Source organism: Trichosurus vulpecula, chromosome 5 (genome assembly GCF_011100635.1).
Source record: "Trichosurus vulpecula isolate mTriVul1 chromosome 5, mTriVul1.pri, whole genome shotgun sequence".
In the NCBI taxonomy this organism is placed as follows: domain Eukaryota; kingdom Metazoa; phylum Chordata; class Mammalia; order Diprotodontia; family Phalangeridae; genus Trichosurus; species Trichosurus vulpecula.
The window spans coordinates 94,486,045-94,616,241 of record NC_050577.1 but is presented as its reverse complement, the minus strand read 5'-3'; the positions used below and the strand labels follow the sequence as shown (position 1 = coordinate 94,616,241).

At 39.9% G+C, this 130,197-nt stretch overlaps 3 protein-coding genes and 1 pseudogene across 3 annotated transcripts; 3 read left to right on the top strand and 1 right to left on the bottom strand.

The window, feature by feature from the left end:
* The first annotated feature begins 20,518 nt into the window (after positions 1-20,518).
* On the top strand, positions 20,519-20,905 carry LOC118849949 (annotated as a pseudogene).
* Positions 20,906-26,649: 5,744 nt separating this feature from the next.
* On the top strand, positions 26,650-27,090 carry LOC118849948 (40S ribosomal protein S25). The gene has a single exon (XM_036759059.1). The coding sequence runs from the start codon at positions 26,691-26,693 to the stop codon at positions 27,063-27,065; it is 375 nt and encodes a 124-aa protein (XP_036614954.1). The 5' UTR covers positions 26,650-26,690; the 3' UTR covers positions 27,066-27,090.
* Positions 27,091-44,400: 17,310 nt separating this feature from the next.
* On the bottom strand, positions 44,401-98,073 carry LOC118850930 (GTPase IMAP family member 8-like). Its single transcript, XM_036760548.1, has 10 exons — positions 97,971-98,073; positions 89,017-89,074; positions 80,947-81,674; positions 80,010-80,058; positions 77,628-78,227; positions 72,156-73,020; positions 62,251-62,324; positions 48,674-48,744; positions 47,458-47,506; positions 44,401-46,320 (listed from the first exon to the last, which is right to left on the bottom strand). Exons 1-10 carry the CDS (start codon positions 97,971-97,973, stop codon positions 45,443-45,445), a joined length of 3,375 nt encoding a protein of 1,124 aa, XP_036616443.1. The 5' UTR covers positions 97,974-98,073; the 3' UTR covers positions 44,401-45,442.
* Positions 98,074-115,297: 17,224 nt separating this feature from the next.
* Positions 115,298-125,954, top strand: LOC118850390. Its single transcript, XM_036759749.1, has 2 exons — positions 115,298-116,743; positions 125,445-125,954. Exon 1 carries the CDS (start codon positions 115,325-115,327, stop codon positions 116,402-116,404), a length of 1,080 nt encoding a protein of 359 aa, XP_036615644.1. The 5' UTR covers positions 115,298-115,324; the 3' UTR covers positions 116,405-116,743; positions 125,445-125,954.
* The last annotated feature ends 4,243 nt before the right edge of the window (positions 125,955-130,197 follow it).

Sequence of the window (130,197 nt, the reverse complement as noted above, 5' to 3'; positions counted from 1 at the left end):
GGGTAAGATACCCAATTGAGTGTGTATGTAATTCCCTCCTCAAATTGAATCTGATGAGAATAAGATTCACTCATTCCCCCTCACCTGCCCCCTCTTCCCTTCCAACAGAACTGCTTTTTCTTGCCACTTTTATGTAAGATAATTTACCACATTCTATCTCTCCCTTCTTCCCTCTCTCAATATATTCCTCTCTCACCCCTTAAATTTATTTCATTTTATGAGATATCATGCCTTCATATTCAACTCATCCTGTGCCTTCTGTCTATATATACATGTGTATTCCCTTCAACTACACTAATACTGAGAAGTCTCATGAAATACACACATCGTCTTTCCATGTAGGAATGTAAACAAAACAATTCAACTTTCATAAGTCCCTTATGAATTCCTTCTTGTTTACCTTTTCATGCTTCTCTTGATTCTTATGTTTGAAAGTCAGATTTTCTATTCAGCTCTGCTCTTCTCACTGAGAAAGCTTGAAAGTCCTCTATTTTATTGAAAATCCATATTTTGCCTTGGAGCATGATACTCAGTTTTGTTGGGTAGGTGATTCTAGGTTTTAATCCTAGCTCTATTGACCTCCGGAATATCATATTCCAAGCCCTTCGATCTCTTAATGTAGAAGCTGCCAGATCTTGGATTATTCTGATTGTGTTTCCACAATACTCAAATTGTTTCTTTCTGGCTGCTTGCAGTATTTTCTCCCTGATCTGGGAGCTCTGGAATTTGGGGACAATATTCCTAGGAGATTTCTTTTTGGGATCTATTTGAGGAGGCGATCGATGGATTCTTTCAATTTCTATTTTGCCCTGTGGCTCTAGAATATCAGGGCAGTTCTCCTTGATAATTTCTTGAAAGATGATATCTAGGCTCTTTTTTTGATCATGGCTTTCAGGTAGTCCAATAATTTTTAAATTATCTCTCCTGGATCTATTTTCCAGGTCAGTGGTTTTTCCAATGAGATATTTCACATTGTCTTCCATTTTTTCATTCCTTTGGTTCTGTTTTATAATATCTTGATTTCTCATCAAGTCACTAGCTTCCACTTGCTCCAATCTAATTTTTAAGGTAGTATTTTCTTCAGTGGTCTTTTGGACCTCCTTTTCCATTTGGCTAATTCTGCCTTTCAAGGCATTCTTCTCCTCATTGGCTTTTTGGAGCTCTTTTGCCATTTGAGTTAGTCTATTTTTTAAGGTGTTGTTTCCTTCAGTGTATTTTTCAGTATTTTTGGGTTTCCTTTAGCAAGCCATTGACTTGTTTTTCATGGTTTTCTCGCATCCTTCTCATTTCTCTTCCCAGTTTTTCCTCTACTTCTCTAACTTGCTTTTCCAAATCCTTTTTGAGCTCTTCCATGGCCTAGGACCAGTTCATGTTTTTCTTGGAGGCTTTTGTTGTAGGCTCTTGCACTTTGTTGACTTCTTCTGTCTGTATGTTTTGGTCTTCTTTGTCACCAAAGAAAGAATCCAAAGTCTGAGACTGAATCTGGGTGCGTTTTCGCTGCCTGGCCATATTCCCAACCAACTAACTTGACCCTTGAGTTTTTCAGCGGGGTATGACTGCTTGTAGACTAAGGAGTTCTATGTTCCACGTTTGGGGGGGATGCGCCAGCTCTGCCACACCAGCACTCCTCCTTCCCCAAGAACTCCCAACCCGGACTGAGCTTAGATCTTCAGCAGGCTGTGCACTCCTGCTCTGATCTGCCACTTAATTCCTCCCACCAGGTGGGCCTGGGGCCGGAAGCAACTGCAGCTGTAACTGCCCCACCTCCGATGCCCCCAGGGTGGTGGCCAAACCGCAAACTCCTTCCACTCCCTCGGCTTTTCCCACTAACTTTCTCCACTGTCTTTGGTGTTTGTGGGTTGAGAAGTCTGGTAACTGCTGCAGCTCACTGATTCAGGGCACTAGGGCCCGCTCCGCCCGGATCCTGGTCTGGTTGGTCCACGCTGCTCATGCTGGGCTCTGCTCTGCTTCACTCCCAGCTCCCAGCTCCCAGCTCCCAGCTCCATGTGGGATAGACCTCACCCAGAGACCATCCAGGCTATCTTGGGCTGGAGCCCTGCTTCCCTCTGCTGTTTTGTGGGTGCTGCAGTTCTAGAATTGGTTCAAAGCCATTTTTTATAGGTTTCTGGAGGGACTCGGCGTGGAGCTCATGCTAGTCCCTGCTTTCCAGCTGCCATCTTGGCTCCGCCTCCCCACCCCACCCCCGAGTTTGAGTCTTAATTCGTTTTCACTGCCTGTTCGTGTTCCCAGATAACTACTTGACCCTTGAGTTTTTGTCAGAGTATGCCTGCTTGTAGAGTAGAGAATGCTTTGTCCCAAGCTTTAGGGTCCAAGCACTGCTGTTTTTGGAGCTACTTCTACTCCACCATCACCCCTGGCTCTGTCACAGCAGCAGTCCTCCTCCCCCAAAAACCAAGCAGGGTGCAGTAAGAGAACTTGCCTTTGTGCCCACAAAGCACTCTTTGCACTCCCGCTCTGATCCGCTGCTAGATTCCTCCCACCTTGTGAGCTAGGGACTTGGGAAGCAGCTAATTCTGGAGCTCTGGAAGCAGCCTCAGGAACTTCCTTCTGCTGCCACCGCCACTGCTGCACCACCTCTGCCACCTCCAGGGCTGGTGGCCGGACCGATCTGAACTCGATCCTGCAGTTTCCCACTAACCTGCTCTTTGGTGTTTGTGGGTTGAGAAGTCTAGTAACTGCCATAGTTCAATGATTCATGGCCCTAAGGCCTGTTCTGGCTGGCTGACTCCTGGTCTGGTCTGTCCTGGCGCAGCCTGCCATGCAATAGACCCTTCCCAGTGACCATCCAGGCTCTCCTGGGCTGGAGACCTGTTTCCCTGTTATTTCATGGGTTCTGCAGCCCTAGAATTTGTTCAGAGCCATTTTTACAGGTGTTTGGAGGGATTTGGGGGAGAGCTTAAGCAAGTCCCTGCTTTCCAGCCACCATCTTGACTCTGCCCCCACAAGAAAACATTTTTTAAGGAAATGGATTGAGCTTTATAACTTAGCTCTCACCTCTTTTCAAGTCAACAAGCACTTATTAAGCACATACTATATGTGAGTCCCTGTATTAAGGTCTCAAAATACACAGAGGCCAAAAAATAAAAACAATATTCTCTACTCTTAAGAACCAGGGAACTATGCAGATAACTATGTGCAAACAAGATATATACATGATTAATTCAAAATATTATTAGAGGGAAGGCACTACAATTATGAAGGGCTGGGAAAGGCTTCTTACAAAAGGTGGGATTTTACCTTAGGCTTGGGAAAAGCCAAGGAAACTATGAGTCTGAGATGAGGAGAGAAGTGGTTCCAGACATGGAGGATAGCCAGTGAGAATGTTTAGTCAGGAAGAAGAAACTCATGTGATAGGTACAGCAAGAAGACCAGTTCCAATGGATAACAAAGTATAAGGAAGGGTATGAAGCATAAGAAGATTGAAAAGGTAGGAAGGTGCCAGGTTACATAGAGCTTTGAACACCAAGCAGAAGATTTTAGATTAAATCTGGGAAGTAAGAGGGAGCCACTGGAATTTATTGTATAGGAGGCAACATGGTCAGATCTGGACTTTAGGATGATCACTTTGACAGTTAAATGTAGGATGAACTAGAGTAAGGCAGACATTTGAGGCAGGGAGACCAAGCAGCAGGTTATTACAATAGTCCGGGCTTGAGGCAATGAGGGCCAGAACCAGGATGGCAGCAGTGTCAAAGGTGAGAAGGGATGTATATTTGAGACGTTTTGAAGATAAATTAATAGGATTTGGCAACAAACAGTATACGGAGAGTAAGAGAAAATGAAGAGTCAAAAGTCACACCCAGGTTGTATGCCTGGGAAAGGAGGAGGATATCTTTGACAATAACAGGGAAGTTAGGAAGAAGGGAGGGATTAGAAGGAAAGATGGTTCAGTTCTGATGACGTTGAATTTGAAATATCAGTGGGACATACAGTTCAAGATGTCCAACAAGCAATTGGAAATATGAGACTAAAAGTCAGGATAGAAGTTAGGGCTACACAAATAGCTCTGAGAATCATCTACATTGAGATGATTATTGAAGTTGTGGGAACTGAAGAGATCACCAACAGAACAGTATAGAGGGAGAAGAGAGGAGGTCCAGGACGAAGCCATAATGACCCTCCATAATCAATGGGTAAGACTAGGTAAAGATCCTGCAAAGGAGACTGAGAAGGAGCAGTCAGAGAAGTGGGTGGGTGGGTGGGAGACCAGGGGAAGGCAGTGTCACAAAAACCTAGAAGGAGTGCATCAAGGAGAAGAGGGTGGTCAATGGTGTCAAAAGCTGCAGAGAAGTTAGGAAGAATGAGAAAATGCCCTTAGATCTTACAATTAAGAGATCAGAGATAGCTTTGGAGGCAGCAATTTCAATTGAATGATCAAATTAGAAGCCAGAATGCAGAGAGTTAAGAAGAGAATGAAAGAAAAGTGGAAGCCCCAATTGTAGAAAGCTTTCTCAAGGAGTTTAGACAGAAAATGGAGGACAGATACTTGATGATAGCTGGTGGGGATGGTGGATCAAGAGAAGAATTTGTTAGGATGAGGCAGACAGAATCTTATAAGAATTAAGGAAGCAGTCAGTAGACAGAGAGAAATGAAGATTAGTAAGAAAGTAGAGATGGTAGAGGAAGATCTCTTGGGGGAGACGGGATAAAATGGGATCACTTGAATACGTAGAAGTGTTTGCCTTGACAAGAAGAAGGGCTACCTCTTCATGTAAAATAGGGGTGAAGGAGTGGAAGAAAGCATCTGAGGGATATGGTATGAGAAGTAGTGGGTACTCTCAGTTAATGGCTTCATATGAGGCAAAGATTCTCAGCTAAGAGTGTGTGAAGGGAGAGTCATAGGAGGTTTGGAAAAGATGCTGTTATGAGTGAGATAGTGAGTCAAATAGAGATATTAAAGGATTGCTTTGCTTCCATGAAGGTGTAACACCAATGTTACTAGCAGCTGCTGTGGAGATGTAAGACCAACAACACCAGCACACAAGAGGGCTGCTAGCACAGGATCTTTGATCTGCTTTTCTAAGGAAAGCAACTTTAAAGGGTTTATAATCTCACTTTAATTAAACATATATATCATTCACTTAGTTCAGGGGTAAAAGTCAGCACCCTGAACTTCAAAGAAAACATAAATTACAAGCAGAAATTATATAAACAGAGCAAATAACACAAATCAGCATATGGGGATTCTGTCTGTGATAGCAATACATACATAGTTACCAGAGAGAAAATCACCCACATCTGAGTTTTCAAAGCTGGGGCGGCTCTTTAATGGCTACCCAGAGTCTTATCTGGCAAAATCACAGGAACTTTCTTCCAATGAATGAGCCCCAAAGCAAAACACTAACCTCCAAATATATATAAATATATATATATATGGGAATATATATATAAACTATAGCAATGAATCACTGGTGTGAGAAGGGAATTAAAAAGTTGGAGTAGGTGTGAGGAATGAGTCCTGTTAGGTTATTATTTACCATGGGGATGCAGCCTTAGCGTGTGTTCCCAGGGCCTCAGGCAGATAAGGGTAGCTGGAAGGATATGGGGAAATAGGTGCCCCAGTAGGAGCAAATCAAGTGCTGTGGAGTTTGTAAGCTTGCTTGGAGTTATAAAAAGCCATAGAAGATTCCTAGAGCAAGAGACAATGGTTGTTCAGAAGGTTAGGGAGACAAGATAACTGCTATGTAGTGGTAAGAGTGCTCAGACTATGCATAAAGTAGGATGGATGTTTCTTCAGGGTGTCTGCCTTCTCTCCCACTGAAGTGATCTGGTTATCTACCCATCCAAGAGCTGTCTCTTCTTTACCTGGCCACCTGTAGTGATTGGTACACTAGAACTCATCCTTCTCAGTGGAAAAAGGATTAAGATACCAATGGCACTGAGGAAGTTTCTTTGTTTTAGCTCTTAGAGTGTGGGGAGTGGTCCTAGAGGGAATAGGATGGCAACTAGGTTACTCAACAATTCTGGAATATTAACCAGACTGTATTTTAAGATGTCTTTTCCTTGTTCAAGATTCCTATAAATGTTACCTAAAATTATCTTAAGGTAGAGTCATGTTAGATGTCATGGGAGACTATCAGTTCTCTCTCTCTCTCTCTCTCTCTCTCTCTCTCTCTCTCTCTCTCATAATTCTCTCTCCCCACCCCATGCCCCCTCCCACTTAATGAAACAGTTTCTGCCAGACTTGATCTAAAATTGCAGAATCCACTACTAGTATTAATATTTTTTCAACAGATATCATAATTATATTCAAGTATTTTAAGGCTGCTGTAAGAAGAATGTGTTTGGTTCTGTTTGGCCCTAGAGTGAAGATCTAAAAGAAGTTGCAAAGAGACAAACTAAGGCTTTGTGAGAACTCTCCTAAAGTGGAATGCACTCCCTTGAGAGGCAGAGGCTGCCTATCCTTCAAGATCTTCTATCAGAGGAAGAAGGACCATTCAACCAATGAAATATGTGGAGCAGGCTGATAGGAAATGAATAAGTGGCAATTAGATCATTTCACAACGTTCTTTCTGTCCCTTATCTATTCTAATAGGACTGTTCCCATTCTGTTATTGACCCTTGTTTTTATGGTCAACTGTCAGTTATCCATGGGAATGGGGATAGCATGGATAACTGAACTTCACAGATAAAATAAAAATCCTCCTCCTTGATTCTTTTAGTCAGATCCCTCACAAAACTCTTTGAGCAGAACTTCTGACAAGTAGCAAAATGTACTGAGTGGAGCTTCATCCTCCTCTTTGTTCTTGGTCTCACCCTTCATTAATGGAGGTGGTAATGACTAGTGATCCAACCCAAGGGCAGGCAGGTGGGTGGGCAAGGGAGAGAAGAATGAGGGATGATGGGAGGGGAGGGTGGGCAATAGGTGGATTGAGAGTGGGCTCTCTTCATTCAGGGCACCAATCTCCTTTTTAAAAATGGGTTGTAAAGACTATTTTTTCAAACTTTAAGCTTACCTGTTAAGGCACTTCCTTTCCCTCCCCACCTCAACATAGTGTGTCTATAAAGCCTATATAAAGTCTATAAAGTGTCATTTTAGCATTTTGCAAGGCTATCCAATAATTTGGGAATTCAAAAGAAAAATAACATGGACTTTTTTTTTTTACAAAACTGTTGCATCAAGAGAAATATTGTGTTGCATTTTCTGAAATATGGACAAAGTGCACCTTTCACAATCACATCGAAAAAAGGCCCAAAGACTGACAGTGATGTTGGGGTGAGCATAGTTTTGTAAAAAGAAAAATATCCAATAAGTCAGTGCCCTTTCTGATACTTGTCAAACTTTGTTTTTGCATAAAAGTTGATCCAAACTTACAAAGAAAACTCACAAATCTTCATAGTTCAGAAGAACTGCAATAAGGTCATAAAATGTTTGTCCCCAAGTTTAGATACCCTAATAACTGTGAAAATACAAAATAAAATTGCTCACTAGTATCTGAAGACGTTCAGTCAGGAGATCTAGTTTTCAGAAAAGCATGAATTTAAGCCAAGGTGGGTTTTTTGTGGGTGGGGTTGTTTTTTCTTTAAACTATTCTATACATGACCCTTTCCCACATAAAAAAATAAAGCTGTTGTTGAATTAACATTATTTAAATCTATTGGACTGCTGCCTAAAACTGCAGCTAAGAAAAGTTTTTCCAAATAAAAATGATGTGCCTGAGGCAGTAGGGTCACCCTCTGCCTCACCCTCTGTCAGTAGATGTGTTGATGTGTCCCCTGGTTCAGGAAGGCCAAGTCTGTTGTTGTAGAAGGCCAGGTCCTACTGTGCTTTTCTACAAATTGCCCCCAGAGTTGGAGCTGTGCATCTTAGCTGGCAAAGAGTGAGTGCTGTCAGGCCCCATGGCTGGTTCACTGTTATTGGCCATAACTGCAATTGGGATGTGACTATACTCAAATCTATGGTTCTTACCTCCACTAAGCAACATAGGAGTATTGAAGTAAACATCTCCATACCAAGCTACTGAGCTGGAGAAGGGTTCAAAAAATCAGGCAGCTGAAACAGCCCCCAGGATGAGATGAAGCCATGCTGTAGATATCCAAAGACTGTATATCCGAGTTTGCAATGAAGCTTCATCTTTCTAGGGCTGGAACAGATCCACTTCCTAAACCATCATTAACATAAGTGAAAGAGGAGGATACAAAATTATCCTTGTAGTCTGAACTTGGAAAATAGGTATCACCTGCTTTATTATCCATATTTGTTTTCATTTTGGGGTCATCCTGGGTCTGATGTTGAGCAAAGAGCTGCAACAGAGCAGCCTTCACTCCAGCATGAGGGTCAGTCAATGAAGACCTAGGTGTGGGCACATGCTGCTTTTCTGTCTGACAATTCAGATCTTTTTCAGAAGGGAGCAGTGGCTGCTCTGGAGGTAGGATTCTTGGACATTCTTGTTCTGGCATTAACTCCAACATCCTCATCTCTGAGTGTTTGACATGTTCATCTTGCCCTAAAAAAAAGGAGGGCTGGGTTCCAGAGGTAGATGCATTCCTCCTCCAGTCTTTTTTGAAGATTCCTGCTAAGCTGTTGATTGATCTGTTTGTCTTTCACCAAGTGCTACATTGGTGTTGCCCTGAGATATGAGTTGCATGGTTATCATTTTCTCTGCAACTCAGTCTTAGTGAGTTGTCTATAGCATTGGGAACTTATTTAAACCGGACAAAATGTGACAAAAGTAGGTCTTGAACCTAGTCTTCCTGCTTCCAAGGCCAGCTCCATATCCACTACACCACACTGCTGCCTCTTTTTTTTAACTAACTTTTCAAGGGAATTCCATAATTGACCTACCACCATTGGAAAGTGGACAATATACCTAAGGGCTGAAGTACAAAGGGAATTCTCAAGTTCTCTGACAAAGGTAGATATGGTATGTCAATGTATCACCAGAAGAGGAAAGGAAGACTTTGGAAGGAAGATGGGAAGTAGGGGCAGAGAAGGAGCAAGGCAGCTTTTCTGGGCATCAGTTCTTGCTGCAGTGTTCCAGGTAACCCCATAGTTCCTGGGGCAGTGGGGGAAGGGGAGGGGACATTCAACTTGGTGCCAGCTGTGGCTATGGTTTATAATGTAATATAACAAGAGTTGTCAAACTTTTTGGCATCAGGACTCCTTTACGTTCAAGAGATTATTGAAGATTTCAATAAGCTTTTGTTTCGTGGATTATATCTAGCAATATTTAACATATTGGAAACGATAATGTTTTAGCATTGTTATGAAAATAGTTTTGAATTCAAGGATCCTTTGAAAGGGTCTTGGGATGTGGCTTTGAGCTCCTAGGGATGCAGAGAGGGGCACAACTTATCCATATCTGCCTTTTTATATCATCCCCTGAAAATACTTATCCAGAGGTCATTTGAAGGCCTCAAGTGAGGAGAAGCCCATAAGCTCCAGAGGCAGCCCATTCTGCTCTTAGATAGAATGAGTTTTTAACATTTCCTTACATTGAGCCCAAATCTGTCTCTGGAACATCCACTCATTATTTCTAGTTCTTCCATCTGGGGCCAAGAAAAACTACAAATCTAATGTGTCTTCCACATGATAGCCCTTCAAAACTCTGAAGATACTTATTAGGTCCAACCCAATCCAACCCCAATTTTTTGTTCCCCAGACTAAATAACCTCAGGTCCTCCAACTGATGATCATCTTACAGAATGATCTTGAAGCCATTCCCCATCATGCCACACAGTTGGCTTGAAAAACAAACAGGCAAGGCTTTGAGATCAGCTAGTAGATCCCAGATGGTTATGTATGTGGCTGTTAGGCTATGGAAGCACCAAAACAAGGAGAAGGGGAAGGAGAAAATGAAGTTCAGGCCCACTGCAAATCAGAATTTCACTGCCTGGAAGACATATATATATACACTTGCCAGAATGAGAAGAGTTGTAAATGAAGGAGTGAGTATAATCTCCCATCATCAGACAGGCACCATGTTTTTCTAAATGAATATTATAATGACCAAGGTTTTAGTCTGAGGTATTTTTAGGATCTGTAAGAGACATGCTATTAGATCCCTAAATATTGATATCAAGTAGAAGTTGGGAGAGTGACCTTGGGAGGACAAAAGGAAGCTTGAAGAACCATCAAGATTCTGAGGAAATTTTCTCTAGGATGTTGTTCTGGATTAAGAGGTTCTGTCATTTAACTATGAGGATGTGACTTCAGGAGAACATACTATTGCAGATAACTGGAGCTCTGATCCAAGGCAAGGAACTGACCAGTATGAATGAAAATTAATAAATACTTTTAAAAAATCAACCTCCTGAAACTGGAGAGAAGAGTCCTTGGAAATGGGTGTGATCAGTAGAGAATGGGTCCAGGGAAGGTCCATGGGCAGCGACCATGAAGAACTGCCAAGCAATGGTCATTACCATGGGGAATAAACCAACTCTTGCCCTCAAGACAATCTGAAATTTTATCTGGAAGAGATCTTCCTACATTTGTCTAGAGAATATGACAATGTTCTTTCCCCCAATTCTCCTAATGCCAACACCCCACAGAAATAACTCCCGGAACATGAGAAATGTGAAATTTTATTATTTTAATGCATGTAATCTAGTAGCATGAGAATTAATACATTGAACTACGTTGTCTCATCTTCTGAGTCAATGTCTTTCATTACAGTTTGGTCATTCTGTTTTTACAAATGTCATTATGCACTGATTATGATCTGTACTTGTGTATTGGCAATCAAAATGGACTCTTAGCACTTAATTCAACCAAGTGCCCTTGAAGAGTTTGGCCTTTATTTCTCTGATTAAATTAGGAGTCTTTGATGACCTCCTTGCCTCAAGGGAAAACCTAGTTTACATGGGTTTCAGTGACATGTTTGTGACACCAGAGGCTTTTAGACCACGTGGGTTTAAGTCACATTTTTGTGATGGTTTTAGGTCACGTGGGTGAGTAGCATGTGTGACTCACCCTTGACCATGAAAAAGATATAAAACCAGGGGTTGGCTTTCTTTTTTCAGAGCTCTGACCCACAGCAGTAGTGGCGCGCGTGATTCTGGGCCAGTAATTGTTATTAGCTCCCCGGCTGAACTCAGATGTTGGTAACTATGAATTGTATTTGATTTGTCTGTCAATGTTTGTAATTTGTTTGTATTTGCTCTGAAGTTCAGGGTTCTGGCTTTTTCCCCTGAACTAAGTGAATGGTATTTGTATACTGGATTAAAGTAAAATTGTTAACCCCTTAACATTGCTTTCCTTAGTAAAGCAGATCAAAGAATCTGGGCTTGCAGCATTCTGCGAGCTGGCTGTTGTTGGTTTTACATGCCCACAGCAGCTGCTAGCCAGATTGTTGAAACAACAAGGAAGATTGAATTCTGAGACATTTAGCCAACAGTAATTTCGCGGGAAAGATGACACCATAATAAAAAAAAGTGTTGAACTTGTAGTGAGGAGACTTGCATATTTGAATACTAGCTAGTACATTTGGAAAGTGTATGACAATGAGTAACTCATTTAGTCTTTCTGAACCTCAGTTTCTTCATCTGTAAAATGGGAATGACACCTGCCATATTTTCTTCTTTTTTTAATTTATTTATTTAACATATTTAGTTTTCAGCATTGATTTTCACAAGAGTTTCAATTACAAATTTTCTCCCCATTTCTACCCTCCCCACACTCCAAGATGGTGTATATTCTGGTTGCCCTGTTCCCCAGTCAGCCCTCCCTTCTGTCATCCCACTCCCCTCCCATCCCCTTTTCCCTTCCTTTCTTGTAGGGCATGATAAATTTCTATGCCCCATTGCCTGTGTATCTTATTTTCTAGTTGCATGCAAAAACTTTTTTTTTGGTTTTTGAACATCTGTTTTTAAACCTTTGAGTTCCAAGTTCTCCCCCCTCCTCCCTTCCCACCCACCCTCCCTAAGAAGTCAAGCAATTCAACACAGGCCACACTTGTATCATTATGTATAACCCTTCCACAATACTCATGTTGTGAAAGACTAACTATATTTTGCTCCTTCCTAACCTATCCCCCTTTACTGAATTTTCTTCCTAGACCCTGGCCCCTTTCGAAAGTGTTTGTTTTTGATTACCTCCACACCCATCTTCCCTCCCCTCCATCATCCCCTTCCTTTTTTTATCTTCTTCCCTCTTCTTTCCTGTGGGGTAAGATACCGAATTGAGTATATATGGTATTCCCTCCTCAGGCCAAATTTGATGAGAGCAAGATTCACTCATTTCCCCCTCACCTGCCCTCTTCCCTCCTCCCACTGAACTGCTTCCTCTTGCCACTTTTATTGGAGATAATTTACCCCATTGTATCTGTCCCTATCTCCCTATCTCCCTCTCTCAATATATTCCTCTCTCATCCCTTAATTTGGTTTTATTTCTTTGAGATATCTTCCCTTCATCTTCAACTCACCCTGTGTCCTCTCTCTCTCTCTCTCTCTCTCCATATATATATATATATATATATATATATATATACACACACACACACATATATACATACATACACATTCACTTATAGATATACATAAACATATATATGCATATATGAATATTCCCTTCAGCTACCCTAATACTGAGGTCTCATGAATCATACACGTCATCTGTCCATGTAGGAATGTAAACAAAACAGTTCAACTTCAGTAAGTCCCTTGTAATTTCTTTTTCTTGTTCTTTTTCTTGATTACCTTTTCATGCATCTCTTGATTCTTGTGTTTGAAAGTCAAATTTTCTATTCAGCTCTGGCCTTTTCACCGAGAAAGCTTGAAAGTCCTCTATTTTATTGAAAATCCATATTTTGCCTTGGAGCATGATACTCAGTTTTGCTGGGTAGGTGATTCTAGGTTTTAATCCTAGCTCCATTGACCTCTGGAATATCATATTCCAAGCCCTTCGATCTCTTAATGTAGAAGCTGCCATATCTTGGATTATTCCAATTATGTTTCCACAAAACTCAAATTGTTCCTTTCTGGATGCTTGCAATATTTTCTCCTTGATCAGGGAGCTCTGGAATTTGGCGACAATATTCCTAGGAGATTTCTTTTGGGGATCTATTTTAGGAGATGATCTGTGGATTCTTCAATTTCTATTTTGCCCTGTGGCTCTAGAATATCAGGGCAGTTCTCCTTGATTATTTCTTGAAAGATGATGTCTAGGCTCTTTTTTTGATCATGGCTTTTGGGAAGTCTAATAATTTTTAAATTATCTCTCCTGGATCTATTTTCCAGGTCAGTGGTTTTTCCAATGAGATATTTCACATTGTCTTCCATTTTTTCATTCCTTTGGTTCTGTTTTATAGTATCTTGATTTCTCATCAAGTCACTAGCTTCCACTTGCTCCAATCTAATTTTTAAGGTAGTATTTTCTTCAAGGGTCCATTGGACCTCCTTTTCCATTTGGGTAATTCTGCCTTTCAAGGCATTCTTCTCCTCATTGGCTTTTTGGAGCTCTTTTGCCATTTGAGTTAGTCTATTTTTTTAAGGTGTTGTTTCCTTCAGTGTATTTTTCAGTATTTTTTGGGTCTCCCTTAGCAAGTCATTGACTTGTTTTTCATGGTTTTCTTGCATCCTTCTCATTTCTCTTCCCAATTTTTCCTCTACTTCTCTAACTTGCTTTTCCAAATCCTTTTTGAGCTCTTCCATGGCCTGAGACCAGGTCATGTTTTTCTTGAAGGCTTCTGTTGTAGGCTCTTTGACTTTGTTAACTTCTTCTTTCTGTATGTTTTGGTCTTCTTCGTCTCCAAAGAAAGAATCCAAAGTCTGAGGCTGAATCTGGGTGCGTTTTCGCTGCCTGGCCATATTCCCAACCAACTAACTTGACCCTTGAGTTTTTCAGCGGGGTATGACTGCTTGTAGACTAAAGAGTTCTATGTTCCACGTTTGGGGGGGATGCGCCAGCTCTGCCACACCAGCACTCCTCCTTCCCCAAGAACTCCCAACCCGGACTGAGCTTAGATCTTCAGCAGGCTGTGCACTCCTGCTCTGATCCGCCACTTAATTCCTCCCACCAGGTGGGCCTGGGCCTGGAAGCAACTGCAGCTGTAACTGCCCCACCTCCGATGCCCCCAGGGTGGTGGCCAAACCGCAAACTCTTTCCACTACCTCGGCTTTCCCCACTAACCTTCTCCGCTGTCTTTGGTATTTGTGGGTTGAGAAGTCTGGTAACTGCCGCAGTTCACTGATTCAGGGCGCTAGGGCCAGCTCTGCCCAGCTCCTGGTCTGGTTGGTCTGTGCCACTCACGCTGGGCTCTGCTCCGCTCCAAGCTCCCAGCTCCCAGCTCCGTATGGGATAGACCTCACCCAGAAACCATCCAGGCTGTCTTGGGCTGGAGCCCTGCTTCCCTCTGCTGTTTTGTGGGTTCTGAAGTTCTAGAATTGGTTCAGAGCCATTTTTATAGGTTTTTGGAGGGACTCAGTGGGGAGCTCACGCTAGTCCCTGCTTTCAAGTTGCCATCTTGGCTCCGCCCCCCTAGAATCCACACCTGCCATATTTTCACAAGATTTCTGGGAGCAAAGACTTTGTAAATTTTAAAAAGCTATATAAATGAGTTATCAACATCATCATCACCACCAATACCACCAACACCACCACCATCATCATCATTACTCTTAGTATCATTAACAACCAATGAGAGAATTCTGTAAATTTAAGTAAAGGAATAATGAGACGAGTCATATCATTATAAAGTAGGAACTCTCTGGGCAACTGCAGCCTTAGGCTGATTGAACATTAATATAATTGAATACGATTTCATCTCCTCACCCTTCAACTATCCCTTTGTTAATACAAGGAGATATATGCCAAAAGTGAATGAGAATAGCTAATATGGAATGTTTCTTGATGTCATAAGTAATCAAAATGTGAATGTGATCCAGCATCCAATTGGTGTCTTATTCTCTTCTTTCATCTATTTATTTATTTATTTATTTATTTGTTTGTTTGTTTATTTATTTATTTATTTATATTTTGTTTACTGCACACGGGAGAAAATCTGGAAGTCTTATTCTCTTTTACCAAAAAAATTTATTCTTTTCAATGGATGAAAATCTACTTTCTCTCCTTCCCACCTCTCTTCCCTTTCACCTCTACTGAAAAATAAAGAAAAACAAATACTATTATAAACATATATAGTGAAACTTATTTGCACATTGCCCAAATTTTAAAAAGTGAGATATATCTCAATCTGTACTCTGAATTCATCACCTCTGTAATTCAGAGATAGGCAACCTGTCTCATCATGTGCCTTTTCAAACTGTGATTAATCATCGTGTTGCTTAGAGTTCCTAAATCTTTCAAAAAATTTTTTACAATAGTGTTGACACTGTATAAATTGTTCTCCTAGTACTAATCACTTCATTTTGAATCAATTCTTGTGAGTCTTCCCAGCTTTTCATGAAACTATCCTTTTCATAATTTCTTATAGTACAATATACAATAGTATTTGTTTATATTCATATACAATGATTTCCTTAGCCATTTCCCAACTGATGTGCACTTTCTCAGTTTCCAATTTTTGACACCACCAAAAGAAATGCTATAAATTTTTGTACATCTGGGTCATTCTCCTTTTCTGTTTTTATCTCTTTGGGAGTGTAGACCTAGCAATGATATTGCTGAGTCAAAGAATATGGACAGTGTAATAGCTTTGGTGGCATAATTCCAATTTGCTTTCTAGAATGACTGGCCCAGTTCTCAGTTTCACCAACAGTGCATTAATGTGCATGTTTTCCCACAGCCTTTTTAGCATTTATCACTTTGCTTTTTTGTCAATTTTACAATCTGATAGGTATGAGATGGAATTTCAGAGTTGTTTTTATTTGCATCTCTAAAATTATTAGTAATTTAGGGCATATTTATATAGTTATTTTATAACGTGTTTTTTTTTCCTTTGGAAAATGGCCATTTCCTTTGAACACATCAGCTGGAAAATGGTTCTTATTCTTATGTATTTGAATTAGTTCACTATATATCTTACAAATGAGACCTCTAGTAGAGAAACTAAGAAAGCAGAGACTTGTGTGAGCTCTGCCCCACCCCCACCCCCAGTCCCTCCAAAAACCTATAAAAATGGCTCTGAAAAATTATAGAGCTGCAAAACCCACTAAATAACAAAGGGAAGCAGAGCTCCAATACCCAGGAAAGCCTGGATGGTGGCAGGGAAGGGTCTATCACATGGAGCTGGGAGCAGAGCAGAGCACAGCCTTGCGTGGGCTGCATCAGGACCAACCAGACTGGGAGCAGAGCAGAACAGGCCATAGTGCCCTGAATCAGTGAGCTGTAGCAGTTACCAGACTTCTCAACCCACAAACACCAAAGACAACAGAGAAGGTTAGCGGGAAAAGCTTCAGGGACAGAGTGAAAAGAGTTTGTAGTTCAGCCACCACCCAGGGGGCAGCAGAGGTGGTGCAGCTCTGAGGATAGAACTACAGCTTCAGTTGCTTCTGGCCCCAGGCCCACCTGGTGGGAAGAATTAAGTGGAGGATCAGAGCAGGAGTGCAGAGCCTGCTTAAGATATGAGTCCATTCCGGGTTGGCAGTTCTTGGGGAAGGAGGAGTGCTGGTGTGGCAGAGCTGGCTGTATAGAAATAGCTCTGAAATCAATGATGCATCCCCTCAAACTTGGAACAAAGTACTCTTTACTCTACAAGCAGTCACACCCTGCTGAAAAACTCAAGGGTCAAGTAAGTTGGCTGGGAACATGGCCAGGCAGCGAAAACAGACTCAGATTCAGACTCAGACTTTGGAATCTTTCTTTGGTGACAAAGAAGACCAAAACATACAGCCAGAAGAAGTCAACAAAGTCAAAGAGCCTACATCAAAAGCCTCAAAGAAAAACATGAACTGGTCTCAGGCCATGGAAGAGCTCAAAAAGGAGTTGGTAAAGCAAGTTAGAGAAGTAGAGGAAAAATTGGGAAGAGAAATGTGAGTGATGCGAGAAAACCATGAAAAACAAATCAATGACTTGCTAAAGGAGACCCCAAAAAATACTGAAGAAAATAATACTTTAAAAATAGACTTACTCAAATGGCAAAAGAGCTCCAAAAAGCCAATGAGGAGAAGAATGCCTTGAAAGGCAGAATTAGCGAAATGGAAAAGGAGGTCCAAAAGACCACTGAAGAAAATACTACCTTAAAAATTAGATTGGAGCAAGTGGAAGCTATTGACTTGGTGAGAAATCAAGATATTATAAAAACAGAACCAAAGGAATGAAAAAATGGAAGACAATGTGAAATGTCTCATTGGAAAAAACACTGACCTGGAAAATAGATCCAGGAGAGATAACTTAAAAATTATTGGACTACCTGAAAGCCATGATCAAAAAAAGAGCCTAGATATCATCTTTCAAGGAATTATCAAGGAAAACTTCCCTGATATTCTAGAGCCAGAGGGTAAAATAGAAATTGAAAGAATCCACCTATCACTTCTTGAAAAAGATCCCAAAAAGAAAACTCCCAGGAATATTGTTGCCAAATTCCAGAGCTCCCAGATCAAGGAGAAAATACTGCAAGCAGCCAGAAAGAAACAATTTGAGTATTGTGGAAGCACAATCAGGATAACGCAAGATCTAGCAGCTTCTACATTAAGGGATCAAAGGGCTTGAAATATGATATTCCAGAGGTCAATGGAGCTAGGATTAAAACCAAGAATCACCTACTCAGCAAAACTGAGTATCATGCTCCAAGGCAAAATATGCATTTTCAATAAAATAGAGGGCTTTCAAGCTTTCTCAGTGAAAAGAGCAGAGCTGAATAAAAAATTTGACTTTCAAACACAAGAATCAACAGAAGCATGAAAAGGTAAACAAGAAAGAGAAATCATAAGGGACTTACTAAAGTTGAACTGTTTTGTTTACATTCCTACACGGAAAGATGATGTGTATGATTCATGAGACCTCACTATTAGGGTAACTGAATATATATACACATATACATATATACATGTATATATATATATACATATACATATATACGTGTATATATATATACACATATACATATATACGTGTATATATATAATATATACACATATACATATATACGTGTATATATATAATATATACACATATACATATATACGTGTATATATATATAATATATATACACACACACACACGCGCACACACACACACACACATAGACAGAGGGCACAGGGTGAGTTGAATATGAAGGAATGATATCTAAAAAAATAAAATCAAATTAAGGGATGAGAGAGGAATATATTGAGAGAGGGAGAAAGGGAGAGATAGAATGGAGTAAATTATCTCACATAAAAGTGGCAAGAAAAAGCAGTTCTGCTGGGAGGGAAGAGGGGGTAGGTGAGGGGGAATAAGTGAATCTTGCTCTCATCAGATTTCTCTTGAGGAGGGAATAACGTACACACTCAGTTGGGTATCTTACCCCACAGGAAAGAAGGAGGAAGGAGATAAAAAGGGGGGATGATAGAAGGGAGGGCAGATAGGGGGAGGATGTAATCAAAAGCAAACACTTTTGAAAAAGGACAGGGTCAAGGGAGAAAATTGGATAAAGGAGGATAGGATAGGAAGGAGCAAAATATAGTTAGTCTTTTACAACATGAGTATTGTGGAAGGGTTACGCAGAATGATACACATGTGGCCTATGTTGAATTGCTTGACTTCTTAGGGAGGGTGGGTGGGGAGGGAAGAGGGGAGAGAATTTGGAACTCAAAGTTTTAAAAGCATATGTTCAAAAAAAAAGTTTTTGCAAAAAACTAGGAAATAAGATATACAGGTAATGGGCATGGAAATTTATCTTGCTCTACAAGAAAGTAAAGGAAGAGGGGATGGGGGAGCAGAGTGAAAGAAGGGAGGGTTGACTGGGGAATGGGGCAATCAGAATATATGCCATCTTGGAATGGGGGAGGGTAGAAATGGGGAGAAGATTTGTAATTCAAACTCATGAAAATTAATGCTAAAAACTAATATTATTAAATAAATAATGATTTTAAAAAAAACAGTTGTGAGGAGAGACAGGGTGAAAGGCAAAAGAGAAAGAAAAATAAACAAAAGGAAAATAGGATGGAGGAAAATACATAGTTAGTTGCCATAATTGTAGATTTGAATGGGATGAACTCACCAATAAAATGGAAGTGGATAGCAGAATAGATTAAAAATCTGAATCCTTCAATATGCTGTTTACAGAAACACATTTGAAGTACAGACACATACATAGATTCAAGGTAAGAGGCTAGAGCAGAATCTATTATGCTTCAGCTGAAGTAAAAAAAAAAATAGCAGGGATAGCAATCATGACCCCAGAAAAAGCAAAAAGTAAAAAGATCTAATTAAAAGATATAAGGAAGAAAACTATATCTTGCTTAAAGGTAACATAGAAAATTAAATAATGTCAATACTAAACATATATGCACTCTATGGTATAGCATGTAAATTTTTTTAAAAAAACTTAAATTAGTTACAGGAAGAAATTAAACAGTAGAAATAAAACAATCCTAGTGGGAGACCTCAACTTTCCCCTCTCAGAACTAGATAAATCTTGCCAAAAAAAATAAACAACAAAGAAGTTAAGGAGGGGAATCAAATTCTAGAAAATTTAGGTATGGTAGGTCTTTTAAGAAAATTGAATGGGAATAGAAAGGAACATTCTTTTTTCTCAGCAGTACATGGAATCTACACAAAAACTGACCATGTATTAGGGCACAAAAACTTCACTACCAAATACAGAAAAGCAGAAATGTTAAATGAATCCTTTTCAGATGAGAATGTAATAAAAAATTACATTCGGTAAAGACAGTGAAAGGGGAAATAAAAAATTAATTGAAGCGAATCTATTCTTAAAGAACAAATTATAGAAACAACAAGTAATTTCATTATAGAGAATCACAATAATACAATATATCACAATTTATGGGATGCAGCCAAAGCAGTACTATGAGGGAAATTTACTTATCTCAATGCTTATATTATTAAAATGGAGGAAGAGTAGGTAAATAAATTTGGTATACAATTTAAAAACTTGAAAAAGAACAAATTAAAAATCCCCAATTAAACACCAAACTGGAAATCCTGAAAATCAAAAGAGATTAATAAAATTGAGCATAAGAAAACCATTGAACTAATAAATAAAAGCAGAAGCTGGTTTTATGAAAAAAATAAACCACTGGTTAATTTGATTTTAAAAAGGAAAGAAGAAAGCCAAGTTACCAGCATCAAAAATGAAAGGGCTGAATTCACCAACAATGAAAAAAAAAATCAAAAGAACTATTGGGAGCTATTTTGCCCAATTACATGCCAATAAATCTGACAATGTAAATGAAATGGATGCATATTGACAAAACTATAAATTGCCCATATTAAAAGAAGAGGAAATAGAATACTTAGATAACCCAATCTTAGAAAAAGAAATTGAACAAGCCATCAATGAACTCCCCAAGGGAGAAAAAATCTCCAGGGTCAGACAGATTCACAACTGAATTTTACCAAACATTTAAAGAACAATTAATCCCAATACTATATAAATTATTTGGAAAAATAGGTAAAGAAGGAGTCCTACTGGTCGCAGTTGTCTCAGACACAATGGCTTCAAGGTTACTGTGGGGAGCCGGGGCACTGGTGGTCCAAGCCTTGAGGGCCTCTGGCCCCGTTTGGGTGGCCGTTCGCTCCATGGCGACCAGAGGAGGTATCCCTTCTGATGAGGAGTAGGCTACTGGCTTGGAGAGAGAGATTACGATTGCTTCAAGGAATGATTTGGATCCATACAATATGCTAGCCCCAAAGGCAGCTGCAGGGACTAAGGAGGAACCCAACCTGGTCCCTTCCATTGATGACAAGTGAATAGTGGGCTGTATCTGTGAAGAAGACAACAGTGCAGTCATCCGGTTCTGGCTTCACAAAGGCAAGACACAACGTTGCCCTAACTGTGGAACCCATTACAAGCTGGTACCCCACCAGTTTAGCCACTGAGTCCCTGAACTGGTTTACTTGATTTGTATTTTCTTCCCTCCAATAAAAGACTAGCCATTTCCCTGGCTCTCCCATAAAAAAAAGGAGTCCTACTAAATTCCTTTTATGCCACAAATAGGGTGTTGATACCTAAAAATATTAGCAAGGAGTTTATAGCAATATTTGAGGAATATAGACAATGATTTATATGAGGATTTATATGAGGAATGTAAGGCTGATTCAATATTAGGAAAACTATCAACATAATTGATCATAACAATAAAAAACCAATGGAAATCATATGATTATCTCAAAAGATGTAGGAAAAGTCTTTGACAAAATACAACTATTCCTATATTAAAAAAAAATACTAGATAGCATAGGAATATATGGAGCTTATATTAAAATGATAAGCAACATTTATCTAATCTAAGCAAGCATCATCTGTAAAGGGGATGAGCTAAAAGCCTTCCCAGTAAGACCAAGAGTGAAGCAAGGATGCACGTTATCACCACTATTACTCTATATTATTCTAGAAATTCCAGCTATAGCAATACGAGAAGAAAGAGAAGTTGAAGGAATTAGAATAGGCAAGGAGGACAAAACGATCACTCTTTGTAAGTGATAGGATGGTATACTTAAAGAATCCTAGAGAATAAGTTTAAAAACTAATTGAAATAATTAACAACTTTAGCAAAGTTGCAGGATACAAAATAAACCCACATAAATCATCAGCATTTATATATATTACCAACAAAGTACAGCAGCAAGAAATAGAAAGAGAAATTCCAGTTAAAGTAACTTTGGACAAGTAGAGAATACTTGGGAGTTTACCTGCTAAGACAAATTCAGGAATTATATGAACACAATTACAAAACATTTTTCACACACAAAAAATTCATCTTGAAAAATTGAAAAAATGTCACTTGTTCATGGGTAGGCTGAACAATATAATAAAAATGACAATCCTATTTAAATTAATCTATTTACTTCATGTCATACCAATCAAACTACCAAAAATTATTTGATAGAGTTAGAAAATATAATTTAAAAATTCATCTGGAAGAATATAAAGTCAAGAATATCAAGGGAATCATGGGAAAAAATATGAATGAAGGTGGTCTAGATAAAGAAATGGAAGTGCCATTCAAAGAAGCTTTTGTCTCATACAAAATCTCAAAGTAATTATCAAAACAATCCAGTACTGGCTAAAAACAAGGCTAGTGGATCAGTGTAATAGATTAGGTACACAATACATTGTAGTAAATGACCATAGCAATCAAATGCTTGATGAACACAAAGATCCAAGCTGTTGGGACAAAAACTCATATTGACAAACACTACTGGGAAAACTATAAAACAGTACATACCTATGTATACTATATATATAGTACATATACTACATATACAGTATATATACTATATATACAGTATATATAACTATATATACTATGTATACAGTATAAAACTATAAAACAGAAACTAGGTATAAAAGAACATCGCACACTGCATACCAAGATAAGATCAAAATGGGTCCAAATTACACTTAAAGAGTGATATCATAAGCAAATTAGGAGAGAATGCAATAGTTTACCTATCAGATCTATGGAAAGGAAAAAACTTTGGGAAACTAAAAATATAAGGAACATTATAAAATGTAAAATACATAATTCTGATTATATAAAATTAAAAAGTTCTTGCACAAATTCAATGCAACAAAAATTAGAAGGAAAGCAGAAAACTGGGAGAAAAAATTGACAGCAAAGATCTCTGATGAAGATCTCATTTCTCAAATATATAGAGAAATGATTCAAATTTATAAAAATACAAGTTATTCCCCAATTGATAAATGGTTAAAAGATATAAACAGGAAGTTTTCAGACAAAGAAATCAAAGCAATCTATTATCATATGAAAAAAATTAAATCACTGTTAATTAGAGAAATGCACATTAAAACAACTATGAGATACTACCTCACACCTATCAAATTGGCTAATATGACAGAAAAAGGAAAATGATAAATGTTGGCACAGATGTGGGAAAACTGGGACACTAATGCACTATGGGTGGGGTTGTGAACTGATCCAACCATTCTGGAGAGCAATTTGTAACTATGCCCAAAGGGCTATAAAATTGTGCATACTCTTTGATACAGCAATATCATTGTTAGGTCTATATCCCAAAAAGATTAAAAGATGGGGGAAGGGGGACAGAGCCAAGATGACACTGTAAAAGGAAGGAACTACTGGAGTTCTCTCACAAATTCTGTAAGATACATCTAAAAAAGTGAATCTGAGAAGATTTGAGACAGAAGCCACTAGTAGACTGAGAGGAGCAGGAGCGCCAGGCACAAGGAATGGCACCAGACCACACCAAATGGGAAAAGCAGAGGAACCCAGCAAGTGCGCTCGTCTGGGAAAGCAGTGGAGTGAAACACGGGAGCAGAAGCAGGCCCAGGGCGGAAGTACAGGCTAAGGTGGCAATAAGGCCCCAGGCCTCTCAGCCCAGGATGGGAGTCTGTCGAATCTATGAGAGACACCAGCACAGAGCCTGTGGCCACAGGAGCAGCTACCCTGGAGGCCCCCAACCCCCAGCTTAAAGGTTTGAAACCCCACCTTCTTGAACTTCTGGGAGCCATGATGGCCAGGTAAATCGTCTCTCCCTCCCTCCCTTCTTCACCCAAAGAATACTCCTTCAGGAGAAACAGAGGAGCCAGAAGTGGGGCTTCAGTAGCCTTTTAGTGAGAGAAGTTGGGGAGAGGGCCATTCTTGTGGTGGTAGAAGGAGAACAGTGCAGGAAGAGAGGTGTCCCAGGAGGCCACACCTCAGCAGAACAATGAGAATTACTGAACCCCAGGGGGTCCAAGAAGGGAATAAGATACTCTGATATGTAGAGAAATCAAACTTGTCCTACAGGCAGTAGGAGGGGAAAGGGGAAAGAAAAGGGAGGGTGTGGTCAGAAGGGAGGGAAGAAGTAGCAAGGGGGAAAAGGTAAGATAAGGGAGAGGAATCAAGAAGGAGGGTAAACTGAGGAAGGCAGTGGTCAAAAGCAAAACTCTTTTGAGGAGTGGAAGGGAGAAATAAAAGAACAAACAGGAGAAATAAGATGGACAAAAATACACAGATAGTAATCATAACTGTGAATATGAATGGGATGAACTCTCCCATAAAATGGAAATGGATAGCAGAATGGATTAAAAACTATAATCCTAAAATATGTTGTTTACAAGAAATACATTTGAAAAGGGGGGATACACACAGGGTAAAGGTAAAAGGCTGGAGTAGAATATATTGTGCTTCAGCTAAAGTAAAAAAAAAAAAAAAGCCCGGGTAGCAATCCTAATCTCAGACAATACAAAAGCAAAGATAGATCTAATTAAAAGAGATAAGGAAGGACACTATATCCTGCTAAAAGGTACCATAGACAAGGAGGCAGTATCATTATTTGACATATTTAACATAGCCAAGTGGAATAGCATGCAAATTCTTAGAGGAGAAGTTAAGGGAGTTACAGGAAGAAATAGACAGCAAAACCATACTAGTGGGGGACCTCAACCTCCCCCTCTCTGAACTCAATATATCTAACCTCAAAATAAACACGAAAGAACTTAAGGAGGTGAACAGAATTTTAGAAAAGGTGATATGATAGACCTCTTGGGAAAACTGAATAAGGATAAAAAGGAATATACGTTTTACTCAGTGGTATATGGCACATACTCAAAAATTGACCATGTACTAGGGCATAAAAACCTCATAATTCAGTGCAGAAAGACAGAAGTACTCAATGCATCCTTTTCACACCATGAAGCAATAAAAATTATATGTTATAAAGGGCCATGGAAAGATAGACTAAAAACTATTTGGAAACTAAATATTCCAATCCTAAAGAATGAATAGGTCAAACAACAAATCATAGAACCAACAAATAACTTCATTCAAGAGAATAACAACAATGAGACAACATACCAAAAAGAAAGCAGTTCCTGGGGGAAGTTTTATATATCTGAATGCTTACATGAATAAAATAGAGAAAAAGTAGATCAATGAATTAAGCATGCAACTGAAAAAGCTTGAAAAAGAACAAATTGAAAATCACCAATTAAATAACAAATTAGAAATACTGAAAACCAAAGGAGAGATTAATAAAAATTAAATTAAGAAAACTACTGAACTAATAAATAAAACTAAAACTTAGTTTTATAAAAAAAAAACCAATAAAATTGACAAACCTTTGGTCGATTTGATTAAAAATAAGAAAAAATAAAAGCAAATTACCACTACCAAAAATAAAAAGGGTGAATTCACCTCCAACGAAGAGGAAATTAAAGCAATAATTAGGAATTATTTGTCCAATTGTAAGACCCCCAAAAATTGACAATCTTAGGGAAATGGATGACTATTTACAAAAATATAAATGGCCCAGGCTAACAGAGGATGAAATAAAATCCTTAAATAACCACATATCAGAAAAAGAAATTGAGCAAGCCATCAATGAACTCTCCAGGAAAAAATCTCTGGAGCCAGATGGATTTACAAGCGAATTCTATCAAACATTTAAAGAACAATTAATTCCCATGCTTTATAGACTATTTGGGAAAATAGGTGAAGGAGTCCTACCAAATTCTTTTTATTACACAAATATGGTACTCATACCTAAACCAGGAAGAGTCAAAACAAAAAACAAAATTATAGGCCAATTTCCCTAATGAATATAGATCCAAAAATTTTAAATAAAATATTAACAAAAAGATTACAGCAGCTTTTCAGGAAAATCATATGCTATGACCAGGTAGAATTTATTCCATGAATGCAAGGCCGGTTCAATATTAGGCAAACTATCAGCATAATTGATCATATCAACAACAAAACTAGTAGAAACCATATGATTATCTCAATAGATGCAGAAAAAGCTTTTGACAAAATACAACACCCATTTCTACCAAAAAACACTAGAAAGCATAGGAATAAATGGAGCCTTCCTTAAAATCATAAGTAGCATCTACCTAAAACCATCAGCAAGCATTATATGTAATGGGGATAAGCTAGATGCATTCCCAGTAAGATTGGGCATAAAACAAGGATGTCCATTATCACACCTATTATTCAATTTGGTACTTTAGCAATAAGAGAAAAAAAGAAATTGAAGGAATTAGAATAGGCAAAGAAGAGGCTAAGTTATCACTCTTTGAGGATGATATGATGATATACTTAGAGAATCCCAGAGAATCAAGTAAAAAATATTTAAAATAATAAATAACTTTAGCAAAATTTCATGACATAAATCCTTGACACTCCTACATATTTCTAAAGAAGCCCAACAGCAAGAGATAGAAAGAGAAATTCCATTTAAAGTCATCGTAGACAATGTAAAATATGTGGGAGTCTACCTGTCAAAACAAACCCAGGAACTATATGAACACAACTACAAAACACTTTCCACACAAATAAAGTTAGATTTAAATAATTGGAAAAACATCAGTTGCTCATGGGTAGACTGAGCTAATATAATAAAAATGACAATTTTACCTAAATTAATTTGTTTATTTTGTGCCATACCAATCAAACTACCAAAACATTATTTTAGAGAGCTAGAAAAAATAATAACAAAATTCATCTGGAAGAACAAAAGGTCCAGAATATCAAGGAAATTAATGAAAAGAAATGCTGGGGAAAGTGGCCTAGGCATACCAGATATTAAACTGTATTATAAAGCAGCAATCATCTAAACTACTTGGTACTGGCTAAGAAATAGAGTAGTGGATCTTAGCTTGGAGGCGGCAGCACCAGGAGTTCCTTGAAGCCTCACCATGCCGCCCAAGGACGATAAGAAGAAGAAAGATGCCGGAAAATCGGCCAAGAAGGACAAAGATCCCGTGAACAAGTCTGGGGGCAAAGCTAAGAAGAAGAAGTGGTCCAAGGGAAAAGTTCGAGACAAGCTCAACAATCTGGTTCTGTTTGACAAAGCAACATACGACAAACTCTGCAAGGAGGTCCCCAACTATAAACTCATCACCCCTGCAGTAGTCTCAGAGAGACTGAAGATCCGGGGTTCTCTAGCCCGAGCAGCCCTCCAGGAACTGCTTAGTAAAGGTCTGATTAAGCTGGTTTCCAAACACAGAGCACAAGTGATATATACCAGGAACACCAAGGGTGGAGATGCTCCAGCTGCTGAAGATGCATAAAATGATACAAGGCGCCGAACAGCCCTCTTCTGGGTCCGGCACTGCCTGAGGCTGAGTTTGATTCAGGAAAAATAAATGTGTCTAGAATTCCATGCCTGCCTGTCCCTTCCCATCCCGCAGACCCCCACACCCGACAGAGTGGCAGCTGAGCTGTGCTGCCCAATATGCGGAATCCCTCCCTTACCCCCCGGTAACTTCCAACCAGACTTAGGAAGCTGGTGATGCCCCTCCCTGCTCAGGGCTCAATGCTATCTATGTTGAGCCCCCTCTGCCAGTCACCACTATCCTGGCCAGTCTGATGCCCTGGAAAGCCAAGGCGCCTTCAGTTGCAGGGTTCCAAGCAGAACAGAAGTCCATGTGTTCTTAAGGAGGTGAGATGCTGGGGAGCTCAAAGCAACTCAGAGACCAGCCATGGTGGATACTGCTCTGGAGCCTCCGTTGGAAACCAACCTCTAAGACAGACTGTACCACCTCCTGCCGGCTGCGTTCCACCTCTCGAATCTGGGCTGCCATCTGTGGGGGTGTTGGTGCAGGGAAGATTAAGATGCTGTCTAGGGCACAGGGAGCTCCAATTCCTATAACCTCAGCCTAACTTACCTTTTGAATCATTTCATCTTCTTTTTCCTCATAGGAGTCCAGGGCCTTTACCATAGATTTCTTGAATCTAGAAAGGCAAATTACAGGAACGGGAGAACCAGTCATTCTGCTCTGGGGGGCACAGCCAAGTGACCTGTTCTCCAAGGTTCTGGCCATACAGAATCCCCAGTCAAAAGTAAAAATCCTGTTTCCTTAACCAACCTACACATCTTCTCAAACACCTACTTGGCTCCATCCCCAAATCTGTGCTGCTAAGCAGTCCTCTCCCTCAGTTACTTGTCTAATCTCTCCCCCAATTGCACACTTTCCCAAACCAAATCCAGAGTTTGCACCCACTATCCTGGCATCCTTGATTATCATGCCCTTTTCCTTCCAAAAAAAAACCCCCCAAACTCAGGCTACTTAATGAAAATATGGGGGATGGGAAGAGACAGAAGTGTTCAGTTTTGCGTTTCCCACCAATCTGATGTTTAGTCAACAGGGAAGTAAAATCATTTGAGGAAACATAATCTAGCATTTCCTTCTACCTTTTTGTGGACTGCACAGACCAGCTCCAGCTGGTAGTATTTCCTTCACTGTGCAATTAGCAAGACCAACTAGAAACCTGGTTTCCTATAGTTTCAGGGTCCTGAGTCTGACACAAAACCCCCTTGTTTACCTTCCCTTTCCTGCGCCCATGGCTGGTTTGACTACACCAGATGGTCTGTTTTATGAGTAGCTTTGATAAAAGCTGCTTTTCACCTCAGCTGCCTGAGATGGCCATCACCCATCACTTCCTCTTAAGCCAGCCCAGTTTGGCTTCATTTTTCTAGGTGTTCTCAAATTCCATTTACTGAGAATCTGGTAATAGGTCTGCCCCCTCTCTAGCGTGAACAGCCTCTAAGGATAGATCTTGATTTTATTCCATTTAGCCATGATAGAGAAGTGACAGATTTGAAGCACAGACTGACACATTTTTTTTTGATATGGCCAATGCAAGCATTTGTTTTGTTTGATTTTTCATGTTTCAACACCATGTTTATAATGGATTTTGTTTTTCCTACTTTCTCAATGAGGGATGGGAGGGAAAGAAGGCAGATCTTTGTGAAAATAAATTTTTAAAAATTGGCAAAAAAAAAAAAAAGAAATAGAGTAGTGGATCAGTGGAATAGGTTAGGTACACAAGAGTCAGTAGTCAATGACTATAATAATCTACTGTTTGATAAACCCAAAGACTCCAGTTTTTGGGATAAGAACTCAGTATATGAAAAAAAACTGCCAGGAAAACTGGAAAAGAATATCGCAGAAAAACTGGGCATAGACCAATATCTTACACCATATTCCAAAATAAAGTCAAAATGGGTTCACTATTTAGATATAAAGGCTGATGCTATAAGCAATCTGGGAGAGCAAGGAATAGTTTACCTGTCAGATTTAAGGAGAAGGAAAAAATTTATGACCAAACAAGAAATAGAGAGCATTACAAAATGCAAAATGGATAATTTTGATTATGTTAAATTGAAAAGTTTTATATAAACAAAGCCAATGCAACCAAGACTAGGAGGGAAGCAGGAAACTGGGAAAGAATTTTTACAACCTACATCTGATAAAGACCTCATTTCTAAAATATACATAGAACTGAGTCAAATTTATAAGAATACATGTCATTCCCCAATTGATAAATGGTCAAAGGATATGAACTGGCAGTTTTCAGAAAAAGAAATTAAATATATCTATAGTCATATTAAAAATACTCTAAATAACTATTGATTAGAGAAATGCAAATCAAAACAACTGTTAGGTACCACATGTCACCTGTCAGATTGGCTAACATGACAAAACAGGAAAATTATAAATGCTAGAGAAGATATGGAAAATTGGAACACTAATGCATTCATGGTGGAGTTGTGAACTGATTCAGCCATTCTGAAGAGCAATTTAATAACTATGCCCAAAGGGCTATACAAATTGTATACCCTTTGACCCACATCTAGGGCTGTATCCCACAGAGATCATAGAAATGGGAAAATGACCCATATATACAAAAATATTTATAGCAGATCTTCTTGCAGTGGCCAAGAATTGGAAATCAAGGCAATGCCCATCAATTGGAGAATGGCTGAACAAGTTGTTGTATATGAATGTAATGGAATACTATTGTGCTATAAGCAATAATGAGCAGATAGGCTTCAGGATAACCTGGAAAGACTTAAATGAATGGATGCTGAGTGAGGGGAGAAGAACCAGAACATTGTACACAATTAAAGACACATTGTATCTGTGATGACTAACTTTGATAGACTTGACTCCTCTCAGCAATGCAAGGTTCTAAGACAACTGCAAAAGACTCATGTTGGGAAAAGCTATTCACATTCAGAGAAAGAATTACAGAGTCTGAATGCAGATAGAAGCAAACTATTTGCTCTCTCTCTCTTTTTTTGTATTGTTTTGTTCATTCTTTGTCCTGGTTCATTCTATTGGTTATAATTCTTCTTTACAACATGACTAATGTGAAAATATGTCTAATGTGAAGGTATATTACAGCTTATATCAGTTTGTATGCCATCTTGGGATGGGGGGAATATGGAAATCTAAAGCTTGTGGAACTGAATGCTATAAACTAAAAATAAATTAATCCATTAAAATTAAATTAAAAAAATAATAAATGGGGGGAAAAGGCATGGGAGCAAGCACACAGCCTTGTTTCACTCCACTGGTGACTGAGAAAGCTCAAGAACATCATCCATCATCCAGAACCCAGGCAAGCATGCCATAATGAAATTGACATACATTTCTAATGAACTTCTCTGGGCAACCAAATTTTGACATAATTTTCCATAAGCTCTCATGTATCAAAGGCCTTAGTCAGATCCACAAATGTTGTGTACAGATCTCTGTTCTTGCATTTTTCTTGGTGTTGTTAGGCAGCAAACACCATGTGGACCATTTCTTGGCCCTTTCTGAAGCCACACTGAATCTCAGGTAAATAACTATGTTCCAAGTGAAGGATCTGTCTGTTAAGGAGAACTCAAAAGAATATTGCCAGCAATGACTAAGAGAGAGGAACCCTCTCCCTCTGTGATTGTCACAGAATAATCTGTTTCCTTTACCTTTATAGAGATGGGCGATGGAGACATCCTTGAACTCCTAAGAGATATAACCCAGAAAATTTCAATCAGCTTTTGTATGAGCAATGAACCTCCCACCTTGTAAATCTCAGCTGAAATAGAATCAGCACCAGAGGCTTTGCCACACAAAAGGAGCCTAATTGCATTCAAAACATCTCCTTCAGTTGAATTTTAGTTAGACAGAGACTGACTTCAATCTGAGGTATGGAGTCAATGGCTTCAGCATTGATTGATGACAGTCTGTTGAGAACATAATGGAAGTGTTCAGTCCATCTCTCTATGATTGTGTCCTTATCACTAATCCATGCGGCTCCATTAGCACTCAGCAGTCGAGATGCATCACAGATCTTTGACCCATAAATAGTCTTCAGGTCATCATACTATCAGCATAAAAATGCATTTCATCTGCCTTCTAACTGAGCCTAAAATCGAACATCTCTCTAAGTTTTGCTTGTACTTTACTTTTGATGGAATTAAATGCTGCCTTCTTAGAGATGGATAAACTATCCTGATGGTAAACTCTGTGAAGTTTTTGTTTTTCATTTAGCAGCTTCTGAATTTTCCCATCATTTTCATCAAATCGGTCTTGATGTTTGTGAGTGTTCTGACTCAGATGAGCAAATGCAGTGCTGTATACCAAATCTCTGAAAGTTGCCCATTCCTTTTCTGCTCCACTGTTGCCAACTGTGTGTTGGCTCAACTTTCCTTCCATGTTACCAACTGTTCCCACTCAGAGAAGCACTCTAATCTATTGACATTAATTCTTCTGCTAGTCATTTTGCCTTTGGGCTGCTGCTTTTGTTGAATGCAAATATTTAGCTTGTAGATCATAAGTCTATGGTCAGTCCAGCATTGTGCACCATACATTGCCTTCATCACTCTGTCTCTTCTCACAATCACATAGCCTATTAAATGCCAATGTTTGTTGGAAGGGTGCATCCACAAAGTTTTATTGCATTTAGGTAAATGGAAGACAGTGTTGGTGATGAGAAGGTCATGAGATACACAAGCCTTCAGAAGTAAGTGACCATCACTGTTGCTGTTTCCAACTCCATTCTTCCCAAGGATTCCCTGCTGTGTCTGGTAGTCTGAGCCTACGTTTGTATTAAAGTCACCCAGAATTATAAGCTTGTCCTCTTTTGGCAAATTGATGATAAAGTTCTCCAGGTCTTCATAAAATTTTTCTTTGACTTCATCAGGGTTCATCATGGTGGGAGCATAGGCAGTGATGATGGTGGTGTGGCATTTTCCTGCAAATTGCATTGCCATGAGCTTGTAGTTCACTCCTCTTCCATAGGCATACAAGCTTGTTAACTAGATTAGTTTGATTGTGAAATCCACACCAGCTTCATAGCACTCCCTTTCACTGAATTCACTACAGAAAAAATGTGTATCCAGCTTTGACTTCAGTAATCTGGCTTTCATTTATCAGCCTTGTTTCACTCAGAGCTGCTATTTGGATGTGATACCTGCTGAGTAAGCATAAGAGCTGTAACTCTTTCAGGTCTACAGGATTTTGTATTATCTATAAGTATGTGTAGGACCCACATTAGGGACCCAGAAGCTGAGGCTGCAGTGGAGGCTACATGGGACTGTGAGCATAGGAGTTCCTCCTGTTAGTTATTATGGCTCAGGAAGCGGGGAGGGAGAGCCCTACTACTACTGAAATCATTACTGTCTTCCTAATCATACAGGCCTATAACCAATGTCATCTTTAGCTCTTCACTCTCACTACTGATATCCAACCTCATTTTTACCTTCACAACATCTTTTCTATATATCCCCTTATCTCCATTCATTAAGTCACTATCCTAGTTCAGAACCTCACCAATTCTCACCTAGACTACTACAGTAGCCTTCTTATTTGGCCTTCCTGACTTAAGTCTCTTTTCACTTGAATTCATCCTCCTCCAAATTACTAAAGTGAGTTTTATAAAATTTAAGTCTATGTCACTCCCCTACTCAATAAACTCTAGTTTAAATGGCTCCCTATTGCCTCTGAGGTGAAATATAAAATTCTCTATTTGGTATTAAAAACTTTTCACACTTTCACCCCTTCCTATCTTTCCTGTGTACTTTATTCCCTTCCATGTACTCTTTGATACAACAACAATGATTTATGTGTTTTTCCTCAGACATGATACTCTTATTTCCCATCTCCATGTCTTTGTGCTGGCTATCCTCCATGCCTGAAATGCTTTCCCTCTTCACCTCTTAGCTTCTTAACCAAGCTTTGCCTCTTAGTTTCTCTGACTTCTTTCAATATTAATCTCAAATCCCAGCTTCTGCAGGAGGCCTTTCCTCATCTCCCAGTTGCTAGTGCCATACCCTCTACATTATCTTCTGTCTAGTTTGTGTGTGTCTTGTAAGTGTTTAGTTACTCACAAGTTATTTCCACCATTACGGTATGAGCTCTTTAAGAATGGAGACTGGGAACGGAGCCAAGATGGCGGCAGAAAAGCAGGGACTAACATGAGCTCCCCGATGAGTCCCTCCAAAAACCTATAAAAAATGGCTCTAAACCAATTCTGGAACTGCAGAACCCACAAAAGAGCAGAGGGAAGCAGGACTCCAGCCCAGGACAGCCTGGATGGTCTCTGGGAGAGGTCTATCCTGCATGGAGCTGGGAACAGAGCAGAGTGGAGTGGAGCAGAGCCCAGCATCAGCGGCATGGACCAACCAGACCAGGAGCCAGCCGGAGTGTGCCCTGGCGCCCTGAATCAGTGAGCTGCAGCAGTTGCCAGACTTCTCAACCCACAAACACCAAAGACAACAGAGAAGGTTAGTGGCAAAAGCTGCAGGAGTGGAAGGAGTTCGAGGTTCGGCTACCACCCTGGGGGCAACGGAGGTGGGGCAGCTACAGCTGCAGTTGCTTCTGGCCCCAGCCCACCTGGTGGGAGGAATTAAGTGGAGGATCAGAGCAGGAGTGTGCAGCCTGCTGAAGATCTAAGCCCAGTCCAGGTTGGGGGTTCTTAGGGAAGGAGAAGTGCTGGTGTGGCAGAGCTGGCACGACCCCCCAAACATGGAACATAGAACTCTTTAGTCTACAAGCAGTCATACCCCGCTGAAAAACTCAAGGGTCACGTTAGTTGGTTGGGAATAGGCCAGGCAGCGAAAACACACCCAGATTCAGTCTCAGACTCTGGAATCCTTCTTTGGCAACAAAGAAGACCAAAACATACAGACAGAAGAAGTCAACAAAGTCGTAGAGCCTACAACAAAAGCCTCCAAGAAAAACATGAACTGGTCTCAGGCCATGGAAGAGCTCAAAAAAGATTTGGAAAAGCAAGTTAGAGAAGTAGAGGAAAAATTGGGAAGAGAAATGAGAAGGGTGCAAGAAAACCATGAAAAACAAGTCAATGACTTGCTAAAGGAAACCCAAAAAAATGCTGAAAAATACACTGAAGAAAACAACACCTTAAAAAATAGACTAACTCAAATGGCAAAAGAGCTCCAAAAAGCCAATGAGGAGAAGAATGCCTTGAAAGGCAGAATTAACCAAATGGAAAAGGAGGTCCAAAACACCACTGAAGAAAATACTACCTTAAAAATTAGATTGGAGCAAGTGGAAGCTAGTGACTTGATGAGAAATCAAGATTTTATAAAACAGAACCAAAGGAATGAAAAAATGGAAGACAATGTAAAATATCTCATTGGAAAAACCACTGACCTGGAAAATAGATCCAGGAGAGATAATTTAAAAATTATTGGACTTCCTGAAAGCCATGATCAAAAAAAGAGCCTAGATATCATCTTTCAAGAAATTATCAAGGAGAACTGTCCTGATATTCTAGAGCCACAGGGCAAAATAGAAATTGAAAGAATCCACAGATCGCCTCCTCAAATAGACCCCAAAAAGAAATCTCCTAGGAATATTGTCGCCAGATTCCAGAGCTCCCAGATCAGGGAGAAAATACTGCAAGCAGTCAGAAAGAAATAATTTGAGTATTGTGGAAACACAATCAGAATAACCCCAGATCTAGCAGCTTCTATATTAAGAGATCAAAGGGCTTAGAATACAATATTCCAGAGGTCAATGGAGCTAGGATTAAAACCAAGAATCACCTACCCAGCAAAACTGAGTATCATCCTCCAAGGCAAAATATGGATATTCAATAAAATAGAGGGCTTTCAAGCTTTCTCAGTGAAAAGAGCAGAGCTGAATAGAAAATTTGACTTTCAAACACAAGAATCAAGAGAAGCACGAAAAGGTAATCAAGAAAAAGAAATTGCAAGGGACTTACTAAAGTTGAACTGTTTTGTTTACATTCCTACATGGAAAGATGATGTGTATGATTCATGAGAGCTCAGTATTCGGATAGCTGAAGGGGATATTCATATATGCATATATATGTTTATGTATATATGAGTGTGTATGTATGTACATATGTTTGTGTGTATATATATATATATATATATATATATATATATATATATAGAGAGAGAGAGAGAGAGAGAGAGAGAGAGAGAGAGAGAGGGCACAGGGTGAGGTGAAGATGAAGGGAAGATATCTAAAAGAAATAAAACCAAATTAAGGGATGAGAGAGGAATATATTGAGAGAGGGAGATAGGGAGAGATAGAATGGGGTAAATTATCTCACATAAAAGTGGCAAGAAAAAGTGGTTCTGTAGGAAGGGAAGAGAAGTCAGGTGAGGGGGAATGAGTGAATCTTGCTCTCATCAGATTTGACCTGAGGAGGGAATACCATACATACTCAATTGGGTAACTTACCCCACAGGAAAAAAAGGAGAAAGAAGAAGATAAAAAAAGGGGGGATGATAGAAGGGAGGGAAGATGGGGTGGAGGTAATCAAAAACAAACACTTTCAAAAGAGGACAAGGTCAAGGGAGAAGATTCAATAAAGGGGGATAGGTTAGGAAGGAGCAAAATATAGTGAGTCTTTCACAACATGAGTATTGTGGAAAGGTTATACATAATGATACGCATGTGGCCTATGTTTAATTGCTTGACTTCTTAGGGAGGGTGGGTGGGAAGGGAAGAGGGGAGAGAATTTGGAACTCAAAGTTTTAAAAAGAGATGTTCAAAAACAAAAAAAAGTTTTTGCATGCAACTAGAAAATAAGATACACAGGCAATGGGGTGTAGAAATTTATCTTGCCCTACAAGAAAGAAAGGGAAAAGGCGATGGGAGGGGAGTGGGGTGACAGAAGTGAGGGCTGACTGGGGAACAGGGCAACCAGAATATATGCCATCTTGGAGTGGGGGGGAGGGTAGAAATGGGGAGAAAATTTGTAATTGAAACTCTTGTGAAAATCAATGCTGAAACTAAATATGTTAAATAAATAAATCAATCATAAATAACATGAGGAAGACAAAAAAAGAAGAAATCTTAGGGAGGATCTTAGATGTCAGCTGGTCCAAAGCACCCCATTAAACAGAGGAGAAAACTGAGATTTAAAGTGACTAGCCCAAGGTCACAAAGCTGAGATTTGCAGAGTTGGGGCTGGACAATAGGTCTTCCAGCGTTTTCCACATATCACAGATTTTCTCCCACTTAGGTTTCATTTAAAGGTGGTAAATGGCAGTATCTCATGACCAGGATAGCATTTAGAATCCCACTTTCTTATCCCCATATGTTGCCCATATTTTCCCAACTCTATGCTTCTGCTATTGCCTATGACTAAAGTGTTCTCCTCTCCCCATTCCCCTTATATCAACCTTTTAAAAGAGAAGAGGCATATTGTTTATTGTTCTTAGAATATATGTTTTTTTAAATGTATTCTGATTAACCACCAAGAAAGAGGATTTTGCCTACACACCAAAAGAGGATTCTCTGTGAAACTATGAATCTCCATCCCATACCTTTTGCTTTTTAAAAGCGTATATAATAAACTTGACAATACTTTCAAAAAAAAAGAATGGAGACTGGTTTGGGTTTCTTTTTGCCTTTCTTAGTATCCACAGTGTTTAGCATAGTGCTAGTGAATAGTAAACACTTGATAAATGATTGTTGACTGACTGATTGGCTAATGATCCACAGATCCACTTCACCCTCATATAGTATAATCTGATGATTTTTTAAACAATTTTGTTGCTAGCCCATTCTAATTTTTAAGCTATCTGTTTTGGGTAGTCTTAGGCCTCTTGTGCTAAGCTGCTAATTCTCTTTCCAAGTCTTCCCTACAAATCTTTCATTTCTTTTCCAATCTTTTTCTCTGGGGCTTTTATTTCATTTACAATATGATTTGCTTGACACACTACAGTTCATGAATGTTTTCATAAAATATAACATCTAGAATTGAAAAAATATCCCAGATGTGATTTGACAAGGGTAGAATGCAATAGGAACATCACCTTCTTTGTGCAGCACATTATCTCTCTTTTCAGTCTAAGATCATATTACCATTTCATTTGGGTGGCCACCAGAGTTATAACTAAGGTAGGGAGATAAAATCTTTGTTCCAGTGTTCTAAAATTTCGAGAGTATTCTCAATATTTTCTTTCTTTCAGTAGATAGAAACAAGTGAGCTTAACATTTAATGAACAATTATAATTAATTAAAATGAAAAATTATCTGATGTAGTGCCTCCTTTCCCAATAAATGTAGCCTAGTTGGACTCCTTCTGTATTGATGATATCCTATTTCTATCCTGCACGAGCTTCCTTTCTATCTACATTGTCACAATTCACCATTTTTCTTATCATCAAAACTGTTTTTCTTTGTGTCTTTGAAATTTCATTCTTCACAACTTCTCATTCCTTTTGGATAATTTCTCCCACAAAACCACATGCCATGAGATCTTACCTATCATTTCTCAGAATCCTTAGGAATCTGCTGCCCTAAAATATAGGGTGGATGTCAGACCATACAGGTGTTTGTCTTCTCTATTACAAAATCTAACCTAGAAGAGTCTCTTTTTCCAAAGTACCCATTCTTTTACCCAAGCAACACATTTTTTCCTTGTTGATAAAAATCGGATCCAGCCTAGAATTTTTCCTTCTTATTTCCTCAATGATAGATATGAAGTCAAATTTGCCTCCATACATAAGGATGTCTAGTTCCACTTGCTTTGTATATTTGTAGACATCTGAGGCCATGGCTTTTCTGCTGATTGTTTCCTTGGACTTTGTCTTCTGTGAATTTCTGGGCATCTGTATTGCTATATTGCTTTCTATATTGTAGCTATTCTTTATAGTACATAGCTTGGTAATTATATGTAGGTTCCACCCCGCCCCCACCAACTCCTCTTCATTTCATCTTGAAACCTTTTTGATTAGTAAAACTATAAGCAAATACATTCTTCCTAGCTGTTGTTAGCTGTACTCTGCCAATAGCCAAGAGCCTTTATTTCTTATGCTTTATGGTCAGAAATTCAATCCCATTTTCAGACACCATCTTCTTAACTAGCTATTAACTTTCAGGATCTACCTTTCTCTGATGAGCAACAATGAGAAAAACACTATGTCCCTCAAATCTTTCAGCCTTTTCTTCAAAACATTGGAATATTTGCCATTATTTTCTATCAGTATCACTTGTGCCCAGATGAATCACAGGCATAGCTAGTACTCGATGACTTTGACAAATATTGGGATGTTCTTTATCTTATCCTGACAAGACAGCAGACCTCTCTTATCATTGTTATCAGTTCAATAAGCACTTGCCCAAAATGGCATCACCAACCTTTACCACTTGTTTCTTCTTGATTGACCCATTATTAGATGACCTCTCACCTTACAACACCCATGGTGGCACATAATCATCCACAGGAGGACTAATGGCTACCTTTACCTCAGTGGTCCACCTCCCTCCTCATTCTTAAGAGCTGCATCTCTGTTTCTTAGCTCTAATAGTTCAGTCATTTTTCTCCTTGTCCTCAATGACCCTCACTGTCTTCATCCTTAAAATAGCGGCAATAATACCTGAAATATTTTCTTCACCAGTTGGTGTGAAAATCAAATGACATGGTGAATGTAAAGCTCACCATAAACCATTATGTGTTAAGTAAATATTAGGTATTTTTTCACTTTTTATTTATTTCACTTTTAATTTATGGGATAAAACAAGCATTGCCATAACATGGTAGAATAGAAAAAAATGATTGCACATGAAACTGCAAATTTATTATGTGTAACTTGTTATTCCTTTTAAATATATAATAGAGTTATCATGTAAATTTCTTTTTCTTTCTTTTTTTTCTTCCCTCCCCTCCCCTCTGCCCTAGACATGGCTGCCATTAGACACAAATTACATACACACATATACATAAATAAACATACACAGATATAGATATACATGTCTAAATGCCTGAACATACATATGTGTGTATGTATAAGTATACATGTCACCTCTTCCACATCTTTTCTAGCCTTCTCATTCAGAAAAGATCAATTTTTACCAATTTAAACCAAATAGTGAATTCTTTTTTTGAAAATGGTATAATTATAATATTATTATTTATTTAAGATTTTTAGTTTTCAGCACTGATTTTCACAAGAGTTTGAATTACAAATTTTCTCCCCATTTCTACCCTCTCCCCCACTCCAAAATGGCATATATTCTGGTTGGCCCATTCTCCAGTCAGCCCTCCCTTCTGTCACCCCACTCCCCCCGCATCTCCTTTTCCCTTACTTTCTTGTAGGGCAAGATAGATTTCTGTGCCCCGTTGCCTGTATATCTTATTTCCCAGTTGCATGCAAAAACAACATTTTTTGAACATCTGCTTTTAAAACTTTGAGTTCCAAATTCTCTCCCCTCTTCCCTCCCCACCCACCCTCCTTAAGAAGGCAAGCAATTCAACATAGGCCACACGTGTATCATTCTGCAAAACTCTTCCACAATATTCATGTTGTGATAGACTAACTATATTTTGCTCCCTCCTATCCTGTCCCCTTTTATTCAATTTTCTCCCTTGACCTTGTCCTCTTTTGAAAGTGTTTGTTTTGATTACCTCCTCCCCTTATCTGCCCTCCCTTCTATCATCCCCCCTTTTTTATCCCCTTCCTCCTTCTTTCCTGTGGGGTAAGATGCCCAATTGAGTGTGTATGGTACTCCCTCCTCAAGTGAAATCTGATGAGAGCAAGATCCACTCCTTCCCCCTCACCTGCCCTCTCTTCCCTTCCAACAAACAGCTTTATCTTGCCACTTTTATATGAGATAATTTACCCCATTATATCTCTCCCTTTCTCCCTCTCTCAATATATGTTCCTCTCTCATCCCTTAATTTGATTTTAGATTTTATTTTTTTAGATATCATCCCTTCATACTCAACTCACCCTGTGCCCTCTGTATATATACATATATGTCTATATATAGAGAGAGCGACATATATATATATATATATGTATGCATGTATGTATGTATGTATGTATATTCCCTTCAGCTACCCTAATACTGAGAAAGGTCCCATCAATTACACACATCATCTTTCCATGTAGGAATGTAAACAAAACAGTTCCACTTTAGGAAGTCCCTTATGATTTCTCTTTCTTCTTTACCTTTTTATGCTTCTCTTGATTCTTGTGTTTGAAAGTCAAATTTTCTATTCAGCTCTGCTCTTTTCACTGAGAAAGCTTGAAAGTCCTCTATTTTATTGAAAATGCATATTTGGCCTTGAAACATGATACTCAGTTTTGCTGAGTAGGTGATTCTTGGTTTTAATCCTAGCTCCATTGACCTCCAGAATATCATATTTCAAGCCCTTTGATCCCTTAATGTAGAAGCTGCTGGATCTTGTATTATCCTGATTGTGTTTCCACAATACTCAAATTGTTTCTTTCTGGCTGCTTGCAGTATTTTCTCCTGGATCTGGGAGGTCTGGAATTTGGTGACAATATTCCTGGGAGTTTTCTTTTTGGGATCTTTTTCAAGAGGCAATCTGTGAATTGTTTCAATTTCTATTTTCCGCTCTGGCTCTAGAATATCAGAGAAGTTTTCCTTGATAATTTCCTGAAAGATGATATCTAGGCTCTTTTTTTGATCATGACTTTCAGGTAGTCCAATAATTTTTAAATTATCTCTCCTGAATCTATTTGCCAGGTCAGTGGTTTTTCCAATGAGCTATTTCACATTGTCTTCCATTTTTTTCATTCCTTTGGTTCTGTTTTTTATAATATCTTGATTTCTCACCAAGTCACTAGCTTCCACTTGTTCCAATCTAATTTTTAAGGTAGTATTTTCTTCAGTGGTCTTTTGGACCTCCTTTTCCATTTGGCTGATTCTGCCTTTTTTCAAGCTACTCAGTCGCTTTTTGGAGATCTTTTGCCATTTGAGTTAGTCTATTTTTAAGGTATTATTTTCTTCAGTGTTTTTGGGTCTCCTTTAGCAAGTCATTGACTTGTTTTTCATGGTTTTCTGGCATCACTCACATTTCTTTTCCCAATTTTTCCTTTACTTCTCTTACTTGATTTCCCAAATCCTTTTTGAGCTCTTCCATAGTCTGAGACCACTTCATGTTTTTCTTGGAGGCTTTTGATGTCAGCTCTGTGAGTTTGTTGACTGCCTCTGGCTGTATGTTTTGGTCTTCTTTGTCAGCAAAGAAAGATTCCAAAGTCTGAGTCTGAATCTGAGTCCATTTTCCCTGCCTGGCCACATTCCCAGCCAACTACTTGACCCTTGAGCTTTTCATCAGGGTATGACTGCTTATAGAGTAGAGAGTTCTTTGTCCCAAGCTTGAGGGGCTGCACTGTTGCTTTCAGAGCTATTTCTACATGGCAAGCTCTGCCATACCAGTGCTCCTCCTCCCCCAAGAACCACCAACCTGGACTGTGACTCAGATCTAAGCTGGCTCTCCACTCCTGCTCTGATCTGCCACTTAATTCCTCCCACTAGGTGGGCCTGGGGCTAGAAGCAACTGCAGTTGTAGCTCTGGAAGCAGCCTCAGAGCTGCACCACCTCCACTGCCCCCGGGGTGGTGACCGACCGTGAACTCCTTTCACTCAGTCCCAGCAGCTTTTGCCACTAACCTTCTCTGTTGTCTTTGGTGTTTGTGGGTCAAGAAGTCTGGTAACTGCCACAGCTCACTGATTCCAGGTGCTATGGACTGTTCTGCCTGGCTCCTGGTCTGGTTGGTCTGGGCGCGGCCCACACTGGGCTCTGCTCTGCTCCCAGCGACCATCCAGGCTGTCCTGGGCTGGAGACCTGCTTCCCTCTGCTATTTTGTGGGTTCTGCAGCTCTAGAATTTGTTCAGAACTATTTTTATAGGTGTTTGGAGGCTCCTGGGGGAGAGCTTTAGGCAGTTCCCTGCTTTCCAGTCACCATCTTGGCTCCATCCAGCCCTTCACTTTTTACACCTATGTTTATATCTTCAGTCCTAGAGCATGCAAATTCCTGTCCAGAAAGGTGACCCTAAGACTTTACCAGATTCTCTATCAACAAAGCAACGATTTTTATTTCTTTTCAATTGAATCTAATAACAAAGTCAGGAGAGGAAATTGAGCCATTTGAGCAGATTTTCTTTGAAAGTTGGAACAGTTTTCTGATTAATCTTCAGTTAATGAGCTAAGTTCTTTATTTGGTGCCCTCAAATCACTCAAAGCATGTAAATTAATCCTCCAAACAAAATCTTTCTCCTTCTAATATTTGAAAGCAAAATTATTTTTCTTGGAGAACACTGTTCTAATTCATACTGAAAAAATTCATGCAATTACTTCTTTTATCAGGTGAAGCAGTGAATTAATTTTATAACATAGATGCCAACAAGATTTGTAATATTTAATTAATGAAGTAATACAAGCATTTACTGTGTATAGGTCTTGGGCTAGGTACTAGGTAAGATGTAAATATTAATCCCTGCTCTCATGGAGTTTATAATTACAGAGAGTGACAAGATAAATATAGAGAGAGATAGATATAGACGTATCTACGTATATGTATAGATATAGGTAACTATACCATGCAATGCAGCATATTAAATACATGAGAGAAATACAAATCAAGAGAAATGTGAGGTATAAGGTGTAAAGTATCTTTTCTGAATGGAAAGCCTAGAGAAGATGTGGAGGAGATGACATTTGAGGTCAATCTTGAAGGATGGTTAGGATTTCAACCATTGGATAAGATGGAGGAGGATATCATAGGACTGGGGAATAATTAAGTGAAGGCACAGAGGTGAGAGGGTACAGGACATGAACAGGGGAAGGCAAGACGTTTAGTGCATCTAGAAGTGAGAGTATGTGAAAGAAGAGTAGTATTAAATGATATTGGAAAGGGAAAGGTATACCAGACTTCAGAGTGACTGAAATGTCAAAAGAACTAGGTTAGTATGTATTCATTCAACAATACATTTGTTGTAGTGAGGATTTCATTGGTCTATAGATTGTATTAGATGGTTTTTACAATCCCTTCCAACTCTCACATTTTATAACATTGTGAGTTACTGAAGGGTTTTGAGAAGAGGCACATGATCAAATTCATACACTTTCTATCTGTGTGACCTTCAGGAAGCCAGTCAGTTAATGAACATTTATTAAGTGCCTACTCTATACTGTACTAAAATCTGGGGATACAAAGAAAGGCAAAAGGCAGTCCCCATTCTCAAGGAGCTCACAGTCTTATGGGGGAGACAACATGCAGCCAACTGTGCACAAACAAGATACATACAAGATAAATTGTAAATACCCAAGAGAGGGAAGGCACTAGGATTAAATGAGACCAGGAAAGGTTTCCAGTAGAAAGTAAGAGTTTAGCTTGGACTTGAAGGAAGCCAGGGAAACTAGAAAGCAGAGATGAGGAAGGAGAGCATTCCAGGCATGACAGGGTGACAGGGTGACAGCTGGTGAAAGTAACCTGAGTTGGTCATTCAAGAAACAGCAAGGAGAACAGTGGTTCTGAATCACAGAGTATGTGAGAGGCAGGGGTGGGGTATAACATGTAAGAAGACTGGAAAGGGAGGGGCAGGTTATGATGAGTTTTAAATGCCAACAGATTTTACATTTGATCTTGGAGGTAATTGGGAGCAGCAAACTCCAGCAAAGTTGATTGAGTGGAGGCTGAGGGAGTGACCTGTGCTTTAAGGAGTGTTCTTTGTCAATACTGAGTGGTGGATGAATTGCAGTAGGAGAGATTTACGAAAGTAAGATCTTTTAGGGCCTCAATTTACATAACCATAAAATGAGAAGGATTGGCCTAGATGACTTAGAAAGTCCCTTCTATCTCTAAATCTGTTATTCCATGATCTATGACCATCATATGTGGGTGATATCAGGATAGTGACTTTGGGAAGAAAGGAAGGGACAGATGGGGGAGACATTTTGAGGTCAAATTGATAGTTCAGGGCTTGAACAGTTCAGGTAAATTAAAAGGGGAAAGTCAGGGAAAATCCTGAAGTTTCAAATATCAGGAACTGGATAAATTTAGGTAGGAAAAAGTAAGGGCACATTTCGGGGAAAAGCTTGTGTGCAGTTTTGTTTTCATGTTGAATTTTCATTACTGGCAAGACATGCAGGTAGAAATGTGCTATGGACAATAAGAAATGAAGGTCTAGAGTTTTGGAGAGATTAAGCTAGAGATCCAGACATGGGAGTTTTCTACAAAGAGGTGATTGTCAAAACCATAAAAGTAGGTGGCATTGTCAAGGCAGAGGATATAGAGAAAGAATAGTAGAAAGGTTGATGAGGGTCAGGCAGAGTTGTGGTGGGATGTCTCTAAAGAATTTCAAAGACTCAGGTCAACTCCAAGCCATTTAGAAAAATTTATTATAGTTTTGTGGTTTCACACACTGGTGACTATCTAAGTTCCTTAGAAGAATTAGCAATTTCAGTAAGGCAAGACATACAATTTTATAGAGAATGTGATGCTGATTACACAATCAAAATTTATGTAGAATATAAGAATATGATTAATATTAAAAAGGCAGGAGGAGTTTGTTAAAGGATTAGGTAGTGGAGGAGGGCTCCCAGTCTCAGTAGAACTGATCATGTAGTTACCCACAATGCATACAGAAAAACCCATTTAGGGGGGTATGCATGTATGGTAATGATATTATAATAAGCCTCTCTAGGTCATAAGTTCACTCTAGCTCAGTTCTTTACTATTACTGTGCAGGTACTGTCTTAGGGTGGGACCCTTCTATGATTTAGTGGTTAAACATCCTGCTCTACATCCTGGTGGTGCTGTCTTCTGATTGGCTAGCAATTGTGGTCTTGTCTGGTCGAGATACATAATGTGGTTGAGGTTGAGTGCATGGACACACCACTTTCTTTGGGAATGGGTCTGGGGGGAGAGGCTAGCTAGAGGCAGTGGCTGGGTTCCCATCACTGTGAGAACTATGAGTTCATGGACACACCTGTTGTTCTAGTGAGCAGTGAGGCATTTATGAAGAAGTTAAGATGTTGAGGGGAGAGTGGTAGGTAGGTACAGTAGGCCTGCTATTCAGTAGGGCCCATAATGAAGTTAGAATATTGGAGCTGGGGGCAGCTCTATTAGGATTCCATCAAGGTCACCATAGATGCCCGAAGCATCTCACAGCTTCCCTTCGAATACATCACTTACACTACCAGATATCAGAACTATCAGCTTAATTTCCTAATTCTTATGAAAAGAAGTGAGAAAACTATTGAATTCTTTTAGATGTCTCTTTGCCAAGCATTATCCATAAGGATAGGAGTTGAGATTCATATATGTTTTCAAAAATTAGGGAAGCCGATTCCATCATAGTGACACTAAGAAGGACCTCTTCCAATAATTACTATCAGGACCCACCTTAGAAAACTACTCAGGCTTTTTGAGAAGTCAATATGACAACTATAATGATAAGAAAAGCCAAGACAAAAAGCAAAAGACATAAACAGATTCTGTGGTTAGAAGAAACCCATTTTTGGGCCCTCAAAAATGCCTGGACAATAAAGTTAGCCTCAGCCTCTCTTAGGTCCAATGTCTGCTTTTGAAGGTGGAATTTCACTTTTTGTAGGTAGTTTTGGTAGCTTTCTTCAGACCCTCTATTGTTAAATCTCTGGAACATCTCAGCATCAAGGTAAAGAGCATTGCTGTAATAACTGCCTCCATTCTCTTCCTCCATCCTCTGAATCACAAACATCAGCTCCGCCACCTGAGCCTTCTGTTCCTCCCCAGTGGCCCGGTTGTTGAAGGCACAGAATCGCCTGCCACACTCTTGGATCCCCCTTCGTAGGTCTATGTTATCAGTATTTGTTACATAATCCTCTAAAGATTCCCCTAAATCTTCTTTGCGGGTGAAAAGCATAACTAGGTGCCTCATGGCTTCTACTCCAAAGATTTTCTTTACCTTCCTCATTGTCTCCTTATCTTTTGCTGTATAGCGCCCAATCTGAGTCACTAAGACAAATGCATGGGGACCTGGGGAGGAGAGAAGGTAACACTCTCCAATTTCCTTGTACATCTCTTCAGTCCAGGCACTTGGCTCACAGAAGTCAGGAGTATCAATCACCAATATTCTTCTCCCATTCCACATCCCAGTTTCCATCTGACACTTCTTGGTCACTGCGTGGGATCCTAGCTTGGACTCAAATACTTTCTGTCCAAGGATAGTATTTCCTGTAGCACTTCTCCCAGCTCCTGTTGTCCCCACCAGGATGATCCTCAGTGGCTCACTGTTTTGATGAATGTCACGGCCTTCTGCAAGAGAAAGTATTTCTCAATAATGACACATCCCAACAAGTCCCATCAGATCCCATCAAATATACTTGGTTGGTGCTATTCCCTATGTTGCTTATCTTAAACTATAAGCATTTGAAGAGTAAGATCCAGGACTATCTTCAGATTTCTCTCTGTATGGTGGATAGCCTAGTAATTTGCACAGTTAGATACATTACTAAATACTTTTGGAGAAGGTGAGGTATGACAATCAATCAACACTGTACTTTTCCGCTTAGTCCTTATATTTGGGACCTTCTCTCATTTTCTAAGAGTCAAGGCACATGATATATAATGACTGAGTAAATGAAAATAATAGATAAAAGGATTATTAAAGTGTTTCTAGAGATGTCAATGGACCAACATTCTGGTCACTGCCTCTCCACCCAAGGGTGCCCACCCGGGATTTTCCTCCTAAGCATTATCCCATGACATGACCCCTTTTCATCATTTTTTTCCTGTCCTTCAGGGCCTTGCTCTCTCTTTTTGTGGTGATAATTAGATACCTAAGAGATTGGCATTTGCCAAGGTTATTTATTTATTGAGTCATTCATTCCCATCTAACATTTTCCGCTCAGCAGACATTTACAGAGCAGCACTATATACATAATCAAATGCTGGATAGTGTTTAATAAGAATCCAGCCCTCAGCAGTGACTCTAGTCTGGCAGGGAATATACGACACTAATAACTATAATATCAAACACAACCTGATGCCGTGAGAGCTCAGAGACTGCAGACGTTGTTGCTGTCTTGGGTCAGAGAAGACTTTAGGAAGGGAGAGTCACGTTTGAATCCTACCTTAGAGGGTGGCTAGGATTATACCCCTTTGGGGGCATTTACATTTTGGTGGGTATCCTTGCCTTATCTCAAAGGAATAAATTTCAAGCATGCTGGCAGACCAATGACATATTTATTGGCAGATGAACTTTCTTCTGAGGTTGTCAGACTATACCACAGATGGTCATCTTCTCTGCCTATATGCCCAGCCCTATTCTATTTCTGTGATTACAGCTGATCATTCACAAGGAAAAGATGGCACACATCCCAGTTCCACTGTTTCTATGCCTCTCAGGAAGACACTGGGAGAAGTAACACATTAATGAGACTGTCTCCTTACCCACATCAACATCTCCATCTTTTCCTTTCTTCATCTTCTGCTTTCCTTTCTAGAAAAAAAGGGGGGGTAAAAAAAAAGTACTCATTGCACAGAATATTAGAGCTAGAAAGAATCTTTGAAATCACGTAATCCAATCCATTCACTAAATACAGAAGGAACTGTGGCATTCAATTTGGGAATACTTATTTCCACAGAGTAATTTTCACTGGTGAAAAATGCAGAGGTTAATTTTCAGGGTAAAATTAAGCAGAGGAGCTCAGAGGACATAATTCAATGTCACTTTTGTTCTCAGTCAGTAACCCAGCAGGAGGACTATTTAACCAAAACTTTTGCTTATCTTGTCCCCACTCCAGAGAAGCTGCGAATGTGAGAAGGCAGTTCACCCATGGTCAGTTCTTTTCACAGCAGGAGAAAGAGTCGGTCAACAAGGATTTTTTTAAAGTAACTACTACAGATTGGACTGAGGTAGGAGATGAAAGTAGAGATCCAGACATGGGACAACTCAGCAACTCCTTTGGATGTAGATGACAGGTTTACACAGTTGGGTTCCTTTAGATCATTTGAAATGTTACAAATTCCCAGAAGACTGTGAAAGTAAAATATATTCCGCAAAGACAAACAGGAATGATTTTGGATCTGTGGGGATTGGGCTGTAAGGAAAGGTAGTTGAAGATGGTGAAACTCTCCAAGAGAGTGATTCTTACTAGCCAGAGTCCAGCATAGGAGTATATGTTGGAAGTGAAGCAAGGGGTATGAAAGAGAAATGTCTAAGAGAAATTTTGATGCCTCCACAATTTTCCCAAGAATCAGCCCTAGGACAAGGCGAAATAGGCAATTGTCTAGCATAGAATAAGGGGCAGGGCTGCTGATAGACAAGAGCCTCATTATAATTTTTAAAAATAAATTCAAATATTTTTCTACCAGAAAATTCCATTCTCTGTGGCCCTAGGCTTTTATATTGTAATATGCCAAGGTGTATGTTTTACAGTGAACATTCAAGGTATATAGTGAATAGTAACACACAAACACCATTGTTTTCATAAGTTGCCTTGAGAGCATAGGTGACTTTTTGAAATTCCTTTGAGAGCTCATCTCAACCCTTCAAGTATGTTCCATACCTCTTACTTGTCAAATTTAAAGGTGTGAGACATTTATGAGTGCTGGAGGAATTCACCAGATGTTCAAGAATACCCAGGGGGATATTGTTAGTATTTACCTGCAGAGTTTGTTCAAGGGATTGGTAGCCAGCCATTTCTTCTAAGGGTGGGCACCGTAAACCGGTGTTCTCTGAAAATCAAACGCAAGTAGGAACAACATCAAAAAAGAAAAAAAATTCTTGAATCAGAACTATATTATTCCATTTTATTAGTGTCTCCTGGTTATTCTCTTCAAAAACATCTCTACTTCTCCATCTCCGTTGTCAACACTTCAGCACAGGTCCTCATCACCTCACATCTGGTACCTTCATGTAGCTGCTAGCCAAACCAAGGCTTATCACTGTCCTGGGACTGGGATAATTTGGAAGGAGTGCAGGATTGATTAACTGGCTGTCTGCCCACAGAGCAGCAGTATCAGCCAGTGTGGACCTATCTCTCAAATTGATCATCTCTTCCAAGCCCTCCCAAAGAGAATTCTCTTGCATGTCCTTCCACAAGTTAAAAAAAGGACTCATAATCTTCTATTCCAATTCTAGCTCCTAGTATCATGATAGTTTTGAATTCTGTCTCTATTTTCCATGTCTGTGAGGCCCAAAACAACTATGACATTTGTAAAATCCTTTGTCTCCTTCAATGCCATTGTTATCTTCTAGCAAATAGAGCTTTTCAATGGAATGGTTTGGAAAGTCCTGAATTCCCTGTCACTGAAAGTGGTCAACTAGAGGTTGGATGCCCATCTATGAGGTGGATTATAGAAGTGATTCCTTCATTGTGGAGGAAATTGGATAAGGTAAACTCAGTACCTTCCAACTCTAAGATCTGGTGGCCACAATTTGATGCTACCTGCTCATTATAAAATCAAGAAAAGGTAATTACTTCTATGGCTTCATATTAGAGAGAATAATTAAGGCTTTTCTTGTCCCACAATATAGTCCCTCTGCTGCCCTAATGTGGTATCTAACATCTTTGTTTTTGGAGCACTTCTTTAAGTCAGGACACTGTCATCAGATCATCCCCATTAAAAATATAAGCAAGGAAAGTTCATTAAAAATATGACATGCTGATGGACTGCTGGGGCTCATAATGGATGGGTAATGCTGCCAACAATACATGACAGTGACATGTACCCTGAATTTGGAGTCAGAAAGCTGAGGTTTCCATCTTGATTCTGCTGCTTCTTAGCTCTGCCAGCTTTGACAAGTCACTTTATCTCACTGGCCCCCAGTTTCCTCATCTGTAAAATAAGAGGATTGGATGACATGTTCTCTAGGGGTTCCTTTCCAGGCCTAAAGCTTGTGTTCAGCTAAGATCACTTGTTGACATTCACAGCTCCATTCTAATGTCCATTACGAGAGTTACCAAAAAAGGACAAGAAAAGGATGTTTCTTTATCCTAAATATAAAAAGAGGTACACTGGGAGACTGCCCCATGAGGCCCCGGTTCTTAGAGCTTACACCTGATTTGCTGTCTTATTTCACCCAACAGTTGGATCTTTGGGGAGACTTCTTCTGGTCATGAATAAATAAGGGGCTAGTGCCATGTGGTGATAGAGTCTAGTGGGGGTCTGAGGAACTGGAATGACTAATGACTGAACAGAGGTGAGCCTGAACTGAGTAGTCTCACACAGGGCCCTTCATGCACCTCTCTCTCCCCAGCCATGTCTGAGTAAGGAGGAGCTGCCATGGGCCTCCAGGTGAGGAAGGGGATGCAGCTTTGGCTCCCTGATTCCTTATCCAGATGCCGTGTATTCCTGAGGGAATGACACCTATTCTTTTTGTGTTTATTCTTTTCTCATCTTCAGTGTATGAATATTCTGAAAGGAAACTAAGGAGACAAGGAAGTTCATCAAGCCCTCTGAGGTGTCATCTATCACTACAGTCTAGAGTCAGTGACAGCAATGATTGAATCCAGTAAGGAACCAGCACAGCCAATAGGAAACCTGATCAACCCAGTCTAGCAAAAGAATGACTGGGCAGCTAAGACAATGAGCCCTGCAAGGAGCTGGCTCAGCCAAATGAGGGAGTGATTCATCCATCAGCTATGTCATAGCCCAAACTTCACTTGGTGAGGACCCTTTGGAAGGAGAACAGGACTCTCAGAACCAGTGCCACCCCTAGGCCACAAGTGTTCCTTGTGTAGGTGCCTCTGTACCTGTGCTTCACATTTGAGCCTAGTATTCCTAGGGACCAAGTGTGTGCAGAGGGGAGTGTGCTCCTGGGTTGGGGGCAGGGGAGGGACATTTTTGCCATTTCAGGCTTTGTTATACCTTCTTGGTAAATATCCTTTGGAAAAACCTAGTTGATATCATCTGGTTAACTGATATGGGAGTGAGTGAAGCACACCAAATTGAAGCTCATAAGTGACAGTATAAGAAACCTCAATTCCTCAGGATTACCCCTGGACTCCTGAAATGGTAGAAGTTGTCAATTTGTCCCTGAGGACTCAGCCTGTTAGTTTCAGCAGAGATAGGCCAGACACAGGGACTACACAGGCAAAAAGTAAGAAATTGTTGTGTGATTGCCTATCCTCCTCACCTTTCTTCTTTGCTAACTGAAATAACTTTCAGTTTGCTAGGTTCCTGGCTATGCCAAAAAGATGTGGTTGTAGGGAATAACAGCTCAAGTCACAATTCAGTTTCAAACATTTATAATTCTACCTCTGTTCCAAAAGGGTCTTCTCCCTACAATGGGCTAACCAGTGGATATCTGCCTCATCTATTTTAATTCCTTTCTCTCTCTCTCTCTCTCTCCCTCTCTCTCTCTCTCTCCCTCTCTCTCTCTCTCTCTCTCTCTCTCTCTCTCTCTCTCTCTCTCTCTCTTTCAGCCTGTCTCCTGGTCAAATTTCTTTTCAGCCATGCACAGCAATAGTAACAAAACAATTTACTCTTATCATTTGTGAAGTCCTCTGTGCAATTCAAAGTACACTCACATCCATCCTCCTTTCATCCTCATAGATTCCTTGAAGTAGGCAGGTAATCCCCAATTGACAAATGAGAAACTGAGGAACAAAGACCAACAATTGTCCAAGAATCCAGGTTTCCAGACTCTTGATGAGACCCTAAAAACGAGCCTAGGAACAGCTGCCTCTTTGCAGACAGTCTGAGGTCAGACCTTGCTTCCCCAGCAGCCTGTCTCTACAATACTTTCTGTTTAGCAGAACAAGACCACACTGAGAACAGCAACCCCTGATATGGGTTAGTGACACAAGGTGGGTGGGGAGGAAATTTAAATTTTTAAAAATTTAAGTTTTTTTTTTATTTTGAGTTACAATTTTTTTCTTATCCTCAATCCACTCCCCTCCCTTTGAGAAGAAAAGTATTATCATACCCGTTATTCATGTGAAGTCATGCAAAATATTTTCATATTAGTTGTGTTACCAAAAAAAAGAAAAGAAAAGAAAAAGAAAGAGAAAAAAATGTTTTAATCTGTGCCCAGGGATCATCAGTTCTCTCTCACAAAGTGAATAACATCTTTCAACATCACTCCTTTGTAATTGTCGTGATAATTTTATTTGATGGGAATAGCTAAGTTTTTCACAGTTGATTATTTTTAGCATACTGCTGTTTCTGTGTACCATGTTCTCCTGGTTCTGTTCACTTTGCATCAGTTCATATAAATCTTCTCAAGTTTTTCTGAAACTGTCCTTTTTGTCATTTCTTATAGCACGATAGTATTCCGTCACAATCATTTACCACAATTTGTTCAGCCATTTACTAATTAAAAGGCATCTCCTTACTTTCCAATATTTCACTGTCACAAAAATTGCTGCTATAATATTTTGTACATATAGGTCCTTTTCCTTTTTCTTTGAACTCTTTGAGATACAGACATAGTAGATGTAGTGCTGAATTGAAAGGTATACACAGCTTATAGCCCTTTGGGCATTGTTAAAGGGAGCTTTTCTTTTTAAAAAAAACTTATATTTGGTAGAATTTGCATGTAACTGGGATTTTTTCTTAGGGAGTTCATTTATGGCTTGTTCAACTTCTTTTAATTTTGTCTTATTTGGTGGTGCATTCACCCTTTTCATTTTTGATACTGGTAATTTGGATTTCCTTTTTTTATCAACAACTTTTCTGAGCATCTGCTTTTTGAACTTTGAGTTCCAAATTCTCTCCCTTCTTCTCTCCCCACCCACCCTCCTTGAGAAGGCAAGCAATTCAACATAGGCCAAACAAGTATCATTGTGCAAAACACTTCCATAATAGTCATGTTATAAAAGAATAGCTATATTTCCCTCCATCCTATCCTGTCCTCCTTTATTCAATTTTCTCCCTTGACCCTGTCCCTTTTCAAAAGTGTTTGCTTTTGACTACCTCCTCCCCTAATCTGCCCTCCCTTCTATCATCCCCCCTCTCTTATCCCCCTTCCCCCTACTTTCCTGTAGGATAAGATACCCAATTGAGTGTGTATGTTATTCCCTCCTTAAGTTAAATCTGATGAGAGCAAGATTCACTCATTCCCTTTCACCTGACCCCTTTTCCCTTCCAATATAACTACTTTTTCTTGCCACTTTTATTTGAGATAATTTACCCCATTCTATCTCTCCCTTTCTCCTTCTCCCAATATATTCCTCTTTCACCCCTTAATTTTATTTTTTTAGATATCATCCCTTCATATTCAGCTCACCCTTTGCCCCAGTCTATACATATATATATATGTGTGTGTGTGTGTGTGTGTGTGTGTGTGTGTGTGTGTGTATTCCCTTCAACTACCCTAATACTGAAAAAGATCTCATGAGTTACAAATATCATCTTTTCATGCAGGAATGTAAATAAAATAGTTCAACTTTAGTAAGTCCCTTATGATTTCTCTTTCTTGTTTACCTTTTAATACTTCTTTTGATTCTTGTACTTGAAAGTCAAATTTTCTATTCAGCTCTGGTCATTTCATTGAGAATGCTTGAAAGTCCTCTATTTTATTGAAAATTGACATTTTGCTCTGGAGTATTATACTCAGTTTTGCTGGGTAGGTGATTCTTGGTTTTAATTCCAGCTCCTTTGGCCTTCATAATATCATATTCCAAGCCCTTCAATCTCTTAATGTAGAAGTTGCTAGATCTTGTATTATCCTGGTTATGTTTCTACAATACTAAAATTATTTCTTTCTGGCTGCTTGCAGTATTTTCTCCTTGACCTGGGAACTCTGAAATTTGACTACAATATTCCTAGGAGTTTTCTTTTTGGGATCTTTTTCAAGAAGCAATTGGTGGACTCTTTCAATTTCTATTTTACCCTCTGGTTCTAGAATATTAGGGCAGTTCTCCTTGATAATTTCTTGAAAGATGATATCCAGGCTCTTTTTTTGATCATGGCTTTCAGGTAGTCCAATAATTTTTTAAATTCTCTCTCCTGGATCTATTCTCCAGGTCAGCATTTTTTCCAATGAGATATTTCACATTGTCTTCTATTTTTTTCATTCTTTTAGTTCTGTTTTATAATTTCTTGATTTCTCATAAAGTCACTAGCTTCCACTTGCTCCATTCTAATTTCTAAGGCAGTATTTTCTTCAGTGGTCTTTTGGACCTCCTTTTCCATTTGTCTAATTCTGCCTTTTAAGGTATTCTCCTCACTGGCTTTTTGGACCTCATTTGCCATTTGGGTTAGTCTATTTTAAGGTGTTATTTTCTTCAGTATTTTTTGGGTCTCCTTTAGCAAGTCATTGACTTGTTTTTCATGATTTTCTTGCATCACTCTCATTTCTCTTCCCAATTTTTTCCTCTACTTCTCTCACTTGAGTTTCCAAATCCTTTTTGAGCTCTTCCATGGCCTGAGACCAAGTCATATTTTTCTTGGAGGCTTTTGATGTAGGCTCTTTGACTTTGTTGACTTCGTCTGGCTGTATGTTTTGATCTTCTTTATCACCAAAAAAAAAAGATTCTGTAGTCTGAGTCGTTTTAGACTGCTTGCTCATTTTCTCAGCCAGTTACTTGACTTTTGAGCTTTTTATCAGGATATGGCTGCTTTCAGAGTGGAGAGTGCTTTATCCCAAATTTCAGGTGTTTTGTGCTACTGTTTTCAGAGCTACTTCCATTCTGAGGTGGTATGATGCTCCTCTCCTAGCCTGTGCTCTGGTCTCTGAGTGCAGGCACTCCTTTCTGCCATGTAACCACCAAAAGGACTCCCTCTTCACAGCCACCACAAAGCTCTGCCACACCAGCACTCCTCCTCCCCAAAGAACTGCCAACCAAGACTGGGACCAAGATCCAAGCAGGGCAAAGCAAGAGAACCTTGCCTCAGTGCTAACAAAGCAACCTTTGCACTCCGGCTCTGATCAGCCACTTGATGCTCCTCACTGTGCGGGCATGGGGCCGGAAGCAGCCACTGCCACTGCTACTGCTGTTGCTGGTGCTGCTGCCACCACTGCTGCTGCAGCCACCTCCACTGCCCTGTGGATGCAGCCAGACCATGCTCTTCCCTCCCCCAGATCCAGCAGTTTTCCCACTGACCTGCTCCATTGTCTTTGGCATTTGTGGGTTGAGAAGTCTGGTAACTGCCACAGTTCAGTGATTCAGGGCCCTGAGGTCTGCTCTGCCTGGTCTTCTCTGGCCTGGTCTGTCCTGGCACAGCCCACATTGGGCTGCACTCTACTCCCAGCACAGTGTGATAGACCCTTCCCAGCGATCATCCAGGCCATCTTGGACTGGAGATTTGTTTCCCTCTGTTATTTCATGGGTTTTGTAGCTCTAGGTTTTGTTTAGAATCATTTTTACAGATGTTTGGAGGGATTTGGGGGAGAGCTCAAGTGAATCTCTGTTTTCAAGCCACTGTCTTGACTCCATACCCCAAAAGTGATCTTTTCTTAAAATAATAAACAGCATTTAAAATAGAGAGCAATCATTATCTATAATGGGGATGAATTAGAAGCCTTTCCAGGAAGATAAGGGGTTAAGTAAAGATGTCCATAATTGATTTTATTTTCAATATTGCAAGAGAAATATTTTGTACCCCAATTCTGAGGAGTAACTTAACTGTCCTGAGTTCTATGGACAAAATGTAGGACTCAAGATCTGCTACAGAGCCCTAGAAAAAGATATCCCAACCCCACTTCTCTCCAGCTCTATAAAAGCATTTCTCCCTCCCTGAACAGTGTGATTCTACCTGAGCAGGAGAGCCACCCTCACTATTGAACTCAATAAACCTTGCATTGATTTAAAGTTTCCAGTCCAGTTATTTAGTTATTCCTGTCTCTCCACAATTTTAGTAAAGTTACAGGATGTAAAATAAGTCCACATAAATCATCAGCATTTCCATATATTAATAACGAATGCAGCAGAGAAAGAGAAAATCTATTTTAAATAACTGCAGACAGGATAAAATGTTTGAAAGTCTATCTGCCAAGACACACAGGAACTATTTGAACATGACTACAGAACACCTCACACAGATCTTAATAACTGAAAAAATATTCATTGCTCATGGATAGGCTGAATCAACATAATAAATGTAAAAATGCTACCTAAATTAATGTGCTTCTTCAGTGCTATACTGAAGTACCAAAGAATTATTTTATAGAGTTAGAAAAATAATAACAATGTTCATCTGGAGGAATGAAAAATCAAGAATATCAAGGGAATCAATGGGAGAGAAAGTGAAGGAAGGCAGACTAGCAGCATCAGATCTGAAAGTATACTACAAAGTGGTGATCATCAGAACAATGAGTGTCCAGATAATAAATAGAGTCATTAATCAATGGAATAGATTAGGCACATAATATACAAAAAGGAAGTGATTGCAGTAACCTAATGTCTGATAAACCTAAAGACCCAAGATATTGGGGCAAGAACTAACTAGTCAACAAAACTGCTGAGAAAATTGTAAAGTAGTCTGTCAAGAACTAGGCATAGACCAACATTTCACCACTGTATACAAACATAAGCTCAAAATGGGTGCATGATTAAACATAAAGAATAATATAAGCAAATTAGGGGAGCATAGAAAAAATTGCCTGTCAGATCTACAGATAAAAGAAGACTTCATGGCCAAATAATAGAAAGAGAGGATCATGGGATGTAAAATGGATAATTGGATTTCATTAAATTTTTTAAAGTTTTACACAAACAAAACCAATGCAGCCAAAATTGGAAAGAAAGCAAGTGAGAAAATATTTTTACAGCTAGTTTCTCAGATAAAACTATCATTTCTCAAATATACAAGGAACTGAAATAAATTTTGAAAAATAAGAGCCATCCCCCAAATGATAAATGGTCAAAGCATATGAGCAGGCATTTTTCAGAAGGCATTAAAGCTATCAATAGACAAAAATGCCTTAAATCATTAATAATTAGAGAAATATAAACTAAAACAACTCTAAGGTACCACCTTACACCTATCAGATTTGCTAAGATGATGGAAAAGGAAAATGACAAATGCTAGATGTGGAAAAATAGGTACACTAATGCATTATTGATGGAGTTGTGAATGGGTCCAGCCATTCTGGAGAACAATTTCAAACTTTATTCCAAGGGATATAAAACTGTGCAAACCCTCTGATCTAGCAATACTATTACTAGGTCTGTACCCCAAAGAGATCAAAGAAAAAGTAAAATTATCTATATGTACAAAAATAATTATAGCTGCTCTTTTGTGATGGGAAAGAAATGGAAACTGAGGGAATGCCCATCAAGTGGCAAATGGTTGAACAAATTATGGTGTATGATTGTGATGGGATACTATTGTGTCATAAGAAATGATGAAGAGGATGGTTTCAGAAAAATCTGGGGAAAACTTACATGGGCTAATACAAATTGAAGTGAGCTGAAGTAGGAAAACATTGTATATGGTAAGAGCAATATTGTAATGACCATCCACTGTGAAGGTCTCAGCTGCTCTGATCAATACTATGAACTGCAGCTCCAAAAGATGCATGAAAAAATATTCTATTCGCACCCACAGAGAGAGATAACCGAGGAACTCTGGGGGCAAATTGAGCTATATTTTCTTTCACTTTATTTTTCTTGCTTTTTTCCACACAACATGGCTAATGTAGAAATGTGTTTTACATAACTTCACATGTATAATGGGTATCATATTTTTACCTTCTCAATGAGTGGTGGATAGGTTGGAGGAATGGAATTTGAAACAAAATAAAAACAAATCAAATAAATTTAAAAATAGATTTTTGGGGTAAGATATATAATGCCAGTATAGATCTTTTTCAGCAAAAATGTTCTAGTTCTAACAGTTCTTTTCAAATAAGGAGTCTTTGTCCCAATAATTTGTATTCCTGACAATCTGACGTGATTGCTGTGTGTATTAATCTCTATGTATTGCCTATCTAGCCTATTTCACTGGTTAGCTTCTCTAATTTTTATCCAGGACCAGATAATTTTGATAAATACTATTTTTGGTATAGTCTGAGATCTGATAGAACCAATTCACATTCATTCCCCACATATTTATGATATCCCTTGATATGTTGACCTTTTATTGACCTATATGAATTTTATTGTTATCTCATCTGATTCTAAAACATATCCCTTTGGTTATCTTGTTGCCATAAAACCAAATCTACTATTTTAATATTATTTCCATCTTTGCTATATTGGCTTGGCCTAGCCATAAATATTGAATATTTTTAAAAATTATTCATGTCTTTGTCTTTTTAAAAAATGTTTTATAGTTGCATTTATATAAATTTATATGTATTAGTCATCACAGATATTTTGTGCATTTTTATCAGCAATGGAATTTCTCTTCCTTTACTGGGTTTTATTGGTAATAATATTTATTGGTTGATGATTTTTACTGATTTATTTTTTAGATTGCCACTTTACTGAAGCAATTAATACCTTGATTAACTTTCTCTGGACTTCTCTAAATAAACCATCACCTTATATACAAATAAAAATAATTTTTCTTTCTTTTTGTCTATTCTAATTTTTTCAATCCATTTTTCTCATTTTATTGCAATAATGCAATGTATCACATGGAGTGCTGGCCTCAAAGACAAGAGAACCTAGCTTCAACTCCTGTCTCTAGGACACAGTGGCTGAGTAACGCTGAGCAAATCACTTAATCTTTCAGGGTTCTAGGTAACTCAAGATTACAACTTTCACAGAAAATGCTGATCTGTACTGTTAGAGGGTGTTTCCTCATTCAGGAATTCTCCAAACCAAGCTGATGCTGCTTCCTATGGTCCTAAATCTTCCTTCCTCTTGCTGCTCAAGCACGCTTTTGTCATCCACTGAACCTCTGCCTTGAGCTACTGCTCATCACCTTTACCATTGTCACCTCCTGAAATGTTGCCCCCTGCAGATGTCATACACTGGAGCTCTCCTTCTGCAGCTGTCATTGGCTGAAAATGCACCCTATTTTTACTCTCTGCCTTGACAGCTGTCTTCTTGTGTTTCTCCACTGCACTGCTATTTCCATCCACCACATCCCCTCCATTCTGCCTTCTCCCTGGCTTCTTAAGTAACACTCACTGAATCTTAGCCCTAGACCTTCTCAGTGGTCCTCTTGCTATACAGCTTTGGAAAAGTGTCCTGCTTCCACTGAGTGAACCCTCTCCCCAGGCAATGTGCCTTGAGGCTGGTCAATACACTTTCATCTCTGTTTTTGCTTGCTTGGCTTCAATTTACCTAGTATCACCTCCTAGGTGGTATTGCTCAGGTGGCTATGAGATTTCCATTTATTACTCCTCAAATGAAAAGTCCCTGACCTTTACTTTTAGCTGAGTCAGACTAACTTCAATTTACCTTTCCCTGCCTTGTGGTACAGACAGAGTACCCCTACTATTGCACAGAACCTTCTACTGAGGCTAGAGGGACAAGCACATGTCCCTCCTTGTTTTCCCTTTTAATTCCTGTCATGCCCCAGCTATGACAACTGTCTTGAAACATTAATGAGCATCAAGAAGGTACCAGGCAAAGGGAGGGGAAAGGTACATGCCAACAAAGCTTTTCTCTCTCATCTATCACAAAGTGCAATGGATTGTTTTCATAGTTAGTGAATTCCCCATTCCTGGAGGTCTTCATGTTGTAGAGGGAATTTCTAGTCAAGAGAGTTTGGATTAGATGGCCACTAAAGTTCTTTAGACAACTGAGATTCTATAATTTTGTGAGGCAAGGTATTTGTCTCAGAATTTCTGTCTAGAGGCAACTGGTGGCCCAGTGGATAGAGTGTGGGGAACATTTTATACCATTTTATATCATTTTTAATTTCAACCAGACCCAGAACCTGAATTAATGAGTAACTGGAAGAAGATCCAGGACCTGGGCTTCTTTGTTTTCTAAAAGTTTGCTCAGGAAATACCCTTACCTCTGTCAACAAGGCCAGATCAGACTGACCTAAGGACATTCTGACCCCTGATAGTCATTAAAGGATGAGACCCTAACCCCAAGAGAGACTACCTCGCTTAATATTAACTGACCTTTGTCAACTATCTGATTTGTTGTATTTACAATCTATTCCATTAAGGAAAATCCTTGTCTTGTATCATAATTAACATACAGGGGGTCATAAAAGTAAGGTAACACAGGCTTGCTGGGCCTGCTAAAATAACATACATAAGTTTTCTCATTCCTTTGTTCAGACAGCCAAAGGTTATGTTCTGACCCCTTGTATGTACAAGTAAGCTAGCTTAGCTGTGCTTTAAGGGAAAATAATAAACAACATGGATTTTTCTATCATGTAGCTTGTTTGCCTCCTTCAACCAAACTTTCAGGTTTAACAAGTGCTGCGCCCGGAATCAGGGAGACTTGAATTCAAATCCAGCTTCAGACACTTACTAGCTATATGACCCTAGTCAAGTCACTTTACCTTTGTTTGCCTCAGTTTCTTCCATTGCAAAATGAGGATAATAGCACCATCGAGCTCTCAGAGTTATTGTGAGGATCAGATGAGATAATATTTGTAAAGCCCTTAGCACAGTACTTAGCACATAGTAGGTATTATATAAATGCTTATCTTCTTCTTTCAAACCACTGTGGCTTCCTGTTATCTCTAAGATTAAATACAAAATCATCATCATCAATAAATAAATATTAAGCACTTTCTTTGTGGCAGGCACTGTGCTAAGTGCTGAAATTGCCTCTGTTTGGTATTTAAACCCCTTCTCAACCTGGCCCCAATCTAAAGTACAGTTGTTATGGAAATAGAAATGACAAGACTTGGAAAATGATTGAATATGAGACATGAGGGAAAATGAACTGTGGAAACTTCACAGCAAGTGGTTTGGCCCTTGGCCTCATAGCCAGTATGGTTGAGATAGGTTGAGATATGGCCCAGAGTATCCAACTAAGAAAGAGGAGATAGCAGTTTCTTTTTTCTTTCTTTTTTTATTGTTTCCTCCCCTGACCCCAGACAAGAAATGATAACAGAGCACTGGATTTGGGGTCAGAGGACCTGAGTTCAAATTCCAGCTCTGTCATTTTCCATCTCCATTATCTTAAGCAAACAATTTAATCTCACTGAGCCTGTTTCCTCACCCATAAAATTAGGGCATTGGATTGGATAATTTCTAAGGTCACTCCAAGTGCTATAACTTTGTTTTTAACATGGTATTTTTTTTCTCTAGGCAAAGTTAGTCACTGGGTGAGGTAATCACCGCAGAAACTAAATTCCTTCTTGTAAACTATGGAGAACAAAAGAATGGAAAGAGAAACTAACCACAAAAGAAGGAAGGGATGGAGGGCACCAGAAGGACAGAAAGTCACTAAGAAATTGTCTCAGCCAAGCTGTGCTTTTGAGAAGGATAAATGAAAGACAGACAGATAGAGAGGATCACAGAAGATGTCATGGACAATTTTGATAACACAATAAAAAGTGTTTGCACAAGTGTACCTCCAGTGAAGAGAAGGTTAGAAGGGAAAGTTAACTGGAAGAAAATGTTTGCCATTTCTGTGATAAAGATCTCATTTTCAAGGTATATGAGGAAATGATTCAAATTTCTATGCCCCACAGGCATTGTAAAGGGGAATCTTGGTTCAGGTCTTGCCCCAGTCAATGAGGCAAAATTCACAATACAAGAAAATTTGGAAACACAATACTAGCATACACAATATCATGTATTTAAAACATGAAACAAAATTTTGCCAGTCAAAAGACACCAATTCAAGTTGAATGCATTTCCAACTTATCTTACGTAGAAAATCACTATTCATTTTTATCACTCTTGTTCTATATCGATTGCATCATGGAAGCATAGATTTAGTGTTCTGTGGTTCCTTAGAGACTATTAAACCCCAACCCCTTATTTTATAGAGGCCCAGGGAGACCCAGTGACTTCAGGTCATGCAGCTTGCAAATGTCTGGGGTAGTATTTGAATCCACATCTTCCTAGTCCAAAATTCTATCCATATTTATCATCCATATAGGGTACCCATGAATATGTGCAGTCCTAGAAAAAATCATTCAGGGGAAGTTTAATCATAAAGAGAATATTTTTTTCTAAAAATCATTGTAACATGGACAATTCCCTTCATTAACATAGCGTGAAAGAAAGCTATTAAATAGGAAGAGGTAGACTGACAAATTAACCAAACATGTGCATTAAACTGATCCACCCTTCCTCTCCCAAACCCAAAACCCAAAATCCCTGCTCTTTTTCTTTGAATGTTCCCTCCCCTGACTCCTCTAACCCATCAAATCTCTTCCCAGGTCTTCTGCTATTCTCCAGCTCCTAACCAGACTCACCTTCTCCCAGAGAGAGGGGAATGGTCTTCTCCACCAGCCTAGCAAAGCAATCTGAGCTATTGCTTTCACTTTTGCTTCTAAAACCAAGTTTTTTATCCTTCGGAATGCTCAGGGAGTGGCCTTAATCATTGGGCTCTGGGGCCCTCCTGGGGCAATAGGCTATAATGAAGCCTTCTAATATGTGAGGAAAAGATCAGCAGTGTTTCTGAATGATTTGGTGAGCTTCTCAAGGCCTTGTTGTTATTGTTCAGTCATGTCCATCTCTTCATGATACCGTTTGAGGTTTTCTTGGAAGAGAAACTGAAATGCTTTTCCATTTTCTTCTCCAGCTCATTTTAGAGATGAGGAAACTGAGGCAAATGGGGTTAAGTGATTTGCGCAGGGTCACACAGCTAGTCAGCTCAGAGTCAGTATTCTTGTATACATGCTGCTAACTGCCCTACCCTATGTATTATTTCTGAATTTGTATATTGTGTTTTTTCTAACAAATGAATCTTTGAAATACCCTTGTGTGATCTGTAGCATGTGGTGAATGGAGAGTAAAGGAAAGTTGGGCTTGGGCTGGTATGAACAGAATGGGCAATTTCATATTCATAGAGTATTAGACTATAAAGATGTGGATTCAAATCATACCCTAGACATTTGCAAGCTGTGTGACCTCAAGTCACTGGGTCTCCCTGTGCCTCAGTTTCTCATCTATAAAATAAGGGATTTGGATTTGATAGTCTCTAAGGTCCTGTCAAGCGCTAAATCTACACTTCCATGATGATCTTAAGTATAGTACAGATGAGTAGGCATGAGGGCTACCCTGCTCAGCTTTATCCCAGAATCTAAATGGCAGCTTTACTCAGTGCACAGGGGAGCCATAGAATCAGCCTGAGAAGCCCAGGAGAGCAGGACTGCCCTCTGCTATTTGGGGCTACTTTGCCCCAACCACCCTAGTGCTTTAAGGAAAAGACCCATTAAATGAAGAGAAAGGCTGGCTGGTTGCCTTGTGTCTGAATCGTAGTGGCCTCATCACTGATCTAGGGCCTGGGGGGAAGCTCAGCTTTCCAGGTTAAAAACCTAAATTTGATCATTATAAGTCAGGAGTAATTGGGCCTTGGGGGGATGATTCATAAACTTGCTAGAGACTAATTGCTAAATTAGAATGACAATTGATTTCAAATAGGGGATTACTACAGTAGGATAACAACAGAGATTCTAGGGGTTGACAATTTCAGGAGAGCAAATTACAGATCAGAAGGTATTTGGTGAGCTTGGGATTAGGTCAAAGATAACAGGAGGTTCTTTTTAAAAATGATATTTTTATTGATATCTTTTGTGTTTTCACCACTGAAATTTCCTTCTCTCCAAATCTGCTTTCCCCTCAGTGGTGCTAATGTGATCAAAGATCTTTCCTACCCATTTAATAGGCCTCAGATGGAGCTAGTTAAGGGAAGCTTGATTAGAAGAGGCCTATTTGTATAAAGGCCCATTTGCTAAATTGGTGCTAAGCCCCAGGGTCCCAAACAAAGTGTATATACCCTGTGGATAGCCATTAAGCTCAGACTAGAGAGCTTTGGAGACTAGGGAGCTGTGGAGTTGAGAGAGCTTTGAAGAAGACAGAACTGTGAGAAGAAGAGAGATCTGTGCAAGGACTCTGAGAACAAACTGAGGTTTTCAGAACTGTGGGGAGAGGACTCAGGAAAGCAGACAGTCAGGATCTGTGAGTGACTGTTTATGGGAAGGCCCTAGCAAAGGGGAATATTATAGGATGGCTTGGCTCTTTGCTGTAATATGATGTTTTAATCTCCTTGCTGTTACATTGAGGTGGACTTACTGGTTTTGGAATACAATTACTGCTATGTTGAATTGGGGTTATTGGTTCTGGAACTTGATCCTCTGGTGTCTGAATAATTGTTTTACTTCCTCTGCCTTCTGTACAGAGAGTCTCTTATACTTTGTGATTCTAAACAATACAGGCATATTCATTGTCACCATCAATGTAACGAATCTTGCCTTACTGATACACCCTATACTGATGCACCTATCCTTAAGATAGGTGCATTTAAAAAAAAAAAAAAAGAAACAGAGGAAGAAGAAGGGAAAAGAAATTCATCAAAATCAATTGACATATTGGAAAAAAAACTGATATCATATCTCATGTTCCATGCCTGTGAATATTGACCTCTTGTTCTCTTTTTTCAGGCCAAACTTGTTATTCATTATTTCATATCATTCTGTATTAATTGCTTTGTAGTGGCTGTTATTACCATTTACTTTGATGTAGTTATTATATATGTTGTTTTCCTGTTGCTGCTCATTTCCCCTTTGTATCAGCTTATGTATTTTCAATTTTTTCTGGATTCATTATGATCATTGTTAACAGGATTTTAATGAGTGGTAATAGCAAGGCAAGTGGGAATTTTGCTGTTTATTTTTCTTTTGGAGTGCTTCTCAGCGCTAAAGCAATCAAGTGTCTTTGAGTCTTGCCTTTGTTTGAATCAAGAGTCTTTGATGGCTTGCTTAAGTCACAAGAAAGCCTAAGTCAGATGAGTTTGAGTCACATGGTTGTGATGCCCTCTGTCAGCTGACCATGAATAAGTTTATATATACTCAGAGGTTAGCATTTTGCTTTGGGGCTCACTCACAGGAAGATTGTTTGTGTGATTTGCCCAGATGAGACTCTGGGTAGCTGTTAAGGAGCACCCCTGGCTTTGAAAACCCAGATGTTGTGCTTCTCTCTCTCTGGTAACTATGTATGTATTGCTATGGACAGACAGTTAGAAGCCCTGTCTGCTGATTTGTGTTATTTGCTCTGTTTATATAATTTCTGCTTGAAATTTCTGTTTGTGTTTTCTTAGGAGTCCGGGGTGCTGACTTTTCCCCCTGAACTAAGTGAATGATATATGTATATTTAATTAAATTGTAAATCCCTTAAAGTTGTTTTCCTTAGAAAAGCAGATCAAAGAACTTGTGCTAGCAGCCCTCCTGTGTTCTGGTGTTATTGGCCTTACACCTCCGCAGTAGCTGCAAGTAACATTGTTGTCACATGAGCCAGTCTCTATCCTGAGAATGACAGAACAGCAGGCCAGAGACAAAAGTGCCAGTAATCAGGTAGCCTATAATTAATTAATTTCATAATGAGGAACAGATTTGCAAATAGGGAATTCTCTTGATCAGAATTTCACCTTGCTCAAGCGAAGACAGAGATTATATACACTTATCACAATGGGAAGGGAGGGGGGGGGAATAGATTACAAAACATCATTTCCCAGGCCAGAGTGGTTTCCCATAACAAACCCACAAATCTCACAATCCAACAATTCTGGCATCAAGTCTTTGGGGGTCCATGACCACAACCCCACCACTCTACCCCCAGGGCACATAACCAGAATTCTATGATGGGAACAGGTTCTACAATCTTTCATTCATTTCATTTAAGGTACACAGGAACAAGAATGAAGTGATTGTGAGAATGTTGTCAAGGGTTTGATTAATCATTTCAAACTACATTGTAAGTCTGACTCACAAGAGAGGCAATTCTGAAAAATCTAATCTATTATAACATTTATTATATATACATATATCATATCAATTGATATGAAAATCATAATTCCCTTCTCAAAATTGTTTCTTGTAGCACAGTAATATTCTATAAATTCACCTTCCTCTGTATATTTACCTATTCCCCAATTAATAGGAAACTTGCACAAAAGTAGTGGGATGTTCTTTAGGAAAATTTCTCTCTGTGATTCCTGGAGGAATTACCCTTCTTTGACCTAAGGATAGTTCTGTCCAGTAATTGTTGTTAGTCATTAGAATCTTAGGATTATAGGGTTATTGATTTTAATGCTGAAGGTGACATTACAGATCATTAAATCCATCTTAAAGATTTATAGATGAAAAAGGGGAGCCATAGAGAGTTTTTCACAAGGTCTAAAGCCTGTAAGCAGTATACCTGTTTGAGCCCAGTTTCCTTGATTACAAACTTGGCTCCTTTCTATTCTAGTACCCTACCCCTATGGAACAATGATGAAGAAACATTAATATATTCTTTGTTTGGTTCTTCTTTTTTAGATTCAATGTAAACCATTGCCTCTTTGTTTTTATTATTTACAAATTGGAATTGCTTTGTAGCAATCTCCCTCAGGACCTTCCAATCTCAATATAATTTCAGGTAACGTTATTGCTATCTCCTGATGGATGTAACTTTACTAGGTCAATTAAAGACATTGTTCTATTTGAGCATGGTGTAGCCATTTCTATTGCTCTGGTGGGTCTTTTCACTCTCACACACAAGTCTTACTTTCAGTCAGTCAAACATTTAATCCACTATATGCCAGGTACTGTGCGAACTAATCACTGGGCATACAAAAAGAGGCAGATGGAGGGTGGAGCCAAGATGGTGTCTGGAAAGCAGGGACTAGCGTGAGCACCCCGCCAAGTCCCTCCAAAAACCTATAAAAATGGCTCTGAACCAATTCTAGAACTGCAGAACCCACAAAATAGCAGAGGGAAGCAGGGCTTCAGCCCAGGCCAGCCTGGATGGTTGCTGGGTGAGGTCATTCACGCACAGAGCTGGGAGCGGAGCAGAGCCCAGCATGGGCCACATGGATCAACCAGACCAGGAGCCGGGCGGAGCAGGCCCTAGCACCCTGAATCAATGAGCTGTGGCAATTACCAGACTTCTCAACCCACAAACACCAAAGACAACAGAGAAGAACTGCAGAACCCACTAAATAGTGGAGGGAATCAGGGCTCCAGCCCAGGACAGCCTGGATGGTCTCTGGATAAGGTCTATCCTGCACAGAGCTGGGAGCGGAGCAGAGCCCAGCATGGGCCACATGAACCAGCCAGACCAGGAGCCAGGTGGAGTGTGCCCTAGCGCCCTGAATCAGTGAGCTGCAGCAGTTACCAGACTTCTCAACCCACAAACACCAAAGACAGCGGAGAAGGTTAGTGGGAAAAGCTGCTTGGGACAGAGTGAAAGAAGGAGTTTGCAGTTCGGCCACTGCCCCGGAGGCAGCAGAGGTGGGGCACCTACAGAACTACAGCTGCAGTTGCTTGTGGCCCCAGGCTTACCTGGTGGGAGGCATTAAGTGGTGGATCAGAGCAGGAGTGAAGAGCCTGCTGAAGATCTAAGTCCAGTCCGGACTGGGGGTTCTTGGGGAAGGAGGAGTGCTGGTGTGGCAGAGCTGGCACATACCCCCTAGCTTGGAACATAGTACTCTTTAGTCTACAAGCAGTCATACCCCACTGAAAAACTCAAGGGTCAAGTAAGTTGGCTGGGAACATGGCCAGGCAGCGAAAACGCACCCAGATTCAGTCTCAGACTTTGGAATCTTTCTTTGGTGACAAAGAAGACCAAAACATACAAACAGAAGAAGTCAACAAAGTGCAAGAGCCTACAACAAAAGCCTCCAAGAAAAACATTAACTGGTCTCAGGCCATGGAAGAGCTCAGAAAGGATTTGGAAAAGCAAGTTAGACAAGTAGAGGAAAAATTGGGAAGAGAAATGAGAAGGGTGCGAGAAAACCATGAAAAACAAGTCAATGACTTGCTAAAGGAGACCCAAAAAAATACTGCAAAATACACTGAAGAAAACAACACCTAAAAAATAGACTAACTCAAATGGCAAAAGAGCTCCAAAAAGCCAATGAGGAGAAGAATGCCTTGAAAGACAGAATTAGTCAAATGGAAAAGGAGGTCCAAAAGACCACTGAAGAAAATACTACCTTAAAAATTAGATTGGAGCAAGTGGAAGCTAGTGACTTCATGAGAAATCAAGATATTATAAAACAGAACCAAAGGAATGAAAAAGTGGAAGACAATGTGAAATATCTCATTGGAAAAACCACTGACCTGGAGAATAGATCCAGGAGAGATAATTTAAAAATTATTGGACTACCTGAAAGCCACGATCAAAAAAAGAGCCTAGATATCATCTTTCAAGAAAATATCAAGGAGAACTGCCCTGATATTCTAGAGCCACAGGGCAAAATAGAAATTGAAAGAATCCACAGATTGCCTCCTCAAATAGATCCCAAAAAGAAATCTCCTAGGAATATTGTTGCCAAATTCCAGAGCTCCCAGATCAAGGAGAAAATACTGCAAGCAGCCAGAAAGAAACAATTGGAGTATTGTGGAAACACAATCAGAATAATCCAAAATCTGGCAGCTTCTACATTAAGAGATTGAAGGGCTTGGAATATGATATTCCGGAGGTCAATAGAGCTAGGATTAAAACCAAGAATCACCTACCCAGCAAAACTGAGTATCATGCTCCAAGGCAAAATATGGATTTTCAATAAAATAGAGGACTTTCAAGCTTTCTCAGTGAAAAGAGCAGAGCTGAATAGAAAATTTGACTTTCCAACACAAGAATCAAGAGAAGCATGAAAAGGTAATCAAGAAAAAGAAATTGCAAGGAACTTACTAAAGTTGAACTGTTTTGTTTACATTCCTACACAGAAAGATGATGTGTATGATTCATGAGACCTCAGTATTAGGGTAGCTGAAGGGAATATGCATATATATACATATATATATATGTATATATATATGAGTGTGTGTATGTATATATATATGTATATATGTGGTTGTATGTGTGTGTGTGTATATATATATATATATATATATATGTAGAGAGAGAGAGAGAGAGAGAGAGAGATGGGGGGGCACAGGGTGAGTTGAAGATGAAGGGATGATATCTAAAAGAAATAAAATCAAATTAAGGGATGAGAGAGTGTAAGAAATAGGAGGAGGAGTTTTGTTTCCACAGAACTAAAGGTGTACTTCCCTCCTCCTTCCCCCCCTCCCCAGCTTTAGCAGAAACCAGGCTTCAAGGTCGTTCAGGTGAGAGGTCAGAGGCTTGTAGGCATGTGCATGCTTTTTGAGAAGGCAGTCTGGGGAATTAGAGAGGCCAAACCCACTTGAACCAGTTCAAGCTTATCTAGGGTCTGGTCTTGGTCAAGAATCCAGGCCTACTGATTTGCATAATTTGCATATGTTAAAGAGGGAAAGTAGGGGAAATAAAAGAATATAGTTTAATCCTAAACTAAGACAAGGAAAATCTAATTAACTTCACTTTTGCTTCTGTATCCTTATTATCCTACTTGTATAAACTGTATAACCTAGGAAGACCATGTAAAAAATAAAGATTTTAAACTAACCATAACTCTAGCAGGAGTGGAGGGAATGGTTACCCCTGCTCCTGCAGCTGTATTGGTGGGAGTGTTCCAGTGAGCACTACCCCCGCTCTCTCGAGGAACGTAATAAAATGCCTTCCTCTGTCTGTTGATAAGCAAAATGGCCTTTGTTTTCTTTGAGTAATTCAGTGAGCCTTACTAGGTGCTAAGCCCCAGGCCCAAACCCCATTAGGTGTCAACCTAATCCATGTGGATGTGAACCTCCCAGGGTCCTAAGGGGAGGGGCCAACTCAAGAACCAATCACCAGAGCCTGAGCTCTGGTGATTCAGATGACGTTTGATGATGTCTGAAGCCCTATAAGAAGGGAGGACAGAGCCATTTGTGCGGGGCTCTGGAGATGGTGTTGATGAGTAGACTCCGGGCAGCTATAGCTAAGGAGCCCTCCAGCTTGTAAACCCGGATGCTGAGACTTTGTTGAACTCTGGTAACTATGTGTTGGGATTTGAGTCAGACAAAGTCTGTCTGTTGATGTTTGTAATTTTTTTGCATTTTGTTTTGAAGTTCAGGGTGCTGGCTTTTTCCCCTGAACTAACTGAATGATATTTGTATGCATGTATGCTGAATCAAAAGTAAGCTTGTCAACCCCTTCACCTTGCTTTCCTTAATTAAGCAGATCAAAAGAACTTGTGCTGTTGGCAGCTTTCTGGGTGTTAGCTGTGGGTAAATCTCATACCCCCACAGAAGCTGCTAGCCGGATTGTTAAAACACTCTGCCCACTCTGGTCTTGAAAGTTCTTTGGGTGAGAATGGGCAAATCACATGGATCTTCCTAAGGTCAAGTGAAGGAAAGCAATAGGCAGCAGAAGCTCGTCCTGGGCTTACTCCTGGATCTTGCCTTGGAGTGTCCTGTGATCCCCACTGCGGTGTTAAGAGGGCTACCACTCCTGATTCCCTTGGGGAACCCTGTGGTCTGCATAGCCTTCTTAAGGGGACATCGCTTGGGATTCCAGCCCTGTCTCGGGAGCCTTGTGATCTTACTGCCATCATTTGGGTCCTCCTTAGGGTCTGACCCCTAGGAGGCCCTGTGATCCCCACAGATTAAGGGGGGACTACCCCTTGGTCTTCCTCTGGGAGTCCTGTGGTCTGTACAGCCTTCCCTAGGGATTATCGCAGGGTTCTTCCTCAGGACTTTGGCCCTGCCTAGGAAGTCCAGTGATCCCCAAAGCCACGTTTTCTCACAATTTGGGGAAGTCCAGTGATCCCCAAAACCACATTTCTCACAAGAGGAATATATTGAGAGAGGGAGAAAGGGAGAGATAGAATGGGGTAAATTATCTCACGTAGAAGTGGCAAGAAAAAGCAGTTCTGTAGAAAGAGAAGAGAAGGCAGGTGAGGGAGAATGAGTGAATCTTGCTCTCATCAAATTTGACCTGAGGAGGGAATACCATACACACTCAATTGGGTGTCTTACCCCACAGGAAAGAAGGAGGAAGAAGATAAAAAAGGGGGGATGATAGAAGGGAGGGCAGATGGGGGAGGAGTTAATCAAAAACAAACACTTTCAAAAAGGGACAGGGTCAAGGGAGAAAATTGGATAAAGGGGGATAGGTTAGGAAGGAGCAAAATATAGTTAGACTTTCACAACATGAGTATTGTGGAAGGGTTGTACATAATGATACGCATGTGGCCTATGTTGAATTGCTTGACTTCTTAGGGAGGGTGGGTGGGAAGGGAAGAGGAGAGAGAATTTGGAACTCAAAGTTTTAAAAACAGATGTTCAAAAACAACAAAAAAAAAGTTTTTGCATGCAACTAGAAAATAAGATACACAGGCAATGGGGCATAGAAATTTATCTTGCCCTACAAGAAAGGAAGGGAAAAGGGGATGGGAGGGGAGTGGGGTGACAGGAGGGAGGGTTGACTGGGGAGCAGGGCAACCAGAATATACGCCATCTTGGAGTGGGGGGGAGGGTAGAAATGGGGAGAAAATTTGTAATTCAAACTTGTGAAAATCAGTGCTGAAAACGAAATATATTAAATAAATTAAATTTTTAAAAAGAGAGATTATAAAGGGAGGTGTGTTGTCTGCATTCTTGAAATACTGGGTGTGTTCATTTCTATGCCAATGCTGCCTGTTTCTAGGGAAATGGTATATCTATACCCAGAATGGTGGGGTGGTGAATGGTAGGATAGCTGTAATGAAGAATTTCGACAAGAGTCAGCTGATCTAGCCTCAAAAAGATACTTCTTGGATTCAACTTATGACTTTTAGAGATCTCTTTGTCTTTCATTAAGTCTCAGTTTCACCATCCATAAAATGGGGTTCACAGAACCTCAGATTTAGAAGGGACTCAGAAGCCATCTACTGAATACTTTATCTTTAAGGAATTCCCTCTGTGACACAAACCAGTAGAGTTCCAGGGACTGTAATGATACCACTTTAAAGGACCCTATACTAATTATAATTTTTTTCCTATCTAGGTTAGAGCAATGGGGATCACAGTCTCCTGGAGATTGTTTCCAATGGCTTGACATCACAGGAGACTAGAGCTGAAAGGAACCACAGAGACCACTTCTTTGGACTTGTTTTCTCATTTACCAAAGGAGTCAGCTGGACCAGATGAAGTGACCTGTTCAAGTCATAGAACTAGTTAGTGGAAGAGCTAACATTTGCAGTTGGGGCTTTCAGATTCCTATCTCTGGCTTCCTTCCTCTCTGTCATGTGCCTGGGTCCAATCAACAAATCCATGAATGAAAAGAGAGGGAGAATGACTAAAGAGGAAGCTGAGATGGAAACTTGTCCAGAAGGTGCTCCAACCAAGGAGTCAGTAAGTTCTTCAGCACTGATTGTTGACTTTGCTCATATTTCCTCTGAATGGTCATCAGACTCTCTAGGGCAGAGCAGTTTTGATCTGATTCCTTTGATGCCACATTCTCCTTATAGAAAGCTGCCTTAGAACCCTGTTCCTGGCCTATTGATTCTTCTCCCAGATCCTCTCTTAACTGCTGAATATTTTTCTGGATATACTCATATACCTCATTGGAGTAGCAGCAGAAGTCATTTTTCCAGAGAACTTTTTCTATCATCTTCATCAGTTCCTTTAGTTGGGTCTCCTGTCCCTCCCCTTCAATTTTGTTGTTGAAACCACAATAAAATCCTTTACGCACCTCATTCAGCCAGGCCAAGCTTTTGTTCTTTGTTTCTTTTAAGTATTCCTCCAGAGTATCCATCCCTAAGTCTTCTTTCCTGGTGAAAACAAGGATAGTGTGGGACAGGATCCCCTCTCCAAATATCTCCTGGATTCGCCTAAGAGCCTCCTTGTCCTCATTGGTGTAATGGCCCAACTGGATCACCAGGAGTAGGACATGAGGCCCTGGAGAAGAGAGGGCCATACAGCGACAGATCTCCAGATCTTTATTTGGTTGGGCATTGGAGGAAAAGATATCTGGGGTGTCAATGACCACAAGCCTTCTTCCATGCCATTCTCTGCTCTCTCTTTGGCAGCTCTCAGTCACTGGCCTGGAACTGAGCTTAGATGTAAAGGCTTTCTTGCCAAGGATGCTATTTCCAGTTGCACTCTTCCCACTTCCTGTTTTCCCTACGAGGATGAGCCTCAATTCTCTCAGCAACACTGAGCCTAGAAAGGACCAACATGAAAATGAGAGGGTCAGAATTCTGAAGGACATAAATATCCTTTTCCCCTATTGCCTTTAGCCAACTAATGTTGAAAACCAAAAGTCAAGCAGCTGTCATTGTTCTGATTAAAAATTGGACCATGGGAAATCAAGATGGCTCCTCCTACCCCTTTACCCCTGCACTACTCCCTGTCCATCATGAAAATCTCTGATCTGTCTTTAACCTTACCCAATGTGAGCTATCATTGGATTATTAACTTCTTGAAGGCATGGAATGTCTTCCACCTCTTTCTATATCCCCAGTGCTTCACACAGTGCCCAGCCACAGTAGACACTTAATAAATGCTTATTGACTGACTGACCCAATGTAGTCAGGGGAGACAGCATTGCATGGCTAATAAATTCCATAGGGATGAATGGCATCTTAGACAACTGACTAAACAGATCTACAGCAGATTCTGAATCAGTATATTGACCCCATTGTGATGGTGTTTGATACCATCATGATGGCATATGTTTATAATCTGTCAATGATGTTATTGTGAGAGAACAGATGGAATAATGAAATCTAGGGTAAGCTGGCATCCTGGTTTACCTTATGTGTGGGGAGCCAGCTATATTCTATTTAGGCCTCTTAGACCTCTGCAAGGCAGGGTCAATTGAGAATGGGTCTATGCATGGCAAGACCAGTTTTAGGCAAAGAAAACCCACCTTTGTAGCTAATTATCTACATGGGAGATGACAGAAATGTTTCAGCCTGGTTATCTATATGCAAGAGAATATAAATGTTTCAATTTGGTTAGCCTTGAGTAAAAATAGTGTCTCGCTCCCAGGAACAAGGAGATAAAAAACTTAACCAATGTTTTATTGTACTCTTCTTTGAAGTCTGGGTGACTCAGCAATTAACCTGTATAAAATACTGTCAGTAACTCCATTAAAATCAGTCTATAGCTTGACTGTATGACTCACCTAGCCCCATGTCTTTGTCTTTTTGTGTCAATTACTTCATCATATATTCATGCCACTGTGGGCACACTTATGGAAGCATATTTTAAAACTACAGTTTAGTTCAATTGAAAATATTAAGGAATAATATTTTCTCTAGTCCAAAATGCTTTCTAGACATTTCCCTTTGATAATGTCTACCAAGGTCAAAGGCTAAGAGCCTGGGAATAGAAATTGAGAAGGTTCTCCAGGGTAATTCCAAAAGGTTAAATCACTCTTGGTCCATTAGATAAAGTAGAATGTTGACCCCAAGAGTGCTTTGTGATTTTGTGACATTTTCCATGTTCAAAATTCCTGTAACTGTTACCTCAATTTTCTTGGGGTAGAGTGATGTCAAAGGAGATGGGGATGGTGGAGAGGGAAGGAACTATGGCAGTTTGGACTTTTCTTTCTTTAAGCTAGAAATGCTTGGATTTATATGAGTGTTAAATTAATTGAAATTGTTTCTCGTAGACATGTGCCTAAAATATAGAGTACAGTATTCATGTTTTTCTTTGACAACATGATAATGATTATATGGTGTGTGTGTGTGTGTCATCAAAGAATTCTCAGTTCTCTAAAATTAAAATGCTCTAAGAAGTACTTCAGATGGAAATGGAGTGAACAAAATGAAATTCTTTGGTGCTTCATAAGTCACTTTAGGTCATCATAATGAATGCAAACTGTCATTGTAAATGACTGAAAATTTGAGTTATTTGAGCTTTGGGACTTAGAAGTGACTAATTTTTGGTGCATGCATTCTTCTGTGTTTTTCCTCATGCTTGTCCTATTTTTCATCCACCAAATGTCTCCTTAAGACTGACTTCTTCTGTAGAATCTTTAGAAGACCATTTTGAAGCTACTCTAAAAGCAACCAGTGATTATCAATTTTTTCACTTTCGAATGCAAATTATCATTCTGACTATTGTTGTGGTGGTTGTTACTGGTCCCCATCCTGACTGTATTATAGTAAAACTCAGGTTACAGAAAAATATTTCTTCTCAAACATTGCTTTCACCAAGTCATTCTTCTGCCCTAGAAATTTAAATGACTCTTTTGTATATCACATGAAGTCCAAAGTCAAGTCTTTCAAAGATTTAGGTCCAGCACAGCTACTTCAGAAATTCTATCCTTCCACTCTGGTCAGAGAACTCTCCAAGGTTCCCCTGAAAATGTGTAACCTACCCCTGCTCATGTGGCTCCCCTGAACCTAAACGAATTTACATCCTGTAAAGGTAATCAGTGAACGGGAAGATCTTTCCCACCCATTTGAGTGGGCTTCAGGAGCGGGGCTCTCAGAGTCCTGGGGGGAGTGGCCAGGACTGGAGCCAATGGTAGGTGCCTGAGTTCTGATCCACATGATGACATGAAGCCTGTGGTGGAAGGAGCTTGCTGAACAGTTGGAGCAGAGCTAAGAGGCAGTTGGTGAGAGCAGTTAAGAGCTGAAGGAGAGAGGAAGCAGTCAGCTAGCTGGAACACAGCTTGGAGACTGCAGTGGAAGCAGCGGCGATGGTGGCAGGCACTACAAAAAAGCAGGACTGACCCTTGTAGAGAACAGAGAGTGCTGAGCAGAGGCTTGAGGCCAGTGGGTGGTCTTCTTGCTGGAGGGCCCTGGCATTGGGTGGGGGGAAACACCAGTATGGCTTGACTTGCTGCCATAATGTTTTTCTGTGGTCACTATTGTGAGATGGGCATACTGGTTTTGGAAGGTTCTTGCCAGGATGTCAAACTGGGGACACTGGTCCATGGGTCTGCTACTTTTGAGTTTCAATAAATGCTTTAACTCCTCTGCCTTCTACTTAGAGAAGTCCTCATATCCTGTGATTCTGGACCATTCAGGCACATTCATGGTTATCTTTGAAGTCATGAATTCTGCCTTAATGATATACCTCCTCAAGTCTCCCTACTGTGTCCAAATCCTGCCTACCATTTGAGGCCTAATGATAACTTTAAGTGAGCTTCTTCCATAAAGTTATACCTAACTAGTAAGCCAATAGTGATCATTCTTTTCTATGAATTCTTAGGATACTTATAATCTATGTTTCCTGTTATGGCATTTTTCTACTGCATGCTATTTTCTCTGTGTGTGTTTTATCTCTCCATACATGGACCTCAGACCTGGGACCATGCTCTATATTTCCTTTGTGCTCTTATAATACTACCATCGCATTGTGAATATGATAAATGTACAATAAATTATTTGGAAGTTACCCAAGAGAATTAAGAGCCACTAGGAAAGAATTAGCCCTAGTCTGAAACAAATGTTCAGAAGAAGCAGAGATTGAGATTGGTAACGGTGACTGTTCACAGGCTAAAGTGAGGTCAGTAAAATGTACAATGTTGGTGGATCAAAAAATCATATGCTATATTGACTATTAGAGTTATATAAGATGCAATTTTCATATGTGAAAGATGAGAAAAGTGAAACCAGATAAGGTAAAAGATTTCATTCAATTCAATCATAGGAGTAAGAAATATGATCTGGGATACTGAGAAATATTGAAAAAAAATGAAGATCTGGCCATTTCTCTCTAGAACAAAAGTTGTTAACCTAAGATCTGAGAACATTTGAAAAAAATATTTTTAGAGCTATTTTTCAATCAAATCAGCTTTGTTGATATTCCTATGTATTTTATCATATACACTAAAAGAAAATTATGTGAAGGGGTCAATAGGCTCTATGAGACTAGCAAAAAGGATGCCCTGCCCTAGAGTGTACATTCTTTCTCTTCATCCCTTCTTCCCTGTAGGGGTTATCTCCATTTTCTAGATTCTCTGCATTCTAAAGACAGACTGCCTGAAGGTAAAGTGCTGACTTCCCTGTTGGGGACAATCTTCATCCTTCACCCTGTTCCAGCTGGAATGCCTAGGGTCTAAGACAATGTCTAGTCAATGAATCTTGACAATCTACAAAAGAAATGAGGAAGCAGGAAAAGAAACTGGATATAAAAGAAATGGAAGAACTTAGAGGAATAGTCGGCAAAGGGAATCAGAGAGGTCACAATTATAGAGCCAGTCAGAATCTATTGAGAATCTGTTATTAGAGACAGTATGGTAGGGTACAAAGACTCTAGGATGTAGAATCTCAGGACCTGAGTGCACATCTTCACTTTTCCACTTACTATTTGTGTGACTCACAACAAATTACAGAGAGATTAAGTGATCTCCTTGGAACTCATTTTGCTCACCTGTAAAATGAGAGACTTAGCATAGTAGATGGAGATCTGTGTTCCCTTCCAACACTTAATCTATGGTTCTATACATGAGACATTGTGCTAGTTACTGTGAAGTATTGAGAGGTGTATAGACCATGAACTTTCCCTCAAGGAGTTGGAACCCTACTTGGGGAAATGATATTGAAACAGAAAAAAATTACTACAAAACAATAGAGGACAGGATATAATGAAATGCCAAACTGTAAGAGATAGATTGTAAGAGGGCAAATAGCAGAGAAAAGGTTGGTGAAAAGTTAGAAGAAGGAAAAAGGCTTCATTTGGGACATTTGCCTCCAATGTGTACATTCTTTCCAGTCCTCTCACTTCCCTCAGTCCCCATGCTCTAGAGCTTCTACACATGATTTTCCTACCATATCTAATGGTAGACTTCCTAAAGATAAAATGCTAACCTCCATTCCTGTCTACCATTTTGTTGATCTCCTCCAGAAGCCCATTCACTTGGAGTTGTTCCTCCTCTCCTGTGACTCGGTAATTGAAAGCATAGTACTGAAGTCCACAATCCAAAATGAGTTTCTTAAGAGGTCTGTCTGCATTCTCTATGAATTCCATCAGGTCCTTGCCTGCCAAGTCTTCTTTCCGGGTGAACAGAACAATCAAGTGTTTCCTCAGAGCTTCTTCCCCAAAAACCTTTTTGATGTTCCCCACCACTGTCTCATCTTTCTCTGTGTAGAACTGCAGAGGGGTCACTAGAAGGAGGGCGTGCAGGCCTGGGGAGCACATAGAGGAGAGATTGCAGAGCTCTTTCTGGGAGTCCAGTCGGGAAAAGATATCTGGAGTGTCAATGAGCACAACTTTTCTTTGCCTCCAGATGCGCTGCTCTTTCCTGCACACTTGGGTCACTGGCTGCTCACTGAGTCTGGACTCAAATATGCACCTTCCCAGGATGCTGTTTCCCACTGCACTTTTCCCTGAACCATGTTTTCCCACAAGAAGAATCCTCAATTCATCTATCTCTTTGTCCTGCTTGGGCTCTATCATATACCCAGATCCTGTTGAGATAAAACAGACATGTTAATTAAGAGCGTTTCTTGCAAATAGCAACAGGGTTCAGCAGGACTTGGGCAGAACTTAGGACCTGATCAAGGGACTTCATTTCACCATGGTCAAAACAGGGGTGATGAATTTAGGTGAATCCTACAATCTAAGAGTCAAAAGGGATTTCAAAAGTGTCATAAGAAAATTTTTCATTTCTTTTGTATTGGCTCTAGTACAATCTTCTTTTTTTGAAAGAGCCATGTGTATGGTTAAGGGAATATAACATCTTCTCTGTCCATTAATAGGCCCATGTGATCGCATGTGTTCCTGTTTTCTTTTGGAAGATGGGCCGTGTTCCCAAGTCTAAAGGTACACAGGTATTTCAATCATGGATGTCTTGCCTCTTTGAACTCTGGCCCAGTTCATAGCTGTGATGTAGTCTGAGTAACATAGAGACCTGGCAGGTACTGAGCCTATTAAGTGCTGAGGCATGCAGATTTTCAAGCTAAGCCAATCAGGGGCAGAGTCTTTGTTATATATTCTGGAAGGTTGGTATTTTGCTTTAGGGCTCACCCATGGGAAGAATGTTTCTTTGTGATTTGGCCAGACAAGACTCTGGGTAGCCATTGTTAAGGGGCCTCCCAGCTTTGTGAACCCAGATATTGGTGCTTCCTTGTCTGGTGATGTAAATCACTCTAGTTCTTTGTTTAGATAGTTGAAGCCCTGTCTGTTGGATTCTTTCTTGGATACTCACTTCTCTCTACTAATATATCTTTATCTTTCTGTATTGTTTAATTAAAGTAAGATTATTAACCCCTTTGAACCTGTCTTTCCTTTAGAAAAGCAGATCAAGAACCTGTGTTAGCTGCCCTCCTGTGGGCTGGTGTTATTGGTCATACACCTCCATAGTAGCTGCTGGTACCATTACCGCTACGCCATGTAACCTGCTGAAGCTTTTTAGAATTTACCTGATATTTCCAAAAGTTAAAAACTAGAACAAGGCATCTCACAGGTAAACATACCTCATGATTTTCCTCTTCACTGGCATAGGGAAACCTTTGAATTTGGCATTTGGGAAAACACTTGTTAAGCATTAGGCATCAGGAAGCCTTGAGATGGATAGTCTACTGTCTCCATACTTAATCAATAGGCTGTATTAGGTGAATTAAATAGATGGAATGTTTTGACAGATAATGGACACATTCTGGGAGTTTTCTATCCCAGAATGGTTGATGTTGGGCTGGGTCTAGTGCATTAAATTTCAGTACTGTCTAGGAGTTCAGATGGGTCAAGTTTCTCCTGCTGGAAACTAGGAGTCAGTATGGGAATAATAAAGTCAGGACACCTAGGGAACTAATCTGAGTTCATTGTCATTAAGGATGAGAGCAAAGGGGGTTATGTCTTCATTGTCTATGTTTCAATTTGTCATGGACAAAGAAAGTAAAGCATTTATTTGTTCCCTGAAGGATTTATAATGGAGAACACAGAACATGCCTATTGACTTTACTTGACTTGATGGGACGTGCCTGGAGCTAAAAGAACTAAGGTTCCTCCCATACAGAGATCTCCTTGTAGCTATGTCCAGTCCTCCTCCATGACATGTTCTCACTTCCGTGCTTTTGCTCATGCTCTCATGCTGTTTTATTTTTATTATTATTTTTTGATGCTGTTTTATCTGACTGAAATGCCCTCCTCCTCTCTTCTTAATCAAATCTCTCTTGTCTTGACCTATGTAGACATGAACATAAGATATGAGACTCTGATGGGTTAAAATAGAAATTAAGGCATGGTCTTACCAGATGCATTGTCTTCCTTTTGATAGGTCTTGACTATATTCACAAATCCCTGAAAAAATTAGAGAGGGTGGATGGGGAAAAATCTTTATGAATCACCAAATTCATCTTTCCTCCAAGAACAGAAATGAAAAAAAAAAACATTCCTTAAAGACAAAGAGTTGAGCCTCCTCAAAGAGCAGAAAGTAGTCCCAGATATTTTGCATAAGAAATGAGATAATAGGTATGGGTTCTGTCATAACCTTAGGACCTTCAAGAAAGCCCAGGAAGGCCTGAACAGAAAGACAATAAGTTGTAAGGCCCATCTACTACTGCTACTGCTGATACAACTTAATCCATTGCAACTCTCTCATTTTACATAGGAGTGAACTGAAGCCTAGAGAGGGCCTTGCCCATCCTCACAGAGCTAGTTAGCCACAGTTCCAGGATAATCAGGCCACCTGATCTACCCTGGATAGTGTGCTCTAAATTTTACCACTCTCTGTCTGGCCTTGACTGCCACCTCCTACACATGGCTCTTCTTGATCCTACAAGTCATTAGTACCTTCCCCCGATGAAATTACTTTTTACTTAATTGTTTGTGTTTTTTTATTTCATTATCTGTGTGCCTGTTTTTTCTACCCAGCAAACTGTGAGCTCCTTAAGGGCAGAGACTTGTTTCATTTTTGTCTCTGCATTTCTAGAACCTAGCAGAGTGTCAGCTACATAGAAGAAGCTTAATAAATGTTTGTTAGATGAATGAATTCCAAAAAGGTTGTATTATAGATGTAGCACTTTCACTGGATCGCAACATGTGTTGTGGCCCCTTCCCATGGCACATGTGCTCTAGTTCCATGCTAAAGGAAATGCACAACCTCGTTACCCCTTTTTGGAATCAAAAACGTCATAAAAATGTAAGAGATGATGTTCATCGATGTAATTCTCAGATTCAGGCTCTTACCTGGGAATCTTGGGGACTTGGTAGTCTTGGTAACATATCTGTTTTGGAGTCTATATTGTTTTCTTTCATTCCTATATTTGCATTCAAGTGTGCATAAGATTGGCCATTCTTCTCCATCAGCAAATCAATCTGTTCAAAGAGACTCCTAACCTGAGTATCCTGTTCTGCTACACCTGCTTTGTTGTTGAAAGCACAATACTGGTCCCCACAGTTCAGAACCAGATTCTTGAGATACTCATTGTCAATTTCTTTAATGTACTCTTGAAGTAAGTCATTCTCCAGCTCTTCTTTCCTTGTGAAAAGCAATATCATGTGCCTCATAGCTTCAGCTCCAAAGATCTTCTGAATGCCCTTCACCACCTCTTCATCTTCCACTGTGATAGAATTCAGAGATGTCACAAGGAGCAGGATGTGGGGACCTGGAGAGCAGAGGGTGATACATTGCCTGACCTCTTGTTCCCTCTCTCCAGCAGAGATCCTTGTAGAAAAAAGATCAGGGGTATCAATAACCACAACTTCCCTCTTTCCCACAGTTCCACTTTCTTTCTTGCAAATTTTGGTCTGAGGCTCTTCACTATATTTGGACTCAAACACTCGCTTCCCCAGGATGCTATTGCCTGTTGCACTTTTTCCTGCACCATGTTTCCCCAGGAGGAGAATCCTTAATTCTGAGGATCCAGAGGCTACTTCTGGCTCCATCTGCTGCTGCTGACTCTTCTTAGCTGGCTCTGTTGGGACAAAAGTGACCTATTGATAACCATTCCTTCTGACCATCACAAGAAACAGGGTCATCAGAATAACAAGGGAGTGTATATTATTTCCTTACAGTTAACACCATTCAACAGTCATTCATCAAATGGTCCACTATGTCTAGGTCACCCATTTGGGGTAAAAAGCCCTCCATAACCTGCTCCCCACCTTTCCAGTTCTCTTACACCTTCTATCCCTCCTCCATGCACTTTGTGATCCAACGACACTGGTCTCTTTGATGTTCCTTGGCTCTGACTCTGGACATTTTCTCTGGCTCTCCCCAATGTCTAGAATGCTCTCCCTCCTCATCTCTACCTCTTGCCTGTCCTGATTTCCTTCAAGTCCCAACTAAAATCCCATCTTCTACGGGAAGACTTTCCCAACCACTCTTAATTTGAGTGCCTTCCCTTTTAAAATGATTTCCTATTTATCCTGTATATAGCTTGTTTGTACATATTTGTTGTCTCCCTCATTACTCTGTGAACTCCTTTAGGGCCAGCAAGGTCTTTTGCATGTCTTTGAACCCCTGGAACTTAGAACAGTCCCTGGCACATAGTAGGTTCTTAATAGATGCTTAATGAATGACTGATTGGCTGGTAAGCAGAAGAATAGGTAAGGCCATTATCTCTATTGTTTGCCCTTACAATTCAACTCAAAAAAACATTTCTTCAATATTAATTAGTGATACTGAGCTATAATTTTATTTGTCTGTTTTGGCTCATCCTGGTTTAGTTATCAGCAACGTATTTGTTTCATAAAAGGAATTTGGTAGGACTCCTTTACCTTTTTTCCCAAGTAGTTTATATAGTATTGTGATTAATTGTTCTTTGAATGTTTGTGAATCCCCATGGCCCTGGGGTTTTTTTCTTAGGAAGTTCACTGATGGCTTGTTCAATTTCTTTTTCTAAGATTGGATTAAGTATTCTATTTCTTCTTCTGTTAATCTGGGTAATTTATATTTTTGTAAATATTCATCCATTTCATTTAGATCATCCAATTTATTGGCATAATTGGGCAAAAGAGCTCCCAACAATAGTCTTTAACTTCCTCTTCAGGGGTGGTGAATTCACCCCTTTCATTTTCAATACTTGTAATTTTGTTTTCTTCTTTTGTTTTTATAATCAAATTAAACCAATGGTTTATCTATTTTGTTGTGGTTTTTTTCCATTAAATCAGCTTCTTGTTTTATTTATTAGTTCAGTGGTGCTCTTACTTTCAATTTTGTTAATCTTTCCTTTAATTTTCAGGGTTTCCAATTTGGCTTTTAATTGAGGATTTTTAATTTGTTCTTTTTCAAGTTTTTTTCAGTTCCATGTCCAATTCATTGATCTGTACTTTATTTTATTGATGTAAGCAATTAGAGGTATAAATTTTCCCCTAAATATTGCTTTGGCTGCATCCCATAAATTTTGGTTTGTGGTCTCATTGTTGTCATTCTCTTTAATAAAATTATCAATTGTGTCTGTGATTTGTTCTTTGACCCACTTATTTTTTAGGATTATACAATTTAGTTTCCAATTAATTTTTTAATCTATCTTTCCATTGACTATTATTGATTGTAATTTTGATTACATTACAATGTGAAAAAGATGCATTTGCCATTTCTGCTTTTCTGAATTTGAATGTGAGGTTTTTGTGTGCTAATACATAGTAAGTTTTTGGGGTAGGTGCCGTATTCTTCTGAGAAAAAGGTATATTCCTTTCTATTCTCATTCAGTTTTCTCAAGAAATCCATTAAATCTAACTTTTGCAGAATCTGGTTCACCTCCTTAACTACTTCCTTGTTTATTTTTTGGTTAGATTTGTCTAGTTTTGAGAGGGGAAAGTTAAGATCCCCCATTAATATAGTTTTATTTTCTATTTCCTCTTGTAACTCGTTCAGCTTCTCCTTCAAAAATTTCTATGCTATACCATTTGGTGTACATGTGTTTAGTACTGATATTACTTCATTGTCTATGGTACCTTTCAGCTAGATATATTTTCCTTCCTTATCTCTTTTAATTAGATTTATTTTTGGTTTTGTTTTGTCAGAGATAATGATTGCTACCCCCCTCCTTTTCTTCTTTGCTTCAGCTGAAGCATAATATATTCTGCTCCAGCCTCATACCTTTGCTCTGTGTGTGTCTCTGTGCCTCAAATGTCTTCCTTGTAAACAACATTATTGAAATAACTAAAAACCTTCAAAAAGTTGCAGGATATAAATAAACACAAATGAATCATCAGCATTTCTATATATTGAGAACAAAGACCAGCAGCAAGAGAGAGAGAAAATCCATTTAAAATAACTATAGACAATATCAAATACTTGGGAGTCTATTTGCCAAGACAAACCCAGGGACAATATGAACACAATTGAAAACACTTTTCATACAAATAAAGTCAGATCTAAACAACTGGAAAAATATCAATTACTTGTGGGTAGGTAAAGCCAATATAATAAAAATGACAATTCTACCTAAATTAATCTATTTTTTCAGGGACATATCAATCAAACTACCCAAAAACTATTTTAAAAAGATAAAAAAAAATAACAAAAGGTCAAGGATATCGAGGGCATGAATGAAAAAAAATGTGAAGAAAGGTAGTCTAGCTGTACCAGATCTCAAGCTGTATTATAAAGTGGTAATTAACAAAACAATCTGGTATTGGCTAAGAAACAGAGGGGCGGATCAGTGGAATAGATTAGATGCACATTACATTATAATAAATGACCATAGTAATCATGATGAAGCATGCTATCCATCTCCAGAGAAAGAAATGATACTGTCTCAATGGAAGAGTACTATTTTTCACTTTCTTCCTTGCTTTTCTTCTTTCTTTTTTTTATTCAAGTCTTCTTGTACAAAATGACTAATATAGATTTTCATGATTACATGTGTACAACCTGTATTGGATTGCTTACCATTTGGGGGAAGGATAGAATTTAGAACTCAAAACCTTTTTTAAAATGTTAAAAAATTATAATCTGCAATTGGGGGGAAAATAAAATATTATAATGAAAAGATGGGAAAAAATTTCTTCAGAAACACTTTACTCAGTGTTATGGGAAATACGGAGTTTAAGCTCCATTCCCTCATGGATCTTACAGTTTACTAAAAAGATATGAAAGCAGGATAATTATAATACATAATAATACATGATAAGTATATTTTGCTAACAGGAAGGGATCAAAGAAGGTTTCATAGAGGAGCTAGGCATTAAAGGACAGGTTAGAATTTAGCATGTGAAGAGGAAGGTAAGATATTGCAGACTCAGGTAACCATGTAAATAAAGACTCAGAGCTGGAAAAGTATACTACATACTCAGGAGAAAGAGAGTGGTCCAATTTGGCCAAAACATAGAGTGCATGGAAGAGAGTAATAAGAAATAAGGCTAGAAATCTAGGATGGTGCTAGGTTTTGGGGAATCCCATATTCTAGGCAGAGGAATTTGAAATTTACTTGGGAAGAGTAAGATGGGAGAGGAGACAACAGGGGCAGGGTAGAGATCAATTGATCAATGTTGGTCAACTGATCATTGGTGGATTTAATGAACTTATAAAGAAGTGAACCTTCACTTTGAGCTTTTGATTGTCCGTACCTCTCTTTATAGAGTGTGAATATGATCATTGGTATGGTCAAAATTAAGAATAAATTATTAACAGAATAAAAGTCAAGTTTCCATGGCTGGTACTGACATCAAGAAGATTTGATTGGCTGGTACTTTTGGTCCAAGGAGCTACCCCTCTCTGATGGCTCATGCCAAGTCATACTTCTCCCGGATCACAGCAGGGGTAGGGGAGGAAGAAATTAAGAAGTGCTTATTGACCTATTGATTTCTTTCTTTGCCCACCCCCAGTATACATTAACAGCTTCCAAGGGCAAATAGCATATGGGCACAATTCCAAGATCACCAAATGTGTTCACCCACAGCTTTTTTGCCAGTCAAAGAGAAGAATTCCTGATAATAGGCTTTCATAGCCTAAGAGGTGATGAGAAACAACCCAGTGCTTGAGTACCTGGAAGAAGTACAAGGGAGCAGCATTTTCTAACCCATGCCACATAAAGAGTGAGTTCATGGACTAAAGTTACAACATGCTGGAGCTAAAATCATGTTCTTTGCTCCTCTGCCTGTGATGGTAATTTATTTGAACAGTACAGGTTGTTTGAGAAGTGGGCTGCCTGCCCAGAAGCTATAAAGTGTGTTGTGCATAGGGCAATGTTTTCCATTTCATGGTTGTCTAATCCGTTGAGGGTTTGCAATGGTGGTCCAAGGAGTTCATGCTAAAGATTTTGTAGTGGCACCTTAAGCATAAATAATTGCAATTAATAATACTATGAGTAGTACATTAAATTTCCCGGAGTGTTCACAACACACTTTTTTGTTCTTTTTGAAAGGGGAAAGGAAGGAAAGTGAACAAGCATTTACACAGCACTTGTGCTGTATAGCATTGTGCTAAGGACTTTATAAATGTTATCTCATTTGATCCTCAGAATGATCCTGCAAAGTAAGAACTCTATTTTACAGTTGAGGAACCTGAGGCAAAGAGAGGTTAAGTGACTTGCCCGGGATCACACAGACGGTAAATGTTTGAGGCTGGATTTGAACTCAGGTCATACTGACTCCAGGCCCAGAATTCTATCCACTGTGCCATCATCTGTGTATGTATTTAAAAAAAAAGTGGGGGTGGGCCTTGAACAAAAACATGTTGGGACTAATTAATCTAGGGGAATGTACAAAACAGAGGGTGGCACAATAACTGTAGGAGGGATTGCATAGAACCCTGTGGAAGAGAGGTTTCACTCAGGTCAAAATTTGCCTTATTAGTAATTACAAGATCTTTTACTTTCTGAAGGTAGCTTACAGATTATGTCAGAGTTTTGTGTGTTTTCTCTATCTTTCTACCTATTCTCTAAAACCTTTTTGTCTTCATTGTGTATGTGTGCATCTCAAAATAAAGGCTTTCTCTTCCCTGATATTTATTTGTGACCCTGAATGCTTATAAAGGAACTAAAAAGCCCTGTTGCTCATGTTTGTGAAATCTACACAGCAGTCATACCAAATCTATATTTGGGTATATTTCAGAGTAAATTACAGGCTTAGGAGCAAAACTAGTTTTTTTAAAGTGATATTTAGGGGTCACCCCTGAGACCAAACTTGGTCCGTGGATTTTGGAGAGCATTAAGGAACTTCCTCCAACCACTGAAGCCAAATACTGATATGGTCTCACTCGAGAAAAGGGGATATAGTAAGAGACAGCATAGTGATGTGGATAAAGTGTTGGACCTGAAGTTAAAATAGGCTAGGGTTGAACCTAACCTCATATCTTTAATACTCATGTGACCACGTGCAAAGTACTTAAAGTCTCAATTTCTTCATGTGTAAAATAGGGATAAATAAAGGCTGCAACATCTATCTCACAGGGTTCTTGTAAGGAAAACCCTTCACATACCTTAAAAATGCTAATAGACATAAATGTAATAAATGTGTGTGTACACAGTAAAAATAAATAAAAGAGGACTATGCATGTTTGTAGGCAGAAGAGAAGGAGCAAGTGGAGGAGGAAGGATGAAAGAGAAAGGATAATTGTCTTAGAGGTAGGGGGGAAATGTTATCTAGAGAGTGGACAGAGAAAATTAGTGAGGAGTAAGTATACCATATAGCCTGGTACCAGAAAAGTAGAGGAGGAAAGAGTGGCTGATAAGGGCAAGTTCTGAGGACAGAGATAAGAGAGCTTCAGTTGAACAGTCTCAATTTTCTCAGTGAAGCAGAAGTCTCTCAATTCATATGAAATAAGCTCCACCCATGTGCAAGATAAGATCCTAGGATCAGAGGTCTAGAGGTGGAAGGGATTTCAAGTCATCTAGGCCTAACAATCCATTGATAATCATTTATTAAGTACCTACTCTCTGCCACACACTGTGCTAAGTGCCAGGGTTGACAAAGATAAAATGGAAACAGTCCAAAATAACCTTATACTCTGACCTGGGAGATAACATACAGGTATGTAGGCATATACCAAACTCGTGCAAAACATATTCAAGGTAACCTTGTGAATGGAATCATAATAATAAGAATAGTGATCATGACAGTAAGTTAGCATTTATGTAGCACTATAAGTTTTATAAAATGTTTTACAAATATCACTGTATCTTTTTCTCACAACCACCCTGCCTGAAAGAGAGGTTTCCTTTGAGCAATGAGGTCAGATGCAAGATGCAAGCATTTTAAAAGAAAGTGAGAGAGGAAGCAAAGGCAGCAAGTGTAGGCATTTTTCCAGGACTTTGTCTGAGAGAAGGAGGAGAGATTGACAATGTTAGCTTGAAGGGAAGAGAAGGTCTAATAAACTCTCATTAAGCATGTGAGAGAATTATACATGTTTATAGGCAGCAAGGAAGGAAGGGGTAAGTAAGGAGAGATTGAATCTTACAGAGATAAAGAGAGGTGTAATCTGCTAGAGGAGCTGGAAGGGCATGTGATTAAAGGAACATGTAAAGGTGGTTGGCTTTGGTGAGGAGCAAGGGAAAGGGCCACCTCATCATCAGCAACTGGAGTAAAGAATAGGCTAGTGGGAGATGATGTCAAGGGGTTGTGAGATGTGGAGAAGTGGAAAAGAGAGAGCTCCCAGTGAATGACCTCCATTTTCTCAGGAAAATATGACGTAAAGTCCTCAACTCAGAGAATGAGGTGAGTGATATGGAAGAGAAGAGAAGGATTGAAACAGCTTCTTTGGGGAGTGAGTGGGATTGGAAGTCAATTGGAAGAAAAAAGATTGAATCCTCAAAGGGTGGACCCAATGGGAAAAACAAAACATGAATTTTTGTTGTATCCAGTCAGTACAGTTCCATGGTTTCTACTTGCTCCATTCAGTGGATAGAAGAAGAAGCAAAGGAAACGGAGTGTGGGAGTAATCCCCTAGAGCTGGGTTATGGCAAGAAGGAACAAAGGCTTAAACAGTAAGAAGTTAATCAAAGGGTCACAGTTGGGAATGGAGAGGATAATAGCCAAAGCAGAGGTGATGCCTGGGAAAGCCCAACACCCTTATTTTACAGTCAAGGAAACTGAGGCTCTGAAAAAGTAAATGATGACTCAGGTGGTCACTCAGTTAGCAGAACTTATATTCAAACTTAGATCCTATGACTTCAAATTTAGCAGTCATTCCACTGGACTATGGTGGCACATTTATCTATTGTCACCTGTTACCAGTTTACTTGGAGTTTAGGGGTAGTCACTAAAAGGAACAATTTCCCCCAAAAAAGTACAGATACCACAATACTGTCATTACAGAGATAGTTTGTGATGAGGGGAAAAAGAATCCTTCCCTACTAATCCTTTACTTACCCAGTTGTTGGTCTCGGAGTCTTTCTTCATGATCCATGTCTGTAGCTTCCTGAAGCATCTGGGGAAAATTCAACATTTAGAAAATTTCATTAGACTATTGGATCAAGAAATAGAAGTGACAAAGCAATTCCATGACTTTTTTGATCAAAGGATCCCAGGCCTCTTGTCCTCAAAACATAAAACTTTTAATCATTATGGAGCATTTTGGTATATTTTAGTATTAAGGATTTGGTATCATTTTAGTTCAACATTAACCAACTGATTATTTCTAATATATATGTGCATATATATGCACAAATATATACATATTCAAAAAATATTAATATTGCAATCAGTTCTGGGTGCCAACATTTAAGAAGGATATTGATAAGATTGAATGTGTCCAAAGAAGAAAATGGCTTGAACACATGAACTTGATGGAAATGCAGATATTTAGTCTGAAGAAGAGAAGGCCCTTAAATTTGACAGTTAAACAGCAGCAGTCATCAAAACTGCCTGGTACTGGTTAAGAAACAGGGGTGTGGATCAGTGGAATAGGATAGGTACACAAGTAGGTGAAATCAACAAGTTTAGCAATCTACTCTTTGATAAACCCAAAGAGGCCAGTTTCTGGGCTAATAATTCACTATTTCACAAAAACTGTTGGGAAAATTGGAAAATGGTAGGGCAAAAACTGGGCATAGACCAATATCTTACACCATATACCAAAATAAAGTCAAAATGGGTTCATGATTTAGGAGTAAAAGTTGATACTCTAAGTAATTTGGGAAAGCAAGGAATAGTTTACTTATCAGATTTGTGGAAAAGTAAAGAATTCATGACCCAACAAGAGATAGAGAGCATTACAAAATGCAAAATGGATAATTTTGATTATGTCAAATTGAAATGTTTTTGTACAAAAAAAGCCAATGCAACAAGAATTAGGAGGGAAGCAGAAAATTGGGAGAAAATCTTTACAATTAGTATCTCTGATAAAGGCCTCATCTCTAAAATATACAGGGAGCTGAGCCAAATATATAGGAATACAAGCCATCCCCCAATTGAGAAATGGTCAAAGGATATGAACAGGCAGTTTTCAGAGGAAGAAATTAAAGCTATCTACAGGCATATGGAAAAATGCTCTGGATCGCTGCTGATTAGAGAAATGCAAATCAAAACAACTCTTAGATACCACATCTCTCCTGTCAGATTGGCTAAAATAACAAATCAGGAGAATGATAAATGCTGGAAAGGATGTGGGGAAATTGGAACATTGTTGCATTGCTGGTGGAGTTGTGAGCTGATCCAGCCATTTTGGAGGGTGGTTTGGAACTATGCCCAAAGGGCTATAGAAATGTTCATACCCTTTGACCCAGCAATACCACTTCTAGGGTTGTATCCCAAAGAAATCACGCAAGCGGGAAAAGGAAACATATGTACAAGAATATTTATAGCAGCTCTCTTTGTGGTAGCCAAGAATTGGAAATCAAAGGGATGCCCATCAATTGGGGAATGGCTGAACAAGCTGTGGTATATGAAGGTGATGGAATACTATTGTGCCATAAGAAATGGGGATGATGCAGACCTCATAACAACCTGGAAAAACCTACACGACATAATGCTGAGTGAGCGGAGCAGAGCCAGGAGAACGTTGTGCACAGCCACAGATATATGGATTCCGTGAGGACCAACCCTGACATACTGCGCTTTTCTCAGCAACCTAAGGGACAAGGACAACTCCAGGGGACTCACGATGGAGAATGCTATCTTCATCGAGACAAAGAATTGCGAAGTTTGAATACAGACTGAGGCACACTACATGCTCGCCTTTTCTGCTTCTCTTTTGTTTTTGTTTTTGGTTTTTTTGGTTTTTTTTGGTTCTGTTTCTTCTTTCTCATGATTCATTCCATTGGTCAAGGTTCTTCCCCACGACTTGACTAGTGCATAAATTAATTCAATGCGAAGTTATACATGACAGTTATATGAGACTTCATGCCCTCTTGGGGAGGAAGGGGGGAGGGAGGGGAGAAAAACTGGAACTCAAAACTATGTAGAACCGTGTGTGGTAAACTAAAAATAAATAAAGAAATTTATTAAAAAATAAAAAAAAAATTTGACAGTTAAGAGATCACTGATAACTTTGGAGACAGCAGTTTCAATTGAATGATAAGGTTAGAAGCCAGATTGAAGAGAGTTGAGAAAGAGGGAAAAGAAACCAGAAGCACCAATTGTAGATAGCTTTCTCAAGGAGTTTAGACAGAAAAAGGAGGACAGATTTTGGATGATAGCTAGTGGGGGTGGATGGATAAAATGAAGATTTTTTTGAGGATGGAAAAGACATCAGAATCTTGTATGAAGTAGGGAAGCAGAAAGTAGAGAAGGAAAAACTGAAGATTAATGAGAGAGTATAGATGATAGAGAAAGATCTCTTCATGGAGACAGGATAGAATGGGATCATTTGAGTATGTAGGGCTTTGCCTTGGCAAGAAGAAAGATTGCCTCTTCATGTGAAATAAGGATGAAGAAGGGGAAGAAGGCATCTGAGGGGTATGGGATGAGAAGCAGAGAGTTCTCGAAGTTAATGGCTTCATATGAGGCAAAGGTTCTCAGCTGAGAGTTTGGGAAGGGGGAGTCAGAAGAGGTTTGGAAAAGCTACTGTGGTGAGTGAGATAGTGAGCCAAATACAGATATGAAAGGATTGCTTCGCTTCAGTGAAATTCCCAGTTGAGATTATGTAAGATAAATTTGTAGTGGACTCAGCACAGTTTTGTGACTGTCTCTACCTTCATTCAGTTGCATGTGACTAGGAGTGGAGGGAGTAGATTGTAGGAGTAATCCAAGGCTTAAGCTTGGCAGGGGACCTCATTCAAGAAAAGGACAAAGGTTCTCAAGAGAGGAGGACAGTGTCAAGGTGAACTGGTTTCCCAAGGTCAGGATGAGTAAGGACACTGTACACTGACTTATGACCAGTTCAAATAAAAGTGCACATGTTAAAGGGGAAAAAAGTATGCAAGGGGAACAGTCTGGGGAAGAACCAAGGGATGGTGGGATTGGAGGTCGAAATAAGGATGAAAAACAAGTTTTGGACTGGAAAGACTTGTATGAACTGATGCAAAGTGAAATGAACAAAACCAGGAAAACATTGTACTTAGTAACAGCAACATCGTGTGATGACCAACTATAAATGACTTAGATTAAGACAATTACAAAGGACTCATAATGGAAAATGCTATCCACATACAGATAAAGAACTGGTAGACTCTGAATTCAGATCAAAGCATACTTTTTTCACTTACTTTATTTGTTTCACTGATTTTTTCCCCTTTTGGCCTATTTCTTCTTCCACAAGTGTAACTAATATGGAAATATGTTTTACATAATTGCAGATATATAATCTATATCGAATTGCTTACCATTTTGGAAGAAAGGAGGGATGGAGGGAGAAAATTTGGAACTCAAAACCATGTAAAAATGAATGCAAAAAATTATCTTTACATATAATTGGGGAAAAATAAAATGCTACTAAAAGAATAAAAGGAATGAAACAAGGTTTGGGGTTGTAAGGCAGAGGGAGAGATCGGATGACAACAGATTGGGGTCAAATGAGGGCATTTCAGGTCATAAACATGGAAGTGGTTCATTTCTGGCAAGATCAAGGATATGATTTGTGGGGCTGAGTGTATCAGTAAGGCAAGTGTCACAATATCAATGGTCACCATGAATATGCCTGTATAGTTCTGTATCGCAGAATATAAGAGACTCTCCACACAGAAGGCAGAAAAAGTAAAATATTAATTCAGATACCAGAGGATCAAATCCTAAAACCAATAACTCCAATTCAACATAGCAACAATTATATCCCCAAACCAGCAAGTCCACTTCATTATACAGCAAAGAATTAAAAACACAATATCACATCAAGGGACCAAGCCATCCCATAACCTTCTCCTCTGCTGGGGCCTTCTGGTCAACACTCACTCAGCTGTTTGCTGTTGCCTGCATTTCAGAGAGAGATCTTACCCTCAGAGTAAGTATACCCTTCTAAGATCCTGAGGGTTTCACAACCCTCCGGGACCTAATTAACAAAAGGGTATGGGCCTTCCTACAAACAAGCCTCCCCTAATCAAACTTCCTTAACTAGCTCCACCTGGGACCTATTAATGGGATTAATAGGCTGGGAAGATCTTTAATCACATTAATACCACTCTGATTTGGAGTGGTAGAGCTGATCATAGGAAACAAGCAAGTTGAAGAACTGGGAGTATCAATATGTAATTTGAAATCCTCTAGTATGAGAGTAAGAGGACTAGTTTGGGTAAGAAGACTGTGAGACAGTTACTAAATTCCTTGAAGAAGAAGAAGAAAGGAGAGCATCCTAGAAATTGATAGACAAGTCACCAGAATCTTGATGGAATGATAAATATGGCTTGAATGAACCTCAAAGGAAGCAAGGTTAATCATGGTGGTGGAGAGAGAACCCTTAAATGGCAAGTAGTAGCAGAGAGTATTTGAATGCCTTGACAACTAGCAGTTAGTCTGGAGTTATGAGTGAAAGTGCATCAAGAGCTGCAAAATATGGTCAGGGAAACTGTGACACCAGGAGAAAGCTAGGTGTCAGTGAGTTCAAGACGGAAGGACCAGAAGAGGAAAACTTTTAAATCTCATTTTATACCTACAGAGCAGGCATTCCAGAGTACACAGAGGAAGGGTTAAGTAGCTTTAGAGCCAGAGGTGGAGAAGGAGTTGAGGGAAATGAGAATAAGGGAGTTGTCAGTAGGAGAAAGAGAACAGGATTTGAACAGCAGCAACCAGGAGTTCAGAAGGAGATGAGAAGGGAATAACTGAGTGGGAGTAACTTTGAGGAATGAGTTCAGGTAGGTTATAATTTACCTCAGCCTCAGGGTGTGTTCCCAGCACCTCAGGGCACTATGGGTAGCTGGAAGGAGATGGGGAGATGGGTGCCCCAGTGGGAGCAAGGCAAGTGAGTCTGGAAATTTGCTTGGAGTTAGAAGAAGCTATAGAAGGTCCCTGAGTATGACAAAATGGTTTTTCAGGGAAGTCAGGAAGACAACAAAACTACTATGTAGTTGTAAGAGGCCTCAGAGGGTGCATGGTGAGAGATGGATGTCTGCTTTTCCTCCCGCTGAAGTGATTAGGTTATTTACCCATCTAAGAGCTGTCTCCTCTTTACTTGGCCACCTGTAGTGATTGGACTAGGACTAGGACTCATACTTCTCAGTGGAGAAAGGATCAAGACATCAATGGCATTGAGGAAGTCTCTTTTTTAGCTCTTAGAGTGTGGGGAGTGGCCCTAGAGAGAAAGGATGGCAGCTTGGTTACTCAAACAATTCTGGAATGTTAACCCAGACTGTATTTTAAGATATTTTTCCTTTGTTCAAAATTCTGATAAATGTTACCTAAAATTTTCTTGAGGCAGAGTCATGTTAGATGGCATGCAGACTCTCTTTCTCTCTCTCTCTCTCTCTCTCTCTCTCTCTCTCTCTCTCTCTCTCTCTCTGTCTCTCTCTCTCTCTCTCTCCTCTCTCTCTCTCTCTCTCTCCTCTCTCTCTCTCTCTCTCTCTCTCTCTCTCTCTCTCTCTCTCTCTCTCTCTCCCTCTGTCTCTCTCTCTCTCGCTCTCTCTCTCTGTCTCTCTCTCTCTTCTCCTGCTCTCTCTCTCCTCTCTCCCTCCCCTCTCCTCTCTCCTCTCTCTCTCTCTCTCTCTCTCTCTGTCTCTGTGTGTGTATGTATGTGTCTCTCTCTGTCTCTCTCTTCCTCCTTCCTTCCCTCCATCCCTCCCTCCTTCCCTCACTTCCTCCTTCCCTTTCTCCCTCTCTCCCTCTCTCCATCTCTCAGTTAACTTGGGTGTAGTTTGATGACATGTTGAATAAAACAGTTTCTGCCATACTGGAGCTAAAATTCCAGAAGCCACTATTAGTATTAATATTTTTCCTTCAACAGATATCATAGCTATATTCAAGTATTTCAAGGCTGCTGTAAGAGGGATGTGTTTGGTTGTTTGGCCTCAGAGTGAAGATCTAAAAGCAATTTCAGAGAGGCAAACTGAGGTTTGATGTCAGTCTAAATTCCTAACAATGAGAGTTCTCCAGGAGTGGAATGCACTTTCTTGGAGGCTCCGGGTTAGGGGGGAGGGAAAGCTGCCTTTCCTTGGAGATCTTTCAGCGAAGGAAGAAGGACCACTTGTCAAGCTATGATGGAGTGAGGATTCCCCTTAGGTATCAGCTGGACTCCCTGCCCCAGAGGTCCCCAGCAATTCTCAGTTCTGTGATTCTGATTCTATAATACTCTCTGACAAATGACAAAGTCCTATAGATTACCGAGAGATCATAGGACATGAGTGAAAAATCCCAGAATGATTCAAAAGAGAAAGAACATGTATAAATTAAGAAAGAAGGCAGAAATTAAGGTCAGGAACTAGAGCTTTCGGTGCAGGACTTAAAACTTTCCATGATTGGTTTAAAAACAAAATTAAGACAGCAGCTAAAATGCAGTACCTGGTAGGGAATTTCTCCAAAGGAGTAGAAACTCTTTACCCTGGATCCACCTTCATATAACATAAATAAAATGTGTGGTTCAAAACCACTGAACTTCCAAACAAGAAGTCCTTCTTCTTGTTTTGGAATTTTCAATTTCCTTCTCATAGATAGAACCACTCAAGTGACCCTAACCAGCAAGGAGAGCTTTGTTTTGTGGTTTTTCATTTGTCCAAGAATGGGACAAGGACTCCTTCCTGAAATTTTTACATAGATAGATGATCCAGGGCCCAAAACATAACCTCATTCCTCTAGGGCAGCATGTTTCTTTTGGTTGCGTTCAAATTCCCCTGAAATAACATCCAGAATATTAGGATCACAAACTTTCCAGCTGGAAGACCTTTGAGATCTTCTAGTCCAACCTTGTCAGTATGTGAGAAGCAACTTGAGCCCCTTCACTGAAGAGAAATGAGTTGCCCAAAATCACACAGTTAATCATAAGATGAAGAGGGAAACACACAGCAGCAGGAAGGATTTAGATGAGATAGAAGGATGTATGGGGGACAATTTTTAGGGGTGGGAATACACAAACAGGGAAGCTGCTTCCCGTCCCACACCAGCCCAGTTACAGATGGAGGTGAATACAGCCAAGACTATGGGAAACAGCTTTTATGAGCAGACTGGGAAGATGCATGAGCCACCAGGCCCCTCCTTAGAGTTGGAAGCCTCTCAGGCCACTTTTACTCCCTCCAATCTTCTCTCCACTAGCCAAGAAAAGTTCAAAAATTGGCTGTTACCAAAGGACCCTGGGGAAAATGCCCTATTTCCCTCTGGAGAGGTCCCAGCCTCAATACATCATGGCCAAGAAATGGGTGAGCTAGACAACTTCTCTGCTCTCTTTCTTTTGTGAGGTGTGTAGTGAAGGTAACTATCCCCCGCCTTTTTTGAGGCAATCCAGGTTATATGCCCAAAGTCTCACAGCTAGTAAGTGTCTGAGGATTTGAACACAGGTCCTGCCCACTCCAAGGCCAATTTTTTCCCATTTTCCTGTTGAAAAGGGAAGTACAAATGGTTAAATAACTTGCAGAGGATTAGAGAGAATCTTGGCAGAGGTAGGAAAAAGAATTACAATGTATTTCCAAACAAAACAACTTTTAAATTTTACTTGCTACTTTTCTTCAAATGTTGCAATTCCCTGTTATTCTGTCTATTGGGCCAGGGCTGTCCAACCTTAGGTTTTTATTGAAACAATAGACAATATATTTTGATTTACGATTTTAGTGAGAGCTCTGCTGTAGCTGGGCTTCATTTACTAAAGCATTTATGTAAATTTCTATGCTTGTAGGTGGGCTGAATAAATCGAAATGCTGGCCGAATAAATCGAAATGCAGGCCGCATGCCACCAGAGGGCCGAACTTTGGACAGCCCTGTATTTGGCCTTAAGGCCTATAACCTGCCAGTGAATCCCATTCTTTCTTTGGAGTGTGCTCTACAGGGTCCCCAAAGATTCAAAGGAGAAACAAAAGGCCCTCTCCTCCTCCCCATATACTCCTCCATTCCCCATATCTCCCCCATCCTACCCCCTTCTGACACCTTGAGCAGGCTTCCAGGCAGATGCAGTGCTGGAAGCTGGACACTATAGTCAATGCCTAGTCTTAGAGTTACATACTGAGCCCAGAACAGAACTTGTCTGTTGAAAGAAACAAGTCTTCAGCTCCTGGTCACAAGTGATCTGATGAGCTGCTCAGAATGGTGGCCAAAGGCAACACCAAGTGGAGGGCTTTCTCAGATATCCTTTAGATTCCTCCCTACTTACTATACTTCAGACCCCTAAGATCTCCAGAAAGAGCTGTAAAAAAAATTCAGAGATCTTTGTATTTAAATACTTGCAGCTTACAGAGTCCTCCCCTTTCTTATTCTCAGGGAAACATATTCTACATATACATATGCATGCATGCAGGTACACACACACACACACACACACACACACACACACACACACCCTCATTTCAAAACTAAATGCCTAACCTCTAGCCTTCCACAGAATCAGAAGCTGCTCTCAGGGAAGTCTCAGATAGCCATCAACACTTCAGGATAAACTAAGAACCCAGGTTCTCTTTTTGGGAAAGATTTGGTTTCCAACTTTCTCTGTAGAATGAAAAGCTCTGACCCATTTGAGGGATTCTAGGTATCCTATGTATGCATAGGGAGAGATGTTTGATCCTTCTCGAAGTCCCTGACTAGACAGGCAGCCATCTTCCTAATCTGCATACAACTGCCCTGATCTGGAGTTCTTTCTGAAAGTATTGTCAATTCTTTCTGTCAGTATTGACAGACAATAGCTCAGTGGAGTCCATTTGGCTCTGGACACTCCCAGGTTCTCCACTTTCAACCTGATCCCACCCTGTGTCTCCTACCCTCCTGGGAAGGCTGCATGTCTGCTACTTACTGCCAGGCACCCAGTTTCCTCCCAAAGTAGTTACCATAGAATCTGCCAGAAGGAAGAGGCTCTTGGTAGAGGTAGGATTAGGAGAAAGGCCAGCGGTTCTCTGCCTTTCTCTCCTGGATCAGCAGCCTTCTTTTTCCTCTCAGGGACTATTGCTTAATACTTTATCATAAAAAGGAAATCTCGTGACTAAACAGAAAGCGAAAGCTGTTCTGTACCATGAGTGATCCAGGCTGAGGGAGGAGCCAAGATCTTCAAGTCAGCAGAGAACACGGACACACACACTCCCCTCCTGCTGTTCCTTCTCTGTTGCCTGGTATGCTAGGCAGCAGGGAATGGGGGGTAGGACTTCTCACTCTAGATGCAGAGAAGAAAAACCAGGGAGAAACAGGTGGCTGGGGTTAGTGAGAAAGGGAAAAGGAATAGTCCTTAGACTCTAAAAGTACAAAGTAGAGTAAGTGGCTGGGCTAGTAGAGATGGGAAGGGGAGGGGTGGGATATGGAGGTGGGGAAGAGGGAGCAATAGCCCCTCCCAGGAGATTCTGAACTGTCCCCAGTAATTATGAATAGAAGACTGATTCCAGACCATCAACACTTAACCCCCCTTTCCAAGTTTTAGAGGATAAAACATACCGCAAAAAAAGTTACAATTCGAGGAGTCTTGAATTCTAATCCTGACTTTGTCAATGACTTTTAGCATGTTATTTAATTTTATTGGATCTGTTTCCTGATGTGTAAAAGACAGGGATAATTAGAGATATTTCTAGGAATTTTGACATGCAGAATAAGTAACATGAATGGGGCCAAGGGAAGCCAAGAATGGCACATTTTCAAATTAATTTCATAACTCATGGAATGAAAAAGAATATAAGTAAAAAAGACAAAGTCTGTTAAACAGGAAGGAAATTAGTTTCTAATTTGGCTTCTGTGTTGTGGCATGAGCTCAAGGGTTAAATTTTTGTGCCTTTAAATGTTTGTACCTTAGGGCAAGTTCCAAGTACTCCATGCTAGTAATAGATCTGAAGACACTATTCCCTTCTCTACCCATAGGAATAATAAGATTAAGAGCCAAAATGCACCACAGAGGAAATTCAACCCAACCTTCTCATTTTACAAAAAAGCACTTGTAAAAAACTAGAGAGCAAAGACCCAAACCCAGGTCCTCAAAGTCCAAATTCATTGTTCTTTATTGTTAGATAGAACCTGATCATATCCCCTAACGTGCTAATAGATTGATAGAATTCTAGTCTGGTAGCCCCTCTCTCTGAGGAGATCTGAGTAGCCTGTGGCCCCAACTTCCTGCTCCTCTTGACAGGAATGAAAGTCTCCCTTAGAGAAGTGGGGGGGGAGTGTGTGTGTGGGAGGGGGAGAGAGAGAGAGAGAGAAGGGGGGCTAGGGATGTCTATTCTGCTTCCCTTTGAGCCACACAAGGACACCACCATGCTATGGGGGTAGGGGAGGGGACTCATCTACATGTGAGGCCTCTCTGTCTCTGTCTCTGTCTCTTTGTCCCTCTGTCCCTCTCTCTGTCTCTCTGTCTCTGTCTCTCTTTCTGTCTCTCTCTGTTTCTGTCTCTCTCCTCTCTCTCTGTATCTCTCTGTCTGTCTCTGTCTGTCTTTATCTGTCTGTCTCTCTCTGTCTCTCTTTCTCCCCCCACCCCTCTCTCTCATATTCTCTCTCTCTGCCCCCCACATGTAGGGTCACTTTCCTTACATTAGTATTTGTATCCCAGCACTACTTAGTAGATGTTAAGTGCTTAACAAATAAATACCCCTTAGCTAGCTAGCTCCTCTTAGCAAGATCACTGAGGCAGACAGGACATTCACTCAGAATCTATATCACTTGGTTTCTTTGTTTGTATCTTGAGAGTCTCCTCTGCAAAAATCTGGAGAATCTTTATTTGTAACTGAGATATCAACTCATCTCAACAATCTCTTATTAAGCATCTGCTACAGATAAAGTGTACACAAGATATAAATGCATATACTCTTAAGTGCTTACTATGTGCCCAGCACTGTGCTAAGCAATAAGGAGACAAAGGCAAATGCATTTAGCCAAAGAGAAGTACACAAGTAACTATGGTATAAGGAAGAATGAAATAAAGTGTACAAGAAGTGTCCAGTTAGCATTCTATGAGAAATTGGAGAAAGGGAGATGACTTTCCCCTGTGAGGAACCAAAGGAACCAAAACTTCCTGAAGAAGAAAGATATAAATTGGAACTTGAAAGAAAGGAGGTTCTTCAACAAACAAAGATGGGGTCCATTCCAGCCCTAGGGGACAGTATGAGCAAAAGCCTTTTGATGGGAAGAAACTGTTCAAGAACAAGGAGGGAACTCACTTCCCACTGGCTCCTGTCCACAGCTCATGGCACCCAACACTCAGTCTAGTGGTCAGCCACAACACATGATTAGTTCAGAATAAAGGCATCTAATAAAATGCCATGAGAAGAATAGCATTTGAATGTTCACATTAAAAATTGAATAATTGGATCTTGAGAGCCAATAGAAGCTTGCTCCAGTACGCCGTTACATATAGGGAATATAAAGAAAGCCAGGTTAAGAGTCAAACAGAAGGTAAACCCTTTGAGGGTCTGAGAGTTTAGATAATAATCCCAGGGGTCCCTGCATTAGGATCATGTCTGAGGAGGCTGATTTAGGAAGGTCCTATGTTCACAGAAAGTCTGTCCTTTGAAGCGCAGTTATGAAATATGTGAATGTTTTATGATTGTGTCCTAGCTAGAGATCAGAAACTCTCAAACAAGGGGCCTAGGGTTGTGACTCCAGCCCTGACCTAGGAAATGCCCCCTTTTCCCTATGTGGCTCCTAGAGCTGTCCTCATACTCTCAGGCCGTGAACAAAGGAACAAGAAACATAAGAATAAGGTCAACCACCACCTTTTATGAGAGATAAGATCAGGTCTGTCCAAAACCGTGTTTAATAGAATAACAGGAAACAATTAGATAATCAAGTGTGGGCTGTATCAAGCCTAAGTAGTTGGAGGTGGGGAGGGAAAGTCAGTCAATAACCATTTATTAAAAGCCCACTATGTGTTAGGCACTGTGCTAAGCTCTGAGGATACAGAGACAAAAGATGGTCCCTGGCCTCAGGGAGCTCATAACAAGCAAACAAATATGTACAAATAAGCTACATACAGGATAAAGAGGAAATCATTTTAATAGGGAAGGCACTAGAATTAAGAGGGGTTGGGAAAACTTTGTCCACTCGTGACCCCTTCAGTGATTCTTAAACTGTGGATCGTGCCCCCATATGGGATTGAGTTGGAACTAGGACATCAGGGAAGGCAGTATGCAGAGCTGAGGAGGGGCAGTGTTCCGGGCATGGATGACATTCAGAAATAATGCCCAGATACATGGGCATCTTGTTCATGGAACAGCAAGGAGACCAGTGCCCCCGGATCAGAGACTACATGGGAGAAGGAGACTGAAAGGTAGGAGAGGGCAGTATGAAGGGTTCTAATGCCAAACAGAGGGTCTTGTAGGGGGAGGGGGAGAGGTGACATTATCAGAACTGCACTTTAGGAAAATCATTTTGATGACTGAATTCAGAGGTCAGATTGCGGTGGGGAGACACTTGAGGCAGTTAGACCCACTAGCTGGCCCATGGGCCAACAGCTCATTTGACAAAGAGGCCTCAGTCCCCCAGAGCTGGAAGGAACAAGCCCCAGCTTCTCTTGAGCACCTCAGACACAGAAAGTCATTTGACCTTTGTAAACCTGATTTTCTTTATCTGTAAAATGAAAGTGTTGGATTATAAGGCCTCTAAAGTCTCTCGTCTCACTAAATCAATGATTTCTCCCCAACCAGTTCTCAAAAAATCCAAATTCTCTGCTTTCTTGTGACTTGTAACCTTAAGGAAACATTTGGACTATTAGTAATGCTGCCCTGCCCCCTAGAGGTTGAAAGGAAATAACAAAAAGTTTTTATCAATTGCGTTAGGAGGCTAGGAAGAGAAAACAGAGAAAATGCCTGTCCACCCTGTCCTCGAGGCCTGGATGGTACTGAAGGAAAGAATGGAATGTCTAACCCCCTCCACTATAGTTTTCAAGACTTACATATCCCATCTAGTCCTATTTCCTACTATTTCTTAACACGCATCCTCTATTTCAGTCAAGTCTGTTTCCTTACTCAACCCTGGGAATCGCCATACCCATTTCCAACACTACACCTTTGCTTATGTGGTGCCCTGCTCCTACAATGCCCTTTCCTCATTAAAAATCCCACCTTTTCTTCAGACCTCAAATCCGTACCCCGCCATGTATCCTTTAATTACTCTTGGTCATTGTCTTTACTTTTTGGTCTGGCCTCCTACAGCACATAGTGTCTGCACTGCTTGCTGGGCATTTAGTATATAGTAGGGTTACTTACTGATTTCTTGTGAGTCCTGGCTCCTTCTTTCTTTCTAATACTGTAAAATTCTGGAGGGCAGGGACCATAGGAATAGATACATGGTGAGTGGTTAAAATTTTTTTAATGTCTTTGAGAAATTGGATTGAAAGTCTTCCCTACTAATTGCTATAACCTTGGGAAAATCCACTTTTCCTCTCCTTTTCCCCTTCTCTTAGTTATTCAAATAGGTAACAGGGCAAATGTTCAACTCTTTAGGTCTGTGCTCCATTCCCTGTCATTGATTTCTGTCTGAGAGAAAGGCTGGGAGAATGCTCTAGGTAGGGACACAAATCACCACCTGAACCATCCCAGAGGGGAAGCTATCAATGACTTATTCTGTCCTATTGACTTCTAGCTTCAACCAGGCAATGCCACAGCCTCTAACTTGTGGGACCTCAAATATGTTGCCTCCATCCAACTGTCTTTTCCTTTAGAATCTAAAACCCCTTCAGCCTCCATCCCATTCCCAATGGCCTCTACGTACACTTGAACCAAAGTAAGCTTTGGAAGTAGGAAAGGCACTGCATTTAGACCAGGGGACCTAGATCTACACCCTAGTTCTGCCACATATTACCTATGCGAAAATGAGTAATTGTTTAATCTCTCTGGGCCTTTAAATACTATGAAGGCTTCATTGATGAGGGAGAAAACAAGTTTCAACATGTATGCCTATGCAGATCATAAGAATACAGTGGAGTCTGCAATACCTCTTTTCTCTGTGATAGTCTGAGGAGCCTCAAGGGCTGCCATAGGAGAAACTAAATGCACAGGAAATCAAAAGCAGAACCACCCAAGTATGAGTTCGAGACATGCATAAAGCTAGATAAGAGGTTGGAAGACAGGGAAAGATTTTACATGTTCCCTTTTGGTAATTGGTTAGTTTCAAAATGGATCAAGACTCCTGGTCCACTATATTCCATTCCCTTAATGTCACTGGAAACAGAAAAGCTCTAAGCCTGGGAATTCTCAATGCACTCACAACTTATAGCCTCTTGCTGCTTTCAGTGGCCTGAAATGGAGCAAGCAAAGGATGAGCAAAGAGAGATCCTAGAAAGCTGGCATAGTGAAAGACAAAGACCTGGAGATGGGACAAAGGCATTGTGCTGACCTGGGAGCAAGGTGCTTCCCCACAGATAGACCAGCACTGCTACAAAACCTTAGTGGCTGGTGAGATCAGACTGACTCTCTCCTCATTTCCCTCCCTTTTTCCTAACTATTTTCAGAACTAATTCCATCAGATTCTCATCAAGTAACACCTTGCTACAATCCTATTTCCCAGCAGTGTTGGGGATGGTTGGAAATATTACCAAGGAAATCCATTTGGCAAAGTTTTTTCTTTATAGTTTTGCTATGGGGTAATTTTATTTATTTTATTTTAAATTTATTTAAAGTTATTCTCTTTACTGTAACTTAATAAAACATGTTGCCGATTTTTTAAAAATCCATTTGTCTGGGTCTTCTGAATGAGCAAGAGCAGGAGATCAGTCAGTCTGATCTCACCCCAATACAGAATGGTGTGACCCAAATTAAGATTTCTATTGTTTTCATATTTCAGAACAATATACCAGTGATATGCCATAAACGGTACAAGCCTCGTCTGGTAGGAGTGAGAATAGTCTAAAAGTGTATAGGCAAGTGCTTTAGTGAGCAATGAGAACATTGCAGCCACTGGAGTTCCTTTCTCCTCACTCCCATTACCCTCCACAGCCTATATCCCATGTTCGCTAAAGGCTCTTGGACAAAACCAGTAATCTGGTGGCTTAAGTGTAGCTCCATCTAGTGGCCAAATGATACACTACATCCCTTAACTACATAATTCATTTTCTGTAGGTACCAGGAAGCAAGGCAACCAGTCTGATGTGGTTATCTATTGCTGTGGCAGCACTACAAATGTCACCTGGAACACCCTCCAAACTTAAACCTAGATCATACCTAGATCATAATCACAAGCACATTTAAGCATATAGTGTTTAAAGGAAACACAGCCATCCCTGCCTTTAAGGAGCTTACATTCTAATGGGGGAGACAATTAACAAATGAATGAATGGATGGATGGATGGATGGATGGATGGATGGATGGATGGATGGTTGGATGGATGGATGGATGAGTGAAAAAGCATTTATCAAGTGCCAAAAAAAAATCACTGGCAATACAAATAGATAATCAAAGACAGATGCTGCTCTCTAGTAATTCACCTTCTAATGGGAGAAACAATCTTCTAATAGGAAGTTTCAGCCTCAAGTAGGATGGAAAGGTTCCATGGTCTTTAGGATACCATGACAAAGCAGATAGGTAAAGCATCTTCTTTAATGTTATTTCCACTGATAAGAAGCCATGTCTTCTTCTGCTGCTGTTGCGCCAAGTGCCAAGGGTTTTGTTGGCAAGTTCTTTTCTGAGCCTTCTGCACCTGTGGCTACTGAGCAAGCCCCTGCAGCATCTACAGAAGCAGTTGCCAGGAAGCAGCTCCATAGAGGTTACTCCCCTCACAGATGGCTGCAAGGGCAAAACTAAAAGTGGAGCTGGTGGTCCAAGGGGCACTGCTATTCCCAGGGCTCTTGGGCTCTGGACAACACGTAATTATCTAGATTGTTGTTTGTTGTTGTTTGTCCTTCATTCTCAAAGAAGACCATGACATCAGGGAGGCGATGCCTTGACATGCAAGTGAATTGGATTTAAGTGAGGGTGTACAAAGTCACCAGCCTCATTTTCTCCTCTGGAGCCATCTGGGTCCTGTGGCCAGATACACATTAGGATAACTGGAGATGAGCCCAGATGCAGTGGAAGACTTTGGCTTTTAAAGGTCTTTAGCAGATCTCAGTTTGACTAAGGCAATGCTCATTCAGTGATTAAGGCTTGGTTAAAAAAATTATCTAGATATGTGCAAAATACAACATACAAGTGGTATAGCTCCCTGAAGGGCAGCCTTCTATGTACATGGATTAAGACATGACACTAGCCTGGCTGAAAGACCTCTGTATAAATGTAGAAAGATTGTTAAAGGAACCAGGAAAGCAGAGTTTGAAAAAGATAGGAGTGAGACAATCTTTTGAGTTTTCAAATGCCTAATGAGAGCCTGCTGAGCTATAGACATATAGGCAATGGTGGAGAGGTAACTTCAGCGGGGGGGAGGGGGGGGGACGGGAAATGGGCACATGACACACTTTTAAGTATGTTCAACACTTAGGACCAGTGCCAGGCACAGAGTTGCCACTTAATGAATGTTTATTGATCAAATGATTAAGTTTAATGTGTGTTATTAATATTTACTCCATTTTTTTAAGTCTAGACCAGGCCCACACAACTTGAAGCCCACCAAAGGATTTAGGACAACCCACAAAAAATGTAGAGAATCCTCTACATTTTCACCAGCCACCTGAAATCCTTTGGCATGATGCAAGCGGCCCATGGGCTTGTGCAAGCCTGGTCTAGAAAATTGACAAAACAGCAAATCAAGTGTTGATTTGTTTGCCAGTTTCTAAGATATAAATGTTCAACTGACTGACTCTAGAGCTAATTTGAGCTGGCTACAACACACTCCTGAGTGCTAGTCTTGCATCATGTCCCTATATTTCTAGCTTCTACAGTCCCAGATGCTGATAAAAGCAAACTTTTCTGATAAGACCATTTTCTTCTTAGTTGACCTGAGATTCTTGCTTTCGAGGTAAAGAACTCATCTACTCTTATATATCCTATCATCTTCCCTAATCTGTATAATTTCCTCATTTTCCATACTATTTGCCTTTTTTTGTGGTGGCAAAGAATTGGAAATTGAGCGGATATCCGTCAACTGGGGAATGTCTGAACAAGTTGTGGTATATGATTGTGATAGAATACTACTGTGCTATGAGAAATGATGAGCAGGCTGATTTCAGAAAAACTTGAAGATACTTACATGAACTGATGCAAAATGAAATGAGCAGAACCAAGAGAACATTGTACACAGTAACAGCAATATTGTAAGATGATCAACTGTGAATGACTTAGCTATTCTCAGCAATACAATGGTCCAAGACAATTCCAAAGGACTCATGATGAAAAATGCTGTCGCTCTTCAGAGAAAAAAAATGGATGGAGTCTGAATGCAGATCAAAGCATACTGTTTTTCACTCTTTATTTTTGTGTTGTTTGTTTGTGTTTTCTCTTATAATATGACTAATACGAAAACACATTTTGCATCATTACATGTGTATAACTGTAAAGTCCGGAATTCTTCTGGCTGGGGAACCCTGTACCTCCCCCATAACTATGGGATGAGTTTGATACTAAAGGAAGAGGCCAAGGAGCTCCAGATTGATTATAGATTGTAGTTTAATCAATCATTATAAATACTTACAAACAAGGGCAATGTGGAATGGCTGCCAGACAATTCAATGGATCCCCACAAAGACCCCAGGAAAGCCAAGTTGTAATTATAGAAATCAAACAAAGGGAGGTGGATCCACCATCACTACTGATAGGTGGATATTTTGGGTTTCTGCTTAGCAATGAACTCATTTTGGAGCTTGGGCATTACGCCAATATTATTGGGTAAAATTCCCCAACATAGATTTGTGTATTGATCATGCATGGGTCACAGCATCCATGTTATTGCTATTGCCCGGCCACATTCAGGTCACTGTATTCATGTTATGACTTTCATTGGCCATAGTATCTAAGTTATGACTCAGTGTCTGAGTTATGATTCAGTATCTAAGTTATGATTTTTTTAAACAGATCACCAGGTCTGGGCTTCCACCCTTCACAGAGTTTAAGTTAATGGTTTTTCACCTCTTACTGTGTATTATGGCTTTTCCCCAACCAAGACTCCACAATAACCTATATCAAATTGCTTACTGTCTTGGGGAGGAGCGAGAGGAGGAAGGGAGAAGTTTATTTGGAACTCGAAACTTTAAAAAGAAAAAATAAATGTTAAAAATTTGTTTTTACATGCATTTGGGGGGAAATACCACTTTTAAAATGATTTGCCTTGTTAAATTGTTGCTTACCATTTATGATTGATTGTCTTGTTTTGTAGCCAGCATTTGGTGGTAGGGAACTAAGCTGGCCAAGGGTAAACTGAGTGTTATCTTTCCCTTTACAGAAACTAGGAAAAGTAGCTTTGATTTGAACCCTTAAAAGAGACCATTATGCCCCTAGACTACCAATATTTGAGGTGAGATAGACAGAAAAAATTCTAGCCCAATACCCCTTTTAGATATAGGAGAGAAAATGAGTGTTCTCCGAGTCTCAGCTGTCCTAGGGGACAGATCCTACCCATCCCTTCCTCTTTTTGGTTACTGAAATTACAGCTTTGGACCCCCTCCTACAAAGGTAGAAATCATAGTCCTCCTTGAAGACATGGTGAGTCAGACCTAAAATTATATCTCACTATGCTACACCTGGGCCAGCTAGTCTATATTAGACAATCCATCTATCATATAGAATCATATATATCATATCATATGTAGAATAGATTGAAGGTAATATGAGAGGTGAAGGCACTATTGAGGGAGGGAGGAGAGACCAAAAAAAGCTTCCTGAAGAAGGTAGGATTTGAGCTGACTTTGAAAGAAGCCACCGAAATTAAGGTGGAAATCAGGGGACAGGGCATTCTAGGCATGAGAGACAGCCAGTGCCAAGACAGAGTTCAACAGGTCTGTACACTGCCTCCCTTTCTTCTGACATCTTGCCTCAAAATACTCTCTCACCCTGGTATTAGATAACCACTTATATTAAATTAGATAGCTAGGTGTTGTATTAGATAGAGCACTAGAGTTGGAGTCAGAAAAACTTCACTTACTAGCTATGTAACACTGAGCACATCGCTTAATTTCAGCCTCAATTTCTTAATCTGTAAAATAAGGGTAACAAATGTACCTATCTCACAGAAGTGTTATGAGATAATCTATATAAAGTGCTTTGCAAACCCTAAAGTACTATATTGGTGCAGGGGACAGAGCCAGGGCATGGAGTAAAGAAGACTTGAGTTCAAATCCAACCTCAGATACTTACTGTCTCTGTGAAACTGGGCAAGTCACTTAACCTCTGTTTTCCTTGGTTTTCTTATTTGTAAAATGGGGATAATCATAGTACTTACCTCCCAAGGTTGTTATGTGGGTTAACTGAGATAATAATTGCAAAGCTTTTAGCATAGTGCCTAGCACATTGTAAACATTATATAAAAGTTAGCTCTTATTTATTATTACTGTTGTTGGTGTTGGTGTTACATTCCCAGAGGCCATCCCAGCCCTACAACTCCTTTTTCTTGCCAATACCAAAGAGGGATGGATAAAAAAAAGTTCAAAATATCATCCTGTATATACAATACAGTTAAGTATTCAAAAATGTTTGTTGAATGAATGAATGAATAAAAGGAAAGATTTGGAAGCCAGGTGGCCAGTACGAAAGTTAACAGTATATGTTAAAAGTTAGAAGTCAAGAGAGGACTGTAGTTGGTTGTTTTTTAATTTTTGTTTTTGAAAGCTAAGGACCAGGAAAGCCACACTGGGAGGTGAGAGAGGGGGTTGTACTCTTCTTGATGTTGGGCAGGAAATTGAATTAACCAGATAGCAGGATCTAATTCTTTAATGATCAGGACACCTCAGAGAAAGAGCACTCTAGCTTAGGCTACAGATAGAAATAAGGAGAATTAAGAGGGAAAATAGTTTAATAAAAGGAGAAATAGCCGGTCATAAAAAATTTAATTCAGGAATTTTTTCTCATAGGACCTATGACATAGGTTACCCTCTCCTTGTTCCCTGCCTCCTCTTTACAGAGAGGGCGGAGGGAGAAGAGCATGCTTAGTACACTATGCTTGATTGAATCAGCTTCTGCTCCCCTGCTTCTCTTCTCTTCCCTTCTACCAGCCCCCAATCACAAGTTCTTAACCTTTCCCTCCTTTTAAGCTCCTATTCATAATACCCCCCCCACCAAGTGTAGAGTTTGTTTTGCTTATGACTAATCCCTTTCTGAATCTACCCTTCTTCTGATTTCCCCCTGTCCCCTTACTCTGTTCCTTCCTATTTCCCTGGTGAATTGAATATGTCCCTACCCCAAACTGTGTATGTTCTACCCTCCTTGGACCAATTCAGATGAAAGTTTAAGTAGCATCCACTTCCCCCCACCCCTTCCATAATGTTTCTTTACCCTTCTTCCCCTTTTCTTCCCTAGTAAATCCCTTTGACTTTCCCTCTCCTTTCTTCTTTAAAGATTATCAAAATTCCCATTCCCCTGTTCTGTCTAACTTAGCTCCCTTTATAATCTTTGATGATATTAGGATGCTGAGGGAACACTTGACTCATCCCTTCTCATTATAATATAGACACTATCCTTATATGGTCCCTTAGAATTGCTCTCTATATTTACCCTTTTATGTTTCTCTTGACTTCCTGTTTTTGTATTTCAAAGTTTCTACTGAACTCTGGTCTTTTCAGTAGGAATGCTTGGAAGTCCTCTGTTTCAATAAAGGTCTCTACAATATAATCCCCATGGGTAAATTATTCTAGGTTGTAAGCCTATATCATTTGTCTTTTGACATCTTGTATGCTCTCCTTTCCTTTAACTGCTAAATTTTTTTGATAACCTGGCTGCAGTTTCTCAGCACTTGAACTCTTTCATTCAGACTGCTTGCAGCACTTTTGCTTTGACCTGGAAGCTCTGGATTTTTTGGCTACAGTGTCACTGTGAATTTTCCCTTTGGGGTTTCTTTTGGAAAGTGACTGGTAGATTCTATTTTCATTTTGCTCTCTTGTTCTGATAGATCTAGGTAATTTTCTTTCAAGATTTCTGAGATATGACATACAGGTTCTTTTTTGGGTCATAATTTTCAGATAGCCCAATAATGTTTAAATATCTCTCCTTAATCTATTTTCAAAGTCAGCACTTTTTGATAAGAGATACCTTTCTTCAATCTTTTGACTTTGTTTTAATATTTCTTGTTGTTTAGTGAAGTCACTAACTTCCATTTGGTTCATTCTAATTTTGAATGCTTTTGTTATTTTGGTCAGATTTTGTACCTCTTATAGTAAATTGTTGATTCTCCTCCCAAGTCCTTCTTCCAAAGCCTTCATTTCTTTTCCATTTTTTTTCTCTAATGCTATATAATGTCATTTTAATCTCTTTTTAAAGAAATTTTGATAATTTTTCCTAGGAATTCTAATTGACATTCTTGCAAAGCTGTGTTTTTTCCTAGGGCCTTTGCTTATACGTGGTTTGAACTTACATTTCTTCTGGATTTGTGCCCCTGGCTCCACAATAACTCTTTTTTTCTTGCTAGAATTTTTTAAATATTTTTTTCATTTTATTTTTAATTTATGTACTAAAACAAGCATTCCTATGACATGCATAGTATAATTTTTTAAAACGATTGCACATGAAACCACAAAACTATTATGTACAACTTACCATTCCTTTTAAATATATAATAAAGTTATCATGTAAATTTCTTATTTTCTTTTTTCCTTCCCTTCTCCCTGCCCTAGAGATGTCTACCATTAGACACAAATATGTGTGTGTACATACACATATATGTGTATATATACACAGATATATACACATATGTGTATAAATACACATATATGTAAAATCCTTCTATACAAACTTCTATTTATCAGTTCTTTCTCTGTTTGCAGATAGCATTTTTCTTCATATCCTTTGCATTTGTAATTCCAGTATTTATAATAGCCAAAATTACTTATTCACCCAAAGTTGTTCTTAATACTGCTGTTGCTATAGACATGCTCTTGGCCCTGCTCATTTCTCTCTTCATTATTTCATATAAATCCAATCCATGCTTTTCTAAAATCAACCAGCTCATGATTTTTTATAGCACAGTAGTATTCCATCCCAATCACATACCACAGCGTGTTCAGCCATTCCCTAATTGACGGCATCCTCACAATGTCCAGTTCTTTGCCACCACCAAGAGAGCTGCTATAAATATTTTAGAAATATAGGTTCTTTTCCTTTTTTCCTAATCATCTTTGGAAACAGACCTAATAGTGGTATTGCTGGATCAAAGGATATACCCAGTTTGGTGATTCTTTGGGTATAATTCCAGATTGCTCTCAAAAGTGGTTGGATCAGTTCACAATTCCACCAACATGTTCCAACTTTTCCAGATCCCCTCCCATATTTGTTACTTTCCCCTTCAATCATTTTATCCGATCTGATAGATATAAAATGACATCTCAAGGTTGTTTCAATTTACATTTCTCTAATCCACGAAGATTTAGGGCATTTTTATATGACTATAAATTGTTCACAATAACTTTACAGTGTTTATAGTCTTTATAAGTTATAGTCATTTACTCATTGTTTCAGCCTTACCTCCTGTATTGGGATTATGTATTAGAGCCAATCTCTGTACACTTCTGGAGGAGCTGTTGTATGTAGCTTTGTATGGTTCTGGTCTCTTTTATCTGTGATCTCAAAACTATGACCTCGAGGTACTGTATTCTTTAAAAAAAAATTTAATCAAATTATTTTTTTTCAACTAACAAAATCTTATCTTCTCTCCATTCTCTCTCCCCACATTAAAAAAGGCAAAACCTTTATAATAGTCAGTCAGCCAGTCAGTTAAAAAGCATGTATTAAGTACTTCAAGGAGCTCATAATCTATGGAGGAGACCACAAGCAAACAACTTTGTACAAACAAGAAAGATACAGGATAAATAAAAAAACAATTAACAGAGGAAAGACATTATTAGAATTAAGAGAGATTGCAAAAGGCTTTCCGTAGAAGGTGGGATCTTACTTGTTACTTGAAGGAAGCCAAGAAGTAGAGATGATCTGGGACAATGTTCCAGACATGGATATATAAAGTCAAGCAAAACAAATTTCCACATTAACCATGTGTAAAATACATGTTTCATTGTACACCTTAGTCCATCACCTCTGTTAGAAGGTGGGTAGCATGCTTCACCATCACGCCTCTAGAATCATAGGTGATCCTTGCTTTGGTCAGAGGTCTTAAGTCTTTCAAAGTTATAAGTTTTGACAGCATTATTATTATATAGATTCCATTCCCTAGTTCTGCTCACTTTACTCTGTATCAATTCAAACAGATCCTTCCAGGTTTCATATAATCCATCCTTTCGAACATTTCTTATGGCATATTAGTACTCCATTATATTCATATACCTTCATTTATTCAGCCACAGCCCAAATTATGGGTATCCCCTTAGTTTCAAGTTCTTTGCCACTAACAAAAAGAGCTACTAAAAATATTTTTGTACTTTTAGGTCCTTTTCCTCTTTCTTTAATCTCTTTGGGCAGCTAGGTGGTACAGGGGATAGAACACTGGGCTGAGAATCAGGAAGACCTCTGACACTTGAACTTGGGTATGTCACCCAGGGTTACCACCAAGGGTTGTTGTGAGGATCAGATAATTGTAAAGCACTTAGCACAGTGCCTAGCACATAGTAAGCAAAATATAAATATTTGTGGTTGTTGTTTGTTGTTCTCTTTGGGGCTTAGGCCTAATAGTGGTATCACTCCATCAAGGGGTTGGTTTAAAAACTTTTGGAACATACTTGCAAATTACTTTTCAGGATGTCTAGACCAATTCACAGTTTCACAAATAATTCATTAATGTGCTTCTTTTCCTGCAGTCCCTCAGAAATTGGCCATTTTGCATTTTTGGTCAACTTTGCTATTCTAATGGGTGTGAAATAGAACTTCAGAGCTGCCTTAATTTTCATGTTTCTAATTATTGGTCATTTGGTGAGTTTTTTCTACATGGCTCTTGGTAGCTTGGATTTACATAACTGTGCTCTTCAAGGATCACAGGAAAGACTCAGGCCAGGGAGCTACAAACTTTCAGCACTCCCTAGGCCCCCATCTGATGCCCTCCTGAACTTTCTAGGCTCCAGACCCTGGTTTGAATCTAGATACTTGCACTGCAGCTAACTTACCACTGGGTGGGGCTCTAGTAGACAGTTGCAAGTCATAGCCCTTTTAGCTAAACAGATGTGGGCAAGTTCAGAACAGCCCTGCCTGCTTACCCCTTATCTGAGCCTATACTTCTGTTCTAGGGTGACAGGGAAAGATCTATAGGCCTACCCCACAATCTGAGCCTGTAGAATAAGTCTCTGACTGTACTCTAGGTTCAGGCAAACATTGCTCTAACTACCAGCTGCCTCCTGTTCTAAACCAAGGAACTGAATCCATAATTCCTCTGAAGGGTAAGAGTGACAGCACCATGGCCCTGTTCCGAGCACAGGAGCTGAGTACAAAATCCCACTCTGAGTCACAGCAACAGTGCTGATTCCTTCTTTTGAGCTCAGAGGTTGAGCTCTGCACCCAGAGCATCTTGTTCTTAGCCATGGGACTAAATACAATCCCAGCACACTCCAGTTCCATAGTTCCTACCCTGTTCACTTCCCTGTGGGCTGAATTTGTGACATAGACTGGAAAAGTGAGCCATTGTGTCTAATCTTCTCCTTAGAACTTTGGTGGAGCAGTAGCAGGGGAAAAAAAACTGAGCAGTACTGCATCTGCTACTCTGTCATCTTCGCTGATCTCCCAATTTCAAGAAATTGGATTGTGATCACCTGGACAAAGGTCTCTTCTTAAGGGTTAAATCCTATGTGTAATACTATACTTTAACCTCAAAAACACTAATAAACTCTTAATGATCTAGTGCTTCCACACACTTCCCTAATAACATAGCATTTCTGCCCTCCCAACAAATTATCTCTCAGTGAGTTGATGCTTTACAGCTGAGAAGTAGAAAGCAAAGAAATAGAGGAAGGGCTGCGTTTCAAGGCTAGAGCCCACAAGAAAGAACCTCCTATGTCCTTATGTTGGAGCATCAGAGATGATGTAAAAAACAGAGGACTTGAATCTGGAACTTCACAAATAAAGAGAAGGGTGACCTTATAATGACCAAGTTTACTTTGGGTTCAATATTTCCTTTGTAAATTAGTGTTTGCCCTCCCATTAATCACATCCAGGCTGCTGAATGGACAGGAAGATAGCATGGCCTAAGGCAAATGATATAGAGAAAAAGAGAGTTGAGAAGGTCAAATTTTCTCATTCAGAGATTGGAATAGCAAGAATGGAAAGATACTCACCACCTCTATTTACTTTGAGTATCTTTTTGACCATGGTGGAGGTGGTCCTTCTCATTGACAAGAGTCCGAGGGTCCAATTCAGCCTCCACTTGTTTTCATACAGCCCAGAAACTAAGGATGATTTTTACATTTTTAAATAAAATTTTATGTAACTAAAATAAAACAAAACATTATTTTTAAAAATTTTAAATCATTCTTAGCTCACTTCCCCCTGAATAATAAGAAATGACTGTCAGAATGGAAATGAAGTAAATCTTGATGGTAAGTAATGGCGCCATCTTATAATTTGTGATAGAAGAGAAGAAAACCATGTGTATGGTCTGACATGTATCCCTTGGATTTTGGAAGAGCAGATTTTGAAAAGATTCAGAGGAAGAATAAGTACTGTCTTGTTGCTTAAAATTTTATTCAACAAGTAGGCACAGGAAGAATGGGAAGCTATCAAAAGTAATTCTGAAGATGGAAAGAATAAGGATTCCAGTGAAAAAGAAAGGGGGGAGGGGTGTTGTCCAAAAACAGCAATGTGAATGCACAAAGAATTTACTAACCAATTTAGATTTTTTTTTAATATATGCATTTAATGGGAGTTGGAAGAAGAGAAACATCCTTTTTTTTTTTCCTTTTAATACAGTTTATACACTTCTTCTGCCCAGCCCAGATAAGAGTGTGGTTCAGGATGTCCCTCCCTTCTTAAAGCACCTGTTTTGTTTTGTTTTCTTTTCGTTTGAATGACCCCTGTGAAGCCACATTCCAAGAAGAATTATTTAATTTTCCTTCCCCACTTCCCTTCTGGAGTCACGGTTAGCTCCGCGCTGGGCATCCGCAGGCAGTGGAGCATCCGTTGTCGTTCTCAAGGTCCTTTGCTCTTTCCGCTTTGCGCAGGCGCTGTTCCTCATCTTTCGTTGGTAACGAACCTGGACGTTTCTGTGACTATGGCGGGGCAGCTTAGAGCCACCAGTGAATTTGGGCGCAGGGCCCCCAGGGGCTTCCTAACACCCTGGACTGGCCCAGGCCCCTACAACTGCCCAGGCCCATATCGGGAGCTTCACTGTGCCCCAAACGATGCCGGCTCTCCCAAACCCAAGAGGAGACGGGAGGGCCCGGGGTGGGGAGACGAGGCCTGGGGCGTCATGCAGCCGGACCTAGCCTCATGGTGCTGGGAGGCTGGGATAGCCAGCCTCGGGCCCCCAGACCTGGCCGCGGGGAGGCCGAGGGGCAGACCTGCGGGTCCTCCAGGCCCAGGCCTCCGAGTTAGTTCCGTGATGGGATCAGCGCCAGTACTGTGGACACCAGCTTGTCAAAGGAAACCCCTGGAGTGGGCATATCAAAGTTCCCTGGAGAAAAGGCAAGAACCCAGGGGTTCCCTGAAGCAGAAGGAAGAAAAGGAAATTCATTCCATAGTCCATGTAGACACAAAGAAAACTCCTGGGAATTTCTTGATGGAGAAAGAAGCTTGGTTTTTCCTAAGTGAAGAAGAGGAAACAGCATCCCTGGGTTTTTTGGAAGTAGAAGAGAGGGAACTTGTGACCAAGAAAGAAAGAGATTGGAGTTCTCAGCAGAAGCTTAGAGAAGATTATATGTCACTCCACTTCCCCAGTATTCCTAGGAAAGAAGATGAAGTTCTTTCTGCATACCCTAAGTTAGATTGCTTCCCAAAGAATGAAGCAGAGTCCAAATCCATTGACATGGATGTGCAGGAAAATCATACTAAGAAGCATTCACCATTTGCTCTGGCTTCACCTGTAAATTCTGCTAGGATGAAAAGAATTATAAAGACCTGGCCACACTGGTGTGGCATTCCCTTTGAAGCAGATATGGTTATGGGGGCACTTTCCATGTACCCAGAGAATCCACCGTGGCCAGCATCTGTGGAATTTCTAGATAATCCTCACACCTCTCCACTTGATCTCTATGGGAACCAGAGTATGCTCAAGAAGAATAAGTGGCCTCATTTCATCAGTGGCCCTAAGACCTCTGGGCACCTACATCCTAGATGCTGCCAAGGTGCTTGAAGATTTGGATTAAAAAGGACCTTTTGGTCCCACAGCCTCCTTTCCTCTGTCTCATGCCATGTGACATTTATTGCAATGTTAGTAAATTTTATTGATTTTTTTTTACCCAAGACAAAACTGTTTGGGTTTTTTTGGACCTGTTGCATCAGCCTTTTAGCACTTGAGCACTGTTGTAGAGTTCTCATCTACATCTTCCATTTTTCTGGTTCCAATTTAGTTGTTTTTTTTTTTTTCTGTATGTGCTTGAAACCTATCAGACAGTCCATTCAGCTGTCAAGCATAAACTGTATTCTATCGAAGAGCATTTTCAAAATTGTGATTGTGGATCTAGGATTATATGTAAGTAATATTATTTGTATTTGGGTCATGAGAAATGACAACAGTTGGGCAGGTCCTTTTCTGGTCATACGTTCTCTATATTCAGTGACCATGTATACTGGGTTTTCTACTGTAGTCTCAATTTCAAGAAAAGAAAAGTATACTTTCTTACAAAGCTTTGCTAAAAAAATATCTTTTATTAGTTTATGTGTTCTAGTTGTTAGTTTGAAAAGTTTGGTCAAGGTCGCTATATAACAGAGCATTATGTCCTAAGAGCTATAAAAGGGAAGTGTAACTCATTTATTTGTTCAACAGATATTTAATCAGATGCAGTACCGTAGAAGTGAGAGGAAGCTTAGAGATCATTGAATCAAATGGTTCCAAAACATTTTGATATCAGGACTTCTTTATACTCTTAAAAATATTGAAGATCCTTCCTCCAAGAGATTTTATTTACATGAGATATCTATCAGTAATTACCACATTAGAAATTAAAATATCTTTGTTATTATTAAAATACTTTTGACTTCATGGACCCCCATGAGAGAATCCCTGAGATGGACCACTGGACCACACTTTAAAAACTGCTATTCCAGCTCATCCTCTTCTTTGACAAATGAAAGAACTGAGACTTGTGATTGATGAAATCTGAAATAAATGAGGAAACAAAAGTTTGAGCTTCTGAGCATATTGATTTATTAAGCAATGCATGTCAGTTATATCACAAATCAAGACCAGGCTCCTCAGCTTGGCATCAGGCCTAGAATATTAGGAGAGACAGATTTTTATGCATTAAAAGAGAGCAACAGGATATAACTCAGGATACAAGTTAGGCAACTTGACTTCTAATTGGAAGAATGATTAGGGACTTCCCAAGTTAGGAGGGGGAGAGTAAACAGGCGCAATTCCCTGAAATCAGAAAAAGAGGTGTTCCACTCCCCCCGTGTCTATATTCATCAAAGGAGGATGGAAAAGTAACTGATTAATCAGTATGGGACCAGTTTTCAGATAAGGCATATGGGTTGCTCGAGGTGTATAATTGTGAGAAAACGCCTTGCATTAGTCTTCAAATCAGACTAGGTTTCTGGTCAACGTGGTCCTTAGCAACAGGTAGAGATGGGCCAGCTTCCCAGCCATGCGTGGCTAGGTAGAAATAATGCAATAAAGTTTTCTCACAATTCCTATAATTGAATAAAGTTTCTCACAAGACAGAAATTGGACTAAACCCATAATTGAATACAAAGGGAACTGAGCTAAATCCAGAATTATGTCACAAGATTGAATCAGTGTGGTTCACTCAATCCCCACAATTGCCACAGACTAGCAAGATTAAGACAACCTGCCCAAAGTCGTACACCTGTTAGTGGTTTCTCAGAAGTCCCAGTACAATTGTTCTTCATGATAATTGCTCTTAACCTGGGGTCTCTAAACTTGGAGGGGGACAAACAGACTATATTTCAATGTAACTGATTTCCTTAGTAAAAGTGCGTATTTTATTTTATGCCTTTAAAAACATTCTGAGAAGGGGTACATCCATAGGTTTCACCAGACTACCAAGAGTGTGGCGTCCACAACACAAGTTTAAGGACTCTTGCACTAGAGTACGTCATGGAGCGTGCCCTACTCCTTAGCTTCTAATATAGACAATGTTGCATGATATTCATAATAAAACCTAAAAATCTCAAAACTGTAAGGTTCTTCATAAACCATTTAGCTAGTACAGCAGATTTTTGTTTTTTGTTTTTTTACAGTTGCTGATCCCAAAATGTTTTGTGATAAATCATCTAACATTTGTTGACCACCTATATGGCCAGTGTGGTATAATACAAAAATAACCAGACTGGGAGTCAGGAGTCTGGATTCTAGTAAGGGATTGGGTTTTTTGGTCTTCAGTTTTCTCACCTTTTAAATGATGGGATTAGAGGTCATCAATTACAAGGTCCAGTTGTAAAATTGTGTGATTCTATGACTGCAAGATATTGTGTATACATCCCAGTTGTTAACATAGCTTTTATTAGTAATTTTAGTTACTATTAGTGTTATCCCTTTTCAGATCAAAACCTTGAAAGTCCCCAAAGGTCCTGGAGCCCTTGAATCCATGTATTGACCTATCATTTTTTAAAAAGCTTTTTAGCAAAAGTTACCCCCAAGAGAAATAATGGCCCAGACAGCATTACAGGAGAAAATGAACAACTCATAAACCTCGTGGAAATTGGAATACTGCCCCCAATATCTTTTGTGAAGTGAAGGTGGTATTGATTTTTAGACCAGGCAAAGATAACCCTCAAATACCGTCAATTCTGCTCTCAGGCCACATGCACATTCCCAAAAAGCACCTCATTATGCAAGGTAAAATTTTACAAAGATAGCTCTTAGTTCACATGGATAAATGGTCAAGCCTATGAATAGAGAGAAGAAACATAAAGTTCATAATCACTTGAAAAATTGCTCAGACTCACTAGTAAATAAAGAGACATAATATAAAAGTATTGAGGTGTACTACTTTGCACCCATAAAATTGGCAAAAAAGAATATAAAGTAATGAAACTATATTGATGGGGTTGTGAAGAAACTGGTAAATTCATGCATTGCTTGTAGAATTGCAAGCTTGTAGAATATTTTAGTAGTACTCAATAAAGATTTTTTTAAGTTATATCCTTTTACCCAATGATTCTATTCTTGGAAATATTCCCTAAAAATGTTATTTAAAACATTTTAAAACAACGTAAATCTTTTCTCAGCATTATTTGTAATTACAAACAATTGGAAACAACTCAACTTCCAGTAGTAAGGGAATGGTTAGATAAATCGTTATATATTAATGTAAGAAATGCTATAATGAAATTAACAATAAGTATGAAGACTATGGGGACAGCTTGGTGGTTCAGTGGATACAGCAGGGGGCTTGGAATCAGGAAGATCTGAGTTCAAATCCAGCCTCAGGCATTTAATAGCTGTGTGACCCTGGACAAGTCACTCAACCCCTATTTGCCTCAGTTCCTGAAATATAAAATGGGGACACATTGGAGAAGAAAATGGTAAACCACTCCAGTGTCTTTGCCCAGAAAACCCTATGGACAAGTTCACAGGGTCATGAAGAATCAGACGTAATTGAACAACAAATGAGGAATATGAAGAAATGTGTAAAGATCTTTATGAGAATGCAAAGTCGGGGGGGGGGGGGAGTAGAACCAGAAGAACAGAGTACACAATAACCCTAACTATATAAGAAAAGTGAATAGGAGTAAATCCTTATGGGTTTGGGAGAAGAAGAGCTATACTTAGCCTTGGAGTCAGGAAGACCTGGGTTCAAGTCCATCCTCTGACACACAATAGCTCTGTGACATTAGGCAAGTCACTAAACCTCAGGCTGAGCTCTAAAACTGTAACTTACAAAGCAGACTTGCTTTGATAGAGGGAGTTCCATTACTAGTAATCATGAGGTCTAGAAATCACATGTCCGGTCCAGAAAGAAAATATTTGAAAGTGAGTTTAATTGGTTGTATTGGTATTGAATATTCTTTAAAAATAAATCATTTTAAAAAGTGGTTAAGCATATATCAGGGACAGAGCCAAAAAGGCAGAGTAGAGAATGCCCTACAGTTGAGATCTCCCAACAACTCCCTCCAAACAACTTTAAAATAATGCCTCAGATCAAATTCTAGAGTGGCAGAGACAGCGAAATGTTGGAGTGAGACATATTTCCAAACAAAGACAACTTAGGAGGTTGGAAGGAGAAATCTATGCCACTGGGGTAGGGGCTGGCTTGGAGCACATACGGTAGCCACACCACTTGTGGGACTTAGTGACAAAAGCAGCAACTTCAAGAGCTCTTGGCCCAAAAGTGGTAAGAGATTGGACAACTGGTCAGAAAGAGGTGACAGGGGACCCTGTGCTAGCACTGGTCAGAGAATAGGTCACTGTTTGGCAACTCCATTACTCATACCCACTTCTAGGTTTGCAGTTTCAGAATAAAGAGGAGTGTTTTCAGTGCCCTGAGGAGCATTTGGGGTCATAAGGGGAAAGGGACCCTTTCTGGATAAGGAGCAGAACACAGAACAGGAGAACAGTTACCACACTTCTCCCTGGATCGTACCACCTTGAATCATTAAAAACTTCAAAACCCCAAGAATTAGCTCAGAAAATAGCAATGTGAAAAAGCATAAAGCTTGGAACAGTGCCTGCCTCACCCAGGTGAGCAGAGGTCAACTTTAACACGAAGTTAAAAGTCAACAGTACGCTGGAGAAATAAGCAAACAACAACAAAAAAGTTAGAGGTCAGGGGAAGATCAAGACACAAAGTCAGAAGATAATGATGTCAAAATAGCTACAAGCCAAGCCTCAGAAAATGCATATTGGGCATAAGCCCAACAAGAATTGCTGGAAGAGCTAAAAATTTGTTTTCAAAATCAAATAAGAGAAGTAAAAGAAAAGTAGAATATGAATAAATGAGAGAAATGCAAAACTATGGAAAGATGATTAGCAACAGCTTGGTAAAAGAGGCACAAACAATACAAAAGAAATAACACTTTAAAAAATTGGTCAAAATATGAAAATAATTCTTTCAAAAGCAGAAAAAGGGGGAAAAAGTACAAAAACTCACTGAAGAAAATAATTCCTTAAAACTTAGGATTGAGCAAGTGGAAGCTAATGACTCCATGAGATATCAAAAAACAGTAAAAACAAAGTCAAAAGAATGAAGACATAGAAGAGAAGGTGAAATTTCATCAGAAAAACAACTGACCTGGAAAATAGATTGATGATACATAATTTAAGAGTTATTGGACTACCTGAAAACTATGATTTAAAAAAAGAGCCTAAAAATCATACTTTGTGGGGATGGAGCTAAGATGGCTGCTGGAAAGTAGGGACTCGCTTAAGCTCTCCCCCAAATCCCTCCAAACACCCATAAAAAATAGCTCTGAACAAATTCTAGAGCTACAGAACCCACAAAATGACAGAGGGTAACAAGTCTCCAGTCCACGATGGCCTGGATGGTCTCTGGGAAGAGTCTATCACAGAGTGCTGGGAGTGAAGCACAGCCTAGCATGGGCCGTGCCAGGACAGACCAGACAGGGAGTTGGGTGGAGCAGGCCTCACAATCATGACTCACTGAGCCGTAGCAGTTACCAGACTTCTCAACCCACAAACGCCAAAGACCATGGAGCAGGTTAGTGAGAAAGCTGCTGGATCTGGGTGAGAGAAGTGTGGAGTCCAACCCCAGCCCCAGGGGCAGCGTAGGTGGCATGGCAGCAGCAGCAGGAACTTCCTGTGGCTGCTTCCAGAGTTCCAGCCGTGGCTACTTCCAGCCTCAGGCCCAGATGGTGGGAGGAATCAAGTGGCAGATCAGAGCAGGAGTGCAGGGATTGCTTTGCTGGAGCAGAGGCAGGGTTCTCTTGCTTTGTCCTGCTTGGATCTGGGTCATGATCTTTGTTTGAGGTTCTTGGGGAAGGAGGAGCACTGCTGTGGCCGAGCTTGCAGTGACTAAGGAGTAGAAGTAGCACTGAAAAAAGCAGTGCAAGGTCCCTAAAGTTTGGGACAAAGCACTCTCCATTCTAGAAGCAGTCATACCCTGACAAAAAGTTCAAGGGTCAAGTAGTTCACTGGGAACATGACCAGGCAGCACAAAAGGACTTAGACTCAGACTCAGACTTAGACTATAGAATCTTTTTTTAGTGACAAAGAAGATCAAAACATACAGCCAGAAGAAGTCAACAAAGTCAAAGAGCCTACACCAAAAGCCTCCAAGAAAAACATGAACTGGTCTCAGGCCATGGAAGAGCTCAAAAAGGATTTGGAAAAGCAAGTAAGAGAAGTAGAGGAAAAATTGGGAAGAGAAATGAGAATGATGCAAGAAAACCATGAAAAACAAGTCAATGGCTGGCTAAAGGAGACCCAAAAAATACTGAAGAAAGTAACACCTTTAAAAATAGACTGACCCAAATGGTGAAAGAGCTCCAAAATGCCAATGAGGAGAAGAATGCCTTAAGGGGCAGAATTAGCCAAATGGAAAAGGAGGTCCAAAAGACCACTGAAGAAAATACTGCCTTAAAAATTAGAATGGAACAAGTGGAAGCTAGTGACTTAATGAGAAATCAAGAAATTATAAAACAGAACCAGAAGAATGAAAAAACCACTGACCTGGAAAATAGATCCAGGAGAGATAACTTAAAAATTATTGGACTACCTGAAAGCCTTGATCAAAAAAGAGCCTAGACATCATCTTTCAAGAAATTATCAAGGAAAACTGCCCTGATATTCTAGAACCAAAGGCTAAAATAGAAATTGAAAGAATCCAGCAATCACCTCTTGAAAAAGATCCCAAAAAGAAAACTCCTAGGAATGTTGTTGCCAAATTCCAGAGTTCCCATGTCAAGGAGAAAATATTGCAAGCAACCAGAAAGAAACAATTTGAGTATTGTGGAAACACAATCAGGATAACACAAGATCTAGCAACTTCTACATTAAGGGATCGAAGGGCTTGGTATATGATATTCCAGAAGTCAAAGGAGCTAGGACTAAAACCAAGAATCACCTACCCATCGAAACTGAGCATAATACTCCAAGGCAAAATATGGATTTTCAATAAAATAGAAGACTTTCAAGCTTTCTCAATGAAAAAATCAGAGCTGAATAGAAAATCTGATTTTCAAATACAAGAATCAAGAGAAGCATGAAAATGTAAACAGGAAAAAGAAATCATAAGGGACTTACTAAAGTTGAACCATTTTGTTTACATGCCTACATGGAAAAATGATATTTGTTACTCATGAGACCTTTCTCAGTAGTTGAAGAGAGTACACACACACACACACACACACACACACACACGCATATATACAGACAGAGGGGACAGGGCGAGTCAAATATGAAGGGATGATATAAAAAAAAATTAAATTAAATTAAGGGGTGAGAGAGGAATATATTTGGAGAAGGAGAAAGGGGGAGATAGAATGGGGTAAATTATCTCACATAAAAGTGGCAAGAAAAAGCAGTTCTATTGGAAGAGAAGAGGGGGCAGGTGAAAGGGAATGAGTGAATCTTGCTCTCATCAGATTTGACTTAAGGAGGGAATAACATATACACTCAATTGGGTATCTTGCCCTACAGGAAAGTAGGGGAGAAGGGGACAAGAGGCACAGGTGTGAGTCAATTGCATTGGCTTGATGTAAAAAAATGTAGCAGTGAGAAAGAGGGATGCACTGAGAGAATGGGGAAGGGAGAGGAAGAATGGAGGAAATTATTGCACATAAAAGAGGTGTGCAAGGAAGAGCTTTTACCATAGCAGTGAAACTGGGGAAAGAGGCGTGGACAATGCTACAGACTTGTGTACATAAATCCATTTTACCCAATAGGGAAGTAAGAGGGGAGAGAGATTAAAGCTGGAAGAGGAGAGGGCAAAAGAAGGGCAGATAAAAGAAGGCAGTGGTCAGATGCAAAACAGACTTTTGAAGAGAGACAGGGAAAAAAGAGAGAGAGAGTAAAGGATAAACAGAAGAAAATAGGAGGGAGATGCACAATAACCATAACTGTGAATGTAAAAACTCACCTATAAAATAGAAGTGGATAAGAGGATGGATTAGAAACCAGAATCCAATAATATGTTGTTTACAAGAAATACACTTGAAACAGGAAAATACACACAAAGTTAAATTGAAGGGTTGGGGCAGAATCTATTATGCTTCAGCTGAGATAAAAAGCAAAGGTAAGGGTAGCAGTCATGTTCTCAAACAAAGCAAGAGCAAAAAGAAAAAGATCTAATTGAAAAAGATAATCAGGGCCAAGGAAGGTTTCATAGGGTTTGTTGATTAACAATATCAGGACTTCACAATTCCGTAAGAAGAAAGTTCCAGATGTGGTATTTTACCCATAAAGGACCCCATGCCTTGCAAACATAGTTACTGAATCAGAGTTCATAGGACCATTGATTTAAAGGTGGAACTGACCTTAGTGGATGAGTCCAAACTCCTCCTTTTGTAGATGAGGAAACTGAAATATAGAGGGTAAGTGACTTGTCTAAGGTCATGTAGCTAATGAGTGTCTGAGGCAGGTCTGCCTGACTCTTTAAATCCAGTCTGTCCATTAGTTTGCTCTATATGGTAGATATAAGTCAAAGTGCTGACTTTTTTTCTGTGTGGCATATAGTATCCTTCCTGGCTAGACTTAGCTCCTACCTACCAGCCTGCATCAGGTTTCCCATTAAGGAAGTTAATGGGATTTTTATATCTGTGAAGAAACATTAGCTTCTAAAAGTGTATATGCTTTGTTTGGCGGATGATCAAGAGCCAAAGTATCTATTTAGTAAAGGAAGAATACAAAATATTTGAAAGAATTTTTTTATATTTTGGAAGTAGAGAGAAAAATTACCTAAACTTGGACAACTTACTAGGATGTGAATTTTAGAGAGCCGTTATCTTTGAAGTTATCGCTAGCACATCTGGAGGTTAAGTAATGACACTTAAATAACACAGAAACATCAAAAATCAGGGAACTGGCCTCAGAAACCTGTTTGCATCATATAGATATTTTGCATCATTCACCTAGTGAAGGCTGTCTGGAATATCTTTTTTTGATGGGATTTCCATGCACTGATATCTATCAGTGAAAGGATTTGCTCTAGAAGTAATTGACTCAGGCGCAGAATGCTGGGGCCTCTAAGTGGCTAAAGCACTAAACCATACAACCTTTTCCCTTACTAACTTCTAATCTTTTTTTAAACTAGGCCTACTCATCTTTCAGAAGTCTTTGAGATGCCAGGTGTGTGCGTGTATCAGAAACATGGTGAGCTCCTCTCCTGGGAACCGGACACCAAGCATTCCTAAATCAACTGCTGCCATTGCCTGAAGATAGGGAAAAATCCTTTGTCAAGACTTGTCTCTGGTCACCTTCCAGGGAAGCACCTCCTGCTTCTTGTCCAGCTTAGCCTGGAAGAAAAGAATTTGCTTTAGTGACATCACCAAAATCCAGGGCCTGGCTACATAGAAGTAAACAAGATAATGCTTTGCCATCCTAGTCCCTAACCTCCCAACTATAACTTAGTAGAGGGACTTATTTGATCTTACGTACCCCAGAGGCAAATATAAATTTCCTTTTTACTTCTTTGTTTTCCTCTCAGGAGAAAGGCATCTTTGGTGCCCCTGCTGTATTTATCTTATGTTATAATAACACAGACTAAATGAGATAATGTGCTTCGCAAACCTTAGAGTTTATATAAATATCAGCTGTTATTGCCAACTGTTGTCACTGCTATTACTTCTTCCTAGCCTTTCTCAAGCTCCAACTTGACTTCTTCCACCATCCCTCCCACCCTTATCCTGCACAGAAAAGGGAACAGAAAGTGTTAACTTCAGTTGAGCTTCTCTTGGATCCAGAGGCATTTCCTTTCTTCCAAGTCTTAGCTTTGCTTCTTGCGTAAGTTTGGAGTTTTACTGTTTTCTTAGTCATCTGGTTTTTTTTTTTTCTGTTTTCAAGTCCTTTACAAAATAGCCAACTCTAACAATTTGATCCTCATTTGGCTTTTGTTTAAAAAAACACTAAATAATGAGTAAACAGCTAGCTCTTTCTGGTATCCTTGTTTAAAAAAAAAAAAGACTATAACATCCTCAAATTTCATCATAGGAATTTTCCACTGACCACAAAACATAGAGGAAAGGATGTTAGAGAGCACTGATTTCAACTCCCTCATTTTATGGATGGGGAAACTGAGGCCCAGGGAGTGAGGCAGCTTTGTTATTCTCAAATGGCAAGTTAGTATCAGGGAGAGGACCAGAAACCAGATCACTTCCTCATAGTCTAGTGTTCTTTTGCACTGGATTTTAGCCTTGGGACTCACCACCTACTTTCATAAGCCTCTTCCCTTTAATCTCCAGAACTACATAATCTAATCCTTTAATAGTCCTCAAGTCAAATGAAGTGACCCCCCTTTAGATCATTGTCTAATCGATCATTTCAGTTTGACTAACATTACAGCATGAAAGATGTTATGCTGGAGTATGAGGCTACAAAGATGAATACTTAAGTAGTTCTTTGCTCAACAAGATAACAGTCATTAGAAGGGAGAAGATTTGAAAACAATTAAATATGATAAAAGGTGTGACACCTATGGGTATGCATATGGTACTTTGGATGTCCACTGAATGACACTTGCGGTAGTGTAAAGTGTCCACATAAGCACATATACTACTCTCCCTCCCCTAAATAAAGGCAATGTGTCTCTGTATTATCCATAGAAGGAATGTAATGTCAATTGTCCACTGGGAGAGGAGGGGGGAGGAGGAGGGGAGATCCAGGGTCCAATAAGCCACCAGCCTATAGAGTCTCAAGTGTCTGTGACACGTTCTCCAAGGCATGACTCTAAAGCCAGCGCCCCCTTAGTTCAGGTTCTATGTTGAGACAAAATGCAGTATTCAAAGTCATTAAGCACTTAACAAAGATGGTTCTCTTCGCCCTGACATAGTAAGAATGTGCATCAAAGATACAGGGGCCCTTAAGTTTCCTTGGATGCTTCAGTTCTTCAGGGTCTCGTGCTTGAGGTGGTCTTAGGCCCCCACCAGGTCTCAGAAGCCTAGCCCCCAAATTCCTGGGACTTCTTGTTCCTCTCCATGATAGGAAGCTGTAGCAGGGAAGCTGGGGCCAATCAGGCCCCAAGGATAGCTTTGTCTTCTTTTAGGTAAAACTTCCCCATTAGGTGCATCAGGAAAACCCCAGTTCTATCAAATACCACTTCTTGGTCACAAGGTCCTGAGGATCTTCTAGGGGAACTCCCATCATTTAAATGCTTTTAAGACATTTACTAGATAGTCTTCTTAGCATGGGGAGTACTGAGAGAGAAGAAAGGGGAAAAACAAAAATGTAGAGAACAAAAGCCAGAAACCCCTAGGCCTTTCCTCCTGCCTTCAGAAGGACCAAGTCTCAGGCTCGCTGATCCATATGATGGATGATGCCAAACCTTTGCAGTTCACAATGTTCCTGACACAAAGTAGTAACAGTGAACCGGAGCACTCCCAAGAGCCACAGCAGAGCCACAGTGCAAATGATGACACCTCCAATACAGCCACAGATTTTTTCTCCTAATGGAAGGTAGTGGTGATGAGCAGGAGCATCTCCAGTAACAGTAGAAACATTCCTGTTACAGCCAACAATTCTTCATCCCATATCAGGGTCATCTGTACTAAAGTAGCTAAGCTCTAAGCCTCCTGTATGCATCCTATTCCAAAATCTAAGCTGATGTGAAGGCTCTTCTGTATCTTCCACTCAGTATTCCCTGACCTGCCTGCAAAAACTTCACCCTCTCCAACAGCCAATCAAGGAAATTATACTAAGCCTATGCCTCTGTGGAGGGGCTGCCCTCTTCTTCCACAGTGGCTAAATAAGGATTCTTCCCTTACACTCATCCAGTGACTCAGAATTACTACCAAGTCAACTAAGGGATCTCCTTTTCTTCCAGGAAAATACACACCAATGATATAGTTACATAGCAACAATTTTACATCCTCCATTCTATTAGAAGCAAGACAGTTCTCAACAATTTCACGCCTTGATCCCCCAAGCCCTTTCTGGGAAGGAGTTCCTCAAACTATCCCAAAGGAAAGGAAGCCTTTCAATTGAGGGGGACCTGAGCAACTTTTCCAAGGTATTGGGAGCCCTGTGGGAGGATGACGACCTTGATGCCAAGGCAACTCTGCTGGGAAAGGAAAAGGAAGGTCCAGAAAGGGTCAGCCAGAACTATGGCCTGAAACAGTTTTTTTCTTATCAGGTAAGTCTTCCTGGAGACTGGATTCAAGCAACCACTGGACAAGAGAGGCCTTCCCCTTTCCCGGGTAGCATTGATTAGTCCCAGATATGGCTTCTGGGAGGTTGGACACTTGACCTGGTCAGTCCGATGCATAATGATGTAGCTCCTGCTCAGCAGGGGCAAACCTCTTGCCCTGATAGGAAAGTGCCATTTTGCCAGTTAGCTACAGGTTGAGGATCACCTGAGTTAGGAATAGCACTTGTTCTTAGTTAAGGAGATCCTATAGTACTGTGCCCAGCACAACATGGTGTCACCACTAAAATTTCCAGTTCACATTGGACTTTCCCCAACTTTTACTGTTCTTATAATAGCTCTAATACGATGTTTCTGATGAGTGCTGACATGCCCCACAAACAGTTTTATATAAGGGGAGTCATCAGTAAATTCTTCCATCTTGATCCCAAAGGGATCCTTTGATTGTCTGATCCTGTTTTCTCCAGGCCCCAGACCACTTGGCCAGATCCATGACCATTGACTAGGAACTAGTATAAATGAAGATGTTCTCTGGCCCTGCTCTGAGAGAGCCCTCAAGGCTCTCTCCCATGCCAGCCATACAGCCTGGAGCTCAGCCCACTAGAAGGAGAGCTGGATGCCCATTCCTTAGGGCATGGGTCAGCAAACTATGACACAGCCAAATCTTGCCTGCCTCTGTTAAAAAAAAAAACATCCTACTCTTTGCTCACAGACCATACAAAAACAGGCAGTGAGTGGCATTTGACCCTTGGTCCATAGTTTGCCAACCTATGCCCTAGGGCATCCCCTGTTACCAGATTAATAGCTGCTGAAATCCAGTGGCATAATAGCCACTTTTAGCAAATGGAGCCATCAGTTAACCAGGTGATTTTTAGGAGCCAGATCCTTATAAGTGGCAGCACAAGAGGCAGTGTTCCAGGGTCTGGACTAGAGCCTCTGGCATGGTTTTGTTTGTGAAAGGATACTAATGCCAGAAGTGTCTTCTAAGCAAAATGATTTCTAAAATACCATTTCCATTTAGCAATAGGGAGCTTCATGCTCTTCCCATCTTGCTAGAGGGACCACCTTGCATCACTCAACCCATAATAGGCAACTCTGGACAAAGGATGATTATATTATCCTGTGTCATATAGCAACTAGGGCCCACTAAGAGATAACTGCTTGATTGGCTGACATGACAAAAAAGGAAAACAACATGTTGGAGAAAATGTGAGAAAATTGGGACACTAATGCACTGTTGGTGGAGTTGTGAACTGATCCAACCATTCTGGAGAACAATTTGGAACTATGCCCAAAAGGCTATAAAACTGTGCATGCCCTTTGATCCAGCAATACCACTTCTAGGTTTGTATCCCAAAGAGATCATTAAAAAAGGGAAAAGAACCCACACGTACAAAAGGCTCTTTTGATGTAGCAAAGAATTGGAAATTTAGTGGCTGTCCATCATTTGGGGAATGGCTGGACAAGGTGTGGTATACAGATATAATGGAATACTATTGTGTTATAAGAAATGATGAGCAGGTGGACTTCAGAAAAACCTGGAAAGACTTGTATGAACTGATGCTGAGTGAAGTGAACAGAACCAAGAGAATACTGTATACAGTAACAGTAACACTGTGTGATGATCAACTATGATTAACTTCGTTCTTCTCAGCAATGCAATCATCCAAGACAATTCCACAAGACTCATTAAGGAAAATTCTACCCA

Coding starts and splice junctions, on each gene's coding strand:
- LOC118849948 (XM_036759059.1), top strand. CDS start 26,691: ATGCCGCCCAAGGACGATAAGAAGAAGAAAGATGCCGGAAAATCGGCC.
- LOC118850930 (XM_036760548.1), bottom strand. Junction 48,745..62,250: donor TCCCCTCTCTCTGGGAGAAG/GTGAGTCTGGTT, acceptor TTTGATTTTCAG/AGAACACCGGTTTACGGTGC. Junction 46,321..47,457: donor AGATGGAGATGTTGATGTGG/GTAAGGAGACAG, acceptor TTTCTCTTGCAG/AAGGCCGTGACATTCATCAA.
- LOC118850390 (XM_036759749.1), top strand. CDS start 115,325: ATGGCGGGGCAGCTTAGAGCCACCAGTGAATTTGGGCGCAGGGCCCCC.